Source organism: Numida meleagris, chromosome 2 (assembly GCF_002078875.1).
Source record: "Numida meleagris isolate 19003 breed g44 Domestic line chromosome 2, NumMel1.0, whole genome shotgun sequence".
NCBI lineage: Eukaryota > Metazoa > Chordata > Aves > Galliformes > Numididae > Numida > Numida meleagris.
Genome location: NC_034410.1, coordinates 62,829,645 through 62,973,823, shown reverse-complemented (window position 1 = coordinate 62,973,823; position 144,179 = coordinate 62,829,645). Strand labels below are relative to the sequence as shown.

Here is a 144,179-nt window from a genome sequence, read left to right as displayed (position 1 = left end):
TATGTTGGGGACACGTGATTTGCTTAAGGTGCCTGCGGATGTTTCAAAGAGTAGGACGGCTTTGGTAAAGCAGTCTCAGAAGGAAGGAGCATCAATCCGTCACATCTTTACAGCTAACATTTTTCAAGAAGCAAAAATCTTCAAGACAAGGCTAGCCAGTGCACTTCTTATCACAGGCTGGAGGGAAGTAGACAGGCCTGGAAAATGGCCGTACTCAGGCTGGTATCCTTGGATTTCCTGGCATCCAAGCTTGGGGCTGTGGTGAAATCCAGACTGCAAAAGGAACTGGAAGGCTTGTGATGAGCTGTATTTATCATGCCAGAGCTGCTGATTGCTCTCTGACATCTGGATGCAAGTCACCAGGGAATAACCTTGATGCACTCCCATGGCATTAAGATAATTTCCATTCGGTTGGATGTGCCGGTAACCCAGCTCTGGGTCTTGGTTTGTAGCCAAGCTCTGAGCCTGGAACGGCAATGCCTTTACCAGAACCCATACTCTGCTTACACAGGGCCTTTATCCTCAGTGTGCATCAATAGCTAGACCCAAAGGATGCTGGCATATGGAGGTCAGCACTGCAGTTTCCATAGGCCGCAGTGAGATGGGATGTTCCTCAGTGGGGTGATATTCTGATCCACGTGTTTCTTCTATTGATTTATGGAGTATCTACTGCCACAGTAGCTATTAACCTTCAGTTACAGGAGGACTTCGATAACTGAAAGATCACTCTGTGTTTTCTTTATAACAGTCAATATGATTCTTTCCAGAAAAAAAAAATACACCACATAAATACATATTTAGAGAACAAGCCAGATCAGATTTCCAGCTAATGTGGGAAGATACTGCTTCTACATTTCCAGCGTCTCTTCTTCAGTCTCTAATCATCAAAACTGAAGTTTCCAGGGAACTGGGGGACTGATGAGGTAGGGGGAAATAATGTATTAATTAATTGTGGGCTGATGAGAACATTGGCAGGACAGATGTTCTGCTAGTCACACACATGGCAGGAACTCCAAGTGAGATCTCACTTTCCTGGGAACGATGAAATCTGGGAGGAAGGAAGTATGCAAAGGTGAAAAGGACTCTGGGACAAGGAGAAGGAGGATGAGTCTGTAGCTGCATTCAATCTGATCTGCAGAGATGCTACTCATATGCATCTTCCTCATCCCCCTCCTCCTCCACTGTTATCTTTGGGAACATACTTATGACACTGGAAAACTGGGGAAGGTTGGAGCTAAGTCCCATGAATCTCAGTGGAAAGTTTCTTCTGGGAACTAGATTCACACAGGCATGAGTTGAGCACAAGGTTATTGAAAATGGTCCTTCTTCACAACCTGCTTTTGGGCCACCTTTGTCTTGCATGTGCCAGAAATGGCCCAATTAACCCAAATACCATTGTCACAGGTTGGATGCAATGCAGGTAACTGCAGCTGGAAGGGTCAAGTGCAGTTCTACCACTGCTGTTCTTGGATACAGGAACAGCTCAACAGCATGACCCAGCACTGCAATAAAGAGACTGGAAATTGATATGGACAGCTGTGGACTGAGGTGTTTCATGCATCACTTATCCATTTCCATTAGCTATCTAGCATCCAGCATCTAAAACCAGGCTTGCGAGCATCAAGGGTCTTTGTCTTGCAACATTAAGGAGCCAGTCCTTTCTCATGTTGTTTTTTGCCTGTTACACCCCTCATTTTTCCTCCCTTTGGCTTTGTAAGGAGCTGTTTGCTCCACGATGCCCCTGTAATTTTGGGCTGAGCCCCAAGAGCCTGTGACAAGCTGGGGAGCAGGAGGCAGCCATGAGGCAGGCTGCTGCAGTTTGTCCGTCCTGTCACTAGAGTGAGACATGCTCACAAGCATCCTGGCCACCTCTCTCGGAGGTGCTGAGCAGGCTGGGTGCTGTGCTGGGGGAGCAACCTGCACCCTGATGCTGCTCAGTATCCACAGCAGGCACAGCCTGGGCATCGAGAAACCTACGCATTGCTCCAAGCTACTGCAAACTCATTTTATCTATCTATTTATTTATTTATTTCCCTCAATTGCTGTAGAATAGCTAAGCTGTGGGGGCTGGCCCTAAAAATCTGTTGCCATAAACTCTGGATATCTGTGGCTGCTCTGCCCCAATTCCAGGGCACATGAGCGTCTGATCTGCAGTTTGGTGGAGTCTGTCAGCATCTTTCTGTTGACTTCCAAAAGTCTTTGAGTCAGGCTAGCACACTGCTTAGCCCAGGACAGACCAAGCAGCAAAATATGTATTGCAGATATTTCTCAGCGAGGCAGCAAGGAGAGCGAACTTTTCACTGAAGGGTAAAAAGACAGCAGTAGTGTGACATCTAAATAAAATGACTCACTGAGGAAGCTGCCCTCTCTTCCCCTCTGTGACATGGCCATCTGAAGACCCATGATTTATGACAGAGTATTTTGGAGGGTCCCATAAGGACATTTTTTCCCCTTTTCTTTCTTTTTCCCAAAGCAAAGCGTGATACCCTGCCAGCGAGTGGCTTGTGCGGGTCCAGACGGAGAAAGCAAGCTGCTAAAAGGTAGTGATTGCAGCACTGATCTCTTGCAGGCTCTGCAGTGTGAGGAGGTGGTTCTGAATCACAATGAACTTAATTGAACAAGAAATGGCATTGATTTTTCCTTTACAGACCTCCCCAATGCTCACAGAAACAGTGCACTGAACCCTCTGCCCATGCCAAGCAGCAGAACTGCACAGCACACTAGTATGGGCATTTTTATTTTTGTCCTATAATTAGCATGCATTTATTTCAAAATAGGGTAAAAAAAGCGAAGCTCTCCAGGCTTTGAATTGCCATCAGGGAAAAGCATTGCCGTGCAGTATGAGTTTCAGGAGCACAAGGAATCAGGTTATGTGAGAAACCGTAGCTTACTTTATTCTCCCTTGGCCAGGAAATAACATTGCTCTTGAGTTTATCCAATTGTGGAGAGAATCAGGATGGCACAGTTGCCAAGCTGCTGAAGGGCTCCTAAAAGGTCATATTTATTTATTTATTTATTTTAACTTAGACAGATGAAGTTGCATAAGCTGCCTCCAGTTTGCAGGCAAACAAGGCAGAAAAGCATTCCATGCTCCCATTACTGAATTGATGCTATTTTTTTCTTGCTTTGTTAGGCAGACATGTTAACACCTAATTACATGTTTGAACAGCTAGTGATTTCCTATACAACCTGCTAAACATAGCAGTGAACATATCCAGGCGTTTTTTCCTGCTCAGAACCTTGTGTACGTTAGTCTCTCTTTCCCCACCTCCCCTGAAATGCTGAGAAATTAGATTATGGCTCTATATGTGAAATGCTCTAGCAAATTTTTGTTAGCAGCCCTGATTCCCAAATCCCAGCTCCAGTGTCACAACTGGCTTCCTTGCCATGGAGTTTATTCTTCTTGTCAGGGGAATGCTTCCACAGAGCTTGCCTGGCTAAGCAGGGGAGGGAAGGGCTAAGGGAAATTCAGGGGTGTGGCACTAGCTAGAGCAGCCATATATCACAGTAGGATTAGCTTCTACCCTTCATGCACATCTGTCTATCTCCAACAGCGGGTGCTGGGCACCAGATCAACTTGATCTCACACTGGAAACAGGAGTGGAGCAATCCCTGGTGCTGTGGAAAAAGCCTCCTCTCACTGGCATCTTCCAGGGTCTTCAGAATGAATGCAACATGCTGCCTTTCTGGTTACCAAAACAACGTTTTGGTGCTGTGATCAGCTGGGCTCTGTTGCCATCAGCCCTGGAGCCGGGGCTGGTTTCAAGACCCGTCTGGCTACAGAGTTAGCGCAAGACTAACTTTCTCTTGCCTGCCTCCTGCTGCTTGATATTTTCATTGCTTCTCAAGGAGCGATTAAATGGGTAGTGAGCATGTTTCAGAATTCATCGAAGTCCTGTTACTGACGTCAGTAAGGGCAGGATCAGACTCTTCTGTAACCAGTATAATTCATGAAAGCACTGAGTGTTACACGAGAACTAAAGCAGTATGCTGTGTTGCAATGCGATACACATAGTGAACTTAGCAGCGCTCAGGCACTCTGTGTAATGGGGAAAATGCATTTAAGAATCGCTGTTTCTGAAAGCTGGGTCTGAGCTGGGTGGCCAGAGAAATGAAACTCATGCGGAATGGCAATATTTTGGGTTGGCACGCCTGTGAGCCTCTTGGACAAGCCTTTGGCACATCTTTCCTGCTAACTGTCCCCATTTTGCAAACTCACCTCTGAGTTTGGGAGGGAAGGCCATGTCCATATCTTCCAAGCCTGCACCAGAACAGCAAGGAGCTCATCTTGTCGCGGGAAAGGAACATGAATTATTCCTGCCGTCCCGATGGAGGGAAGCATCAAGCCAGCTGGATGGATTGAAGAAGTCAGCCAAGAACAGAAGCACCAGGGCATTATTCACACATTACTGGGAAGAATTGGGTGGAGTTGGCTTTTAGAGTAGAGCAGATTGGCACAGCTTATTGCTGTAACAGGTTGCCCAGAGAAGGTGTGTGCCCCATGAGCGGAGGCATTCAAAGCTGAGTTGGATGGAGTCATGGGCATCCTGATCTGGTGGGTGGCAGCCCTGCCCACAGCAGGGGTTGGAACTGGATGGGCTGCAAGGTCCCTTCCAACCCAAGCCATACTATGATTCTCTGATATGATTCTATAGAAGTGGTTGAGGCTTGCTGTGTCTTTTGCTATCAAGACGTCAGTCCAGCAGGTGAGGCCTGTCTGCAGTTGCCTTGCCCAGTTCCACAGCTCATGTGTTTATCACCAAGGAAGAAGGTACCAAGAGCTGGCAGTTCGATGTGAGCATCTGGAACTGTCCTGCATCAGTCAGCACTGAGTGCGTCAGGGATGGAGCTGTGCCATACGTCTAGAAAGTGAGACAAGTTTTCACCTATTACAGCCGTAATAGTGTTGGATTCTGCCATTTGTCAAAAGAAGATCTTGAAACAGAAAAAAATCTCAGGAAAAACAATAAGATGTCTAGCAGTCTGGCAGTTTATAAATACAGTGTGGTGAAACTATGAGGTATAGAGCTTAAAACAAAAAAATATTTCATATATTAGAAGCCTCCAGTGATTCCACTGTTAAGATTCTGTCTATCTTTACATGCTAAGTCTCATTTTTTCTGACTTTCTGCAAGAAAGCTGCTTTCTCCTTGCAATTTTTTAAGTATTCTCCCAAGTCAGAGGAGGATTTTTTGTGTGTGTAAAGTCCGAGGTTAATCTGACAAGGAATCTGAGAGATGTGAGACTGAAAATTGAGAGTAGGGTTTGCTGCTGGTACAGGATTTTCAGTATTTTAAATTTCATTTAAAGTATTCAATCTCAGAACTCTTTGAATGTGGTAAGTTTTAATATGATTATTTAGCATTCTTCCCTGAAAAATTATTATCCTATAAATATTTTAACAAGGGCATTGTTTAATTTTACAAAGTCTGCAGTGTAATCATTTTAACACATCCCTCTGCTTTTAATCTGCTACATGACAGTAACGACCTATACTGTTAGTTAAACATGAAGTCAGTCTGGGCTAAGGTGCTGTGTCCTTACAAGCAAAACAGACTGGGAAATACTCTTCTGTCTGTGCAAGGATTTTATGAATGGAAAGAAAACCTTAGACAAATTAGGGAAAGATGGCTTCCTAGAAGATCCCCATTTGTTTCTTTCTCTTACTTCTTTCTGTTTTTTGTCATTAAACAAGTTGCTGGATGTTGTTCTAAGGCTGCTGTTCCCAGATGTGGTGGCAGAGGTAGCCACTGATGGGTGAGTCCCATGACAGGGCTATGGCAGATGAGAAGCATGGGGGGAGTGTGAATCTTTTCAGTGTTACTGCTGGTGGGACAATGGGAGCCAGGAACGGCTCCTGAGACTCCATCTCCTCATACCTTAATGGAGCATGAAGTGTGTCTTTGTGTTTCTGGGGGACAGAAAATTTCAATACATAATTGAGAGGGGAGGTGACCTCTCCAGTTCTTTCAGAGAGTCGAATACACATGCATGCTGTAGCTCATAGTTTGCAGATCAAATTTAATTCTACAGTTATACAGTTTATCTATTATACTATCTAAATGGTTTAATTATATAGTCTACTGATTGCCATACCTGTTCTTAGAAGCCCTCAGTACAGCACAGTTCTGGGCTGGAGATGATGTGGCAGTATGAGCACCCACACAGACTTAAGGCTTGTTCCATCTCAGTGCCTGTCTGAGTGGCCACACTCCCAGCTGTTCTGGTGTGCCTCAGATCTGGTATCACCAATATATTCAGACTCTAGATCTGTGAGCAGTAGGAAGCTTTCAGGTTTGCACGTGCTATCTAGGTAGAAAAGTTTCAGCTAACATTAAAACCTAGCTGGTCCCTTTTTTCTTGGTATTCAGCTATTGTCTAACGGCCAGCTTCCAAAAGCTACCACTGGATTATCTGTTTTCTGACTCAGCGTGTTTATTTATTTGATTGTTAATTTATTTCTTTGTCGGATCTTGGGAAAAGGCAGTTTCTGGAGATGCGTCTGTTATGCGGTGTACTCATTTTGGTGACAGCTTTGGACACCAGTCATTTTGTGACACCAAGAGGAAAGTAGGGTGAATATTCGGTCCAGAATCCCAAACCTTATAATTTCTTGTACTATTCTTCATCTGTTGAAGTGCTGAATTAGTGGTGCTGTGCTAACAATGTTCATCTGGATTTGGGTCAGAAGAACAGTCTTTCAAGCATCATATGAAACATCAGAAAGGCATCAGTTGTTAAGTAACTCATTAACTGACTGATATACAGCAAATGGCACCAGTATCACCAGGGTGGCAAATCACTATTTCTCATTTCTTATTCTGTAGGTAGGAAAAAACTCTGTTTTGCAGAGGTGGAACTAAAACTCAGCACAGTGAAAGGGAACATAAATCTGAAATGCTACCAGATTTCCCAAATCCTAGCCCATGCTCTGCTCACCAGGTCCTCCTCCAACTCTGCACCTGGCCTACATTTAACATGGCATTTCTTGCTCTTGTAACTCCTGGGCTTTAAAATCCAGATTTCCTTGAATATCATCCTTCTTTTTGTTACATGCTTCAACTCAGATTTTAGTCTGTTAAAGGAACGGTTGAGGGAGCTGGTTATTTCTCTCACACGTTCTTTCACATATACACACTGTGGAAAAACATCTTGTTTTGCCTTGAACAGTAAGAAACCACCACTGGGAAATTATGTTTCTGTTTTTCTCATCAGTGACTTACTTTTTTTTCCAGATAGAAATTTACTTAAAAATAATGCTTTTTATTTACTTATTCCCCTTTATATTCTGTGCTTTTCTTGCTATACGTAAGATGTTTTCTTCCTTTCATCTTCCAGTGTTCTTACTATTTCTGTTCACAGGTATATGCTTCACCAAGGCACACTTTATAAAGCATCTCCAGCCACACTGTGTGACTTTCTATGTCCACAGTGTGCAGCCTGTATTTTGGGTGGTGGTCCAGATTGTTTTTGCCATCTCTTTTGAAGATGAACCTTAACCACTGCTCACAAAACCTTCAGGCCAAGAGACTTCATGTTGTATCAGTATTTTAAAATTAATAGGGATGAAAGTTGAGACCGTGTCTACGATTTATTCATTGCTTTTTTAACACCTTGTAGGTTCCTCAGGGAGTGTCTTCAGCTTCTCTTACCCTATTATGTTCCTTATGGGAGCAGAGCCCAGTGCACTCCTTAATTCCTTTCAGACGTGAGCTGACTGGACCAGAACAGGACATCTGCTGCCTTTCACAGGGGTCCATGTCAGATAACCTCCATCCTGGTCTCTAGAGACTCTAGTGTTGACGGCTATTTGAGTAAAAGCTCCTCGATAGCTCTTCCAAGAATCTGTTTTCCCGCCATAGATCTCAAAGTGTTATGCAGAAAAAGGTCAGCAGTGCGAGCAGCAGAATGCTTCCTTCATTACACGAAAGGTCAAACAATTACTGTGATGAGCTCTGCAAATTGCACAAGTGTAAAGATATCTTTGATACACAAATTCAGAAGATGGCAATGTAGTAAACCCTAGAAAGAGTTTCAGAAACCTAAGAAAACTCTAACGCTATGATGGCATTTGCCACAAGTGGCAAAAACGACTCCTCCCAATATAGAACCTAACAAATTCCTGCCAACCAACCAATCGATCAACTAACAAACCAATCAACTAACCAGCCAACCAACCAACAAATCAACTGAAAAAAAAACAAACAAAAAAGACTTAACCCAACCCAAATTCTCTCTAGCATGTCCTTTTCCAGATTCTCTACTGCAGAGGACTTGACGGAACTGCTAGGCATAGACCCATTAGTATTGCTAGCCTGAAGTTGCGTCCTGAGAAAGCGACTGAACTTGGAAAGGTGGAGAGAAGAATTCCTTTGAGGAGCTACCGAACTGGTGGGGGATATAAAATGGTTCATTTGTCTTCAGGTCTGAGGAAAATTAGGCAGAAGTAAAATAATTTTTTTGAAATACATTCTGATATTTCAGACACTAAGTGAAATTTGTACCAGCCTAATTGTTAACTTACTTTTTTTTTCTTAAAGGGAAGAAAATCATGTAAAGTCATTGCACACAGGGGGTGCATTTTTTTTTTAGGTGAGATCTAAATTAGCGTGATCTAAATTAGTCTTGATAAACTTAGGAAAAAAACTAGTCTGGACTTTTGCAACTGAGAGCTGCAAGCAGACAGCGATGCAGTAGACAACACGTACACTATCTCTAAGGAGTTGTAATTAAGGACTTGGGTAGTGGCTTATTCCTGCCCCAGATCTGAGCCCACCAGCAGCTCAAAGAGTTAGGAAGGAAACGCTCTTCCTTGATCCTGGGTTTCCAGCAAGCTGATTTAATCCCTCAAGCTGAGAATTGCTCTAACTTTGTCTCTAATTTCTTCAGGATATCTAGATGGCCTCAGGGGATAGAAAAGTAATATTTTCTGGGAAGATCATAAAAGAAGAGATACTCTAGGCTAAATTTTGCCTTTTGATGCTTAGGCATCGATGACAAAGGAGTATCTTGAGCTAAAGAAGGAATAAGATTTACATCTCATGTAAAGGTTTGGGTTTACTGCTACAAGATTAAACAATCAACTTTGATTCAGGGTTTTATGGTAAGTGATTGGTGCCTTGCTTTTGCAGTAACAGCCACCATCTTTTCAACTTCTTATTAAAGATACAGGAAGAGGGGCATGGTGTTAAAACACTGAAATATAAAGCAGTACATTTTATTGTATCAACATCCTTTTCCATGCTCCCCTCAGTAATGAGAGGCATAAATTTTAATTATGTTATATTGATGATGATTTTAAGAGTGGTCTTGTTCTATCCTGCTTTAGAGGAGAGGAAGAGTTGGGAAACTTTCTTGACCTATGGGAGTGACTCATCATTCTGATTACTCTTTTTAAAAGACTGCATGCAAACCACATTCAAAGTGAGTAAAAAGCATCAAATCCCATCATGGAGGATAGTGTCTTCAGCACTGATTTTTTTTCTAGCAACCTATCTGGCAATACTCAGATTTATAACAGCTGCTCCAGAATCTGGCAAGCTGCTAACTGTATTTCACTGCTCAGGGTATTTATTTTAGTAGTTTGTATCACACATGGTAAAAGATGTCTTTGTCTTAGCTAATATGGTTATTAGCTAACAAGCACAAAGACCAATATATAAAAGAAGAGAAATAGAACAGTGAATGAAAATGAAGTAATGGTGTAAAAAATGATGTAAAAGGAGTGGCTGCAGGAATCACAATGCCATATTCTAGCTGCTGCTGCTAGAATATGGCATTTTTTTTGTCTTAATTTGCAGCTGTAAGTTAGCAGTGTCACCTCTCATTGTCAAGACTACTTGGTGGCTATTAGAGCCATTGGTCCAGAAGGTGTTGTGGTGCTTTGTAACCAAAGCTTGGCTAAGACTTAATCCTCTTTTCCCTCGGGGACTGCAAAATCAGGTTCTCCTCATCATGCCCTTTATTTACTGCTCTAACTGCAAACACAGGGCAGGAAGATCTAGGGGACCTGCAAGCCCCCTCACATGGCTCAGGGAAATTTCTGAAGCAATAACAGAAATTACCATTCCTTCTGATAATTTTGTACTAAATTAAAGCTTTGATGGAAACAGTCTCATGAGCGGCTGTCAAGAGTTCTTTTCCTTGAAGATACCCATTTGGGAACTAGCCTCCTTGTTTATCTCACAGGAAATATCTTCTCAGTGTTTCCAATTTTCAAGGGGTCTTCAGAAGGTGAGGAGCAATTGCTGCTCGAACACAAGCTGTGGCAGAGCACTTGGTATTTCTGTGCCCACCAGTGTTTATGTTTCCAGCTGGGACCCATTAAGAGTCCCTTTGCTGGCTGCTGCCTTGCTGTCCTCTCACACAAGCAGTGAGATGTCTATTTTCACTCTTTTCCCCAGTCAAAATTACCTTGTAATGTGGAAAAAAAAAAAAGGCTGGTGTGGGTATTGAAAACCCTAAAAAGTCTTGTGCCCCTTCTGACATCACCTCTCATTCAAGCTGCTAGAAAGCAGCATTTGCTTTCCCCTTCCCCTGCCATTTCCCTGCAGGCTGACAGAGGTCCCTCTTCCTTGTTACTAGGGACTTTGCCCCCTGCTTTGCACCTGCATTTTGTTTCTCCCAATTATTTTCTTCACTTTGTTTTGCAAGTCTTAATTTAGAAAAGAGTGAGCAAACGTAATTCTTCCCTGACAGATTTTCTCTTCTCTACTGATGCACTCACATGCCTTAATAACCAGCTCATGTCTGTCCTTACTCCTTTCCTTCCTCTTCTCTTTCTTGGTTCAGATTCACTCATTTTACCAGCCATTGCTGTCAAATGTCTCTTCCCTTCTCTCCATAAGGATTGTCACATCTTGGTGTGATGACCAGGTGTCTATGGTGAGAGCAAGGCTTGCACCAGGAAACCAGTGCAAGCTCTGATTGCCACAGATGACAGGCAGGGGGGATTCCGGCCAACCATGCTTGGCATTACAGCTTCTTCATTTGCCAGAAGGCCACTAGTGACAGCTTAGAGCAGGCATTGTCAAACTCATAGCCCATGGGCCGCATGTGGCCCAGCCTGTCCTGCGGCCGCCCCCTGCCCTGCACTATCATGGTGATGCCTCTGCCCTGCCAAGCGGCTCGGCCCAGCCCTGGGTACACACCCATTGCTGACAACAACCAAACATCAGGGTGCAATCGGCACCGTCTATGCTGAAACCTGGGCACAGGGAGGGCACTATGCAGTGCTGACGCAAGGGATGGCAAATACTTGTGTGCACTGTGATACAATGGCTAAACACGGTCTTTTGAACAGCAAAAAATATGCAGCCGTGCTTTCCATTTTGATACTGGAATTTAAGAATAGGTTTCAAGAGCGCTGAAAAAACCATCCGTTTTTTTGGTTTATCCGTGACTCTGTTTTCAGTCAACATAAATACATTACCAAAAATTTTCAAAGGAAATAGATTGAGTTGCAATCAGATATTCAATCAAAAAATAGAACTTGTCTCTCTAGTAGAGATTTATAAGACTTCTTTTACCAGAGAGAAATATCCCTCAGGTCACAACCACGCCTTATTCATGTTGTCATTGTTTGGCAGCATGTACATTTGTGAACAACTGTTTTCAAGGATAAAGAACAGGAAGAGTAAAATTTCATCAAATATCTCTGACAAACACCTCGAGATCTCACTAAGAACTGCAGCCACTACCATTGGATCAGTCTGATGTGTTAGTTTCATAAAAACCTGGTCAAATATCTTACTTGTTTTATGAGTTAGTTGCTCTTTTATTATGTTTTAATAAATAAATATATATTTCAAATAAGATTTGTTAGATATATATGTTAACTATATTATATATTTTACATGTGGCCCAAGGCAACTCCTCTTCACTGAAGGTGGCCTAGGCAAGCCCAAAGGTCCAGGAATCAGAAAACAGCAGGATCCAGGAATGAGCCAGATTGAGCTCTGCTGGCACCCCAGTATAAGCAGTGAGCACCATGCAGTTGCAATCCATCTCCCAGTGGTGTCACAGCTGCTGCTCAGTGACATCATTTGGGTTGGGAAAGACCTTTAAGGTCATCAAGCCCAACCGTTAACCTGGCATTGCCAGGTCTGCCACTAAACCAGGCATGTGCAACCCACAGCCCACAGGCCTCATCCTGCTCTGGACAGCTAGTAATGTGGCCCTGCAAGATTGTCAATTTTTAATGATATTATGTGATTTTCAGTGATATTTTTCATGAGTTGATTGTGTGCAGCTCAAGTGCAGGCTGTACAGGCAACAACAGAACTCTGCAAAGGGGAGGACACAGTGCAGTGCTAACTGCCTCTCACACCCACAGCACACATGCAGTTGAATCAAAACCTGTATGTGTTACACATTACACGCGCTGTGCCACTTGGCAAGTAAAATGCAGTGATTACATATTTCAGCCTACCTATATGTATGTGTGTGTCTGTGAAGACATGCATTTTTTGGTCAAAATCAAATATTACACTTGTTTGTTTTTCTTGCTCTCCTTTTCTTCATGTTTTAATAAAAACATATTAAAAAACAAAGTTTTGTTAGTTCTTTGCATTAACTATATTATATATTTTACCTGCAGTTCCAGACAATTCCTCTTTGCAACCCAGGCAAGCCTAAAGGTTTGACACCCGTGGCTTAGAGAGCTGGAAGTGGTGATGATGAGGCAGACCCAGTGCTCCATCATTACTTCCAAACACCTGCAGGAAAGGAGTATCTCAGAGACTGACTTTGGATCACCTGAAAAATGGTGTAAATCATGGATATATCACAAGCACTCTCAAATGTCTCTGGCAGCCTTCTAGCTCTTCATAATGCCCCTGTGACACACAGTTGTTCAACAGTGGTCCATTCCCTGCAAGGCCCTAGTAACTGATATCAAATTGGCTCAGAGCCCAAGGCAGATGTTTTCTTCAACATATATCATTGCAGATTAATACACATAAGTTGCCTGTGAAACACATAACCTTGAAGGACTTGCCTTTCCTAACTCAAAATTTCTCTTCAGCTCCCAAGCATCACCAATGTCAAGTAGGGCCCACTGCAATTAATGGCCCTGTTTGAAAAACAAGAGCTATCTCTTGACACGAGTGGAGGTGGTGGGACTTGACCTGCGACTTCTACTGAGCACTGAGATTCATCTCCATGGTCTTTGGCCTGAGTAGACAATGGCGCGATGCGGCTATAATTTAGCCCCGGTGAACACTGAATGCAAATGTGCCTTCCTATCAATTAAGTAGGAAGAAACATTCATTTGGCTGCAAATATCCTGACTGTTAAAGAATGCGGTTTAATTACTGAGTCTTGGTGAAATTCAGCTTCATTGAGAAATGAAGTCTAGTTTTCTTCCCACGGGGGTAACTGAACTTCTGTTCCCTTAAGAAGTGCGGTAATTTCTTTCTGCGGTACTCATGGTTGGTTAAAAATCAATTTTCTTTATCCCAATTCTATCTACATAAAATCCTGCTGTCAGTTAGCTGCAGCAGCCCTTTTGAGCCAAAATGTCCACCCGTGTCAACATTTCTTGGGTGAACTTTACTTCATAAGCATTGTGTCATTATTTAATGTGATCAAAAGTTGTTATAATGGGCCTATTTAATCAAAGGAATTCATTTTGCTGATGATCTTTTTTTTTGTAAGGAAAGCAGCTATATGTAATAAAGTAGTGCTTCCATCTTAATCTGCCATCATACTTCTATACAAATTAATCTTTCTGTATTTTTCTAACTACAAATAGAATAAAGCAATTTAACGGGATCTAGAAATTTTCCAGGACAAGTAACAAAGGGTTTGTTCTATTTGTCTGTCTCACTTTCATATTGCTAAACACACTTATGTTATTGCATCTTGTCTAAAAGTTGGGGGATGTGCTCTACTGACAGGTCTGTGCTATGTTCTTTTTGTATTAGTGCACGCTGAAATATTTCATACAGAATATTTGGGATTTTCACACTTAATATAAACGAATAACTCAGGTAAAAAATACTTGTCAAAAAAAAAAAAAAAACAGCTCACTTGTTTTTTGTTATTTTCCACCCTGCTGCCCCAAACTACTCAAATCTGAATGCTTTGACACCAAAATCCTGATATCCACCTGTGATTGTGAAGTCAGTGTATTTTTCAGCTGTTGAGGAACCTTATGTTGCCAGGTCCACATATGCTGTAAATTGGCACATCTTTACTGTAGCCAGTTGTGCTCTGTTGACTTCACGCTAAACGAATAGCCAGGTCCACTGAATGCTGAAGCTTGATCCAACTCCCATTAAAATCAAAGAATACTCTTGCCAGCTTCCTCGAGTTAGATCAGACTCTTGGAAACAACAAGCAAAACTGTAATTTGTCTGATTCTTGATATCATACCCAAGGAAGATACTGATGGAAATATTTCTGGCTAAAATCCAACAAGCAGAGCTGATGACTTCAAATGACCTTCATTTCCGCATCTTGAAGGTCCCAGAACCAATGCAAAGTAGTCTATAAAATATTTACATTTTGAGTCTGAGGCCACTAACGCTAAGCAGTTCTGAATGCCAGCTGGCTGACCAGGGGGAAAAACGTAAAATCATTCCTGATCTTTGCTGGGATATCAAAATCTTCAAGTTTGAATTTTTTCCTTTCATCTTATCAACAAGCCACAATGGATAAAAGTAATGTGCTACATGATTCCAGTTCAGTGAGAAAAGGGAAAAGAAATGTGACAATGAGTCATCTGGTACAAAGCACCAGAATTCAATAAATAAAGCAATTTTATTTCTTTTTTTTTTCCTTCTTCTTCTTCTTCTTTTTTTTTTTTTTTAAGCAAACTGCCTTTTCTTTGATAAGGTCTATGAGACAGCTGTGTATTTCCAAGAGCACTGCTCTCTAGAGGCAAGGGAGCATAAGAATACCAGTAACTTGCAGGCAACCTAGTTCTCTTGTGTATTAGCTCGCATGCTCTTTTTATCAGAGCTCCTATCACAGTAAACCAGGGGAATCACAGGAAGCGCACATACTTGTAAAGCTGTGCTCCTCCGAGCCTGACCCCCAGACTCTGACTCAAGTCCTTGGACTGCTCACTTACAGTCTTACAGTGCCCTCAATCAGTCCTACAAATAACAACAAGGAGCAGGGACTGTTGTTAATAAGAAGTTCTGAATTAGAAACCTCGTGATTTGCCACTGGTGCAGGCGGACCGGCACAACCTTGTCAGCCCTATTAATAAACTTCAATTGCAGCGTTGACCTGCTGACAGGCTCCACGAGCTGATGACATCTTGCAGCTTGCATGCAAAGATTGTTTCGCATGTCAATGTGGAAGGCTTCTTTATTGTATTTTTTTTTAGATTAATGCTTTTATTAGGGAACTAGAGGGAAAACAGAACCTGAGGAAAAGGGGAAGGCTGTGATCTACCAAGTTTCAAATGCTTTTCCCTTCCCCTTGCCCTGTAATCTATGCTGAGTCACCATCCAGTCTACATGCAACCCCACCTGTCCCCTAGCAAAAAGCCATGGGCTGCAACATGGCACTGTCAGATACTGAACATGAAGGGGGTCCCAGTCTCAGGAGCCTGCTGTCTAAATAGGTGATAAACAATAATGTAATAATGCGTGGCTGTCGGCAGGCAGGGAACAGAAAACTAAATGACTACAATCACTGACATAACTATCTTGGCACTGCTCTACCCAGTACTGCTGCTGAGATTACTGTGCTTTCACCGCAGGTGCCTGAGTTGCATGCCCCAACAACATCCACACTGCACACCCCAAGATCATACAATCACAGAATCACCAAGGTTGGAAAAGACCTCCAAGATCATCTAGTCCAACCGTCCACCTACCACCAATATTTCCTAAGATACGCCTACTGAAGAGGACCATGCCCTATGCTATAACAACTGGATGCTGCCTGATATTCAGCACACCCACTGCCAATGCTGCATCAGCATGCAGTAACTGGATGGCCTCTGTCTGGTGTCAGGTGTCTGGCATCCACCATGCCTTCACAGCTTTGTGTGTTCATCTGCACAGCTCATCTGTGAGATGTGAGAAAGCATCAAATGAAGCAGTCACACCTACAGGGGCAGGTCTTCACACAGCAGCTACTCTGGGGCAACAACTGGCGGGCTCTTCGCCAAAGGAAACTGAAACTCCTTATGGTTTACATGAGTTCATGAGAGATTGAGGGAAACATCTGGTAATATTGGACGTTACTAAGTATACATAAAGACCGCCTCTAGCTCAGAAAATCTTGACTAAAAATAGTTGAATCCTGGGGAGTATCAGTAGAAAGCATCATATATTCTGCCCTAGCAGTATGTATTCCTTAGACATCTGTGTATCACTGTTCCTGGAGATAGATGGGACATCTGCTATGCCATCCTATTGTTCAGTAATGATCACCTTTTCTCAGCAGGATCATGTGTCCCAAAAGTGGCCTGGTGATATTTAGATGTGTAAGGTTGCTCCACTGCCAGTGGGACACCACTGATGGATGCAGGCAACACGTGCACATGCCTTGGCCATACTGGCCATGATCATGATGCCCTTGGTGTATCTTGGTGCTGCCTATCTTCACAGTGGCCTTCATGTGAGGATGGAGAATAGTACTCCTGAGATCATCCAGGCCCTTCACCCAACCTGTGCCAAGGTAGCAGGAAGCCTGACAACACAAGCAGAAGGAGAAGTCAGCAGATCCTTATTCTTGGTGAACATGATTCCAAAGGATGCACAGCTGTCATGGTTTTGTGATTTTCGGTTATTGGTATTCCACATCATAATATCATGTAGTGGATGTACCTGGTTCTCAGAAGAGAAAGACTACTACAGTCCCCACGGTACTTTTCTCCTCTGTTACCATTTTTCCAGCCGGAGGGAAAAGATAAAAGCTTGCAGTATAAAAACTTGCAGATCACGAGACCTCGTCCCTTTTCCCGCCGTCTCTCATCTTGGCAGCACCTCGCTCTCCAGCCGTCTTATCGTCGGTAGTAGAGTAAGGCCTACCTTGATTTTGGGACATTCTCTCTCTCTGTATTGGATTTATCAGCTTAAATTGTAATTATTGTGTGTTGTACTATAGCGTGTTGTTTTGCATTCCGATATCTTATTTAGTAAATTAGTTTGTTTCTCCTCAGATTGTTGCCGCTGTTCTTTGCTCTCAGGGCCATCTCTTTACCCTTTTCCCCTTTTCCCTTTTCCCAGGGCGTGGGCCCGTGGATCCCCCGTCCCCTTCGTCACGGAACCGGGCCGAACGCCCGCAAACCATTGACAATATTACAGTATTCGTGCATACAGACACAAAGTCTTCTGTCTCCATACCCTGCTATATCCCTCTACACTGTGATTCGTAACACCAATACTACTGCCTACTTTGAAGCTCTCCCCACCTTAACTTTCAGCTCCATCCCTTCTAAGTAGTTTTCCCTTCTCTGTGCCATTTTTCTTCATGTGGTGTGTTGTCCTGTCCTGTTCCTCAGCCTCCCTCACTGAAATCCTCTCTCTATGAGAAAAAAAGTATTCATTCTCTTTCAGACGAATCATCGCCTGCAGCAGGAGGAGCAGCTCCATGCTGTGAAGGCCAGCCACTGCCTCTCTCCCTCACACTTTTTCAAAAAAGGCTCTGTCGTACTGACCCTGAAGGACACGTGACAATCTGCCATGGTCTGGATGTGTTTCTCTCCCACATAAACGTCCACATCAAGAGGAGCAGAATCTGTTGGAATCTGGTATTTTGGCCTGATCAAGGCTGAAGGGAGGGCATGAGCACTGGCATAATAGGAGATAAATGCTTGACTCACATACCACCCAATTTTGAAAGTCTACACAGCAACCCTTCTTAAAGTGCTTTATTCCTTCTTCTTCATTCTGCACATCATCTGGAGACAGGTATGGGTTGCAGCAGAGTCTTCACAGCTCAGCTCAAGTGGCAGCATTGCAAATCTCAAGTCCTGCCTGTTGTTCACAGCCTGAATGCTGTACAGTGCCTCAGGGTCTCTCCATCATGCCATGGTCCAAGGACACTCAGAATAAGCCATTATGCTAAACAATATTGGCATACATAGATGGTGTTGTTCTGTGAATCCATGGATCTTTTGCTGAACTGGACATAGCTGGATGTTCACAGGACTGCACGCAATATTTTGCAGAACATAGTGGCACTGTGACTCATGCAAAGGATGTTAAAAATCCTTTCCCATGAATTCACACAGAACTCTAAAATAAGAAACTTTTTTATTGTGAAGGCCTGTATGGATGCCACAAAGAGGGAAGGGTTGGGGCATTTCCGAAGACCTCTGTGCTTGTCACAAAGGAACTGTTAACTTGCAGCTTTCTTTCTTCTTGCACTGAGGTTAGGGGGTTTCATGACACCTTGCTTTTAGAAAGTTGATACTGTTTACTGATTGGAGTGTCCAAAGATGCCTCTCCCCAGCCAAAACTTTCAGAAGTCTGCCTCATGTAGACACTTCAGTGTAAAGATGGGCAGGAAGCTGAGCGGTTTAGCTCCTCCACATGGCCATCATCAATGGTGACGATTAGATGACTGCATGAATTACTGTATTTGTATTTTTATGGGTACTTCTGCAAACCTAGTTATATTTTCATGTACTTCGTTTTCTTGAACTTTAGTCCAAGCCTTCCCTCCTTTGCTCTAAGCTCATGTCATGAGAGGAGTTCCTGAAGGGCCCACCTTATGCTTCAGGGTAGAAGTTCCTCCTTATAATGCATCCTCTGTAGACCATGATGCCTACAAGTCCTCTATTCTTTGGATGTCCCTCTGCCACCACTGAGCAAGGTGTGTGTGTCATGCCCAGACAGAATGGCTGAGCACCACCATCCTGATTGGTGGTGAAGAAACTTTATAATTGAAGGTGATCCAACGGTTACAATCTTAGTGAATCCTGGTGACAGAATGAGGAAGACTGAAAAAAAAAAAATACCTGGCATCATCCCTTTAAACACATGACTCACAATCATAAGTGCATTTCTGATTCTTTTTCCATTCACGCCTCGAAGACCAATATCTCATTTCATGAAAATTTAGGCACTTGCTTTTCTGCTTAGTGTTACAATCTCCAATTAGGTGTACAGTAGTGATGATTTCATTTGTTATGAATGAATGGTCCTTTGCTGAGAAAGTCTCTGCACTTTCTCCAGCTCCTCACCAGAACACAGAAGGCCTTGTTGAGGGTCTGACACAGGGCCAGGACTTCAATATGTGAAGCAGAGTGGTGATGGAGGAACTGCTGCTTCACCTGCTGATCAGCTGCAGCCTCATAGAGTGAACAACCCTGCTTTCAGGGATCTGGTTCAGAGAGAAGATCTTTTGACTCAAAGTGCAAGCCTACTTACAATACAGAGTCTCATCCCACATTACTGCACTGATTATTTTAATTATGCCCTTTCAGGACTTTTCCAAGCTACACTATATCCAATTATAGCTGCTTTAAATACCTTTATACTATACATCACATGGTGCTGGAGAAAGGAGGCATTTTACCTAGCTTCCCATCCTTACAGTAAGGCACTTTATGGAAAAAGACAGTTGGCATTATTAATAATATTTCATTGGTGCCTATATCTGAAGCTATCTTTCTGAGCACCATGCCAAAAAAGTACTTAGCTGTGTTTCTACAGGGCAGAGCGTTCAGTTTTAAAAAGGCAGGAGCCCCCAATACTCTTCACCTATCTTTTTATGAGGGGATTTATACATGAATTTTCATGTATTTCATTTACAACAGAAAATATGACATGTGGTAAGATTAAAGTCCAAAGTAGCAGTGCAGTTGATTTCAACAGGAACAGGACTTATCCTGAAGGATTTTCTTACATTGATCAGTACTGGTTTCCCCTGCAAGGAAGTGTCATTCCTAGTAGAGTGATGCTACATTTCTCTCCTCCTTCCTTTTTTCCCTTCCTCCACAGCTTTACTAGTATTTTTGTTTGTTTGTTTGTTTGTTCTTGCCTACCTAAACTTGAAGACAAGCCGAACCCAGGCTTTAATTTGCCAGGCTATGAATTCCCTCTTTTCTTTCTGTAGAGGATGAGCACAATACCGATGTGTGGCTTACTCCCACCACCATTAATGAATTTAAAAAACAATGTGTAAGCCTTCTTTTGATTCCCATAAGGGAAATGATCTCAGACTGTGAGAATCTCCACAAAAGCCATCCTCAGATGAAACTCCCACTGTTTCCAGTGCTCAAAACTGCTTTTTCACTGCAAAGGATTTTCTTTTCTCATCCTTTTTTTTTCTTTCTCCTTTTATATTTTTTCTCCTTCTCCTTTTCCTTTTCTCTCTTTTTTTATCTCCTCCTCTCCTCTTTATTCTCCTTCTTTTCTCTTTCATTCCTCCTCCTTTTCTCTTTCATTTCTCCCTTTCCTCTTCTCTTTTTTCTCCTTCTCCTTTTCTCTTTTTTTTTTCCTCCTCTTTCATTTCCCCCTTTCTCTTCATTTTTCTTTTTCTTTTTGCAGGCACATAACAGAGTCATTATCAGAAATATCAAGTTTCCCTCCTGCGAGTCAATCTTTCTTAAGCACGCACCTGGCATGATGAACGTTCTTCACCTGTTGTCATGTACATGATGGCTTCATGTCTAGCAAGTGTTCTCAAGCTTTGCTGGACCAGGGCTAGGTGTACTTCTACAACTGAAGTACTACATGCCCCTAGCATATGTAACTTTCCTCCGCCCAAGTACCAACAAGCTGACTGGGTGCTGCAGGTAACTCTCCCCTGCTCTCTCCTCTATCCTTTCTCCCCAGGCTGATGGCCTCTGCCCCACCTGCCCTGATCCTGCAGGTCTCTGGCAGCTTATTCAGCATCTCCGAATGGGGCTCATTAGTTGTAAGTGCCTGAAACTCCCACTCTGCTGGGCACTGTCTTGACAGTGAGGGCTCTCAGCATGGCACAGCTGGAGGTAGTGATGGATCCCACTGGGCTGTAGAGAGAGGAGGAAAAGCAGGCCTGCACTGCTTGGCAACCCACTGGGCCTAGCTTATCAGTTTAGAAGGAAAAGAAAGAGAAAGGGATTATTATCCACTTTATTTTATCCAGTTCTCCCTCTGTGTCTTCCAATAACAAAGGTCAAGGCTGAATGCTGCTTTTTTCTGAGCATATTACCAGGTGCCAGCATGGAAAGGAACTGAGGTGAGAGCTCACCAATGTTCCACACACCCAACCAGTCCCATCACTGAGCAGCGCTGGCCCTCCATAGCTCATTTCCATAAGGAGCCCCCAGCTGCCCCAGGCTTCAAACTGCAACCAGGAACATGGGCCTCATGGTCTGCGTTGTTATGAGTTAATATTTTCCAGTCTCTGAGTCACTGCTGACGAGTATTTGGATGTTTGAAGCCTCATCCACTTACATGCAGGAACATTTTCTCAGTGATGTTCATGAGATTTGCAACCCATTTTTGTTTATCAGAGCATACTCAAAGTCAAGGTGTGAGAATCAAGCAGGAATGAAGTAACATGCTGCCATAGGCCAAGCATTCTGATAGCCAAATTCTGACCTGCTGATCATAATGCTTTAAGTCAAACACTTCAAAATTACTTTTCCTTTGATGCGTCAAAATACTAATTTGTAGTAATAACACCCTTGCAAAGTAAAAAAATGATCTCTGCAATATATCTGAGCAACACTGACTTAAGTTAGGACTTCCCCCATTGCATAACTATAAAGTTTCAGTAACTCAGCTACGTAATGCTGAAATGTTCAGATTTTCCTGAATAGATACTCTGAACAACAACAAAAAGTGACCAGAATAGTGCTAGATTTTTATGTCTCTGTTCATGCAGACCTACTTGTCTCTACAGTTGCTCTTCTTATAGTAGCAGGCAATGAGATCCTGCATGTAAGTCATGTTGCAGACTCATTAGTGTTACTGCTGCTTGGTTGCTAGCTGAGACACCAGTTCTGATTTAGGGTATTTTGACACTTAGCAACAAACTAAGCTTTAGCGAGCAGGTGGCTGAGCCAAAATAGTAGCAGAGTTTGCAGTTAGCTGAAATAATAACAAGGATTTGCTGGTCAGAATATGCTTTCTTTCTTGATTTATTAAAACAGCGCAGGAAAAGCTCATTTGTGAAGCATCCACTCCCACAAGACACCTGCTTTAAAACCACTGTGGTACAGGTGTGTTTCTTTGCTTGCATGGGAACAGTTCCCACGCTAGAACTGTATCAGGGTCCAAACAATAGACCTGTTCAGCAGTGGTGGCCATAGCACTCAACAGAAACTGTGTCCTGCCTATTCAGAAGACCTTAACAAGTTGATTCTCAGTTCTCCCAGCACCCTATGGCTTCTTTCATAGAATCATTAAGGTTGGGGAAGACCATTAAGCTCATTTAGTCCACCTGCCAGCTCATCTCCACCATGTCCAGTAACCATGTCCCTCAGTGCCACATCTACAGGTTTCTTGGACACCTCCAGGGCTGGTGACTCCACCACCTCCCTGGGCAGCCTGTGCCAGTGTCTCGCTGCTCTTTCTGAGAATCAGTTTTTCCTAATATCCAACCTAACCTTCCCTGGCAACTCTAAATTCACACTCGTTTGCAGAAATTGCTGTCCCTTTTGCCTGAAGAAATGGGATCTGTCCTACAGTTGATCTGTAGGACAGTCTCTCACAGCTCTGTTGTGGCACTTTCCTTTCTCTCATTCTGCTCAGGCTGTATGGAGAGTCTAAGGACATCCAATCTTCTTTTGGGTGATATCTTGGACTGAGGACCTCCTCAAACTGGTTTCCATCCCAAACATTGGAGTTGACTGCTACCTGTCAAACTTCATACACAAACCAACTTTCCAAGCAATGGAGACAGCATGAAGCTGTCATGCTTCTGCACAGTGACCAAGGTCTTTCCCTTTTGGAGAGAGAAGAGCACTGCTCCTGCCAGCAAGCTCATCTCAATGGGCTGGGGAGCCAGACCAAAACAAAAGACAAGCCACAATGTGAGGAGAGTCCCACTCTCTGCTTCAGGCAATGCATACTTTGTTGGATGCTCTGCTCATTCTTTGTGCCTTTACGCCGCATGTTTGAAGTCTAATGTAGGGATCTGAAACCCAGTGCTGAAGGTTGGGCACAGCCTGCAACATCATGTCATATGGCCTGTGGTCATTCCTTTTTTTAAAGCATGCCAGCTGGCCAGCCTGAAGCCCTGCACCCCAGTAATGCTGGCTAACAGTGGTTGTAAAGAAGCAGGGTTCTCGGCAAGACAACAGGTCCCCACTCTGGACTTGAGGCCAGAATAAGGCACCTGGAAGGTCAGAGCATCCACTCCAGCTGCTTCTTGCAGATCTGTGATTTCAATGCACGGCCATGAGCAAGCCTCTTCCAGAGCTCTTGTGTTCTGCAAAATGGGACTGGAAATAGAAATTCTTTTCATGTGTGAGACTTAACCATCTGCCTGGGAACCTGGCTGGCAGGTTGACCAGCTGGAAGTTCGATGTTAACGGCTCTGTATGAGAAATTGAGAAGGTGCATGTGTGGTGGATTCTGGGAGAGAAAGAGTCTACCTCTTTTGGAAGAAGGGACGGTCAGCTTAGAGAGAGCACAAAGAAGTCACTAGGATATGTAGGGAGAAAATTAGAAAGGCAAAAGCCCAGCTTGAACTCAACCTGGCCACTGTAGTAAAAAAGAACAAAAAACTTTTTTACCAATATGTTAACAGTAAGAGTAGCGCTAAGGACAATCTCCATCCTTTACTGGATGTGGCAAGGAACTTGATCACTGAGGATAAGGAAAAGGCTGAGGTTCTCAATGCCTTCTTTATATCTGTCTTTAAAAGTCAGACCAGTTATCCTTGGGGTACTCTACCCCCTCACCTGGAAGTCTTGGATGGGGAGTAGAATAAATCCCCCACAATTCAGGTGGAAACAGTTAGACACCGACTACTCCACCTGGACTGCCACAAGCCCACAGGGCCAGATGGGATCCACCCAAGGGTGCTGACAGAGATGGCAGAGGTGATAGCCAAGCCGCTTTCCATCATCTGTCAGTGTTCCTGGTCAACTGGAGAGGTCCTGGAAGACTAGAGACTTGCCAGCGTGATTCCCATCTACAAGAAGGGTCATAAGGAGAATCCGAGGAACTACGAGCCTGTCATCCTGACCTCAGTGCCAGGGAAGATTATGGAGCAGATCATCTTGAGTGAGATCACACAACATGTGCAGGACATGGTGGGGATCAGGCCCAGCCAGCATGGGATCATGAAAGGCAGGTCCTGCTTGACCAACCTGATCTCCTTCTATGATCTAGTGACCTGCCTGATGGAGGAGGGAAAGGCTGTTGACATAGTCTACCTAGACTTCAGCAAAGACTTTGACACTGTCTCCCACAGTATTCTCCTGGAGAAGCTTGCAGCCCATGGCTTGGACAGATATACTCTTTGCTGAGTAAAGAACTGGCTGAAGGACCGGGCCCAGAGAGTGGTGGTGAATGGAGTTAAATCCAGCTGTGACCGGTCACAAGTGGTGTTCCCCAGGGGTCAGTACTGGGGCCTATCCTGTCCAATATCTTTATTGGTGACCTGAATGAGGGCACTGAGAGCACCCTGGGTAAGTTTGCAGATTACACCAAGTTGGGAGGAAGTGCTGATCTGCCAGGGAAGGCCCTACAGAGTGATCTGGACAGGCTGGATTTCTGGGCTGAGGCCAATGGGATGAAGTTCAAGTTGTCTAAGTGCCAGGTCCTGCACTTTGGCCACAACAGCTCCAGGCAACACGCCAGGCTTGGGGCAGAGTGGCTGGAAGAGCGTGAAAAGGAAAACAACCTGAGGGTATTTGTTGATGCTCGGCTGAACATGAGCCAGCAGTGTGCTCAGGTGGCCAAGAAAGCCAATGGCATCCTGGCTTGTATCAGAAATGGTGTAGCCAGCAGGAGCAGGGAGGTGATTATCCTCCTGTACTCAGCCCTGGTGAGGGCACACCTCGAATAGTGTGTTCAGTTTTGGGCCCCTCACTACAAGACATCGAGGCCCTGGAGTGTGTCCAGAGAAGGACAGTGAAGCTAGTGAGGGGTCTGGAGCACAAGACTTAGGAGGAGTGGCTGAGAGAACTGGGATTATTTATTTTGGAGGAGGCTCAGGGAAGATCTTATTGCCCTCTACCACTCCCTGAAAGGAGTTTGTGGTGAGGTGAGGGTCAGCCTCTTCTCCCAGGTAACTAGCAATAGGACTAGAGGTAATGGCCTTTAGTTGTGTCAGGGGAGGTTTATGTTGGATATTAGGAAAAATTTATTCTCAGAAAGAATGGTGAGGCACTAGAACAGGTTGCCCAGGGAGGTGGGTGAGTCACCATCCCTGGTGAAGTTCAAGAAATGTGTAGATGTTGTACTATGGACCATAGTTTAGTGGGCAATATTGATGATAGGGGGATGGTTAGACTAGATGATCTTAGAGGTCTTTTCCAACCTTGGTGATTCTTTGATCCTTTGATTCTACGATGTAGCAACAAGTGGGGGCACAGCCTTGGTGGAGACTGCTGCAGGTGTGTCCTGCATGTCACGCTGGACACAGGAATCTGTGTTTAGGCCAATGACTAGAAGCTACTTGATTACCTTTCGACAGACATTCATTTTCTTTGTCACTCGTTATGGGCATCTGACTTGAACCACTTCAGAGGTGCAAACCTTATTTTCAGAAGGTAGAGGAATATTTTCCAGTAAAAAGAAAACAAGCTTTCTTGTAGTGTCTCAGTTGGAACTTGCAAAGTCACGATTCAGTTTTGAAAATCTTGACTGTTTACATTTGCAGACCACTAGGTATAAAGAACTACATTTTATTAACATTTCCAGAAGAAATCAATGAATATATTGCAGAGAATTATGATCCCAATGAGGAAATAAGCTGTGAGAGAAGAGGAATGGTTAATACTCAAGGAGTTTTTCTCAGAAATATACCATTGCCATTATTAGGAAAGCATGAGAAAAAGCAATATATAACTAAGGACATTCATGAATTGTCTGGCTTAGGGAAGAAGGTAGAGGAGAATTGTTTTTTAAAACATAAGCAGGTCTTTAAAACGCTGGCAATCAGTCTGCACATTACATTCACTAGCACAGGGAATTCAGCAAATCAGCAGTGACCCCAAAGTGTTCCATCCCAGATGATAATTCTCGTGGAAGGGGTATATAAGGGTACTCCTGGGACTGCACGGAGAGATTGGGCAGGGACCTCTGCAACAAGTGCACTGCAGTAAAAGAGGAAGAATGATCAGCAAAGCCCATGGTGTAGACTGGAATTAACAGAATAAATTTAACCCTGCTGTTAGTGATCGGATCCTGGTACTGCTCACGTGAAGACCTAGCCTGACCATTGCCATGTGTTAAATTAGATAATTTCTTAGCAATAGCACTTGAATAACCCTTCCCCTGTTCATGAAGAATGAAAAAACACAGAGCATAGACATGTCCTAGGTGACTCCACTTGAACAGAGGGGTTTGGAACAAATGGCCTCCAGAGGTACCTTTGACCATTTTTACATCAACAATCTCCATATGTGTTAATATTTCAAAACTCAGTAGATCGGTTTAAAGGGAAAACTATTGGTAATTCTTTACAATCGATATTAACTATAAAACTATAAAGTGACTGACCCAAAGGCTGTAGAAAAACATCAAGGCTGTTGCAATAGAAGGAAATAAGCTTTTATGAAGGTATAGCTGTGGCTAAATTTGAATGAAAGGCATCAAACATTACTGGGTGTTCTTGTAGAGCACCAAAAAAGTTGTGCCAGCATGCTGCACCAGATCACTCTGAGCCACTCTGGAGCAGCAATCAGCGCAGCAAGACAATTTAGGGGACTTACAAATCTGCCAAGGGAGGAAACACAGATGAAAGGTTTTTCCATGACTGACACAGAAGTAAAAATTTTGATCTCCAATGAAGGAAGAAAACTTGGCTGGAGTATGAAGATGTTTCACCCTCATTACGACAAGCCAAGCTAATTTGAGGTACTCAAATTTCTGAGTCAAATATGACACCGCAGCACCTTGAGTTCAGTGTTTGCACAAGCATTATACTAAATTTATCAAAGACTCATTTAGGAAATAAGCATCTAATTTTGGCTAATTAAAAGTGGATCTCTGCTGTAATCAGATAGTACTTCTTAGTCAATAAAGAGCATAAAGCCTGACCACGACCTGCTGTAAGATACTCCAACTCTAATGCCACAGCTGCTTTCAGTGTTACATTCACTCATCCTTACAATGCAACAAAAGTTAGTTAGCAGTGTTTCTTTTAAAATCTGGCACATTATACATGCTCTTGTATGCATATCTTGTCCCGAGAAGGGCCAAGTACTTTCATTGAAGCCAGCTGGAGCTGAGCACATTTTACTCAGTACCTTTCAGAAACAACCTTGTACCACTCTGCAAAGCTTTGGGAAACCCCAAACCCAATCTCTTTCTCCTCCCTGATTGCTGTGGTGGGTGTTCATGGCCAAGTGGAAAGAAATGGATTTTCTGATCTCAGCTAGCACGTGAATTTGCCAAACTTTGTTCAGTTGCATCCCAGCCCCAGCAACTTTCAAATCCAGGCTTCAACTCCATCAGGCTGGGTTTCTGTAGCACCCCAGCCCCGATCTGGTCAGCTTACTGTAGGGCTGAGGGACTGACCACCTGTGGACTCCACTACACATGCTCATCCAGACTGCATAAGTTCAGCAGCCCTGTCACTCATGACTTTCCACAGCGAAGCTCACCAGGGTGGGATTTGTCTTAAAACCCTGATCATACTGGAAGAGAAAAATGTCACCTGTATCACAACCATCTGGATACATAAAAATCTATGAATAAATCAATAAAATAAAAAATAAGAACTTGATGGTGAGGTTTTCTTGAAGTTAGTTATTGCCATAGCCCATTGTTTCAGCCACTATTATCCCATCCAAGCAAAACAGGATGCCCCACAGCTGCTCATGCAAACAACCCACCCTGCATGCATGCTGTCACAGATGTTCAAGGCTAAAAGGGGGATCTCACTTCCTGAAAAGTGTTCACAGATAGCCCATGCCGTGCCCAGGATTTCTGACTTCTTCCTTCCACCTCTGTGACAACTCCTCCTCCTACTTTTTGTGGGCAATGCAAAACGTTTGAAATTTCTGCCCTAAATTCACGAAGGCCAACAACTGGGGAGGGAGTTTGGGAGCACCTCAAGCTCTGACTTTTCCTGCTCCTCCACCTGCCTGCTCTTCAAACACTACTCAGAGGGCAGTCACTCTTTCTTCACAGGCTTTCTGTTGCACTCCTCCTGAAAGAGTCCGAATATTTCACAGGTTTTCATGACCACACCTTCCCAGCAGGTTCTACAGCCCACAGAGTGGTGAGAAGTCTAAAGTTACCTCCAAAATCGGGATGCTCCACTAACAGTGTATTTTTGAGAGGAGTAAGATTTCCTGTTGCGCTTTATGGATGCAGTGTGTGACCCTCATTAACTTCTCCCACAGCGATGAGTACGCTGCCTCTGCAAACAGGAACCCCATGCCTGCAATCAGTCATCCAGAGCCACAAACACCTCATCAGTCATCCCAGCTGGAGTCACCAGCCCACTGCTAGAGGAGCATGGTGCCAGAAGGAGCACGCATCCTAAACAGTCATTGCCTTCATCTTGTTCTGCTAATCCCTCCCCCTGCCCACTACATTTTCTCCCACTCCTGCAGGAGATGGGATGGGAACACAGTAGGCAGAGGCTGTACTCACTTCACTGTCCTCCTGCCTTCTCCACTCATTCTCGCCAATAGAAGGACTACTTCTGTGGGGAAAAAATGTGTGTTGATTGGTATATACAGATGTCACAACAGTGCTGCAAAGTGGGTGGCTTAAGATCAGCCGTGCACCCCTGTTTCTGAGCACTTGACTTTAAGATCTGTTGATTTGTCCTATGTAGATGCAGTAAATGTAGGGGAAGATGAATACCTAGGACATGAAAACTCCTCAGACTCTCTTTACAAGCTTGGACCTGCCAGCTCAGAACTGGAGCCATGCATAAAACAGGCAGAACCAGGGGGAATCCAGCTGCTACAATATTGGAAAGATTACACCTTTAGCTTGTGTCTGAATGGGCAACATGTGGCTCATCAGAACCATTACTTTAGCCTGTGGGAGTCCAACCTATGGGCTTGCCAGGGTTGCACTGAGTGAAGAGGAGTTGTCTTGGGCCGCATGTAAAACATACAATAGAGTTAATGTATGTAACTAACAAATCTTATGATTAATATATATTTATTAAAACATCTTTGAAAATAGTTGTTCACAAGTGTACGTACTGCCAAAAGTGATTATGTGAATAAGGTGTGACTATGAAGTGAGGGATACTTCTCTCTGCTTTAGCTCCTGGCTTGTTTTTCAGCATCACTTTTCTAGGCACGAGTTCGGTGCAAATGAGAAGACATACAGCCTGAACAATCTGCACTGGTTGGAACCGCCTTCTAAATACCACCTTTTTTCAAAGCCCTTCAGTTCCAATGCTCTGCCTGTGTGATGTACCTCTGAGGCAGCAGAGAAGACAGAAGACTGCTGGGTGATGTGGACAGGATGGGACCAGCCAGTACCCAGACCTCCTCCATCACTGCATGATGTGCCAGCTGTTCAGCTGGGAGGCTACCACTGTTGTGGGTTGTTACAAGCAGAGAGAACATCTTTCCCAAAGCATGCAGTCCAGCTTGGAAAAAACACTGGTAATTGTGTTTCTGTTGAATGTTAATAGTGTCAGGCTGTTTGAGACAGTAAGAGATACACAGATGTGAGCATTGTCACCAAGGAATATAAGTGAATTGCAACACCTCTCCTCCTCATACTCAGTTTTTTCTATGAGATCTTAGCTCATTCTTTCTGCAAATCCTATAGAAGGCTGTCTTTTGTAATTGCATAAGATCTGATTCAAGATCTGATCAAGCAGCATCCGATTTGACAAACCAACCCACTCAGTGAACCATGCAGTAGCACTCTGGTCAGCAGGTACATGTTGAGTTCTCATCAGTTTCTCTGACACTGTAATAAATCCAGAACAGAAGCAGAAATTATATGGTCTGTTATGGGAGATCCCAAACACGGCTCTGCTTCGCTATTAATAGTGAAGTAGCCTCAGGGCCATGTTGAAGATATAGATTAGGAATGGAGAGAGCTGTGGGAAACGAGATGCAGAGAGAAGAAGCTGGTATCTTGTCTACACGAGTAAGGTGTCAAAGTACTGCAGAGACGAATGTGGTGTCTTTACCTGTTCCATTGGCTCACTGGAGTTATAGAGGCCAGACTAATGAAAGGCTGAACAAACTACATGCTCTGTCTCTCTCAAAAAAGGGATGTCTTACAATAGCATCCTGATGCTACAGCTTCACTAGAAAGACAGTGATAAGATGCTTCAAATTTACTTTCTTACAGTCCTGACCCCTCACAGCATGAAGTCTGCTTTTTTCTTTCCCTTTTTTCCCTTAAATGATGGCTTTTCTCATTTGCCTAACCTCCCACTTTCAGTTGAATCCACAGTTGGATGCAAGTTAATTTGCAGTTTGATGATGGCACTTCCCCATTGCTAAGCATCTCTGAACACAAAGGCATTTTTTTTTTTCCTTGGGCACTAGTAATGCTGATGAGACCAACATAGCTTTGGGAGTAGGGTTTATTACTTAAAAGCTCTTCAGAGCTGGCTGGTTGGAACACGCTGTTTTGTAATGCAAAAAACTGTGACTACCTTACTTAACCAGCTGAAAGGCAGAAAATAATTCACCAGCATGTCACACTGCGGTTTATAATGATCCCCTACAAAGCTTATCTTAGTATATGAAAATGCTTTCCTATAAACTAAACTGTTTAGGCAGCAGGGGCTTTGAAACTCAATCTTCATAACAGTCCCTAAATTAGCTCAAGTTGTTTGCTATATAAAGGACAACAAATCCAACAAACTTAGTGGTACTTTAAGCAAACAGCAGGGTAAACTTCCACAGCTGCAAGTGGGATTTGGAGCCAGTTTACATCAGCACTGGTGTACATTATATTTGGTTAAAAGGAGGCAAGTTCCCAACAGATGCATCTAGGTACAATCACTTGCACAGATACAGTCAGATTAGTGTCAAGATGCCCTCAATGATCAAACTGTACTAGAACATGTCATAACATAGGACAGTAGCAGGATGTCCTGTTGATTAGAAACTGGACTTGTGGGAGAGTGGAGACTTTTTTTTAACACTACGACTTCTGAAGGTGCATTTTGACTGTTGCATAAGGAGTACAGTCTATTGGTGCCTCCTATGGACTGAGCAGTGGTGGCATGAGTACATCTACACAGGGAAATATCAAAGGCTTCAACATACTCAGACTGAATTGCTTGTATAGACCTTGGCCATGCGGTTGTCTCAGGTGCTGATCTCCTGGCTGTTTTCCTAATGAACCTGGGTCCTAGGAGTCCAGCATTCTCCTTGTACAGGTAGGCTATTCACTCACTAGCACAGTCCTTTCAGAATACAGATGCTTAAAACAGCTGTTTTGGTTTTTTTTTTAATGATACTTAAAATGACATGATACTGGAAGAAGTGCAGAGGAGAGATACTAGAACAGGTGTGAATAGTTTCCATGAAGAAAGTGACCAAGGTAAACCTCCCAAGTCTGAAAAAGATTTGTCATTAGGGAGAAGTAATAGACAGAGGTCTATGAAATTACAGACAGCGTGCTGGAGAGGTAGGTTTTCCCAGACTCTTCCATTACCAGAGCTATACAGTGTCAAAAGAAGGAAGAGAACCAGGTTCAAAGCAAATGTGAGATTGTTCGTCATATCTGCTGGTGTTCCTAAAGTTACTAAACATGCAGAGACAGCAATGCATTTGTGCCCTATAGGGATGCTACCTCAGCATAAGCAGAGCACCTGTATCTGCAGTGCCACCCACTGCTGCTGCAATTTTCACTATACCAGATGTTTCCTACTTCTCGTGTTCAGGTGTGTCATGGTCCATTTGGATCTCTCAAATTTACAGGACTACAGTGCAAGCATCCCCTGTATCCCACCAGAAGCACAGAGCCTGAGCAGTCCAGTTGCTGCTGAATCTGCTTCAAAAGCTTTTTGGGTAAGCTGGCGCATTTATACCTTAAAGCATGAAAGTTTGGTCTACACCATTTCCATAATTATGTGGATTCTGAAGAAGTGCCAGACAATTAATACAGAAGGATCAGGGGAGCACGAGACAGCAAACTGCAGGTGATGGTGGCTGCATAGTGACCTTTAGATCTTCCTGTCCATCTCGCTCTGCTCACGCATTGCTCTTGCTTCAACCTAGTGGCACTGCTCCCTGCATACCTCCGGCCTTAGCAAGAGCTGTGTGTTAGCCAAAACCTGAGTCTCCAAGCCACCTTCTGAGTTTCCCATGCTCATATGATTTGCCAGCCTTGCAGTCAAACTTGCTCCTGAGCCTAGCTGTGGGCATGCAGATTTATCTGAGGAGGGAATGAAACCCTATGCTGGTAGCCCATGCCCAGCTCTGGTGACCACTAGGAGGCTTGCCTTCTGCCACCACTGCCACACTCTCCTGTCATTTCCATGTCCTAGGGGAAACAGTCCTGGGGCCTTTTTCTCACAGCTTTCTCCTTCATCACCCACCATGACTCTCCAGGAATCTCCATTCCGCATAACTTTTGGCCATATTTTCCCTTTTTAGCATGCAGTTCTTGTTTACTTTCTTCAATATTCAACTCAATCTTTTCAATTTTGCCTTTAAGCAAGAGTCAGTCCCTCTCATCTACATGCCAAAACCCCCTAGCTTCTTTCAGGCACTGTCTTCCATTACAGGTGCTACTCCAATGTACATTTCTCTAATAAACATTCCATGTCCCTGCTTGGTACCAGCTATCAGGCCAGCTCCAAAACAAATGACAATCCCTCTCCCTCTAACAACATTCACAGTATGCTTTGACTTTCCTATTTCAGAATAGGGCTATTAATTTTGCCTTGACCAAGCTCAAATACACTTCCCACCCCATTTTGACCTGATCAACTTCCTCCTTCACACAACCACTCAGAAGCCAACACCAACAGTCTCCTTCACAAGAAAAACAGAAGTAGACATAAAAGGGTGGTATATAAAGCCCCAGAAAGAGAAAAGGGTGGAAGGAAGGTATCACCCATTTGGCAGAGCACTTTATTAATTAGTTTCAGTTCAAACTAATTATCACTGGCAGAACTAGTCATGAGCCAATGCTTAGTCACATTTTCTGATTCTTTTCCACAAATAAGATGTTGTCATTGCTTATGAAAGGTCACAGCTTGCTGATAAGCTAACAACATGGGCACTGGGACTTGTCAGGATTTGTCTGTGATTTGTTTAGCTGTAAGAGCAATTATCTAATGACCTGATGTCTATTACTGATTTTGTTTTAGTTTCAGCTTTGCCTTCTACTATTACATGGTGAAATATTTATTTTTACATGTACATTTGATAACTAATAGATAGGAAGAGCAGGTAGCTATTCTGTGGAGAATAAACTACTTCTGAGCCTAAAATATAATGCAGTACAAAGGCTCACTACATGGGATGGTAACAGGAGACGACAGGATGATGTTGGAGGCCCCAGGGTGCAAATAGTTCCCAGTGGTTAAGTACTGGCCATCATAGGAGTACAACCTTAGCATCTGGGCAGAGATAACTAAGGAGAACAAACTAGTAACTAATGTGTGTAAAATGCATCACATCTAGCAAATTCAGATCCACTATGGATCTGTGAACCAATGAAGAAAGAACAATATGTAGGATGTTATTAGCATGCATGCTCAAATGACCTTGATTTGATCATAGGTTGAAAAGCAAAAGGCCTTATTATTATTTTCTATGCAAATATATGGTATTATCAGAGCACTCCCTGCATCTTCAGTCAGGTTTTCTCATGCAACAGCCTGTGCACAGCATGATGAGTACTTGAAATCCTAGAGACCATTCTTCTTCTGTCCTTAGGTTTCTGTAAGCACCTCTGTACAGCAATGCCAAGAGCTGTTGACATCCCTGGCCTCCTTCACAGCCATCACTGAACTTCTCTTTGCTCCCATATACCCCTCTGCAAAATATCTATTAAAATATTTCCTGTTTCCCAGTGAATATTACTCAGTTTAAAGGCTGATAGTAAAGTGCCTTAGAATATTTACCTGAGAGGAGGACACTTGAAGTGGGATGCAGGTAAGGTTTCATTAGGAGAACAGAGGCCTCTTAATGGGCTCTGATGTGTTTAAGCAATTTCCAGGGGAAACCAGTGATTCTCTCTGCTAACACAGCGATGTTCTATGGAAATGGTCAACTTCTCCAATGCAGTGGGTAGACAGTTGTTAAAACAGAAGGAAAATGAAGGCAAACAGTCAAACAGCCTGTAAATGTGTTCTTTTTTCTCTTTTTTTTTTCTGAAATAGTGGCAAGGCTTTCTCCCCAGCACCAGAAGGCACCTTTATCAGCATAGCTAAGAGGCAAATTTTCCAGCTTATATTTAAGATGCAGCAAGTGGTGTCTATAGTGCTGCAGCACAGAAGAAGCAATTGATCAAAATACAGGACACACAATGTGAGTGCAATCAGATATACTTTATTTTAAATTCCTATTACATTGTAGTAATAAAAGATTAGAATGGAAAGCAGGTCTATAGACAAGAGTAAAAAATGGATAATTGCATTAGATGATGTAGACTCTGGCAGAACTGCTTAATTACTTAAGAGAGATGGTCGCTGTGCATTAACAGCACACTCTTCTGTCCCTTGTGCCCCAGAGGACTTCTCTGGGAGACTTTGACATTGTAGAGTGTACTGTACGGTCCCATAAGCTGTGCAAAATGAGCGTGCCACCATGCCTGAAGCAAAAGCCCCAAAGGATTTGGTGTTCCAGGATCCAGGGTTACTCACTGAACAGGTGAGGTGGTGTGGTGTGAAACTCTGCTTTGCTCCACATACTTCAGCAAAAGGGCAACCTGCATTTCTCCCCTCCTGGGCTTACTTCTTTTTAACAGCTGGTCACCAGTTTTGCAGGAAGTGATGTGCAGCAAGAAGGGGAGCAGAAGGTAAATCGTCTCCCCTGCTCTCTCACTAATGAGCCCACAAAATGACCTTGCACAGCAAAGCTACAGTGTTTAATGAGCATGAGGTTCCTTTTAACCTCTTGGGAAACTGTTATCTCACCTGTGCCATTAGTATGGGATATGCTCTTACCCACTGAGGCTAGCAGAGAGCAGCCACAGCTGGGCATGGGACTGTGGCATGTGCATTTTTGCCTTGTGTGGAAAAAGGTCCTGAGAAGGATTTCAGGAGAGATGAGAAACAACCACACACACACACACACTTTGCTGCCCTAGCACATGGGGGTCCATGGCTCAGAATGGAGGGGAACTCTGCGTGGAAGTGGAATGTGAGCCACAGACCCAGAGAAGCCTCTGGGCTAGGAAGACTTCATGGGAGGATCAAGGCCCTGGGAGGCCTCATTGCACCTCGCAGAAGAACATGCTGAAAGCAAGGTGGGAAGCTGACCAGCTTGCAGAGTTTCTGAACCTCAGGATGCATGTTTATTCCTGTAAGCTGAGTTTCTGTCCCTCAGTCTTCCCAGGGTTGTCCATGTAACAGGACCTGATTTTGTAGAGGCCATGATTTCTTGGAAACTCTTGGGCACAGTTCATGTGGGATGTTTGTTAGGCTTGTGGGCTGGCGGGCTACTCCTCACTCCTCTCTCCTTTGCCCCATGTGCCTGCTGGCAGAGCCTGGGCTGCTTTGGGTAGGGAACTCCCCAGAACATACACACATGAGAAATGGGGAAAGAAGGAAAGGCAGAAAAGAATGGAGAACATTTCATGTGTAAGAGATGTGACCAGAAAATGCAAGATTGGTGTGACAAACTCTGAGCAGAAGCATGAAAAACTATGAATTTTCATCAGTCAAACAAGAAGAATAGTATATTAGCAGCACATGGGATGGGATGAGGGCACGAAGCAAAGAAGTGACTATAAATGGGTGCATGGACACATGAAAGAACAAGAGAAAAAGCACAATGAAGTGGCAAGTGAGAACTGGGAGCTGGGAATATTCGGGAGATATCAAACCCTAATAAGTGCTTCTAGCAAAGCATGCTCTCCATTAACTGGAAAATTATAACACTGTAAGATAAAGCAGTCCTGTTAGCTAGAAATACCTGTTTTTATTGCAGCCTGAACGATCTACCATAAGGTTGTGTAATTCACTCTAAGAATTTATAACACCGGGTTCTTCCTTTTTTCTTTTCAGTGAAATATCAGGCCTTAATTAAAACTAAAGTTCAGACTACTTTGGTGAATGGAGCCTTTCAGATTCCCTTGCAGCACTACTGCAAAAGACCATAAATACAAGTGAACTACAGCAATAATATGGCCTAGAATTGCCTTTGATTACGTGTATCTAATTTCGAATCATTCACCATACAGATTTCTTTTTATGCTCTCCCCTGTGTTGCCATTTACTTTTCCTTATTGAATTTAGTGAAACCCAAGGATGATCAAAATAACAAAAAGCAGATTTCTACCACTGTCTCTTTTTCCTCCTCTAATGTGGTATTTTGAAACACGAGAGCAAAATGAAAGGATGAAGACGGCACCTTGCTTCATGGTTTCTGAATCTGGATATTCAGCTCACCATACACGTGCCTCAAAGCATCACAATTTAGGCTTGCAATCAGCTTTCGTAACCCTGGCCGTTTTGGGATGCATTTTACTTCCCAGATCAAGGTAGACATCGTAGGGATTTGCCTGCAGGGAAAAAGGAAAGTAACAGTATAGTCATCAGTCAGGCAGCGCTCTCAACCTGATCCAGAACCGGAGAAATGGAAGGTGGACAGTATAACATATCTCAATCTTTTTATGTTTCACCCATTCTCATAAGTGTCCTATAAATTATTCCCTCCACTTTCCATTCCTTTCAGTGGTAGCTCTGTCAAAGGCTTTTCTAGCCCTTCCTCCAGGCTAATTCTAAATTTCCAAAATGAATCAGGTTTCCTCTGTCTCCTGCCACTACCTCTCATGACCACTTTCAGAATGAACTTCTTTATAGCCAACATATATTTTTTCTACTTTATAATTCCATTTCACTTGCGTACTATAGGCCACATTTGGTGATTCCTTAAATGGTTAAATAACTTCTCACTGTCCCCATGCAAGCCTGGCACAGTGCTGATGAGCTGCTGAGCCCCTCTGCCACAGACATAACATCAGGAGATCCCCTCACTGATCCCCATTTCAGATGACTTCTTCATGCCCACACAAATAAGCTGAAGTGTTGGGAGTCCTACTGTTAATGTTACTCTTTTATATTACGTGTGACTGCTGATAACTCATAGTATAAACCAAATGTATTCCACAGTGCTCCCGATTTTCAATTAAAATGCACAGAGAGCCCTGAAAATTGATACGTGTTTTCTCAATTCTTTTTCTACCTTCTGTGTTCAGATTTTGAAGGCTGATATTGATTGATTGATTATGTTCGGGGAACGTCAGGATATAGTTGCATTAAGGGAACCAAAGGAGGAGGTAGCATAGTGAGGACCTATTTATATAAAATGAATGTTCTTTTTCTTGGCATTAAGTAAGAGGACTACGAACTGAGCCAGTGTTCTCATCTCACATGCCTATGGTACTCTGTAAATAGCTGAATAAAGCAAGAGCAAAGTAAGCCTAAACTTCAGTCAGGGTTGCAAACTTCTATCTGGTAGGATTTGGCTATTAGATGTCATGTCCTATGCCAGAGTCAGCACAGGCTGGATGCCCAGGCTTAGCACAAGTTGTGACAAGACGAGAAACCTTATTAACTCTAACTGAGGTAGCTGAGGATCCTCCCACCTGATTATTGTTTTAGTGCAAGACTGCTAGAATAAGAGGCATTCTAGCTCCTTTGCGGTTAGCTTGGGTATTTCTACATGACAGTGCATTACATTTTGCATATATATTCTCAGGTACCCTGGGGCATGCACCCAGTTCCAGAAAAGCAGCAGCAGAGGAAGCTCACATTTCTAGTGTGAGCATGTGTAGACTGATTCCGGTGAGTGCCTCCCTTCTTTTTATCTTTGCTCTTAATGAGAGATGTTCTGTTCCCCTCAGCTGCTTCATCAAATGCCCACTAAAATGGCAGCATGATAAAGCGATGACTTCAATTGCTGCACAAGGTTAAATACCATTTTTACGTTGGAATTTATGTGAGTGATCTGCAAGCAATGATCTGTACAGAAAGTGATGAAGATACTATACAAGTCTCCTGCGTAGCAAGGTTCAGTCTAGTTTCTCTGAGGATGAAGGTTCTCAGACCACATCTTCACAGTGCCCCAGTGAGAGGGCACAGTGCTATCATCTGATTTATACTGCTATTACCGCTGCATATATATGTACATATATTTTCAGAAAGACAACAGCTGTGCTGGGAAACCAGACACACTTTTTCCTTTTTCTACTGTCCGACTAATAAAACATCTTACATCTCTCTACAAATGCTAATGCTAGCTAAGCTCTGATATGTAGAAACACTGTAAGTGACTTGCAAACTAGGGCAAATATGTGCTCAGCTAAAATCCTGTTAACAATATCCATCACTGCCTGGTTAATTCTCATCTGTCATGCAAAGACTATGCCCCCTGTTGGCACTGCTGCTGCCAAAGGCTTTTCTGTAAGTGATGTTCTTCACCTGCCTCCAGCTAATAGCTAAATATCACTTGTGAATAATGAAGGCAGAAGCCCCCATGCCACTTCATTCCCATAATAATGTTACATCAACTGGATCACACAGATGTGTTTTGTGGAGTGACCCATATGATATAGAAAAGCTACCTTAAAAATACTGTGAGGTCAACAGTCTCATCCCCACAAACAATTGCTAAAGGCAAGTCCCATTTGTGACAGTTGCTGACGGATGTGGAAGAAGTGGAAGGAGAGGGAAGGCCCAGAATAGGTTTAATTCCCTTAGCAAGTGTAGTAAAGCCACCCCAATCCGATTTTCCTGAGAGAGAATTCGGTGATGAATGGTTCTGTGTAATATGCTGAGCCATCACATGCAGGAGCCATTTATCACTCTGAATGCATGGAGGCAAATGTGATTATTATTTAAATAAACTACAACTGCTCCCTGCTCTGTCCTCTGTGTGTATAACCTGCAGCCTTTATTCATCTAAGGGAAGTTAAATCACAGATTTTAAAATGACTAAGCTGATCCATTTCCATTTTAAATGATGCCAAGGGCACTACTGCAAAGGGGAAAACATGGTGACTTGAAGGAAAATGACGTCTGTTCTGTGAGTCATGCTTCTCCCTAACTCCTGTGCCTTTGATGTACCTGACAACTCCTGCATCCTTGAAGGTGAGAACAGCCCACTGCATCTCTTGGAACATGAAGGATGCAGAACAACAAGGGGGCTGGAACAACTGGGCAGCAAGGAGGGCTACTGCTGCAACTCGTGTAAGTCCTGTGGACTGTGCTGAGTCATGTTCAGCAGCATCTGTGACACACCACGTGCACAAAGCAAGCACAGTAGGATGCCCTTTCACAGTCATTTTTCTGTCCAGCTCCACTCTGGAGACGGGTTTTGATCTCTTTATCCCTGGCCCAGGTGCCATCAGGTTCAGACCTCCCCTCCTGGCTGCAGATAATACTGACAAATTATGCAGCTGCTGAAGCACAGGCTATTTTTCAAACTCCTTTTGCACACACCTGGAGACGATCAGCACAGGTAATGATAGATAGCATCACTTTGGCTGTCCATGAATAAGAAATGACTGCAAAATTTTGAAGGATCCCCGTTATATATCCTGGAACCAGTTAATGACAAGCTTATAAAGCTGAACCCAAATGGAAAGAGGGTTTAGAAAAGTACTTGCTCATGTAGAAGTAGTCCCGTGTCAGTGTGAAGCACAACTGTGTAAAATGAAGGCCACTGAAGCCTTTCCTTTTCTGCAGGCTTGGGAAGAAGTGCTTGTGTACCCACCACAGCTACCCCAGCAGGCTCTACTGCATCCAGCACACATTTTGTGTCTTGACATTAAGCTTGTAAAGATCATCTGAGGTATCTGAACATCTTGTATAATCATGACTAACATGAGTGAAGAAAAGCCCTTTTTGAAGAGCAGCACCGGACTTGATTTGCACATACTGAGCAAGTAGCAGTAAACACCTCATGCATTGGATAAATCTGTCTTCCAGTGATAGCAACTCATAGGTGCTATTGTCAAGCACTAAAAATTATGTAATGCAGTGAAAAAGTAAACTTTGTCTGCATTAGCAGCTACCTACAGCCACAACACTGTTCTCCAACACTGATGCTGAACAGATGAAACGTTACCACAGTCCCCCTTTGCACAAGGGACAACGTAACTCTTGACTGTTGAGATCTATAGCCCTCTTGTGTACTGATTTTGAAAGTAAAGAGAGTGTCTGTATTACTCAGCACTGCATAAGTTAAGTGTCCCTTGTGAGCTGCCTCCCATGAGCAAGAAGGCGGCCATTGTGTTTGCTTCCCTACCTGAACTCCTTTTTCACTGTACTCAGCACGCCGGGTCCCTCAAGGCGGAGTGTGACGTTCTCCAGGGTTTGTTTCAGAGGGTTGGTGAACTCCACAACCACAGACATTTCTCTATCAACGACCATCTCGCCTTTAGTCTGCAGAACAAAGTAAGGATAAAGCTTTGCAAGCTGGTAATAATAAAATGCCCGACCATAGGGTTAAATACACAGTACCTGTAAGGAAAGAGAGAGGGGGAAATGGAGCACATAGCAAAGGAACACAAAGCTGAGAGAGTCTAGCAAGAAGAAAATTGTTGGATGGGCCCATCATCTCTACCACTACCAATTTTTCTACCCATTTTTTCTACCCATGATGGGTCAACAGGTGGGCCTTCATTTCTAAAGGAGTAGTAGATATCTGCTTGCGCAGCCCTGGAGCTGAGGTCCAACTAGGGGAGAAACTGGATAAACAGGGACACTCTCCCTTATTCTTCCCCCTCCCCAGGCTCCTTGCCAGCCCTGGAGTGCGTGGCTCCAGCAGAGTTTTCATTTTACAACTGGTAGATGCCAGCTGGTCCATGAAAAATGTGAAAGGGCTTTGAGAAAGGTAGCTAAGAAAAAGAAGTAACTTCTAAGTAAAACTGAAATGCTATGATAGAGTCTGCAGCCCTCCTGCAAATCATTAAGGAGTCTGGCAGTTATAAAACGCTGGAAAGACTCTGGTCTAAGGTATCACTCCATGACAAATACCAATATATTGATTGGGATAACAGATGAGACACTCACAGCTAAGCACTCAATTAGCATTTAGCCACCTGAATTAGCAAAAAAAGTGGCATATTCAGAAGTCCTAGCCCAATTAGGGGCCATACATACTCTTTATTTCAATTGCCCATTTAGATGTTTGAAGATCATTGATACATGGGGGAATTCAAAATCATCCTGAATTCCCACACATGCAACTGAGATCATGACCTGTATTCACCAAGATTACTTTTGTAATCTGGTGTCAAGCTAAAATTAGAATAAAATGTAATTTCCTCTACTGCTAACTCTGACAGTCTTCTTAGACAACCAGAGAAAGATCAAAGGTGTATCCATAGATGTGAAAGGAAATAAGCTTTTCATTCTTCTCCTTTACTTTCACATTAAGAACTCCAGTTTGACAAACATGTTCAATGAAGAAATCTGATGAGAAAACCAGGGAGATAGCTTCCTCAGATTTCTTAAAAAAGCAATACAGCGAAGTTTCCCAGAAAATACATATATACACATGCACACACAAGCATGCTTTAAAAAAATCACCTGTTAAAATTTCACCTTATATTTACATATTAAAAAGAAGTAGAAAAGAGACAAACTCAGTTTTACTAGAAGACATGGTTATTGGGCAACCACATATCCCATATACTAATCTGCCTTTCTTCACAAGAGCAGGGAGGATAAATGTTTTGAAGCTGAAACTGAGGATCCTGTATAAGATGTTCTGTTCAAATACTGAATTGAAAGAATTCTACTTTAAAGATAAGCAGTAATTCAAATACCCATTTTGTCTACCTCATCTCTGGAATGCTCAATTAAAAAAAATTCAATTTGAAAATAATAATAATCTTTAACAGATCATTTCTGAAACAGAGCATATTATTTTCGCAAACTTTACTATAGTCTTGATCTACATGCCTAAAAAAAAAAAGTTTTCTGTGGAAGGCTGCTGTTTCATATTACTACAGATATTATTATATGAAAACCTGAACAAATAAACACATGGAGAAAAAGGGTCTATAAACATAGATGTCTTTCAAGATCCTTAATTTTACAGAGCTACAGTCATGTAGCTTTATGTAAAGCTTCCTGAACAGGTGTTCTGATTTTTTGTTTTTATTTTCCACTATTAGGAAAAAAAACAGATCCAAATGACATCATTCAAAGCATTTTTCAAAGCACATTCAAAGCACAAAGGCTCAGCACTTTTGAAAACGCGGCAATTTAGTTGGATGCCCAGTTATGAATTGAGAACTCTCAATCTCAGCCCTGGCTTTTTGCAGTCTTTGAGATACAACATAGGGTCCATGTCCTGTCAGAGTCACTACACTTCTATTTTCAGAGGTACCATGCCACCAACTGCAGAAATGTTTAAAACCCCACTAACAGTACACTCACAGAATTGCAGCAAAGCACTATCCTGAAAGCACCATTCCAAATGGAGATCACTCATCCATGTTTGGAGGAAGCTTCCATAAAAAGTGAGGAGCTTTTCAAGCAAACCCATGTTAGCAATAGCATTATTCTGTTCTTCAGCAAGAGAATCACACTGCTTTAAATAGAATACTTTTGAAGTAGTTGAAGACTTGAGTGACTTGAGTGAGTAATCTTTCTTTCACCCTTTGAGCTTCTCCAGCTCTCTCACATCTTTTCCCCTCCTTTCTCCACTGAGATCACTCTAGCTCTCTGCTACAGGTAATGCTGTCAGCCTCAGACTCGAGTGTAGGCTGCTCAGTGCAATATATAACATACATATACACCCTCACACTCCAACTGGTAGCTGTTAATAAGGTTCATGTTAGACCAGGGGTCTAACGTGCACACACGCACAACCCACTATCCCAGAAGTCAACAAACAGCCCATGCACACTGTGATGATCACTTATCTCCTTCACAGCCCTGAGATACCTTGATTCTCAGGGTAGGCATTTCCAGGACCATTGCCTTCTGCACAGCCAGAATCTTTCCCGTTTCATTGATCCGGGCCGTCACAAAGAAGTGGAAAGAGGCTTGGTCCAGCAGGTCATTGAGATACTCGGCTGATGTGATCATAACATCGAAAGCACTTGCTGAGGGGAGAAATAGAAAAGAAAAAATGCATCTGAAGCAATCTCTCGACACGTTCAATGGCAGTTACATGAATTTCTTGGAGAAAGGTGTCCCAGCACCAAAGAATGACTTTTTTCTACTGCCCAAACTACCTTTATTCCTTTACCTCAGTATTTCCTCTCATGTTTTGCTCTCTTTGCATTTAGGTTATGAGCTCCTTGATGTAATGGCTGGGTTTGCGCATAGCCTCTGCCCACTGCCTGTCACTGCAGGCCGAGGACACTGCTGAAGATTCCCAGGCACTACCACAAAATAACCGAGAAGCAACATTGGCAGTAAGTAGCTGCTGGACACAAAGGTTCAAAACAGTCCTGAGTGCTGCTCTTGTAAATCTTTGCTTTTCCCCTTTATTCCCATGCTTTCTCAGCCTCTCTTCCCCACAGAGAGGTGCCACCAAGGATGCCACCAGAGCAGCTGTTTAGGCATTTGTGAGTTACTTGAGAGACTGTCTACTCCCCAGGACATGTCTGGATATCTGCCTTTGTCCTGTAATGGGCTTGCATGCAACATTTAGCAAATGACTCCTCCTGTCGCCAGCGTGCCCTCCAGAGAGCCTTCACGTGCTTCCTGACAATAATTATTGGAAGGAACAAGTCCCCCTGGGCTAGATGGTTGAGATGCAGGGAATCATTAATGTAACCATATTGAACTGCAATTCCCAGACCAACAACGGTGATGCAGAGAAGCAGATCTGCTAACTGACCAAGCAGAATATATAGATCTGGAGATCTTGCCTTTCTAAACATTCATTATAACCCAAGTAAACATATCAAGGTCTCCCATCTGTTAACTGCGATTATTATTGTTAACCATTATTTGTATCATATTTGTGACATACATGGTATACACTGAGATAATTTAACTCAATTGGGTAAACACATTCACCCCTTTTCACAATTTTGATCTGCTCATATCAAAACCTGGTCCTTGATTTGGTTTCAGAGTTATTTCCTTGGTAACCACCTGACCTGGATTTACCAGGCCAGCCTCAAATTTACTTGATGCACCCCCCACCTCCCTCTCACTTTGCATCTCTTTTAAAAGAAATTCCCATAATGCCCGAAATCGTAAATTATAAATGAGGCGAGGTATTTCTCATCCGTGTAAGGTAAATAAATAAGTAAATAAATAAATAAATTAGTTACAATCTAAGTAGAATTTGCTTTTATAGTGGAAGGAGAGAAGAATTTTTCTGTTTGAATTTAATCACTGCAGGGAAAAGAAAGAATAATAGACTTCCATTTCCTTCACACTGGCTGTGCTGGTAAGTTGCCAGTACCACTTTCAGCACCCGGGAAAGCCAAGGGAGACACAAAATCAAGCTGCCTTACACCCTTAAAAAAAAAAAAAAAAAAAAAAAAAAAAAAAAAAAAAAAAAAAAACTAAATATAACTGAATAGAGAGCACCTTTGAAGGCACTGGAAGGTTTAAGCTATTCAAATCCTCAAAGATGTTTTCAACCCACACAATTCCTTTAATCATTATCCTGAAAATTATGCATTCATTCACTTCCTGTTTGAAAACTTAAGTTTGCTTCATTCTTTAAATATCACAGTCTGGAAGAATGCTTTTGACACTTCTTTATTATACTGTAGTGTTTTATTACCTCCAGATACGCATACACTTATTGGCATGAATGAAGCCTACAAATTCTGCTTGAGTGCCTCAGGAGGTATCCTACTACCACACCTCTGACAGACTGCGCTCACACAAATGATTATGCTGCCTCCCTTCACACTGCCCATCTGCTCAGACATGATTCCTGACTGCATCCACACTCTTTTCCAAGGAAAAGGCAAAAGGATTCACATTCAAGTTTTATGTAGTACCTTTAGAGAAGACATAACTTGTGAGAGTTGTTTTTTTTTTTTGTCCTGTCATTGGACAAAGCGCTCTACAAGTTGGTGACTGTAGTTTAATGGTGAGCTAATTTTCACATTGAAAAGTGATAATACCTTAAGACCTGTTGCCTTGGCCAGAGGCAACGGTGAGGACACACTTCTTGTATACACAAAATAAAATGAAAAAGCATGTTCTGTTCTCTTAGGTGCATTTCTCCAGTCTGTGCTTACCTGTCATCGGTCAGTTTAGAGCTTACAGAACAGTTTCGAGACACTTTTCAGAAACCGTTTACTTAGAAAAAATGAACAATGAAGCTCACTGACACTTAAAGCATCACCTATTCATTTCACTTCTTGTGTAGAGGAGATAGGTGAACCTCAAAACACTACTGAAGCTGTATTTGGGGTGGTAATATCTTACACAGACTTGCAGCACAAGAGAACTTTATTGTAAGTCCTGGAAGCAAGCACGAAGCACAGCCAGAGGTATAATCGATATTTACACATCTCCTATGATATGGCTGAATTCCCTGTTATAGAAGTGGTATGGAATTTAGACTAAGCAGTTGAAATTGATTTTTAACTGTGCCTATCCAAATCTCCAGAAGTTTTGCAGGATTTCAGATCAAATATTTAATAACTCATGCAAGGAAATTTCAAATCTCACACTGTGTTTTGATAGGTTCTGATGGAACAACTCAATGCAACCCAGACAGACCATTTCCAAAGTCCTTGCAAATGATTTGGAGGAGTTAGAAAACAGCTTTCAGAGCTTTGTTGTAGCCTGGAGGTGGAATTTTCAACAACTTTCACAATGCAGATCCTTGTAAATGGACACCTAGTTTATGGAGGTTAATCAGCTCCAAATCAAAATGTGCAGTTTTAGTACATACAAATAGTAAATAAAGTGTGGAAGAAAGCACAAGGGTTGCTTCAAGACACAGTAGGAACTGTGATTCCTCAGAGGTTTCTCACTGAAATTAAACCTGGCCTCTTTGAGAAGACTCACAGTGCCTCTTGAGCTGGGGCAAGACAGAGAAGACAGGTGAGAACGCTCAGATGTCACCAGAATTGCTGTGATCCAGCACCAGATCCATCCTATGGGCTCCTGACATCTTGCCACTCCCACTGTACTCATCAGAGATTGCTTTTGCCCAGTAGCAGCATCAAGAAAGCAAAATCATTGCTCCTTGCTGTCTCAGTAGGGAACTCAAGCAGAGGATTCTAAGACTCTGACTTAGCTTGCTTCAGAGCATGTTTTCATTACTTTTTCTGAGCTGGACTCACTGACCTAAGAGCACAGGCCTGTCAGAAGAACAAGTGATTGCTAGTCACTTGCTGCTGGAGAAGCCAGAGTTGTGCAACCAGCCTGCTCCATAGCACTGGAGAACGGCAGATCCTCAGCACTTACTGACTGCTTTCCAAATGGGGCTGCCATGGCTGACAGGAAACAGGCTGGTTATGTCCAAAATGAAAAAAGAGAACATCCCCCTTCCCTACTTTGAACAGAGCAAATTCCTGCCCTCAGCTATGTGAGCTAGGCTGCCCGGAACAGTTTTTCTCATGAAAAGAAGGAGGTATGATCTCCCCACCACAGACCAGAAGGCACTGGGAAAAGCAAGCACTACACAGGGAAAGATAACTCACCCCCCCTTCAGGGTGCATCCCCAACTGACAAATGCCCCTGCTGTATAGTAGCACAGTCTACTTGTAGATACACTTTTTAGATCTCTTGAAATACACAAATCCTGAACCACTCCATCCTCCAAAGCCAGATTTGTACTTGGAACCAATCAGACATGCAGCTCAGCATGGGAGAGCATTATGCAGGGAGCAACAGCCTGAAAAAAACTGCCTCAGCTCTACATGACTGTGGTAAAAGGGCTTCCTGATACCCAATGGAGTATCATACTCCTAGCTACTAGAATTGGCTCTATCCATGATTAGAGATGCTGGTGACAGTTAATGACATAAAGAGATAAGGTTAGCACGTTTGAAAACAACCATGTGACTCTTACAGGAAAGAGGTTCCAGTTTTGCGCTGAAAGAATGCTTCTTGAATTCACTCTTCGTGACCCCCGTATAAAACACTATGTTGCCTGAAAGGTATGTAGTAGCTGTGTAGGTGTTGCGGCTCTTGTTCCTGAATACTATAGTGACTTTAAAGTCACTGCCAACGACTGCCTTTTGCACTTGGAGATCCATCTCAACATCCTTCTGTGGTTGATATGTGGTGGGCTGTGTAGTTTGCTTTGTAACGCCATACATCACAGCAGTCTCCAGAGCCAGTCTTTCTTCTGCTGAGCCTAAAAGTAAAAGAAAATCAAATTAAGGAGAGAATCAGGAATACTGAGTTAGCCCACTCACAAAGGTGCATGTTCCACACTTTGCGGCACTTGAAATTAATGGACGAGGACAGTGAACATTTCTGTGGTAAAGCTGATATTAAAACTTTACAACTTCCAATAGAGATGGTCTTGAGGATTGAAGCTATACCCAAGAAATTAACATAGCTTAATTAATAATAATGGACCTACACAGATTTACTCTGTGCAAACATCTGTTCTTCTCAGGCCTGGATAAGAAATGTCTAAACAACTGTATAGAAAGCCTTGAATTGCTTTGTATGCTTCAAGTTATTCCATGATGGCCCTTTGTTTTCACCACAGCTTACTCAGTATGAAGCATTTCTAAGAAGCAAAGTCTGTGCTCTTATCAAGACATCTGAAAGGCTGCTGGAGCTAGAAATAAGAGAGTTCCAGAGGGCATGCTGGCAGCTTTCCATGCAGCAACCTCAGTGCCAGAGGTCTGTAAATTCACAGTTCAAGATCTGATTCAGGTAAACCTATGTCGGTATGGTCCCACTCTTTTTCAGGTTACCTTCTTGGAACTTGTAGTTCTCGGTAATGTCTACCATTTCATCACTTCCGACTGCCTTGGTCACAATCAGCTTTCCAATATGGGTTGTGTCAATTTTTTCTATCACTTGGGATCCATTTTTTCCCATTCTTGAGTAAACAATATCACTATTAACCTATAAAATCAAATGAAAAAGGACTGAGATATATGGAAGTAGAGAGAGCAAGGGAAGCCATTATAACTCCTCTCAAAACAACGATATACTAGAATAACAGAATCAGAGAATATCCAGAGTTGGAAGGGGCTCACAAGGATCACCAAGTCCAGCTCCTGGCTCCACACTCCTGGCTCCTCACAGGACTATCCAACATTCAAATCCTATGTGTGAGGCTGCCATGAGGCCTCCCCTCAGCCTTCTCTGCTCTGGGCTGAACAAACCAAGGCACTTCAGTCACTCCTCATACACCTTTTCCTCCAGACTCTTCACCATCCTTGAATGCTCTCTAACAGTTTTATGCCCTCTTTACACTGCAGCACTCAGACCTGCCCCCAGTGCTGGAAGTGCGGCCACACAGTGCAGAGCAGAGTGGGACAACCCCTTCCTTTGGGCAATGGCAGTGCCGGGCCTGATGCACTCCAGCGTATGGTTGGCCCTTTGGGCTGCCAGGGCACACTGCTGGCTCACATTTGGTTTGTTGTCAACCAGAACCCCCAGATCTCTTTCTGTGGGGCTACTCTCCCTGCATTGATTTGAAGTCCTACTACTTAATTACACTGAAATCCCATGTTTAAAATTAGACATACTCTACAATAATGACTAGATGTACTTTACGATATGCAACTCCAGAAAAGCAGCCAGAGTAAACCCGACTAGGCTACAGAGATACCATTTGGACTTGGGGAGCACGATTATACATTCCTTGCATCAAAAGATTTATGCCAGAGGGGAGTGCTTCATAGATAAAATATACTTATTCTCTTCTGTTCTAAGCTAGAAACAGTTCAATTTGAGTGAGACTTGCTCTATCGCTGCTGCAGTTCTGGGCACAACAACTCTGGTGGTGTAAGAGGTTAAAACACCAGGCCAGGCTCCCTCATTCCTCATGGTGATATATCCTTTTCAGATCTGCCAGTCAAACTGCCCATGTGAGCACTCCCTGACCCACTGCAGCCAAAAGGAACATGGCGAGCGATGATGTCTTTAAAACCACAGCATTAATTTTGACTGAAATAAGCAGTGAAGCCTTAACATAACCAGGTTTGCTGGCAAGCCTGAGAAGGAGGTCACAGCTAACAAGAACGAGTAGCTAGAGCTGGTGACTCATTTGCCAGCATAGCTGGAATCTGGATGACCACATACTGAAATTTAATCTGAACAGCTTTTTCTGCTTTCTACATTGGTGAGCTGAGATGAGAGAAATCTGTATCATTCATTAGAGCCATATCACACCTACTGGCTTGCATGCCGAAATATAATAATGAGATTAGTCTTTGATGCAATGAGTATGTCAAATAACTTCTCAATCTACAAACTGCAGTGGAGCCCTATCTTCTGTCTCAGCTACAGTCCCACTGATAACACTCAATGCATTAAAATGTTTCAGGAACATACCTCCGCATAGACAAAAGGAGCATCAAATTGGAAGCAAACATGACCATGTTTAATGGCTTGAACTGAAGCTGGGCCACACCTGTACATACCTGTGGGGGAAAGAGATCAACTGAGAAATAAATCTTGGGTTTGGTGAAACTTTTCAGTAGCGTACTGGAACTCCTAACTGAGAATGTAAAAGCTTCATTTCTGTTGCTAGCCCTCTAAACAATACAAACTCAAGTGTGAAACTACCTAATGACTTGGTACCTTAATGACATCGTGAAACCCACTGCAAGTCTCAAGTGGTTGAAATGCAGTTAACATTGGTTTTGGTTAAAGCAGATGGTAGTTTCAGGAGAGATCAGCTAAACTGAGAAAGAACTCACTGCAAATCTGCTAAAAAATGTCTTTCAAGAAGTGGAAAATTAAAGACTGGGAAGAAACAGTAGTGGCTTTTCATGTTTTCTCTCCTGCCTACAGCCTGCTCCAGCAGTTTAACAAGGGCTGTAGAGACTGGCTGACACATAATGAAAGAGAATTTATTTGATCAGGCTCCTGAACAGGTTCTTCAAAAATTTGGAAGCCATCTTTTGGCAGTGGAACTACATTTCTTATAAACCAAGCAAGACCATCCTCATGCAGGATTTTGTGCACAAATGCCATGAGCAGTGTTATAAAAAGGACTTATTTTAGAGCTTGGAACAACCCAGGAGAAGGCCATGAGCACAAATGAGTATGATTATCTGGTGCAGGGGGTTTTCACAGTCCACATGCTGACACTGGCTTAGCTATAGTCACCTCATCATTTGCCACAAAAAACCCCAAGCATTGCAAAGAGGGCTAAGGAGGACTTCAAGCAGTATTACCATCACTGGTTTCTTGGGGTGTACCATCAACAGCCTGCCATCCTCCAAAACCAACAGGGAGATCAGGTCTGGTCATCCAAGCTTCATTCCAGCAATGATAGTTCCTTAGAAAGGAGATGAGATCAGAATACTGAATTCTTGGAAAGAAGCAGAAACACCACAACGAATCTGTGACCTGTCATTGCTTCAACAATACCTGTCAATTTAGGGGTGAAAATGTCTGCTCTTTTTAAAGAATAGATTTTAAGTCTATTGGTTTGATGACTATTAGTCAAAACCTAAAGGCCACAATCTGTCATTATAGATCTTTGTCTGCAAGTTGAAGACTTTTTATTCTTCTACTGTGTGCTGACTGCAAATATAACTGAGAAAAGACTCCAATGCTTGTAGACTGTTGGAGAATATGAAGAGCTACCCGCACTACAATCTCTTTCCAGCCTGATGTCCCTAAAAAATGGAGCTACAAGATGGCTGCGACCCTTCCCATCAGTGGAGGACATCTCCAATTCAGTATGCCCATGAAAGCAAGCTTTGAATCCTCTTCAAGCCATTGAAACTTGGTATGCTTTATAACTACTAAGGCGGAAGCTCTGGCACCTCTACTGAAGAGATTTCAGGATCAACTCAACAAGATAGTGTGTAGCTTTGTTTTCATGGCTGAAAAAAAAATATGCTCAGCTGGTTTCCATGTTGGCTGAGAAAAAGACAGGCTTTGTAAGACTATTCTTATTGGCAATTTCTTGTCTCTCAGACCAGTGAGGGATGCCACATCTCCAAGAAAGTACAGCTTTCCATGAAATCCACTTATGATCATTCTGGACTCGGTAACGTTTTAGGGACTAGGACAGTATCACTGGAAGATGAATTTCTGAGAGTGATTAATCTATGCGCTCAGGTTTGAAATACCCTTATTTAGTTGGATGTGCAGCAAAAGGAGATAGGTTGCTCCAAAAGTAATGCCTCCTATTTATTTCCATGGAAGCTACAGCAGATACAATGAGCACAATCACACTATTTGATAGAGCGAATTCTCAGCTACAAACCACTATTTTTCAACACAGTCATCACCTTTAGCTCTGCATTTTCACCAGTGATGAACAAGAGCTCTTCATTTTTTGGTGTGACAGTTGTGCATGGCCATCCAGAATGTGGCTTGTCTTTCACTGTTGCCACTGCAGAAACACACCACCCACTGCCTCACTATGCTCATATCCACTGTTTGGTATCCATAAATGTTCAGCAAGCATTGATGAATGTCAATGGGTACATTTTTTTTCTGCATGGAGGAATTCAATTCCAAACCTTTGCTTCCTATGCATTTCCATGTCAGACATCAATTTGTCAGACTGCTACTCTGCTGCCATCTGTCACATGGCAGCAAAATGTAATGGAATATTGGTGAAAAGGTTCAATCTCTACTATCGTACCACTAACATCTATCTCTGACGTTATGGGCCAACATAATAAAATAGGAGGCATTACTTTTGGAGCAGGCCTCATACTACAGCATCATCCCAATGTGCACTGAAAGTTTCAAACATGAACAGACAAGATGGATCTTGTGACTTTATTCCTGCTGTGTTATCTGTGCTGAAGGGAGAGCACAAGCAAAGAAGACAGCCCATCTAGGATAGGAGTTGCGCAGTAAAGCCAGCAAAGCATTTGAATTTCATTACTGAAAGAAAAAAAAGAGAAAGAAAGAGTAGAGAAGAGGCCGTTTTGCTTTCAAATTATACATATCCTGCAGCAGAAATGAATAAAATTACATCTGTGTAGTTGCTGATATAGCCCCTAGCACATGCAATGATATTAGCAACAGGAATGGGGATTGTTAATCTCTGACCATTTCATTAATAATAGGTGAAAACCAGCCACATAGCAGAATTGGAAGGATCTGAGGCTTGTCTAACAAGACATTTCAAAGTGGAAATGAAAGCTTGGATCAGGGTAAAACTTGTCAGTTAGGAGTGTTAATGAAGCACCACTACAGAAGAAGGAATTATTCAAGGAAAATGACGCACACTCAGAGAATTTTTGATGCTGCTGAGAGTAGTCAATGCTGAATCATGCTAACACAGCTCACCTGAGGGCTACCTGAGGATGGGGGAGCACTTTATGGCAGGTGGGTTTTTGAAAGCCGAGAGAGACAATACCTAACCTGAAAGTTCACTTTGAATCAAACTTGGATGTGTCATTGACTTTGTGTTCTGAAAAAGAAAAATCTGAAAAGCAGGCAGGAGGGAAAGATGATAAAATCAAAGGGGGGATAACAATGGGGAACATGGCAGCTCTGCTTCAATTGTGTAATTAGATAATGCAGTATCTTATTTTTCTCTGTTCACTCCAGGAGACAGGACTTTTCTCACTGTTTTTTATTTGTGTAGTGTTGAGCACATCAGGACAGCACCTTCTCTAGGTCTGCTGCCACACAAATAACAAATGCACATCAAGATATTGAATATGAATGAACAGAAATATGTTGCTTGTAAAGCACATGAGTGTCAAGGAAAGAAGGATGAGGGGAACATTTCCCTTTCCAAAATGTGGCAGAAAATTTACTCTAGAAGAAGTGAGCACAGCTGAGGAGCTGGCTCTGCAGTCATGATTTCTTAAATGGAATCTGTACTTCTTGTATTCCACAGCAAGCCTGAGACATTACAGAAAGCAAGAATGGCTATACAGATCAATGTAGTGACCATTAAATATTTACAGAGATAATTACGAATAGACTAAACAAAGCAATGGGGAAATTAATAAAAGATGACCAGGTGGGTTTTATGCCTGGAAGACAATTTAAGAAGAGTAGTTGGTATTGCTTATGAGGCAAGGACATGCTGAAAACAGTTGCTGCTCTTTCATTAGCAAATAATCCTGGGCATGAGGTTTGAGAGAGACACTGATAACATGGAGAGAAAAGTGAGCTGGAAGTGAATGGGACAGCAGAGGTCTTAGAAGGGCTAAATCCACAGAACACAGATGAACCCACATGGGGCTGGGTGACTCCAAGCAAGTTTCTGCTGAGGTACTGACACCAGTCTGCTTGGACTTCACAGTAGGAGTAGTCTTGATTCCTATCCAAGAGCAATATTCTTTAAGTGTCCTTATATCATCATTAAGAAAGACAAGGAGAACAAAGTAAGGGGACAGAGGCAGTACTGACGGGTCTCAAATCCGGCCAGTTCTATAAAAATAACTTTTTGCAAAGTCTGTGTAATTTTGTATACATGTTTTGTTGTTGTTGTTGCTGTTTCCTATCCCAAGGGGGAAAAAGCTCTTTAATAAAAATGAATAAATGTCAGATAGCATTCACAGGGAGCCCAACACTCAGCGATTGATTGGACTGAAAATCCGGGCTGCAAGTATTCCTGAAGTCTGAGGGTATTTAAAACCTGAAGACAGATCAGCTTCAGCAGTACAAGGCAATAGAAATGATATATTAATAAAGAAAAATAGCTTTGTTTCCACTTTGCAAGGGATTATAAATAAAAGTGAGAAATACATTTAAAAATCATTGTAAGTACCTTGAGCTTGTCCTCTTTAAAAAAAAAAAGTAATAAAAGACTTTAAAAAATAAAATCAAGGTTAAGACACAAGCCATATAAAGTCTGCATGTGGGCTACCATGGAGCTACAAAGTAATGAAGAGAAAGGACACAGAGGAGAGATAAAAAAGGTGTGGAATATACATTAACTTATGCCCAAAGGGTGATGTGCACCATGTACTAATAAATGCATCAGGAGGATAAAAAGGATGAACAAGGCAGTTCAAAAAGTAATCAAGCCAAAGAAAAGCAGGAGGGCAGGAGGAACTGCTGTTGTGAAGTTGAGTATGGATTTCAACAGAGCAAGGATGATTTCAGATGATCTGTCCCTGCCCTAAAAGAATGGAAAAATATGGGACTGATTTCAGAAGCCATTGTAAACAGTTGGGAATGGAAAGGCAGGAAAACACAAGGAAATCTCAAAAGTGGGTGAGAGCTGATTCATGGGTCAGCTTATGCATAGAAGAAGAGATAGGACAGTGAAGAGTCTAAAGCATGGCAGTGATCCATAACTAGGTACATACTGTCGGAACAGTGAGGCATTCAGTCATTGGATCTTGTGACTGTTCCTTTACAGCTCTGTGAACTGCAGAAGGACCAGCCTCATGAGAAGCACTGAGGTTCTGCTGCTACAGGGATCAGATACAGCTTAGCAGGCTGCAGAGTTAAGTCAAGAGATGTGAAGGCCAGTAAGAAAGTCAAGTACATCAGTGGCAAAAGGAAGACTACACAAAATACTTGTCCAAAGTTGAACGTGGCAAGGGAACTGGTGACAACAAAGGAAAGGTCAAAGTACTCCATGTTTTTTGTCTTAATTTCTGCCAAGATTTGCCCTCCAGAATCACAGGCACCTGCAACCAGTGTGGAAGCCTGCCATAAGGAAACTTCACCACATGTACAGGAGCATCAAGTTATGGAATATTCAAACAAGTTCTGTGGCCACATAGAAGTCCAGTGGTCCTGATGGGATGGGTGTACAAGCAGTGAGGGAGCTGGCTGACGTTACTGTAAGGCCACTCACATTTGCCTTTGAAAGGTCTTGGTGACAGAGGAAGGTTCCTGAGGAATTTAAGAAAGAAAATAATATGATCCTTCTCTCCAAGATTTGGACTGGATGATCTTGTAGGTCTTTTCCAACCTAGCTAATTCTAATTCTATGATAGAGAAGCAGCAACATCCAGGGAACTACAGACTTAGCAGTCTCACTTTGATCCCTGAGAAGGCAATAGAGCAAATTCTTCTGGAAAATGTTTTCAAACATATTAAGGATAATGCGATTGTAGTCACCATGGATTTACCACGAGGGAGCCATATCTGACCAATCTGATAGCCTTCTGTGACAAAATGACTGAGTGGGCAAAGGGAGACCAATGCATGGTTGTTTTTTCATTTTGGCTTTTCTTTTGACTTTAGCACTCCCTCATTGACATGTGACATCCTGATAAACTTTTGAAATACGGACCAGATAAGTGGACAGTGAACAGGCTGAAAACTGTCTGAACTGCTGGATTCGGAAGCTTGTGATCAGTGGCATGAAACCCAGCTGAAGGTTAGTCATTAGCTGCGTACCCCAGGGGTTAATACTGAGTGTGATACTGTTTAACATGCTTGTAAATGACCTGGATGATGTGACCAGCTATGCCTTTGACAAGTTTGCAGAAACAGAAAGCCATGAGGAATGGCTTTCAGAGGATGTGCGCGAGGAGTGGCTGAGATGGCTGGGACTGTTTGGCCTGGAGATTAGAAAGCAGGGGTGAGGGGAAGACAGAATTGGATAGTGGCCCACAGTGATGAGAAAAGAGGCAATGGATATTAACTACAACACAGGAAATTTTGCCTGAAGAAAACATCTCTACTGTGAAAGAGTTTGAACACTTGCACAGGGTGCCCAGAGAGGTTGTGGAGTGTCCATCCTTGCAGATGCTCAAAACCCAAAGGGACACAGCCCTCAGCAAACTGCTGTAGCTGACTGTGCTTTCAGCAGGTTGCTGGACTTCCAGAAGTCCCTTACATTCTCTCCTAGTGCCTGTGATGTTATGATACAGGCTTCAGATGTAAATGAACCTAATTGCTTTTCTTAAATTGCATCTTGGTAACAGATTATGGAAATTACTTAAAGAGGTTACAGCAACAGGCTCAGTCATTTCATCCACCACAGAATGGATTTATTACAGTTTTAATATAAAGACTTCCAGGGATTAAGCTGTTAATGAAACAAGCTGATGAGTAGCTATGCTGATGAGGTGAAGGTATCATTGACACAAATCAAGTATATTAACACTGAATAAGACAAGTATCTCCTGAATATAGCAATATACACAGAGGTCACATTCACTGCTTCACTCTGAGGAGGAAAGGCTTGAGGCCCAATAACCCTCACATAATTTTTACTGAACAGAGCACATAATCAATATGTGCTATACTTCTCCTGTCAGATAGGAGACAGCAAGAGTTTGAGTAGAAAGGTAGAGGACTGTCTTCTCTAAAATAATATGTAGTCCATTTCTTGTTCCCAGGGACGTTTCTTTTTATAAATCTGGTGATAGCATTTCAGAAACATGTGCAATAGCTTGGCTTGCTTTTTTCAACCAACTGGACTTATTTGGGAAAGTACTCATTTATGACACTGACTGCATGTACAAAACATAAGAAGCAGCTTACAATCACAAGAATTAGGTGGAAGCAGAACAAGAAGGTTGTTTTTCCATGGGTACTAACGTATCTCTTTGAATCTGGCTCAAAACTGATGGAAGTGCTCAATCTACCACCTTTTTCCATTCTGGGAACCAGCCTGGCCCTAAGGAGCACAAATACATTAACTTTTCTTCGGTTGTCTCTTTAAATGACAAGCACTTCATATTCATCATCCTATCATCAGTTCATTGTGTTTTCTGCAAGCTAGCAATGTTCTTTATTGAAAAGAGAAATAAATAAACCACATACATTTCTTGTCATGTTTTTTACTACACGCATAGTTGGCATATTAAAGGCATTTGCTAGGAAAACTCACCAGACAGAGTCTTTGGTCAGTTTGTTGTCCACCTGCCCTTCGTCATCCAGAAAGAAGTCCAACTGTAAATTGGCATTGTTGTCATGGGCAGAAGAATAATTGGTAATTAGTCTTGCAGGTATCCCCAAGCACCTCAGAACTGTGTCAGAGAAATGTAGTGAGAAGGACAAATATGAGGATTGTGTTCACAGATAACAGGATAAGTAAAGAGAAAATTTTTATAATAGGAATAAAATGGGAAAACTCAGGCAAATCAGTCCAAATAAATTCTCCCATCTTCCTTTATATAGAATATATTAAACATTTTGTTTGGTCCCCAAATGCTGAGCATTTAAGATACATAGTGGTAAAACTGCGTAATTGGCCAGTTACCAATAGTCTTGCATACTGACCACACAGCAGCTTTTCAGGGCAAATCTGGATGAAATGGATCAAATGTGGTATAAAGAAAAATAATTTTGAGGTTCCGTGGAATGCAAAATATATTAGGACTCCTATTATCATCAGTAAGCCAGGAGAATTAAGAGAGACTATGCTAAAATGAAGATGAATACAAAATGTCTCCTGGTTGATTTGGAGTTTCCCTGTTTTGGAATATGCTGTCAGGTGGCACCTGGAGAACATAAAGAATAAGGCAGAAGCTCCCTAACAAGGGAGAAAACTGCATTATTTGTAAAAGAAATGTCAGAGTTTGAGTCTGAACAAAATGCATTACATAATTTGTATTGATTTCTAAGCAATAGTACTTTGGAGTCAACGGTTCCTTCCCATAAAGGATCTTAAAGAGGAGGATTAAAAAAAAAGTTCCCTACCCCTAAATTTCAAACCACCACAGTGCAGCTGACAACCCTTGCCCCAGCTGACAAGAGGTGAAGTTGGGGCATGTGGGAAAGCTATGGCTATGTCTGAAGTGCAGTAGTGACTCATTAGACTTCTCTGTTTGTGGTGCACCCTTGCTGGTAGACACGGAGCACAGTCCAAGAGGGAAGTGGAGACACAGGGTGACAAATCAACTCAACCTGTACAGATGGAATGTTATGACTTTTGTCTAACAAAAGTTCCTGTTTTCTGACTTAGGAGCCAACATGGTTCTGCAGAAAACAGGACTTTTTTGGAAAAGGGCAACATTTTGGTCAAAAAGCTTTATTTTTAAATAGTGCCAGTGCTGCAGTGCTGACCAACCCTTTCTGCTACTGCTTGGTTTTGTATATTCATTAGTGTCACCACTGTGACTCTCAATACAGAGTAGCACTGCACATTCATTTCAAGTTACTGGATGAAAAATTACCTGAATGCATCCAATACCATATGTATCTATTGATTAAACTTAATTCAAGCGCACTCCCAGGTTTCCACCACATGAGCCATCAGGGCTCATTGAAAATAATTTGTCTGACAATTTCAAGATTAATGAGCATTTTTCAGAATGTTTTAGCATTTTTAATGGATGACTATTCAGAGTTTACAAAATAGTAACCTTGGAAAGATGGACTGGTCACAATGATAAAACATTGGCAGCTGAAAAAATGCAAAATACAACTCAAAACAATACTTTAAGTTCAAAATGTTTGCTTAGGCTTTTGCTTTCCTCTCTCTGGAGTGGTCAGCAGCTGGACATGTAAATGGCTATGCAACAGATTAGCCACTGAACAATGTTTTAATTTCATAACGCTCAACAAACTTTATACAGTAAGCTTCATATTCAGTAAGCCTCACAGCAAGAAGTCCCAGGTCTCTGGCTTGAGTCAAATAGTCAGCAAACTGAATCTAATTTTGACCCTGATTAATAAGCCTCTCCATTTAACACAGTAGGCTCCAGACCTCCACAGCATTGCCCCAGTTTCACATTGGCCTACAGGCAAAATACCATGTAGCAGAGATCCAGAGCCAGTGCAGTGGGAAAGCGGAAGAACCCGTATGTATGTTTGGGATATAGAGAAAGACAGAAGAGGCACTGGTAGTGAGAGAAAGTGGCCCGTGGAAATCACTATGATGAACTGCATCTATAAGAAATGTTTGCAAGGGCTTTTCTGAACTCATTGTGTTGTGCAGAGACCGAGGAATATCAAGTACAGACCATACGACCTCAGGCAGAGAAGGAAGTAGACGTCTCTCAGGTTCTTTGGATGGATTGATATTCCCATGGCACCAGAAATAAAATGAACTATTTCATATCTCAAAGGATAGAGCACCTGCCAGAGTCTTCCTAAATCAAAGCACAAACCTCTCCAGATATATGAAACAGAAGCAGAGAAACCTGAAACTGAATCCTCCCCCGGAGCTGTGAGAAGTGTGTGCCAGCAGAAGGATAGGTGGTCAGAACAGAGCTTTATTTCTGAGGTCCCTACTGTTTTGAATAGCTCTTGAACTAACCCAGGTAACTGAGTTACAACATTCAGTTACCTCGACAGAAGGAAAACTATGCATTGAATGAAATGAATGTATATGGGACAGACAAAAAAAAAAAAAAAAAAAAAAAGTGAAAATGCAGAGATACCTAGGGCTGCCAAAGGATGAAAAGCCAGTCTTGTAACGTGTTGTTAATTATTTAATTTCCATGTTTGCTGCAGAAGATGGATGATTAATCTCCTTCATTTTTGTTACAAGTATAATGTAAAGAAAAGCATGATGCTATTCCTGAAGAGAGCAACATGTAACAGCGTTGAGAGAGATAAAAAAGGGAAAAGTTTCATGGGGAGTTTTTTTGCAAGTTTCTCTTTATATCTTAAATACAAGAAGCAAAGCTTCAACCTTCAACTGTGGCTGAGAAGTACGTAATGCAAAGTAGAGTCCAAGCCTGCAAAAATGTCCACTGTATCCCCTTGGTCCTAGGCTGTTCTGGTCCCCATCTCCAGTTTGACACTTAAATACATGAGCTGTAAGTGCCTCTACGGGATATCACTATGTTTAAGCCAGACTCACTTTTATTTTCTGTTCAGCTTCTTCTATTGGCTTGTGCCATAAGCAAAGGAACTGTTTGGCTCTGTATTAGCAAAGAGCTTTTGACACATGCATTGCTCCCAATGTCTTGTCCCCACTATCTGTATAAATGCATCTTTTACATCAACAGTGTCTTTCTTTACCACTATTATACCCCAGTGTATTCCAGCGTTTAGGGAGTATTCATTTGGGATGATGCTGTTAGCAAGTGCTAGACAGCAAAAAAAAAAAAAAAAAAAAAAAAAAAAAAAAGAGAGAGACCAATCCAGCACTGCTTTCCCTACTTTGTTTTAAAACCTGAAAGGTCTCTTTTGCTGCAATGTTGGAATACATTTATTCTAGTTTGAGCAAACGTATTAAGATTTAGCCTTGTAATGCCAGACAATTCAGAAAACGGGCCAACATCCCTTGTCAAGTACAGTGTTAAGCCTTTCTGGAGCAGAGATACCTCCACAATACCCCATATTGGGTAATAGCTTTATGTCGCAAATTTAGACAACAAGCTCCCTGTCCATCTCATGTTTCCTAACAGAAATGGAGAGCATACCAAAAGACTAACTTTCTCTCCCCCAAATTTAGCCTCTGTGACTCAATAAATACATTTTTCTGTACAAATAGATAGTTAATATATCATTCTGGGAGTGCAGCTATTGAGTCTACTTTGGCCAGGCATTTTTAAGTATCCCTGCCATTTACTCCTGACCATCACAGAGCCAAGAAGCATTTTAGCTAGTTTAACCTAAAACTCATTCTGCTATATAAGAATCACATAGCAGCATGAAACTTTTCTCACTGATACTTACATGTGTTGAAGACACCAGCAAAGACCCAGCACTGTCCATATCGCACTGGCTGCTTAGAACTGTAATATTCCAAGAGGATGTCCACACTTCCTGTCCAGGCTGAAGGTGGGACTCCATAAGCATAGAGATTGTCCCATGATCCAGCCAAAACACCATTATCATCCTTGGAATTGATCTAAAGACAAAGGAAATGAGTTTTATGGGTGTCAGAAACTAAATAATAAAGAGCTCTTTAACCCAGCAGACCAAGATAGTACAGGAGAGATTGAATATAGCTAAGTTTAGGCTAGAAATAACACAGAAATGTTTAATTATGAAGATACAAGATGAACAGAACAATCTTGTAAGGGCTGTAGTGGATTCACCATCACTGAATAATTTTGAATCAAGGTCAGGAACTTAAAAATAATAGTGCAATTAAATCACCACAATGAGCATTCATGTTGCTAGTTTAGTACGTTTTATTAACACTACACATGCTCATTGCTATGTATTTTTAATAAACACGATCAGTTATAAATTTGTAAGCAAGCCTCAGAAATGTTAAACCAGCTTCTTTCCTAACATCATCTGATTTTCTGTCTGTGCCAGTCCAGATATTTTAATAAAATCACTTCCAATTTACAGTGGACAGAGAGAAGAATCAGTCCACTGTTATTTTTAGAGTGGAGACTAATTTCTTCAGTCCAGCACACATGAAAACAAGAAGGAATTTGCTGTACAGGTTTTCCCTTGGTAAGATTACACAAAGCATGGAGTTTTGCTGACTAATGGCTATACTGATAGGCATTAATGAGCAATACATCTCCAAGCTGCAATTTGAACCAAACCAGTTGAGGCTGTGCAAAAAGCTCATTCGCTCTGTACCTTTTAATTATGTTAATGTGGAACAGCTACATGCCAGCCAAATAAATCACAATTCTCATTTAAAAGCTTTTGGCTGGATTAACTACCGTTTTATAATTAGAAAATCGACTTCCCGTGAACCCTAGGACTGAACGAGATAAGTATTCAGAGTCACAACCAAAGGGTTAAGGGGCTGTGCCCATCTCTCATTGTTGTGGAAAACATGCCAAGAAAAGAGGCACTTCAAGGACAGGACAGCATTTTGATCTTTAGGCTCTCTGCTGGTTGTAAGGAGTGGAAGAAGGGGGCAACTCTGTTTGCTTTGCAGCTTCAGAAAAATTACAGCACAGGGGCAGCTCCCCAGACAAGCTCAGCTCTACCATAGAACATCTTGAGTAAGAATGAGGGTAAGGAACACAGGTGAGGCTTCAGTACCTCTTGGCCACTTCTTATTGATGTTCAGATTTCATATGGCCAGAACTCCCACCCAGCAATGGCCTAATCCTGCAGATATCTGAAGTCCACTGACTCCTGGATTTGCAGCAGAAAACTTCTCCACCTACATAAAATGGCTGAGTGGCTCAAAACATAAGTAGTTTCTATGCCCATTTCCGGTTCATAACATTATGTTCTTCTGCTCATAGGGTTTCCAGCATCTCTGCGTGAGGGACCTTTTAAGGGACCTGTGATTAATGCAGCAATTGTAAAGGAACCACATTCAATTCTCACCTCTGTCGCGAGAGGTGTGAAGCCACACTTCTAATGTCTGGAGTAAAAGAAATAATCAGAAGACCAAAACAAAATACAGAAGTGGAGGTGATCTCAATCTTCCTCGCTGAAGCTATCGTACTTAACTTTGTGTTACATAACATTCAGCATGTGGCACTAACTGAGAGGCTGGATATCCTGCTTCAATATTATCTAAGACAAAGAGTTAACTCTCCTACAGTCTGGGTAAATTCTGTAATAAGTGGGTCATCTTCAGTGGTCATGTTTTGTGGAGACTCTTTTAGCAGCTGGCCTGGGAAAACATCTAATGATACTAGCTCAACGAGCAGCATATTATTCAGGGAAGCAGAAGGTTCAGACCTCCAAAAGACAGTGGAGTGAACTCAGCCTCTGCCTTTTAAATTCTGGATGAGTCTTCCAGCTTGAATATTAGAGATGGGGCTGCTGTTATACACACAGTATGACTCTTGATGCCTAACAGCTGGAAAGAATGGAGATGTAGGAAGCCTTCTCCCTACCCTTTGCTTCTGGAAATTTTGGGCACTTCCATTCTGAGAATGGAAAATTATGTGGACCCTGTGCTTAAGATCTTCTACTGTGTTCTCCTGGAGCCAAGGCACCTCATGTAAATACTGTCAGCTTGAGGAGGCTGTCTGAGGCTTGAAAATCAGGCCCAGTTCCACCCCGCTTTGCAGGGTCTTAAGGCCCTTTTGAGGTTAGTGCTAGAGTCCACACAAAGTCTCCCAATTCCTCATCCCAAATTTCACCCATCATGGTGCCTCACCATCCATGAAAGAAATAGCTTTCTCAATAATCTCATCTACCAAAAAATAAGCACAGCGCCGTAAAAAATGCTAGCATGCATGAAAGTGCAACATTTAAAAGCGGCTTTCATGCCAATGAGGCCGCACTCTCAGGATGCTGAACTCACATAAAGATTTCACCTTTAGTGGAATAAAATAAAGTGCCAGATCCCAGAGGTCAGAATGGATAAAAGATCTGGCACCTGCCACAGTGAGGATGTGAGGGCACAGAGGCCATGAAACCAGCCTGGTTTTGATTAGAGAGTCACTTCTGACACATCTTGGGCATCTACTGCATACCATTGCAGAGGCAACACGGCAGATTTTGATTGGGTTTCCACGCCCAGACAACTCCAGTTCTGCTTTGTCCATCAGGAAAAGGCAAGCATCCAGAATGTTTTCTTCAAACTAGATAAAAAGGAAAGAAAGAGAGAAATAGAGGGCAAGTTAAGTCACATCTTATTCTGAAAAGCAAAGGCAAAGTTATTTTTCACTGTTGTTATAATAGCTGATCAGCTTCAAAATCAGTTGGTCAGGTCAAAGTTCTGTGTTTAAAAATACAAGTTTTCTTCTAGAATAATTGCCCACCTATAGCAAAAAAAATGTGAGACGCTTTAAGGGAAAAGAGAGCGTCATTTTCAATTCAATCTCAGTCTGGTTTCCAGAAGGTTAAAATGACAACATAGCCTTTCTGACAGGACATAAAATTTTAAGTGCTAACAAGTATATAATAGGAAGGTATTATAATAATAACTACAATAAGCTAGTCTGCTCGCTAAGGACTTCATGTCCTTCACAGATTCCAGACCTGTTCATTTCAGAACTTCTCTGATATATCCAATGCAACGCTGAGAAGTTGACCAATAAATGATTTACCACAGCTAATATGAAGACGCTTAAGTTTTAAACTAAAATAGTAAAATGTTTAAAATTAACAAGCCAAAAGTTAATTAAATGGATTAATCCTGGTCTGTGAAACTTAGACGTAAAAAATACCAAGTGACCTAAAGTAGTCTTCTTCAAAAATAGAGTGGAAAGGTACACTTTCTTCGATCCAGCATGAACAAGCACAGGAATGAATTGAGGGCAGAGGTGCCTAAATAGACCAGAAACCATTTGTCACAGAACTTGCCCTGTGATGTATTTCATTTTCCTTAGGAGAAACTGCATAGCAAAGGAAAATATCTCTGTCCCCTGGAAAATGGTAGGGGACAAGGAAACACACATTAATAAAAAAATGCCTTCCAGTTTCACTGAAAACACAGTATTATATTAGCATTCAAAGCCGTAACAGAAACTCCACTCAGCTCATCCCCTTGCCATACTCAGCTTTATGTCCTCCATTTGCATCCTTAGAGATATGGTTCATGCAAACAAGATTTTTGCTCTTGTGCCCAGCTGCAACTAGAGCTGTATTGATTTTGAAACCATCTCCAGCCTGGTTTAAGGCTCCTCAGCAGATGAGGGTGATCTGAGTTTTGCATCCTGCAGAAGGCAAACAAATGCCAGGCCTGGCAGCCTGGGAGAGGCACAGGAAGAGCAGGGGTGAGGCCAGAGAGCTGAGGAGGAAGCCTTGAAGAATCAAGACTTCTGTCAGTGCTGCAAAAAAGATGGGAGGGATGGGGGTAGCATCCTTGGAGAGTCCATGACCCCTTTGGCCTCTCCCTTATAGGCACCAGCTGAGCTTGGGCATAAGCATAAAAGAAATACCTCTGTGTTTCATCACTCTCAGCCTTTTCCTGTCCAAGAAACATTTTCTTTTGGGCCTGCCTGGATCTCATTACTCAGCAAACTGCCACAGTATGTATCCTTTTAACAGAATCATAGAATCATAGAATAGCTTAGGTTGGAAGAGACCTTAAAGCCCACCCAGTCCCAACACCTGCCATGGGCAGGGCTGACTCCCACCAGCTCAGGCTGCCCAGGGCTCCACCCAACCTGGCCTCGAACATCTCCAGGGATGGGGCATCCACAGTTTCTCTGGGCAAAAAGGAAGTGTAAAAAAATGGTCTCCCTCCTGCTTATAAGCTCCTCTTAGGTACTGGAAGACAGCAATGAGGTCACCCTGGAGCCTTCACTTCTTCAAGCTAAACAACTCCAGCAAGCATCCTCCAAGGAAGCACACCTTTCTCCTCATACTGTTCCTCAGATCTGTCATGCACACCAGCACTGAATTACTTCTCTGGAAGTTTGCTAGTATGTCGCACCTTACAGACTTATTGAGCAAAACTGAATTCATAGTGTTCAGGCAAGCAAGGAAGCGGGTCAGCAGCTCCAAATGTCCTATTCCTAGTATTGTATAATTCCTAGGAAGTGGAATAATTGTACGCTATGTTCTCTACTCTACTCCAGTGATATGTGCCGTAAGCAATGTCAGGTGAATGGGAGAGCTGTGGAGACCCTGCTTCCCAAGGAGAACAGACAGACAGTGTAAATTCTGGGCCGTCATAGAGGCTCTTTCCTGCTTCAGGTTCGCTCTTCTTTTGGCCTGGCCCAACGATTTATCACTTTCACCAGGATCAAAAAGAGCTCTCTGTTCTTCAAGTCATCATCAGTGTCTAAGAGCTCAGTTAAATCAATAAGAAGTTTAGCTTGCAAATTAAATCTCTCTTATCTACAGTTTATGAGACACTGTCAATCTTGCCAGCATATACAGGAAGACTAAAGAGGAAAGAAATTACTATCAGAGTTATTGCCTTCCACCTTAGCATTTACAAAATGATATAAATGACTGTGAAGTAATTGGATTAATAGGAGAAGGGACATAGGACAGCCTGTAAAGTCTAGCTGCCTTACTCTAATGAAGCAGCGTAGGATGCAAAGCACTGTAACATGGGCTAAAGCCAGTTTTGCCTTCCTTTACTGCTTAAAAACACTATATCAAACTAAATTAGTTTCCTGCTCTCTATCTTGGCATGAAAATAATATCTAGAGGGAAGCAGAACAGACAAATAACACACATAAGGCTGAGTACCCTTGAAATATCAAATGAAACAGCCAAGACAGGTAGGCAGCCAGGACAGATCAGCAGACGTAGGCCAGGCACTGGCATTGTCTGTTTGACACAAGCTGAAATGGGAACAAGCCAAATTCAGGAGAAAGGAAGTTTGGCACAGCCACCTGGAAAAGGCTGTGGAAGGAAGACAAGGCATGGGAAAACATACAGGAAAAGAGGCTCTGCCTGCACATTGCTTTGCACTGCACTATAGAGCAATGCATTTAAGTGAGACTGGCCTTCAGTGGGCATTCTCCTTTCCTGCTAAACTGCTTCTAGTAGAAAAACTTCAATTAAATCCAAGTAAGAGGGGCTGCATCACCTTTTGCTCTGGTGGAATTAGGTCTATGTTTCCCATAGTTGGTTACAGGCAGATGAGATCTCACACTGCCTGTGGTCTGACCTTAACAAGTGCACATGCCACGAAATTACGTTTGTGCGGTGGGCTCAGGTGGACATGAATAAGCTCAACATGACAACAACAACGCTATGCTCACTTGCTTTATTTTACTTTTCTCCAAAAAAAAAAGGCAGTGTTAAAAGATCAATATAGCATCCAGCTTCCAATATTTCTCAGCTGGAGAGCTCCTATGTGCCTAGATTTCTTCCAAAGCCAAATTTCTCCTCAATTCCCCTTGGGCTTTTCTGAGTGATTGGCAATTTGCACATCCTTAGAAGAAAGGAATCACAGTCATGTTACAAGGAACATCCTCATCCCGAATCCTCACTCATTATAGCCATGTTTCAAGTGGCCTGTTGTATTTTCTTCCTGGGTCCATTTTTCTTGCCTTTCCTCCTCTCAACTTGATGCTGCTCATTAAAAAGGGCAGCTGCAAGAATTATCTCCCACTAATAATCTAGTTTTGAACTGCATGTTCCTTTTTAATTTACAACCTCAGTTAAAGCTTTCAGCTGTCATTGTTCAAAGAAATTTTTAGCCTGTGAATATTACTATGCACAAGTCTATCTGTATTTTTGTGTAAGACCATATACCTTACAGCTCTATGACTGTACGTGGCCTTATGCTTTTTACTAACACTGTTGTAAAGGACTATATATGATACATACACACAGCATATATGTATGATATACCCATAACAGGGTATATCTGCTGCTAGTGCACAGCAATGCTCCTAGTTTTAGCATACAAGATTGCTAAAAATGAGGAAAATACACGTTTTAATGGCTGGGAATTTGTAGGGTAACATCAGGAACATCAAATCCTCCATCTCTCTGAACCAGAATAATATTTCTCCCTTGTGTTTAATTGTAAGATGTCTGTTTCACCCTTAGAAAAATAATGATGGACTCTGGAACAACTCTTGGCTTTGATGCATTTGCCACACTAAGCTGTCACATGGGCAACAAAAGGTGCATGACAGCCCAGGGTGGAAATCAAGCTCTCCAGTGTCAGACAACACCGGAAGGAAAAGCACACGACAAAGGGATGTGGAACAGCTCTAACCTCCCAAACAGAGCTGCCTCCTAGCAGAACCAAATAAATAATGCAGTTTCTCAAGGGAGGTTGGTGTTTGTGTCAGGAAGGTGCTGGATTTGCAGAATATAAGCACCTCAGGCCAAACCACTATAGGCCATAAATTCAGCATCTTAGGATATAAATCCAGCAGCTGGTTGAAGCAACACCTTCCATCTCCAGCCACTCATCCCCCTCTCTCCCTCCCCTACATCTGTCACAGAGTGAATCCCAAATCTAGGAGCAGAGCATGCCTGAATAACAACCCAAGGGAAAGAAAAAAAGAAAGGAAGAAAGGAAGAAAGAAAGAAAGAAAGAAAGAGAAAGAAAGGAAGGAGCTGCTTGTTCGGCTAGGTCAGCTCTCTGGTCTGATTCAATGCATGGCTGTATAAACACTTGCAGGGGGAAGGAAGGGCCAGGAGGGGGCATTTTTGGTCAACTTAAATGCACACCCAGCTTTGGCCTCGGGATCTGGTTCTACCTGTCTCTCTCAGACGAACCCTCAGTTTATGGAGTTGCTTCCCCCTCACCTTATTGAAGGATTATTTTTAGCTCAGACAGGATCTCTTTCAAACCCCACAAACAACAGCGCTGAGGCAACCACTGGAAAGGTGCAAAGGCAGAAGCTCCCTGAGGCAGCACTGCTGTGGGAAAAAAAAGATGAGATCGCACCCTTAAATAAGGAAGCAAGAGCGATACAAGTTTGAAGAGCTCTCCAGTGCAAGCACAGTGGCAATCCATCCAGCTTAAGCTCCAAGGCAGCCTTCAGCTGAGGGTGAGAATGCAAAGCAAGAGGGTCCCTTCTGCAAGGCTGTGCCGCGGAGGTGCAATGAGTGCTGAATGGATCCATCACTGCAGGATGAAGGGAGTACTTCAATACTTTCTTAATGGTGCTGTTGTGAAAAAAACAGAAGGTAAGGTGAGCCATGTCCAATAACTGTCCATTGGAATACCCCTGAGTGACAATCAGAGTTAGCTTTGCTAATTTTGATGTTGCTCTTGAATGCTTTTTTTCCTGTTCTCACACAACTTAACTCTTTCATCCCACAGGGACTTTCAGGATGTCTAGTGATTACAAATAGATTGAGATAAAACAGGTAAGCAGTAAGGGGCTGATAACATTGAGGGGATATCTCTACCGCACACCAGCCAGACAGAACTGTGCTTCCCACATCTTTGGAGAGTGAAGTTGTCAAGTCCAGACAGCAAAGGGAGAAGTTCCCCCCCTTGTCACTGTGGCAAGGAATTTTAAAACTCTGGCACCAAACCTCAGTTTGTAATAGGAACCCGAAAAAAAGCTGACTCCTGAAAATATAAGAATTACTTCCACCAAGTTGCTACAACTGAAAGGAAGAGTCAAAAGGGAATACAACCCGCTGCTAAATAAATAAACTTCTTGTCTTTCACCAAATCAGTCTGATCCTGAAGCAGCAGCAACACAGCAGCAGAAATGCTGCTGCATAGTTAAAACCTCAGCTAATGATTATAGCTTTCAACAGGAAGCCTCTTAGTATCTGAAATGTGCCCCTAAAACAAGGTCTTTAAATACTAGCTATTATAACGTTGCTTTTCTGGATTAGATATATACCCACTTCGTACAATTTTAAAAACTATACCTCCTTGTGTTTCTGAAGGAGAGACCAATAATGCACTCCAGAGCCCACAGTCTCAACCACAGTCTGCTGTCGATTAAATTCATTTGCTGTCCTACTGGGAGCAGTCAGAGAAAGTCCAAATAGCTCACCTGACCGTAACTCCAGCTTCTTGATTTCACTTCATTGATGTCTCCATGGAAAACAATACCGACATCATTCAGGACATATTCTTCCCTTTCCTTCTCGTCATCCAGGTACACGGCATCCACTGTATCAATTTATCCAAAGCAAACATCAGTGTAGCCACTTAGATTTTATATTGGGCAGATAAAAATAATTAGCATATAGTACAGCCATATTTGATGAGAAGTGCCCATCACCCATCAAACAAAGCATCACTTGCTTCAACAGAATACAGAATAAGAGATAGTGACCCTGGTTAGAAATATGATATAGAACTTAGCAGCACACAAGATGCAAAAATGCTGACAAATCCTGCCTGTTCTCTCAAGATCTGAAAACTATGATTAAAATGTCACATCTTATCAAGAATTTTATGGTTACTGTGTATCACTAATTTAAAAGTTGGAGCACCATGATGCAATTCTGCATCTGTACAAACAGATCAAAGAACAATTTCTAACCTATTAAAGTTAACGGAAAACAGTTCAAGTCAAGAGATCTAAAGAAAAATCTGTAGTGCATTACAAAAATTGGAATACGGCTTTTATAGTGTATTAACAGGAGAGTTTGATTGCTTTTTCCATACATAAGTTATTGACTGCAGTGTTCCTTCCCCATGTAGCTTGACTGACCAGCCAGTATGAGGAGAAATCACAAAATTACACAGAATCACAGAATCATAAGGGTTGGAAGGGACCTCTGGAGATCAAGTCCAATCCTTCTGTTAAAGCAGTTCCCTGCAGTAGATTGCATGGGAAAGTGTCCAGGCAGGTTTTGAATATCTTCAGAGACTGAGACTCCACAGCCTCTCTGGGCAGCCTGTTTCAGTGCTCTGTCATCCTCAAAGTAACTAAGTTATTTCTCACGTTCATACAGAACTTCCCGTGTTCCAGTTTGTACCCATTGCCCCTTGTCCGGCTGGTGGGTATCACTGAAAAGAGCCTGGCTCCATCCACTTGGCACCCACCCTTTAGACATTTATAAGCATTGATAAGATCCCTCCTTAGTCTTCTCTTCTTCAGGCTGAACGGTCCCAGGTCTCTCAGTTTGTCCAAACGAAAACTGGAAGTATTTGGAAGACATCTTCATCAAAACATATGTAAAACATACATCCTAGATTGGCCTAATATCAGTCAAAATAATATGAGTGGACCCTCATCCTGCAAAGAGGATTCACATACTTAAATAACCCATTGCTGACATATATAAATAACCCTGAACTACATGAAACTATTCAGATATTCATGGGTAGACATGAAATGGATGGGAAATTCTATGATGTTAGAACTGTTGAGGATTTATTTCCTGTGCCAATAATGATATTTTGTGACTAAGAGGTACCACTTAAACAAACATTTAATGGTTTGGGGATTAATTAATTTGAGGAAATCAGTAACGTGGCACCAGATAGCAAATTAAAGGGAAGCGGTAACCTGTGAATGTGTGATATGGGCAAGTGCAAAACTGCCACTTACCACTGCCATAGACAATTTCTTCTGCATCCTACTACAAATTACTATGGGATTATTTCACTTTAAAAGCCTATTGATTTGTTCTATTTTGTTGAAATTCAAATCAGATTTGTACTTCCTTCTAAAACTCATCTTCAGGAGCTTCTCCATTTGCCCATAAAACTGCAATTCAGCTGAAAACAGCTAAAATCTGAGCCTTCTGAAAAATCAATGGCAAAACTCACACTGACTTCAAGTAGGTGAAGAGTTTTGCCAGTCTGTACACCTGACCCTGCTGGAATTTTTATTTTCACGCAGATGCATTTATAGCCACGTGTCTATATAATACAGAAGGGATTATGTATAGATATATAACATCATGACCTTCACACTGGTGTGCAAGGAACGATATGGAAGCAGGTACTGGATGTAAGAAGGTTTTTTTGCATTTGAAGAGATCAGTGCTTTCCATTGTGCTTTTGACAAGGATGCTGTACAGGCTCGGCAGGCTACATCAGAATCAGAGCAGATGGAAAAACAGCAGGTTTTGTCTGGTTTTCCCTGAGGCAGGCAGGTCTGAGGCTCTCTCTTTGTGCAGAGGCATGGTGCTACTCACTTGGCGTCTTAGAGCTGGGATGTAACAAGGGCTGTTCATAAGCCTGACACTACCTACAATCGAGTCAATCTGCATTCAGGCACAAAGCAGAAGATCATGAGTTTACACTGAGAAGCCACCAGGTGACAGAGAGAGTGTTAAAACTTGACAGTGGATCCAAAAGCTACAGTTATTTACGCCAGCAGTGACTTGTATACTTCGAAAGCACTGTATTACATGACTTTCTTGAGGTCTAGCTCGCAGTTCTAAACAAGCTCTGCACAACATCCCACCAAAAACGTTGCAGATACTGCAAATCACGCAAGGCTCTGTGTCATTAGGATGGATCTGCCCGATTTGCTTATGGAGCGATTACGTGTATTGACTCCTTGAGCTCTGGGTTTTATCAAAGCACGTGTGTACAAACAGTACAGAGAATGCATTTCAAGGAGTACAACTCACACCTGCTTCCATACAGTTATGCATTCAGCAGAGTGTGTGCACATGCCTTCTTGACAGCTGTTGTTTTCTTTCAGGGATTATAAATATCAATATTGATCTTGTTGGTATCAATTGAGATGCTTACGTTATTTCAAGACTGCATGATCTTTGCTAAATTGGATGAAAATTGATTAACTTCTCTGTCAATTATTTTAAATTATTTCTATTTTTTGATAAAGTAAAATGGGCCTCTGTGTTCCACATAAAAGCCAGCTGCTTTGATTTTTGACAGCTCTCACTACCCTTGAGAACTGTTTAGAAGAAAATACGAGGCATTTGTGACTACTTTGATGCTAAGCATGCTCTACATAGTACGGCTCCTAATTATTTGGTGCAAGTGGAATTTCACATCTGACAAACAGAAGAATTCCAAGAAAAAGCACCGGATTTGTTTGTTCTTTTTCTCTAGCAGTTTAAGGTTTTTCTACTTACTTCTTTTATCCTGGGAAATTACTAAGACACTAGCAGTGCTACAAAGAAGCAAATAATCCTCTATGCTTCCTTGTTTGAAGATGGATAAGGTAAAAATACACTTCATGTGAGGACAGTAGTGCAGGTGAGAAATCCCACTGAATGCAGGCTCCTTATGACAGAGGTAAGAAGTGCAGAGAAGCTCTGTCCCTTTCAGAAAGTGAATGGCCATGAGAGGCCCCTCTCCGGTACTGGTGCACCTGGGAAACCCCTGCCCCAGCAGAGCAACCACTGGAGCTGGAAATGTCATCTTCTCCTGCACACAGTGACAGCTGAGGCAGCAGCTCCAGCAGATGGGTGAAGGTGGTATGCCTTCAGCACCTGGCCTCCCTTCGACGTAGGAACTTGGGAAAGCTCTTGCAGGTATCTACAAAATCTAGTCCACCCAGGACCAAGCTGAGGATGATGCTGTGCAATGGCTGGTTCTTGGTTCTTGCCTATGTGAATGTAGCAGAGATACAAATCTCTGAATTTGTGAATTTTTGGAATCTATAGTACAAACATAAAATTTATTATATGGCTACGAACACCAGAAAATGTTACTGGGTCAAATTTGGATACCTGATCACACATAACATTTTAGAGACGTAGTATATAGCGGGCATGGTGGTGATGGATGGTGATGGGTGAACAGTTAGACTAGATGATGTTAGTGGTCTTTTCCAACCTTAATGATTCCATGATTCTGTGATATTAGAGATGTCCAAAGGCAATCACATGCTACTAATCCTCAAACTGTAACAGGACGTTTGAAGGACGTAAGTAGAAGTGTCAGCTGCAACACATTTAATTGCTCTAATCTAAAACACTTTGCAGAAAGCTTGTGTGAATGAAACACAATCCTCAGCCCATGAGTCTGCAACTTACAGATAGATACACTATGCATCTCCACCTAGGAGAGCCACAAGAGACCATGCAAAGTCTTTTCTTGATAGGCACCGAGTGTTCCCAAGCAGAATGTCGCTGGCTCAGCACCTCCTTGGAAAGAGAAGCTCACAGTACCTAGATCAAAGGAGCCATTCTCTGCTTTCATGTAGTCTGATATTGCTAAGAGTCAAGTTATACTCAAAGAAGTTATCCTTAATGACTTGCCATTTGTATCTCCTGTTTCAGAACTGAAGAGGGCTCTGTGTGCCCAAAAGCATGACTGTTTTTACCAGCTATGTCAGCTGGCTGAAGAGAGGATGCTGCCTCTCCTTGCAGGCTTTACTTTGCTTATTAACTAATGCAAATTTCACCTGAAATGTCAATCCACTCGCTTGCTGAATTTCAAAATGTTTGGGGCCAGATGCATATCATTTTGCAGGATGAGGCCCCACATCTGCATCTGTAAAGTATTCTTGGTGATGAGCCCTAACCATATAAAAGCATCTGGTGATTTTGGAAGCAAAGAACAGAAGCTGCTCTGTAGCTTAACTGGTAAAGCATACAGACTTGCTCCGAAACAGCAGAAAAAAAAAATGCATCTCAGCCTGGGAAAATATGTCAAAAGTGAACTACAGTGAAAAAAGAAGTAACAAGAAAGGGCATAAATGCCTCTGTCTTAAAGAAAAGCTCATACAGACACATTGATGTTTCTCTAAAATGATGAGCTGGAGAGCTGCACTAGACACTGACGGAGCTTGTACTCTGCTCCCTGCGATAACAATCCCCATTCATTCCTGGCATCAGCCTTCTCTCTTTTTAATGAGGCTTTTTACTCAGACTCTTCTTCTTAGCTATTAACCCAGCAAACAAGTCCAGGAGATTTTCAAACTATTGTTTTCTGTGCAGTTTAACTGCCTGAGTTTTTATACCCTTTTGTCATTCCACTGCACAAACTTTCCCAGCCAGAGGATAAGGCGTGGAGAAACACTGCCCTTGCTCTTCTAACACAAAGGGGAAAAGGCAGACACAGAAGCCAATTAGTCCAAACTGCTTAGGAGGGAAAGAAAGCAAATCCACATCCAAATGAAGCACACAGAAAACGAAAGCTACAATAGTTGGCAAGGGCCAGGACTTGAAGCCATTGTGGCACACTTGGACACGTAAGCTGGGGGCAAAGACACGATGTTCTGGGGGTGACCCCCACAGCAGACCCTTGCTGCTCAGAGTCTCTCTTTTGCTTTCTTGCAGTAGACACTTCTGTCTGCCTTCTTGACAGCTGCTGCTGCATGTCCTGAGCTCTACAGGTGTGCTCCCACGCTGTGGATTTTGTTTTGCTGGCTTTTGGCCCCATACAGCTCAGGAAAGGAGTGCAAAGCACCCATGTGCCATGGGCACACAGAGATAAGAGTAGAAGATGTGAATGAGGGATTGATTTTCTCCTCCTTACAGCCCACCTCATTCCACAGATCAGACTCTGTGGTCCCCATCACACACATGGTGTGGCAGCCAATCTCCCCACACCGCATTTTTTCTACATTTTATGATGGCCCACAGCCCTAGCTGGCTGTATGCTAGTCATGAGGTGACTTAAGATTTTCCTCTGCAGTTTTTCCCTTTCTAAAGAGATGCTGAGCCACGGCATAGTCACTGTGCTGGCTAACAAGCTGGCTGTTGAGAAACCAGGACTCCACCCAAAGGATGCTCTGCCTTGGGGTGGAGAATCACACCTCCTGAGCTGGAGCTGGGACATGTTGATGATGCCTTTAAAAACACTGAGCGGCTTTGTCTGCTCACCAGGGTGGGTGTCGCATTAGTTCATTACCTTTGCCAATGATCCCTCTCTTTCTGTTACCCACTCTCCTTACTCCCAGAATAAACTCTGACCATGCCTTTCAAAGGTATGTACCTCTGTGCTGCTTTCAATACTCCCTCATGGTGTCGTGAGGCCTTGGGCCCTGCCCTTCCCTCCTGTTCCCACTTAACTAACTCCACTTTACTCAGCATTAACATATATCTTCCTAAATAATGCATAAGCTAATCATTGCTTATATTCTCTGGGACCAGGGGCAAGTAATGAACTCAGCACAAATCACTCTACATACTGACAGTAGTGTGGCTGAATAATGGGCACTATTAATAATGTTAAACTTACTCATCACATGGTAAGATGGCCCTTACTTGGTATGGGATTATTTGATGAAAATACTCCGGTAAAAAATTGAAGGATGATGGAAGGATGGCAGGAGGATATATAGTTAGCTAGTGACCTAAATATATAGCAATATGTGTGCCAGACATGGAGCCTTACAAGCATCGGAAGCTGAGACATGGTGCTACAGCCTGTTAGAAGGCTGGTGAACCTGACGTCACCAGTTCTCCTTGCCTTCTCCTTAAAACCACACTTTGAGTTCATTGGGTAAAAGAGCAATTCTGTCAGCAGAAGGGCTGATTTTACCTGGGTCCAGGGAGATTTAAAAAACAAAGGCTCTTTAACGCATTGGATTACAAAAAAGGCTAATTTGCAAAATGTTCTGCTCCTCAAAGAGGACAAGGTTGCAGGTAATTAGTCACTGCTAAGAGGAAGTTATAAGGTCAAATCTTGTGTAACAGCAAGGTGCCACCAATCATGTTGCGGCAGACGGAGTGCTTCCAACCTGTGCAGGAGCAGCAGCCCTCATTGAGTTTTAGCAGGCTTTTTGGCTGCAGATGTTCCATCCTAAAATGTGGTAACCAGCAATGTAATTCAGCTGTTGAGTATGGGGTGCTGCTACATCCACACCAAATCCTGGGAAAAAAAACAGGCCTGTATTGATTTATCAGTTTGAGGAACACGCAGGCAGGCAGAAGGCTCACACCGATGCTTATTAAAACCAGAGCAAAGCCTTGGGGTATGTTTAGTGCCAAAAATAGACCAGTGTCATGCTGCCTATGTTGGTAAACACAAACAGCCTCATAAAACTACAGAGTGCCCTTATAGCCCCACTCACAGGGCCACTCCCAAGACTGCACTACTTCTGGGCAGTTAGGTAAATGTAACCATATCCTTTCTGTATCTATACAGACTGGCCTCCAACCACCTTGGCATAAGTTCCCTTCCTGGACTAACCCCTCTCACAAACCAATGAGCCTAGTGGAGAAACTGCGAGTCTTTGACACTGATAATAAACTACTTACGTTGGCACCAGGGGTTGAACAATATGTAAGTGTCAGTTGCAGAGTTCCTGTGTGTCCTGATGATGCCAAAGGGAGTCCCGATAGCAACGTAAAGGCGAAACTTCCCAACAATGCAGGTAGCAGAAGACATGATGGACAGTCGAATGGAGTTGTTCTCCTTGTGGGTAATCTTGGCTCCCCACTCTCCAGGTTTCAGCACATCACCTATGAGAATCGGGATGTAGGTGCCTTTGTTTGGTTGTGGGTAGCGACCTGGGGAGAGAAGGGGATAACTCCATGAAGAAGTTCATCTTGCTTTAGCATCTCTTCATTTCCCAACAGCCTTCTGCCCCTTTGCCTATTTCCAACAGAGATGGCAAATGCTAGTGGGCAGGAACCACCTGCCTCCCCTAGAGCTTCCCATGGTACCTGGTTTCTTGGTGCTGCTGCCACATGAGGGCACACACGACCTCCCAGCAAGGCAGCCTATGCAGTGGATACTCAATGTTCTGTTCTTCCCAAGAACCTTGTAGACAGTGTGGGAACCAACTTGGGATACCCAGAGTATGCATGAGTATACCTTGGCTGGGTAGCTAAATGTTCTCTGCGAGCAGTGGGCCCCAAAGTATGACACACCTTCAAAGTACTGCTCGTATCTCACCTTATTACTATAAGGTCCTTACTAGAACAAATAATGACCCAGAGAAACTAGTTTTACTCTGCCCAATATAAAAAGCATCTAGACAGATAAACTACATGCAAACATGCACACTGCCAGAATTCAAGATAGATGGGAAGGATTACACCCTCTGAGCTTGAGGTAGAGCCAAATTATATATGGAATCCAACCAGTGGTGTAGATAAAAAAGATGCTTGTGAGAAGGCTGAGTTCCTTACACCATTCTCAAGTCTATTCTTCATTTCAGATTTTAGGCTTAAAGTTTTACTCTCATTCACCAATACGGTAAGGAAAAGCTCAGAGGGAGAGACAGACTTCTCTATTTTTCATTCCTACTATTTAATAGCTTAAAAATGTAACACACAAGGGCATTGATTTTCCTGTTTGTTTATTACTATACAGCTGATGTAGAGATAAACCCAGATCTGAACACTGCCACATTTTGGGAAAGGGCAGCTCTAGCTTTGAATCTGAAGCTTGTGAGCTGCCATGACCCCCGTGTTTCTAAGATATCTGGGACTACTGAGCTTCATCCAACAGATTATTCAGTACACAAAAATTTCCATTTTGCAGATTTTCAGTACATGTAAATAGCCCAGTTTCCCTAAAGACCAGGGAAGCTCTAACCCATGAAACCCTTTCAGATCAGCGAGGGATACAACTGAAAGAAGAGGCCTACAGAAGAAAGAAGGACTAAAATAAGAGAGTAAAATCAATAGAAAACAGCAGAAGATAAAGCACTGGACACTTCAAAAATAAGTCTTCAAAGGAAAAACAGTCTAGAGAGAAGAGTCTGTAGAGGTAACAGATGAGAGTCTTTCGTCTGCTAACAATTGCGATCTGAGAGCTGAACACATTCTTGTTCTTTGTAGCAGAACTGGGTATGACCCAGCTTGCCTTTACAGTAGATGTTTCGTTTCTAGTTTTGGAGTAGTTGTAGTGAATAAGCAGTCCATGCAAACAAAGCTGCCGAGCAAACCAAGTAATTGAACTGACACCCTCTAAAACCATTAACAAGTGCTACTTTAATAAAAGTATCTTCCTCACCTCTTCCAGAAAGGGAGGAGGGAGGGAAAGATTAATATTTTAATGTACTTTGGAACTGATGCTGTCACTTTCAATGAAAGCTGCCTGTTGTCGGAGCCTGGCAGGGGCTCCACACTCACATGTCCGTGTCCCTTGTATGCTGGAAACTGGGGAGCTGCAGAACCCCTCCGCTGTGAGTCTGAACAAGGGAACCATACAGGGTCCCAAGGTGGCCATGGGGCCTTTGCAATGCATCTTTATGGAAACCTCATCACCTGCACCTCTTAGCAGGCTTAGCAAGTTACCATGTCTCTGGTATCTGAAGACCCAACATATAAAATCCCATTTACCCTTCAAAACAACAAAGGTCCTCTTGCATGCAAAGCCACAAGATACCCTTATCTATCTGCTGCTTGACAATGGAGCACCTGTAGCTGCTGCTGAGGAGTAAGCAACATCTTTTCAGCCCAGTGTCCATGCATGCCCCCACAGCTGCATCCATGCAGTAAGAGAGAGGCTACAGTACTGTCCTGCATGGGATATTGCCTGCATCCCTGCAGACCTAGCAGGGATGCCAGGGAAAGAACATCCTAGAAGTTAGGATAATTTGCAGACATTATAAACAGAATATACAAGCAAACACGATTTGGCAGGCAGGGTTTGGCTGCTCGCTAACAGTTGTGTAAGTCTTGAATCCAGGAGAAAGGCAGGGAAGACGGTCAAGGCTCTCAAAAGCACAATGAGGAATTTCCAACATTTTCTTTGAAGAGAGGACAACTTCCCACATTTTCTGAAATGAATACCAAAATGCAAATGGAAGAGCAGGGCAATTGTTGCTTCTGACAGGAGCTAGTAGAGCTGATTTGTAATCACACATCCAGACACCTGACAGCACCAGCCACACTAGTCTCATATACACACATCTGTTGCCTTGATACTAGAGCACTATGAAGCTGAGTATCTTTGGCATCACATACTAAGGTTGCTGGCAAAAGCATCCCTACATATATTCAATACTTTGTTTATCAACACTGTAGGGATGTCTTCTCAAGATGGCTTGGCCGCTTGAATCTATCTGCATCTTGAGCACACATTTCTGGCTGCAGTGGAAAAGAATGGCCAATTTTGGCTCATAGTTGGGATATCTGAGTTGTCAGCCCTTTCTCAGAAGAAATAATGTGCAATGGTGATTGCACACTCCAGGTGGCAGTCTCTAAGGAAGAAGATTCAATGTTATCTAAAAACTCATTACCAAAAGCCTGTGAGCTCCTGGCAGAGCACTCTCTGCAGGATCTCTCATGCTAACTCAACACGCAGAGAGGCAGGAGGGTGTGTCTGGGTGCATATCAGGACCAGGAGCCATGTAGTGAGGATAAATTCTTTTTACGCTGACAGGAGGGCGTTTCTGCCAGCAGCATCAGCTGGCTCAGCATCCCTCATGCTCTGATTTGCTTTGGGAGCTGGCAGCCTGAGCCACGCTCTGCAGCCAGTTCTCCGTGGCTGCTTCACTCCCTGGTGCTCACGTGTGGTTTGGGTGTAGGAGGCTCTGGCCTCCATGTGAGGACATTTCACAGCAAATTTATCTCTGAAAAACAAAGTTGCTGTGTGACATGCTGTTGGAATGTCCCCATCCCCTCTCTCTAACAGTAGACAGACGAGAATTCAGAAAGCCTGGAGGTTGCTGGACTGATACCATCAGGCATAGAAAGAGTCTCTTTTTTATAGGCTCTTGTTGCATCCCGGAAGATATCTAGTACTAAATGGCAGCTGATGATGTCCTGCCTTCAAGGCAGGATAGGGCAGGAGAGAATTCCCAGTGTCCCTCCTTCAGGAGCCTCCAGCTCTCTGCACTTCAACGCAGGGCTAGGCACTGAGCCACGATACTGCCAAAAGGCTGTTTTGTTTTTACAGAAATCCCCCTGTTACAGAATGTTTAATGGTACAAACATGCTGATTTTTCTTGCAGCACAGTGCACAGGCCTCCCTCTCCTTTCCTATCTCACCTTTGTTCCTGTAGCTATCTCAGCTGAGCTCCTAATCACTTCAGTTGCAGCTCAGTTCTGCTCTACACCTGGGTTTACAGGCACATGGGAAGTGGAGCAACATAGCTGCTATCGCTATTGAAGGAGCAATGGTCTCCGCTCCTCAGTGCTGCATCACAAGCCTTTAAAAGTAAATAAGCATGTGAGTGAATGCACCATGACTGAAGCTTGTGTGAATATGGGCATGTATGCTGTAGCCTTCCCACTTCCCCACCCACTCTATAGGTGCAGAAAGAAGAGTGCAGTGTTTGTTAAAACTTGCCAAAATCTATTTACGCAGCAGTAGAAGAAAGAGCTATTTAAAACACAGGACTGTGGCTACACACAGATGCACTCAAAATGAGTTATTCTTAACATATGCCTCAGCTCCTTAGCATGTCAGCTCCTGGGCCCATCAGCTGTGTTTAATTCTGGATAACACTGCTGCATCAGCGAGGGATTTACAGCAACAGAGGGAGAGCGAGAGAGAGGTACAGCAAGTTCAGTCGGCAAAACACGAGTGCTCCTCCTCCAGTTCCCTAAGTCTGCCAAGTCCCCCTGCTGCTCTTACTTCCTAGTCACTTATGGGAGATCAGGGCTTGCTCAAGTGGTACTCTTCCTCCTCCCTTCCCAGCCACCTGGAAGCTCCTGTCTCCACCTAGTTTAGCATTTCCCTTGATCCCCAGGGTCCATGTGCATTGCTGTAAATGTGCGTGCATTAAATAGCTCCTAGATGGCCATCGCTGAGCTAGTGCCACAATGTCAGCACAACATGGAGGGACTGATGACTGCTTTTAGACAGGCCCGATGCAGTGGCTCTTTTCCCGTAGGCAGTGAGGAGGGCAAAGTTGGTAGCACATGGCTGAGAGATATTGTTAACTTCAGTGCACTTCTCCTTCCTGATAGAAGTAGGTTATCTCAAAAGACAAGGAGGTGAGCAAAGCTATTTCTCAATAGCTTTTTTAAGAACCCTCGTTAGAAGACTGTTTTTTTAAAGGAGCTGAGGAATCTGTCGCCCTTTGGGAAGTACATGATACACAGTAAGGTTAACAGTTTTCTCATTTGTTTTATCTACATGCACTCTTCCAAAGGGTAAAGAATCTATTTCAATGCCAGCCCTGGAAGAATAATAATTGTGACAGGTTGATAAACAAACTGGAGCTTGGAGCCACTGTGAAGAAGAACAAGAAGAAGGAATGAAAGAGGAGAAGAAAAGAGGAGAAGAGAAAGATACCGAGAGTGTGTGCATGAGAGAGAGAGAGGAGAGAAAGAAGGCAAAGGGTGGGAAGGAAAACATAAAAAAAAAAAAAAAGAATGAGAAAAGCAAAGAAAAAAGGAAAAAGAGAGGAAGAAGCTGTAATAAAATCCCAAACAACCTAAACAAGCAAGGAAAAGCTTTTTTTTTTTTTCTAAAAAGCCCAGTGTTTTTAGTCCCATTGCCTTCAGAAGTGCTGCATAACAAAGTTGGAAATGTAGGAAACCCAAATATCTTCAAATAATTTTTGCTTGTAGTTCCAGTTAGAAATCCTTAACATCTGACCACTCTGTCCCAGGAGTGAATATTATGAATACTTTACAGTCGTAAAACATACATCTGAGTCATGCGCCTTAGCTATTAAAAGCATTAAATAATACAGCTAATTTTAAATGCCACTTGATGCTGCTATAGCAATGCAAAGAAAGAGCAGAATAAAGATCCTTTTGAAAGAAAATTCATGGAGCATCTTGAGGAGCTCCCTTCTCTCTGCTCCTCTAGAGCCTGGACAGGAATTCCAGAAGGGAGGAAAGAAATACCCCAGTGCCTTCATTCAGCAAGTGGAGAGTTTTGCGTTTTTTTTTGTTAGGAGTTGGCAAACATGTCTTTCCTCTCCCTGGAATTAATTTCTAGGAAATGTGTTCTATTGCTAATAAATTATCCTTTCATCCTCCAAGTGGAACCTCCCAGAGAAAATGGAATCCAATGTGGGCTTGGTCTCCATGTTCAGACCATCATGAGTTCATGTTTTTCATCACTTGTTCATTTTTTTGTAGCTTTTCATTAAGCAGGGAGATGGAGCACTGTTGATTCTGAGGCAATCTGCATCAGACCCCTGGCTATTCAGTCGTACTCAAATGCCCTTCTGACTATAGGTTGGAACCTAATGTCAACTAAATAAGCCATATAGGATCAGGTCTAATATCTTTTTTTGTTAGCTGTTTTCATTGTTTGTAACTATTCTTCTGGACTGGGCCTGGGAAGACTGTAGAAAAGGGAGCAGTACACCTTTACTCTCATCTCAGGCCAGAAGCTGATGATTTATAGCCTGAGGGGTACAGAAGGGCAGGTCAGGGGGTGCCCACACATTCACACATGTGGAAAGGTGATCGTAGCCTAGAGGATTGGGATTTATGATTATTTCAGAAGTGTGCCAGTGAATAAAAGGTTCATAATAATATTTAGAACTAGACCAATATATATGGATTTATGAAACCATTAAAGTAAAATACAAATAGACAACAATTTATGAGGGTGTGGGGAAATATATCATTAGAGTAAGGATGTACCATATAAACTTATCAACCACTCGAGAATTTACAGCCACATATTGGAAACTACTACTAAAAGCGAGATTGAAGGCTGTATAAGCCTATCTAATCATATGTCTGCTTCTGAGTGAAATCACTGCCAGTGCAGCAGTGTCTGTGGCAACTTCGCAGCAGTCATGCCATGCTGGCTGCCCCAGGTGTGACAGCTCAGAGAGTGGAAAGCCAACATCAGTACAAACTATACCCTGGTCACCATGAGGGTGGTAATCATGGGGGATCCATATGCGTGAAGGATTCATTTGCTCCTCCAGATGCCTTGAGGCTGCAAGTAAACTGAAATTGTTCAAACTGAATGGCTCTTTTATCTTGTCCCCACACCAATAAAATGAGTTTTTCCCAAGAGATGATGTTCACCTTTCTTCTCCTTAAAGCCAGGGAGTGGGGTGCAAGAAAGGAAATAAATGTGGTGATGGAGCAGCTCCCAGACCACAGGTACTGAAGAAGGGCTGAAGTCCAGCACAAGATCAGGAATAATGTCCACTACTCTTTATACGTGGATATTTTTCCATGCAGATTTTCGGTACATTCAATTTTTTTCCCATACTCTGGCAGACATGCACTGTTCTAATTTAATGAAGCATTATGTGAAAAACTGAATTATAATAATTCATGTTAGCGCTCCAGCCAGTTTCACTGATGATTACTCTATGGAAAACAGTCTGTTAAGGCAAAAAGGACTTTAGTCATAAGGAATCATCCCAGAAGGATTTCAAAATGACCTTCAAGAGATTGAAGTAAAATAATTCTATACTTACACATATATATATTATATATTATTAATCCCATGGACTGTAGGCTGCATGTGAATAGTCTTAAAAGGAATGTGGATTAAAAAAAAAAGATACTGAAGATTGTTCGAGTGTTTGAGACCAAATTTCACATGACGCGAGAAGCATTTATCCCAGGTATCCTTGATTCATTATCAATTAGAAGGATTAAGCAGTCTGTATGTGCTTCACTAATCATCTTTTTAATGATTCAAAAGAAGAAAAACAGGAACAAAAAAGAGATGTAAAACTAAATTTCAGGGAGTAAAGGAAATAGGATAGCTCTACATACACAAAAGATCCAGACATTATCATTGTCGTAGGATGGTAATGGAGCAAAATTAATCTTCAATGGAGAAAAATTCTGTGATGGATTAACATGAATGCTGGGGAATTTCCAGCGCTGTAGACTAATCATTTCTAAACAGCTCAGTATAAACACCTCTCAATGCAGGCACAGCCCTGCACAGAGAGATGTTGAGTTTTCTCAGCCAAATTCTCAGGGAGGCAAGGCTAGCTGTCCCTCCCAAAAGTTTATTTGTACCTTATGGCAGCTTGAAACACCCCAAAGATCCCATATCTCATGGACAGCCTAGTTTGCATTGCTCATGGTAATCTTCCCACCCTGGAAACACCCAAAACTTGCTCCCAGGGCAAGGTTCTGAGCAGTATGAACAGACTGGACCTGCTTCCAGCAAGGGCTTGGACATGGGACCTCCAGAGGTCCCTCCAACCCAGATACTCTATGGTTCTGCTGCACTGTTTGAAATCCACTTCCTGGGAAAGCAGAGAGCTCCTTGGAAAGGTCATTCTGCAGCAATCTGCCAATATTTCATTATATTCATCAGTTCAAACTCTCCTACTCAGTACTTTCCTGGCAGGCATCAGTGTGATTTCTATTCAAAAAGATTCTCTGAGATCAGGTTGTGCCTGCTGTATGGCTGATGGTTGACCCATGCCTTAGGTGTAGCTCCTTCTTGGTAGTACTGAAGGGTGAGCTTCATCTCTCCCATCTTCAGTCATCTTAAGGTCAAAGCCTAGTCTATGGAGAGGAGTCAACAGAGGAAGACAAAAAAATCTAGCAGAGAATTTGTCCCATTTTAAGACAGCAAGGCTAAACTGCCATCTGGAGGTGCCTGCTTCCTTCCTCTGCTGGAGAGGCAGCCTAGGCAATGTTTCTGGAATGGGTTTCCAGGCACCTGACATTACAGGAGATGAATGTCCACTCCTCAGGCAGACAAACATAAAAAATACTGGATGTAAACGAGACACATCTCTCTGTGACAAAGGTCTGCAAGCTCAGCAATGAAACCTTTGGCATTTGGTACCTGTTCCTAAGCAGGAGAAATCTCCCTCTCTCCTTCAGGGCACCAAACATTGGATTTGCCACTAGAAAGAGAAGTAGCAAGAGTCAAGCAGATCATCAAGGTGATACGATAGCAGCTTCCTATATTACCTCCTCCTTTGTGGACTGTTTTTGTTTTGCTTTCTGTTACTAGCCTCTGAGAATGTATGCACTTCCTTTTCGCCAAATGAGCATAAAAAGAAACACTGTGGAGCATTCAGTATTAACTGATTCCTAGAAGAGGAGCTTGAACATCTTGGCTCCCAGCTGAACTTCTGCGAGCTATACTCCTTCTAGCAAGAGGGCAGTGGTGCTCGCAGAAGCAGACACTTGAAAGCAAGAGAGCACAACAGTACTGTATACTATTCTGTATATACAACTCTTTCCTTCAGCTGTTTCCCAGCCTACACACATGAGACTTCAGCATTAGTATTTCCATTTCACAGAATGGACAGTAGTGGTGAATAATGGGGAGGAGAAGACAAGACAACCACACACCCAAGTCTAACTCCAAAATCATCACTCAGAAATGAGTTTGTTGCAAAACCTCCCCTGGCACAGGCTGTGCTTAACCCTATTCCCTCCACAGCTGAGAATGAAAGGGTTTTCATCTGGACTTAGAATTTCAAAGTAAAAACCATGGACAAATGTGTGTTAGGAAAGAGCAATAGGAACATAAACACGTAGCTTGTCTTAAGTGGACTGTGCATCATCAAAAGAAGTATTAAATTTCTTCTTCCAATATAGAATAACTGATTAAAATAAATGCAAACAGCACACAATGCAATAAAAAACAAATGTTCCATTTTCCACTTCTTTTCTTCTACAGCTGTTGGTTTTAAACATATAAAGATTAAGGGAACAGTCTTGAATTTAATTAAATCCCAAAAGAACTAATGATATTTATGCATATTAAATTTTTAAAGGCACTTGTGGCTGTTCAGCCAATCACTCACTGGACTGTCATAACATGCCTCCCAACCTTAATTTAAATTAGAAAGAAGAGACTCATGGAAAAAAATGTGCAGACAGAAACCCTTTCCCTGTATATATGTTTAAGAGATAAATGCCCATCTAGCTTTAAAAGGCAACAAATCTAATAAATGTCCACATCATCATAATTCAACAGTGGAAAAAAACAAATCGATGTTATCAATTTCGGAACCACTTCTGTAAGGAAAGTAAATGAAAACATCAATTCAAACCCATTTTAAAGAGTGTATAGATGGAACACTGATGTCTTAACACAGAAACTCCCAGATTTTTCTGGATGAAACCAGGGCTTTCCCAGAACTGTGACGCATAGAGGGCCATCTCTGGAGCACAGTGGGAAGACACAGCCTTTTCCCCTTCTCTATCCAGCTCATGCTTTACTCTAGTCCTACACCGTCAGGTATTTGGACCTGGGTCTCTTGCAAACATCTCTCAGTGAGAAGAAAAAATGATTTCTTGCCTCTTTTTGCAGTAAATCTGTTGTGAACCTAAGTTTCTGGTCCAAAGCTAAAATCTCTGACTTTTTTTCCCCTGTTACCAGGTTGGCTCTAAATGCAGGCTGCAAAGTGGTAAGGCCTTCTATTCTTCCGCTCTGCTTATTTTGTTTCCCCCGTGTATCCAGTATTTTGTTATCTCAGCTCATATAGTCATCTCTCCCACCTCAGACAACGGACTCCTCCTCCCTTCATCTCTTAAACACTAATGATAGGTGTTTCCCATTCCACCTACCTCTCAGCGTTGCCATATGCTATTAAATGGATAACTTTGAAAGCTCAATAAAGTACAGCTTCTTGCTAAATAAAAATCTCCAAGTATTGCTCCTTCTTCTATCACAAGTAATTTTGTTGACTTTCTCAAGGTTTCAGATCCTGTTTAGAAAACCATTTCTTTGACTTTGTTTAAGTGCGTGTTTATGGTTTATCAATGAGAACAGGAAAAGACCCAGCCATGAAGTACTGATGTGTTCCTGTTTGTGAGACTTTTCCACTTTACTTGCTAAGAGAACATAGTCTTTTCCAGGCACTTACCTATCAAATACTCCAGCCAGATCTGGTCTTTCTCTGGCTCATAGGGTCGGCTGAAGTCGATCTGGATTTGGAAAGGCTGTCCTCGACGCACTATCAGCTTAGGATTGTAGTACTTGTCGGTGTGGTGCTGCAGCTTGTTGATCTCATTGGGTTCATTGAACATACGAATATCCACAACACGCAGGTAATCTGCAGAGGCACATCAATGAGCAGATAGCAGTCACAGCGTAGACCTCATCAGCATTAGAGGCCCCATCCCCCCCTTCTCCAGCAGTGCCTCATCAAGAAATGCAATGGAGTCTGTGGGCTCGCACCTTCCATAAAGCAGGGCTTTATGGGTTGAAACATCTCTGTCCACTTGCTGCTTTTGCAGAGGCCATAAGGGCCTAGTGAATGGTGAAAGCAATGACAGAAAGGCCAGGTTCTAATGGGTGGAAAGCTGAATGCTGCCAGGGAGAGCTGTGCTCTGTCCTCCCTTTGGCATCAGCTTTCTGCAGGTCTGGGCACAATCCATGGGCCTTTGACAGCAGTGGCTCCACATCTCCTTTCTTCAGCCTTCCACTTGTAAAATGCATATTCACAGGGATTTTTTGATGCTTAAATACATACGTTAATGTTTGTAAAGCATGACTGCTACTGAGCGCTGCAGAGCCTGAGAGGCTTTAATGATCATGCATTCAGCTGAGAGCTTGGATGCCTGTATTAAATAAGGCTTTGGTGTATTGTACATGTCTAGACTCAGCTTCTTAGAACACCTCCACTGCTATTAGTATCTTTTATGAAAACTCAATTTGACATTACAGTATATAATTACAGTATAAAGTCATAGTCAAACAGCAGTGGGTATCTATAGCATGCACTAGCAAAGAAAATGCCTTGCTCCCTTCAAATCAGGGCCATCTAATGGGTTATAGCTGCCAGAATTTGGCTTGCTCAGCTCATGACCAGCGTGTGGTGGCACTCAGATAGCCAAAGGCACTTGCAGTAACCACCAGCTACGTGACTACCACGCTGAGAAACTGCACAGTGGGAGCCTTCACACACAACAGCTCCGTCCCTGTGCACATTGAAGCTGTACCCAGTAGCTCCACAGCCAGTTCCTGCTAACAGTGAGCAATCACACAGAAATGAAGCGGACATCATTCTTTCTCCTTCATGCTTGGACAGATAATCATGAAAATTCTGCCAGGAGGACCATTATTGCCACGAGGAGAGAGACAGAGAAGTAAAGCTTGATTTGCAGCTCTCAGCTTGCAGTTCCAGGTGCTGACAGTTAGAAACTAGCCAATTTCTGCATTTTATAGTGATAGCTATGGAGCCAAACGCATGCCTGGCAGGAAGAGGTGCACCCTTCCAGCAGCTGGCAGAGCTGTGCGTCCTCGCATGGTGGCTCATTTGGCCTGCTGCTGAGTACACTGTGAGCACAAGTGATGCACTCAGCGAATGAGTCGGTTAGTCGAGTCACTGGGAGCTAAACACAGCCCATTGCACAGAACCTCAGAACATAGCTCTGCAGGCAGCTTTTTCCTGGAGGCAGGAAGCCACAGCAGGCAAGAAGGCTCTGGGCAAGGTAAAGTCCCATGGCAAAGTTGTTCTAATTCTCTGCTCAATTCTCCAGGCTTCTGGAGTAACTTCTCTAGATCTCCACTGGCCTCAGTGTTGGCTGGAGCTATAGAGATAGATCTCGTGTGAAACTTTAAATGCATTTTGCTGGGAAATCATTTCTCATTGTGCCTCTATGAAATAAGGAGTGTTTTCATTTCCCTCCTTGCAAAACTTACCCATGCTAACTTACAAGAATGCTGACAAAGGTCACAATTAAATTATGCAAGGTAGAAATTTCCTGGAGGGCTGTAAAGAGAGGGCAAGGGAGAGTCCCTGCTGTTTTCTCTCCCAAACCCTCTTAGGCTGGAAACATCCCATGTAAAAGCTGCACATCACAGCTCTGTGAGGGATCTATCTATCAGTAAGTTTGGCTCAGTTTCTCCCTGCTTCCAGGGAGGCATAAAAATTCTTTTGAACATTTGTTGTGTTTTCATCTTATGTTCTGAAACAAAAGGCAAGAGACCCTGCCCTTCCCTCACAAGTTAACCCCTTCAAGGAACTACAAAGCTCAGCCACCCCGGGGTGTCAGTTCAGCATTTGCTTCATTTTTTCCCAGGACTTTACAAGGCTCCCGTCAAAACACAGTCATACACATCTGCACACAACACATTTCACTCTCAGTGTTAAAATGAACATCTTTGACCTCGTCAGATGAAGATGACCTGTCACCGAGCCTGCGCTAATTACTGTAATGGTAATTAGAGAGGACAAAAGTGAGTGGGGTGACAGGATACATGAGCATCTTCACCAGGGTAGGGTGAAGTAATCAAAAGGAAAGGTCCAAGCACTGTGCACATTGCTCCTTGTCTGTTTGTGAGGGATAGGTGGCCACCAAGGTCTCCTTTGAAGTCAGATCTATGTGATGGTTTGCTACAGCCTCATCCGCTATTTAGAGCAGGTAGGTTTCCTGTGCAAGAGGCAGCAGTCTCATGTTTTCTTAAAGCCCTTGTAATGAAGAATTACAAATGGAGAATTTCTTTAAGCCTTTGCAATGCAGAAATTGAGGTGAGATGTTAGGAAGAAGTTCTTTATTCAGAGGGCAGTGATGCGCTGGCACAGGCTGCCCAGAGAAGATGTGGGTGCCCCATCCTTGGAGGCACTTAAGGCCAGGTTGGATGGGGCCCTGGGCAGCCTGAGCTGGTGGGGGGCAGCCCTGCCCATGGCATGGGGTTAGAAGGTGGTCTTTAAAGTTCCAACCCAAGCCATTCTACAAGTCTACGATTCTATGTTAACGTTGGATGGAAATAAATAAGCACAATCTTGCGCTGCTTTTCAATACCAAAAATAGCCAGCAAACATCAGGCTTTCTTGGAGGACAAAAGAGAAAGGACTCTGGGTTGCAGACCTAGCAATAGGAGTTTCTAAAGGAGGTGACCATCACTCTGTCAACAGGGAACACACGATTCCCTGGCAGTCCCCACACTTAGCAAAGGAGGGTGTGTGGGCACTCTGCAGGCTGTGCAGCCTCATGGCTGCGTCCTCCCATTGAGAGCTGTCTGCATGCATCAGTCCCACTTATAACCCAGCGTGGGGAGATGAGCTGGCTAGGAAGAGCCAGAGGGAGGACACAGCACAGGAGTACTCACAGAGACACGGGCTTCTCGCTAAGGAAGCCAGCAGCAAGCAGCTGGCAGCAGGCAGCCCGCTGACCAGGCTGGGGAGGCAGCTGTCCCTGCAGTCTCCACCAGTTTTAACGTGGCTGCGATTCAGCGCAGCTGAAGTGGGTGTCAGCAGAGAGCTCGTTCAGCACAGAGTTTACCTCATCCTAGAGTAGTAGCTAAAATAGGTCAGATGAATCACACCCTAAAAATGCCTATTTCTCTGTTGGCTGTCAAGGGAAACGAGGGTGAGTAGCTCAGCTGTAGACACCTACACTGCACAGAACAAGGGCAGGATTCAGCTCAAGACAAAGTCCTTCAAATGTAGGCATCTAAATGTTGTGAGCCAGACATGTAATGTCTTATTATGGCCAGTTAGATCTGCTTGCTGCAGCCAGTAGAACTGGGAAAGGCACCCTGGAAGAAACACTCACTGCCTGTTGGGCAGAACTGTGTCCTCACCTCCACCTGGGCTGGCTCTGTGTTGGTTAACATCTGGCACGGATGAAGACACCAACATTTAGATATTCACGGCAGACATCTCACCCTACCCCAAAGGTAAGAAAACACCATAGCTGTGCAAGCAGGGATAAAAGCATTGGCTTGCTTTTTTCAGGGTGATATGGAAGTGAATTATGGGAATAACTACAGAAGGCTTGGACAACCCAGAATTATGGAGGTGTGAAGGAGAAGAGGATGGAGGTGGTGCAAGAAGTCCATGGCAAAGATGCGCTCACCCTGCTGTGTCCTGCTGCTCCTGCTCTGCCTGCAGGCTCTCACTTCACCCCCAGTGCTCCAGGTGCTCTGGGCAGGCTGAGCTCCCGAATGCAAGCACCGGTCTAAGGTGCGTGTAGAAAGCATTTGGCTATATACCTTTAACATACTCTGACAGGTGTCTTAAACATCCTAACCCAAAACAGTGTCCAGGGAACACACATACATCAGCTGGTGTCACAGGCTTAAATCACAGCTGATGCGCACTGAGTCAGGAATGCTGCTACAGCCCCTTCCCTTTTCTTCATCCAAGTCACCCCTTGCATGTTATTGCTAGAAGTGTCACAGAGCAGAACTGCATAGCAGAGCTGATCCAGCTGGACAATGAGAGTTTTGCTGTTACACTTACATTTATTTTTTCAGTCATACCAGTCCCATTGTCCAGTTGATCCTATGGCCACACAAACTCCAGCTTTGGAGAAGGGCTGTCTTCTCATCTGCAGCATCACCTTTTGAGGCAGCCTTCTGCCTCAACTCATTCGACCTCACATTCCTGTTTTCAGATCATTTCAGAAAAGAGAGATGTTCCTGCCTACCAGTACCACACTCATTCACAGCCTGATACGAAGCGCATCAAAAAGCAACAGGAATCCTCCTGCAGGTACTGACGGGTTTTAGCTACAGACTGCATTCCTTCCAAGGTATCCTGCATCCTCACACATCTCCAGCTTCTGCAAGTATACTGGGTTTGAAAAGACACATAGTCAGGCCTGTATTACACAACCTTTGACAATTTACACACTCATACTTGCCTCAGAGCTACAGGGTTGTCTGAAAAAGTTCAAGCAAAGTTTCTACCGTCTTAACATTCCAGTTGGTTTGCTCAGGCATTTTTTAAAGAAATGCTTTTTAAAGCTACGTGTGTGTAATAGAAGGGGAGGACACGGGCAAAGCAGATGATTAAGATTACAGAAATAATGATTTCCAATAGGACTCCGAGCTTGTCACTGAAAATCTCTTTGCTTGTTTCCTAATGTGTAAAATGAAGCAGTTAATGCTTGTCCACATTTATTAAGCACTCTTTCAACTCCAGATGAAAAGTTCCATACCAGTACTGAGTATTATCACATGTCACTCTTGTGAGTTGTCACGTGCAGCAGGTTCTGTTGTTAATCTCAGATAGGCAAAAAAAAACCCACCATCTTTGTCTTGGTGTCTCATTCAGGACACAATTCTGTTTTCTTCTAAATCTTGTCTGTGCTTTTCAGACTCATTCCAAAAATAGTCATTGATAGTGCATTCTGATTTGCCCAGCCCCAGAATTATATTTTGTCTCCCCAACCAAAACATTAAAACACTTTTCACAGGTGAATTATTGAGTTTCTCAGTCATTTTTATGAGCGAGCTGACCATCTAGTAAAAGCATTTTGCAGCAGCTTCAGTCAGTTTAAGACTGTATAAATAGTCAGTTTAAAGCTGTATAAACCAGAAGGGCCATTAAAAGAGTATGCTTCTCCCGATCCCTCCACCCCATGCCAGAAGCCAACAGGTGAGCCAGGCTGAACTGGAACTAAAAACTGCTAAATTAAACTTTCTATTCTACTTCTCCTGTCCATAAACCTGTTTTTAACTCAGATCAGTGTCTTGACCCGCTTCATCACCAACTGCTTGAAGGAAAGGGGCTGGTCCAGAGTTAGGAAAAAGCAAGCAGAGACAGGACCACTTTTATCAAGGGCAATGACAGGTTTGGATGACTTTAGTTAGGAAACTATATTTATATGTGTGTTCTCCCACTCCAGATGTTCAGTGACTCCCCTCTGCCTCCTCTGCAAAGTGGAGCTTTCAACTAGCCCAGCCCTGGAACAGTCGCCCGCAACTTTAAAGACTTGAGGAAGTCCTTCTAAAGTTACTCTGTGATTGTAATCAAGCTGGAAAAAAATACTCTCAACTTTTAACCACTCTCCGAGGTTAGAAGCAAAAATAGATGTATGTCTTAAACTGTACACTGTACCTTTTGGATTAAATCCTCTAGGTATCAGACCAAAAGCATCCATTTCAGGGACATCATTTTCTTCAGCATTGGAGTGGTTTGATGGGAGGGCTCTTCTCCCATTCAGGGGTGGTGGTTTCTTCCCTCTGTCGGTGCTTGCTGGTTCAGACATCCTGTATTACAGATGTTGTAATAACATGTAAGAAAGAAAAAATGCAAGGAAAAAGCACACACGAGCCAGCGTGGCATGTATAAGATGGGAGAAACCGGAAACAGTGCGGGGTGCCAGCGAGCTACACATTTTTAGATTCACATAAATAAAAACTGAGAGGCAGAAAACATCAGTCTAATGATGGAGTACAGCTCTCTAAGGATTGTAAGGCATTTTGTATTTGTCAAAACACATGAATAAGAGAAGAAGGGGGGTGGAAGGAGGAAAGGAAAGCTTAACACAGAAGTATTTGTCTAGGAGAAGCAGGGCATTAAAAACATTTGGGAATTTCTGGTAAAAAGGTGGAAAATTACCATCTTTCCCACCCTCTAAAACAATATTATTGCATCTTAAATTACAAATTATATTCCTAGGAAGTACACTGCATACCACTTCCCCCTAATAAAAACAACAGTCTAAGTTATATTGCAATCATCTCAAATACTACAGCCCACAACATTCTGTGGATGATTACTGAAATACTATATTTTTTGTCTCTACGCACATAAACACCCAATGTCTATAGGACTATTTCCTGCACACAGAGAGCCCACTTTTGAGAAGGAAAGAGAAAGAAAGACAGAAAAAAAAGAAAGAAAAAAAGGCACTTATCCACTTATTTCTCTCCCACTAGCAACCTTAAGGGAAACCTCAGATGTAGGCTGATCAGAGACTTCTCTTTGAGCTAGTCAAAACTGCTTTCACATCTATTTCAGTGTAAGCACGTAGTAACGAAAGAGCCATGCCATCCATCTAAGAAAATATTCATGGCTGAGAACACAGCTTCTTCCCAAAGCTCCTGAAAACATCAATTCAAAATACAGCAATTATTTAATAGTAGTAAGCTCTTAAAGGAAGTTTTCTAGTTAGCAAGGGTACCTTCTTTTCAGATAGTCGTTTTTTTTAATTTTGTCTTCTCCCGTGCAGATTTTCTGATGTTTAATAGAAGCCTGGAAAAAGTTGAGGGCATTTAAGTAACTTCTGTATATCCTCCTCCCTCCTGTTGCAATAGGACAGTGCTGAAAGGGTTGCCAAGCCCTCCCCACACCATCTCCAAATATCTGCCACCACTGCTGGCACGTCTTTGCTTCCCCCTCCCCCTCCATGCCTACCTTCCCCCAACTCTCCTCAGGAACTACTCATCAGGAGTATTCCAGAGTTCTTGGGCTAAGGAAACAGCTTGGGCATCAAAGTTTCAGTTCTTAGTGATACACAGTAGAGCTTCTCATGGCACAAGAGTACATGAAGTGCAAGACTGGAAGGGATTTTCTGAGGGACTCAGACTAAGTTGTCAGTCTTTATTAATAGTGTCTATCTCAGGGTGCCTGCACTGCAACTTGAGGTGCTGGTTTTCAGAGTACTCCAAGGTAGATAACAGCAACAGTTCCTCTGCATGGTGCCTCACAGCAGTTCTTCTTAGGACTATGGGGCACATGAGCATGGAAAGCTCACTGCTGGCTCAACTGACAAGACCTTTTCTATGAGAAACTGTGCAAGTTGGGAGAGTTAAGGTGTTTTGCACCAAACAGTTCTGTCTGGGGCAACCGACCTTCTGCTCTTACCCACGACAATATGTGTATCACTTAACAACCCGCGTCTGGAGCAGTACCTGATGGAAGCATTTTAGCACAGACCAACTTCATTCAGTTCCACTAAGCTCTAATATAACTGAAGACTGTCTGACACCTCCTTTGTCGAATGTAGCTCCACTGACTGTTGGAGTTAAACAGACAAAAAGAGATGTAAAGGGAAGAATTCAGGCCCACTGTCCTGCTAGCTGCTGCTGTTTGGCAGCAGAGGTACAAGTCTACTAGGAACATGCATGTAGGTGCACAAACCAGAGCCCCTCTTACATACGTGAGAGTCGCCATAGGCACTTATTTGCCAGGAGGCAGAAGAGGAGAGACTTGGACAACACAACTGCAAGGGAAATAGCAGATAAGTCATCTGAAAGAAGGAAGAATCCTCCCAGCTCCCCGCAGATTTCCCAGCAGAGACCACAGTGAGGCAGCCCCACACAAGCCAGGACACCTGTAAAGCATGAGGCAGAGATGTCCACTGGAGACCAAGACACAGCATGGCTGCCCTGGCATGGCATTGTATTCAGGCTAACAAGACTGCTACGACTGCTTGCCAAGGCTCAGCACCAGACTGCAGTGGTTTTGGAGCCCGCTTCACTATCTGCACACGAGCATTGCACTACACTATCTCAGAGTCAAAGGGCCCAAACACTCCTCCACCTCCTGCAGCAGGCTGCTAGGCATGTAGCAGAGAAAGCCACCTCGCCAGGGCACTTCACTTCTTCTGCTGTGCTCCCCCAGGTGTGCCCGCACCCCGTCAGGAGAGATCTGGTCCTGCTGTTATCCTGAACTGCAGTTTCCATGGGCTCACTTCTCTGCAGATGGTCCTTGCGGTAACCATCTGCTGGGCAAGCAATGCCCCTGACACCCAGGAACACAATGAGCTTTCTGGGGGAGGACTCTGGCTGCTAATGCTCCTTTTTTCCACTGATTTCTGCATGGTGTGTTTGTGCCTCTCTTCTACTTCCAGCCAGTACTTCACTTCCCAAAACTGCAGCTGCTGTGATGACGTTATAGAAACTGAAGTAAATATTGCCTCGGTGCCATGCCTGCTGGAGGCCTGCAACACAAATAAGAAACTCCGTCTCCCAAGGCAGTCATGTGCTTCCCCAAGTGGCTGCGGTGCTGTCAGAGCCAGGAGGAAAACTTTCAGTCAGAGTGAGAACGGCAGTGAGGGGATGCAGCCAAATGATCCCAGCCCAGCCCTTGTGCTTCAGCAGCCAGCAGTTGTAGCGGTCTCCCTGTGCCCCTTCAGGTCTCTCCGGAGCGTTTGGCAGAAGCTGATGATCACTGGGAAAGCACAGACAAAAATTTTTGGCAGCAGCTTTGCATCCAGGGAGAGTAATGTTTCATAGGCTGTAATTTATTTATTTTGTGGGGAGTGATGTAAATTCATGCTTATGACAGCTCCAGATGCCAGGTATTTTCTCATTACCTTGAATTTTTAGCACTTGCTCTTCCTCACCTATTAGTCTGCACTGGCCTTAATTTAGCATCCGTGGCTTGAAACTACTGACGTCAAAGCTGATGCAGGAGGGGGCATGAAGAACACGAAGGCCTGTTTTTCCTGTAGGGCCTTATATTTAATGAATGATGTTCTGGAATGACCGGTGAAAGAGCAATCTTTCTTCATGAAGAAACTCCTGCACCGCTGAAGAGCTGAGTCCAAGCTCGTTTCTCAGAGACAGCCTTCAAATGCTTGTGGCTTTTGCCATTGTAGATGCTCTTCCCATTGACTGCAATGGACTTTGGATGATGGACAGCCCTTCCTCATGATCACCACAGAAAAGCTATTAAATGTTTGGAAAGTTTGCACTGCAAAGGGTTATCCCAAATTCAGTTTCCTGCTATCACCAGAGCCAGCATCACTCCTTCTTTCCCTGCCAGACACAAGTTTAGGGGGAAAACCCCACAAAATGCTAAGAGTCAATAAAGCTTTACAGGCAGAGGAGGGCATGCCAAGATCTGTCACAAGCAAACTCATCATCCAGGTGCTCATGCAAATGGTTTGCTGTGCTGCGTGCCAGCAGCTGGATGGCAGGGGTATTTTGCCTACCACTACTTTAGCTACACTGAGAACTCCTTGGCAGCAGTTGAGCATTGTAATGCTTTGCAAAACAGTGACTTCCTTTCTTCCTTTTCTATTTTTCTTCTTCTTTCTTCCCCCAAATGTTACCCTTGGGCACATCTGCATTCTAGATGTGAACTGAGATACACTGGGACATTATACTATATGTACATGCATAACTATCCCTGGAAGGACGTAATTCTTATTCCCATAAACCAGACACGTTGAACTCTAATCTTCTACATATAATATGCCTTTACCTCTCTCTTGTTTCACTTAGAGAGGTTTCACTCAGAGTTTCACTTGGGAACTTGCACTCTTTCTTAGATGACCACGTTTGTCTTCCCCCTCCTTCCACATCATTACTTGTCTTCCAGAAACCGATATCTCTCTTCCTATAATGCTTTGCCTTACCAAGGCTGCAGGCAGAGTAGAGCAGACTCTAGCAGAAAATATGAACAAAAATGTTATTTTTATACAGAAGAAAATATCAGAACTGTTCATTTGGTGGTTTTGTTTGCATATTTTGCTTTTGATTTTTTAAAAACCGAAACCAGCACATTTATTTCTATGCATTTAACAGCTCTGGCTACCACTCAAAGAGGAGTATATTTTGAACTAATGCTGAACATTCAGAAGGCCCAGCTCTGAAATACAGCATGTGTACAAGACAGTATGTGTGAAAGAGGGGCAGAGGCAGAGAGAGACAAAATGGCAGATCTTCAGATGGTGGAACATTTGGAGCAGGGGATATAGGGCCAGTTTTCAAAAGATATTGTTGCAAATGTTTCTGTTGCAGGAAAGAAAAAACAACTATATATATATGTGGTTATATATATACATGTATATGGTTGTTTTATATATACATATATTCATACACACATTCTGCTAAGAAAATGTGGCTTAAGAAATTTAACTCCTCTCTGAAAAAATATTGTTCCAAACCGCAAGTTTAAATTCAATCTGTAGATCCATATAAGCAGCTACGTCTGAGCTGGCCATCTTAGTCTTCCTTTATCCTCCACAGAGATCCAGTCTAGGCAGTGATTCATCTCCTCCTACAGCACACATGTAAATAGGTCAGATGAATCATGGCCTAAAAGTGCCTGTTCCCTGTACTGACTGCAAAGGGAGCCTGAGGTGATGGATCCTACCGTATGCATCTATACTGCCAATGTCTACAATGAGGTGAGAAGAATCCCAACTTAGAAATGGAAAAATAAAAGAATTTTATCTTGGTTTTGAAGCATAACTTTCAAGTGCTATATTATCCTTTAGAGATGCCACTCAAAATCATTAACAGTGATACATAGTATACAGTTCAATACACTTTTTTTTTCTCTCAGAATATGCCGCTGCCACTGTCAACTATGTGAAATACATTTTCAACATTAAGTATCACATTACAGTAAAGCACATACCAGCTCATGAGTTTAAGGTTGGGAAAAGACATTTATCTTTTCATACTCGTCTGTGAAGGCATCTCTCTTCTTCAGACAGAAACATAACTAACGGTACATGCAGTAACTGCAACAAAAAAAGAACCATGTTGGCTGTTATGAGCATACAGTCCAGGTTCCCACTCCTATTCCTACTGATATCTGAATCCAAAGCATTGCACTGTTTTAGAGTTAGTTGCCTTAGTATCTTGCAGAAAGTGTAAGAAAGAAGCCAAGCTAGGCTAAAGAGGTCTTTCATAAGATACAATCTTCATGGGCTCCAGCCGTGTTTCTGTTTTATGTTTTGCTTGAGCTGAGGCCCTAAGTAATGAAGAAACATCTCTTAAAAATGGGCGTGGACTACTTCCTTGCTTTGGCCAGCTGACCCTGAAGCTGACAGAGGCACAAAGGTTGCAGCCCTTAGATTAATATTTCAACCCCAAGGGAAAGGATAGGCTATCAAAGCAAAGCCAAGAACTTCATGGAAAGCATTTGTCTGAAAAAAATTTATCATACATACCATATGTATAGGGCAAAGAAAAAGACTTTTCTAAAACAACTCCCTTTGTATCACATGATCTTATCAATGCCATATACCCAAAGTGAAGCTCCTGACTTAGGGCTCAATTCTACTTGATCTATGAGGCAACAAGACTGAGAAAAAGGGGTAGGAACTTGCAGAGTTGGACCAGAATTTCTCTCTTCTTTTTCTCTCAAGCCTCTGAGCATCAAGGCAGGGACTGGGATAGTGAGTTCCTCCCACTATACATAAAGATAGGATTTGAGATTACCTGATGAAGCTGAACATATATAAGTCTCTGGCCCAATGAGATGCATCCCAGGATCCAGAGGGAACTGGATGATGTAGAAGCCAAAAGCCATTCTCCATCATATGCGGCATCATGGCAGTTAGGTGAAGTCCCAAGTGTCTGGAAAATAGGAAATATCACTTCCGTTTTTAAAAAAGCTAGAAAGGAAGACCATGGGAACTACAGAACAGTCAGCCTCACCTCCGAACTCAGGAAAATCATGGAACAGTTCTTCCTGGAAGCTATATTGAGGTATATGGAAGACAGGGAGGTGATTCAAGACAACCAGCATATCTTTACCAAGGGCAAATCACGTCTGTCAATTTGGTTGCCTCCTACCATGGCTACGTCAGTAGACAAGAGAAAAGCAAGCAATGCCATCTGTGTGGACTTCTGAAAGTCCTTTGACACAGTCCCACACGAGATACTTTTCTCTAAATTGGAAAGAAATTAACTTGATGGATGGACTATTTCGTGGATAAGGAACTTGCTGGATGGTCACATTCAGAGAGTTGCAGTCAATGGCACAACGTCCAGATGGAGATCAGAGATGAACAGCATCCCTCAGCGATCTGTACTGGGACTGGTTCTGTTCAATATATTTATTAACATCTTGGGATTGAGTGCATTATCAGCAAGTTTGCAGATGACACCAAGCTGAGTGGTGCAGTTGATATGGTAGAAGGAAGGGATGCCACCCAGAGGGACCTGGACAAGCTTGAAAGGTAGGCCCACATCAATCTCATAAAATTCAACAAGTCCAAGCGCAAGGTGCTGCAGTTGGGTTAGGGCAGTCTCCAGTACAAGTACAGCCTGAGAGGATTAATGGATAGAGACCAGCCCTATGGAGGACTTGGATGTTTTGGTAGATGAAATATTGGACGAGTCAGCAGTGTGCACTTGCACCCCAAAAAGCCAACTGTATCCCGGGCTGCATCAAAAGAGGGGTGGCCAGCAGGGAGATGGAGGTGACTGTCTCCCTTCACTCTGCCCATGGGAAATCCCACTTGCAGTACTGCATCCAGGTCCGGGGCCTCCAGCATAAGAAGGATGTAAATCTGTTGGAGTAGGTCCAGACAATGGCAACAAAAGATGATCAGAGGGCTAGAACACCTCTCCTATGAAGACAGGCTGAGGGAGCTGGGCTTGTTCAGCCTGGAGAAGAGAAGACTCCAGGGAGACAATACTGCAGCCTTTCAATACTTAGAGGAGGCTTATGAGAAAGATAGAGAGAGACTTTTTACAAGGGTCTGTAGTGATAGGACAAGAGGTAATGGTTTTAAACGGGAAGAGGTTAGATTTAGATTAGAGATAAGAAAGACAATTTTTACTTGAGTGTGGTGAGACACTGGAACATGTTGCCCAAAGAAGCTGTGGATGTCCCATCCCTCAAAGTGTTCAAGATCAGGGTAGCCATAGGGCTTAGGGCAACCTGATCCAGTGAAAGGTGTCCCTGTCCATGGCAGGGCAGAGGTGGTGGACTAAATGATCTTTAAAACTAAACCATTCTGTGATTCTATGATCCTTTTTTACGTACTCCCAGAGCTGTTTGAATTCTTTTCCAGCATGTCAGTCTCTCTATACCAAACACTGATTTCACAACACTGAAACGTTTTGCAAGAAAATCATCATTGAAAAAAACAGTTTGTGATAAATTACCAAAATATAATTCAATTTGATTTGGTTATTTTAACTTTTAAGTTTACAGCCAGGCTGAAAGCCCCCAGGTATTGGATGTTAGGAAGCCTGCAGAAGGACAGGGAAGCACAGGGAAGAGAACTTCAAATTCCATGCAAAACAAGGTTGAGTTCAGTAACTGCAACTCAGTCTGTCCTTTACACTCAGCTCCAAAGGGGCTAATTTGTCACATATAGCACCAGATGTAAATGGAGGTCATCTGTTCGTGCTTTGCCCATACTATCATGTCTGCTGGACAGTGTGAAGTCACCTTGGATGCAATCAGGCCAGAACTGGTAAGCCAAGACCAAAACCAGCTACAGAACAAACACATAGAACATGTTCTCTGTGTTCCTGGGACGCTCGTGACAGAGACCTGGTACAAAACACTGGAGATGTCCCTACATAGAGCCAGTGAGGCTGAGCAAGTCTTAGTGCTCAGATGACTGTCCTTGGTTTAGTGCTAGGCTGAACAACACTGTTAACAGAGAATTGCACCTCAGCTGAGAAGCCAGCTCAGATCAGAGCTCTTCCTGCGTCCAGGGGGTGGGTTACTTACAACCCAGGCAGTCCCAGAATGCTTAGTTGACAGTTGGTTCTCATTAACTTTGTACCATATGTGAACATGCAATATTTCAATGTTAATCTCACAGAGCATTTCAACGTTACTGAAACACAATGTTTCAAGTATGCTCAATTACAAGATGATTAAAGATTTCTTCAATCTCATTTCAGGGTAAAACTTCCTGTTCCAGTTCAGAACAAAAATACATTTTAAAATGCCCAAACATCTTGTAGAACAGCTTCTCCTGTTAATACAAACACAGATGTAGCATGTAGATCCATACACAACAAAATACTTAAGCACATCTTAACTTCAAGCGTGTAATTCCATCTTTAGGTATATGCCTAAATCCTGTGACATGCTCAGTTCAACCAAATCAACATTATACAATACAATACAATAACTGTATGTACAGAAACTCTTAAGATGCCTGTTGCTGTTGCATTTCCACCACCTTAGCAATTCTCTAGTGGAACTGTTTCTTGACTCATTTCAAATATGTTTGCGAAATTGGGTTGTTGATCCATCTTCTAGTCCCAAGACTGACCATATCTTTGTGCAAATGAGCCAAATAATTGCTCAAATAAGGAAATACACAATGTTTTGAGAAGTAAGTTCAAATGTGGATTGTAAAATATCACAACTGGTTTGTTTGTTAATGGCAGATGTTCTGGAGGGAGAAAGGAAATTGAAAGAATGAATCATTATTCAGATGAACTTCAAAAGCAATTTAAAAGTCATTTCATAGTCACAGATGTGTGCCAAATATACCCAACCAGCACAAGCTGTAGGCTTTGATTTTTGTGAAGCTTGCAAGTTTTTTCCTTTGCTATTCCCACTGTAACCTTTTGCAGTGTGGTTTGAAAAAGGAGAACATAAGAAGAAATTAATGCCTTCCAAACTCTCCACATACCTGTCTCTAAAGTGTTGTGCTGCATCCAAAAAAATACTGTCAACATGCACGGTGGAATACAAATAACTTTTTTCTTTGTGCTCAGAGCATGCTTGTGGTTGGAGTAAAGATAAAAGAGCAGCTGAGAGGCACTGCATCATGAAGGAAGCTCCAGCACCAACAGCAAGGTCCCTCGCAGCTCAGCTGATGTTATAACACTGTTGTAAAGAGTAGGTCTGCACAGTAATTCTCTCACCTATCCAGAAACGGTGTAAATTCTGTCAAAGTAGTGCTAAGCCCAAGATAATAACCACAGCCAATAGGTACACTCTTCATTTTTGACTTGACCCTCCTCTCTTATGATTCCACTGCTGGTTGTGTGCCCCAACCACACCAACCTCTTCAAAGTTTTAGGGTGTGAGCCTGCAAGAATGCATGCTAGGTGGAAACTCTGAAAACAAATTGTGTTCTCCTTGATTTTCCTCCTACAGCTACAGAACTTTCTCTGGCCCATCTCTCTTCCATATATAATCTTCACAAACTTTTAAAGCTATCAAAGCAATGTTCTAATCTTTCATTCTTTTTCTTTCAAGTCACTTTCTTCAACAGTCGTACATTGCTTTGATTTCCTTTCAAAACATCAATGGTTTGTTGTGGCAGGAGTGTTTACTCCTTTACTAATAGATTGGAAACTCTTCCAGAAAACAGCAGTGCAAACAAAATTGGAATTGATCTATCAGTTTTATATTAAACAATCATTTTCTCAGAAAGGCTTTTGGAATTCTTAATCTTCAGACCTTGTTGGGGAACGCCCCAAGTTTCCCCAAAAGGGTTGCCCTACCGGTACTCGCGTGGGGAACGCACGATCAACTCAATATGAGATGCGTCCGATTTTATTGTAGCAACACACCATCTTATATAGCATATATGCTTCCAGGGATACAGGGTCCAGGGATACAAGCTCTATGCAACGTGCACGCTAACAATATCGTTACCCAAGTAATCTCCATATATGGGATATGTTGTTAACTACAACACTATGGATACAGAATACTATGGATATGCTGAAATATACTAGAACACACTGGAAACACCACATTCCATGTATCTAGGGATTACATCATTACATCATAAATCATTAGTAAATCAGTAGCTACGTGCTGCCGAGCAACCTGCCCTCCAACAAGACCTATCACAAATTTTTGTTTGGTTCAAGTCATACAAACAGAAGGAGCTCACCGTCTGTGGCTCAGATATCTTGACCCATGTGCTTTGCTTTCCTTGTGTCTTGAAACTCTGCAGCCCCTGGGTCTCATCTGGATAATCCCTTTGAGATGTGCATGAAAATGATGCACAAGCAGCATGCTAGGAAATGATGAGAAAAATGGGGGAAATATTAGGATGAAGCAGGGGCCAAATAAGTATTTTCAAGAGCACAAACATGCTTCAAAGGCATTGATCAGCATACAGAGATGGAAATGGATTCATTCAAAGACCTATTCCTCAATAAGTTCAGCGTCAGCATCTTGCAGCCTGATTTCCCATCTCCTGTTTTAAGTCAGACAGCTAACCAATGGACAGAAAATATAACATGAAACCATTAAGAGCAGTTACTAGTTAGGGATGATGAGATGTAAGTAACCTGAATAAATGGCTTTGGAGCTACCAATAAGCTGAATTTGTTAGCATCACTGAACAATAAATTTTAATCAAGAACATGCATTCAAAAAAAAAAAAAACAGATAATTTTTGGACCTCTGAAAGAAAAAGCTGGGCCAAGTAGGCAACTTGTTTTGAGCTGCTTGTTTAACTTTCCTTGTTCGTAGAGCCAGTAGCTTACTAAAACTTCTGTACCTGCTGACAGTCAGTGTTCAAACACTGAATCTATGGCTCTCTAACACCACTGTCACCAACATTTTCTGTTGCATTTGATGGCAAATATAATTTTTTGTGTCTGTTATTTGGAATACCAGTAATACTTCTTCAAGAAATGCGGCCCAAAATAAAATATGTGATTTGTGAGCATAAAAAATAGCAAATACTTTGAATACCTACAGATGCCATTGTTGCAAGCCTTATCTGATGAATACGACTTCCAGGTTTGTGTTTTTTTTCTCACAAAAACACGGTCTTTCATGAGGAAGAATGAAATATATGTGGATAACTTCAGGAATAATGCAAATTATGAACCAAGATCACTGTAGCTTTGCTGTCTTTTAGAATGAACGCTCATAAGAACTCTTCATCTTCTTCACAGCTCTGAAGGCTGAAAACATTGCACCTTTTCAAGACTCTAGTCATGCCAAAAAAAGAAGTGCAATCTCACTGTAATAATGTTGTCTTAATTATGTACAATACTTAGCACTGGTTTTACACCAGATGACTCATAGTAGAAACCTGTACTTTGCTGTTTGACTAAATCCCACAGTACTTAGAACTCCCTGCTGCAAATGCTTACCAGCTTGTGCTCAGATCTTCTCCCAGACAGGATCCTTCAGAAAAGACTGGTCTGAAAGGTGGTGCAATAGGACAGTGTGGTTGGAAATAAGGGTCTGAACTCAGTAAGAATATGCCAAATATTCTTCACATGAGCCAGGAATGTGCTTTTGCAGCCCAGAAAGCCAACCGTATCCTGGGTTGCATCAAGATAAGTGCAGCCAGCACGTCAAGGGAGGTGAGATCTCTCCTGGTGAGATGTCCAGATATGGAGAGACAGGAGAGACATGGACAGAGGAGACATCCTGCCTCTCCAAAGGAGGGCCGAAAAATGATACGAAGGATAGAACAACTCCCCTGTGAGGACAGGCTGAGAGAGCTGCGGCTGTTCAGCTTAGACAAGAGAAGGCTCCAAGGAGACCTGATAGAAGCCTTTCAGTATCTAAAAGGGTGCTATAAGAAAGAAGGAGACAGACTCTTTAGCAGAGTCTGTTCTGACAGGACATGGGGAAATGGTTTCAAACCAAAAGAGGGTAGATTTAGATTAGATATAAGGAAGAAGTTTTTTACAATATAAGGGTGGTGAGGCACTGGAACAGGTAGCCCAGAGAGGTGGTGGATGCCCTGTTCCTGGAGACATTCATGGTCAGGGTGGAACAGCTGAGGCTCTGAGCAACCTGATGTAGCTGTAGGTGTCCCTCTGCATTGCAGGGGAGTTGGACTAGATGGCCTTTAAAGGTCCTTTCCAACTCAAATGATTTGGAGATTCTATGATCTTATGCTGTTTATTGTAACAACCAAGACAACATCAAACACTGGTAGTAATTTAAGGAATCTCTGCTTATTTGTATTAGTACATCTAATCTTGTCCTAGTAAAAATAATTCTGTAAAAGCAGACACCTTTTATTCTGTGGGGTATTTTTACTACCGAGTTCTTTAATGATACAGCGTAGTCTTCTGGGCAACTTCATTTGTGCAGATTTCTCCACTATCCTATGTATTTCAGTGCTTGCTGAGCTCAGAGAAATCACTGGAAAGCACTGGATCTTCCCCCAGTTCCTTCCATGTGTTCATTACTTAGAGAAAACTGTCCCTTCTCAAACAATTTGTTACCTTGATGATTCAGCTCTCGTATCTGTAGCACATGAATAGTACTGCTTTCAAGGCTTCATAAGTAGCTTTGGAAACTTCAAAGGAAAAACACTGTTAGATAGATCTTTTTAAAGGTTCAAGAGCAGATGGACTTGCAGCAGAGAATATTGCAGTCTTCATTCACCGTCAGCAGGAGGGATAGTCTCCAGACTCAGCTTCCTTGATTCTCAGTCTGGAAGACCACACAGGAAATTTAAAGTTAGACGCTGAAAAATGTTCCCATCTGCCTCTTTCCCCTCCATCCCTCAAATAATATACAGAGTGAATGTTTACCTGGCTATCACAGATCACTGAGAGGCAGTTGTTGAAGTCTCTCCCTATGCAAATGATAAATATTCTATTCATTAAACATTCCTATAATGAATGTCTTACAATGGCACCTTCCAAGAGACTCTTGATTAATTGAAAGAAGTAAAATACTTCATGTTGAAATAGCAGCTGGTTATGAAACTTACTAGTATCAATTGACAGTCTAGTGACGTACACTTCACCAGGAAGATTTCACTCCCATACATTATTTAAACTGAAGTTGAGTTTTGCAAATTTATTGCCTCTAGACTAAAGTTTACTGTGTTTAGCTAGTACAGATCTTTTAGGTATCAGCCCTGCTATGTCTGTCCTATCAAAAGCTTTAGTCAGAAGAAACCACAAGTAGTGATTTTCACACCACAGTATTGTGCATCTAAGTGAAAGGACAAACAAATCATTCTGCTCACGAAATCATTTCATTTCCATTTTACCCAGGAATGCACTAAATAATGCATCATTCCTCAGCTACTCAAAAGGTCACCTTTTGGTCTACGAGCAGCTGCAGCAGCTGTGTTTCCTCAAGACCCTGCTGCGAGCACAGAACAAAGCATGAAAGCTGAGGACAAGCTCACGGATGCATCCTAGTAGCTCTAGTTGAGAATCATTGCCAAATTGTCTTTCAACCCCAAACAACCACTTTCTTTTTCCTTCTCTTCCCAAATAAATTAATCATATGTAAAATACGAGAAAATTAACAGCCAACTCAGATTTTGACACCATGCAAGGAGAAGTACCCATGGAAATTAAGGAATTCTTATTCATTATTGATTTCCCATCACATTTTACAGGAAGGTACAACAAAGAGAATAAAATAGCCCCCCAGGAAGGCACTCTGTGAGGCTGAATCCAGCTCAGTGGCTGTTGAGTCTCTGGTTCCCAAACTATAATGTAAACATGCTGATTCCATAGCAAAAATTCATACTCAGTAGAGGCATCTAATCCACAGCAGGTCTAGACAAAGCCCTAATATTTGAGTCTTTCATTTTTAGTGGAACTGGATAAAGGAACTGGTGGCTTGTTAGAAGTTATCTCACTATCAGGAACCCAGATGTGAGGTTTGGAACAGGGAGCCCATTCAGCTTTCTGGACGAGGGTGTTGACTACAGTATGGTTGGATTTGATATTAAAGGTCTTTTCCGAACCAAATGATTCTACGATTCTTTATGGATCTTAGTTCAGAAGGAAGGAGTTCGAAGGTGAAAGAAAATCAACATGGATTATCATCTAGTCCAGAATCTGTGTCCCAAACAGGTAAGTCAAGTAGGTATAGAGGAGACATCCTGCCCAGACCTTGCTTTGATGGGCTGGTGGTTGGAGTAGTGTGCTATTCTTGCAGGTTTCCTCAGTGATCTTTTCCACAGACCTAATCATGCTCAATTTTGTGAACACCTAAATCAAAATTGCCTACAACCAGAATGGCTTATGTTTCAAATTAAATCAAACAAGCAAAGGGGAAATAACAACTATACAAGAGAGAAACAAGCATGTAACTCACTGTAAGGGCCATCTTGCATTGATGCATAGCAATCCCTCCTAGACAACAGCCTGGGGAGCACTTCATATTTAAAGATCCAGCACGCAATAACAGAATCATAGTAGGCATTCATCTAAACGTCTGCACCACTCATATCTTTTCTTACTCAGAAAAAGCAAGTGAAACTTAAAAATGAGATGGGGGAAAAATCCTAATGTGCAAGCAGCAAATTAAATATAATACAAAAACTCCTAGTGCATACATATTCCTCAGCCCATCCAGAGGTGCTTTCATCTCCTTCAGTCACTCACACATCAAAATTGCAGCAGACCTCCATGAAAACACCCTGAGCTCTAGGGTTCCTGTCCCCGTTCCAGAGTGGTATAGGATTCATTAACTCCAGCTGCTGCTGCTAGCTTTCTCCCACTGCATATGGTTCAGTGTCACTGTGAGCCAGCACAAAACCCTGCCCCAAAGCATGTGCCATGTGGCAAGGCTCTGCAGTTCAGCAGGCTGCCAGGGCTGGAGCCACAGTGGGAACAGTGAGGTGGCAGATAGCAAATGACACAGAAGACACTAAAGAGTGGATTGGCCCATAGGGTTCTCCTAATGAATTTCCAAGCAACTTCTAAAGTTTGCAATTAAAAAAAAAAAGAAAAACAGAATACAGCAGAGAAACCAACTTTGTCATAGGTCACTCTATACCACAGGCATTGATGTTACAGTACTAACTGGACTCATCTTTCACTAGATACTCCAGATGTGGCCAGAATACAGCAGGCACCATCAGGAGCTGAGCCCAAGTCTGCACAGGCCTGCACAGAAGAGAATTAAGAAAAGAAAGTCATCTAGCAGCAGGCTTAAACTTGTTCAGCAGCAGTATGCACCTTGTTTGCAAAACACCTGTAAGCCTGGATAGTATAAAAAGCTAAAGACATAGACTAAGCTTAGTTACACGCCATTTCTTGAAAATGTGTGATCCCAGAAAAACTGAGGCATGTTTCCAGCTAAAAGCTCAAGCCAGAAAATGATGGCAGCTTGCTGGGTAGTCGACAATCCAGGGTTCAGTACAGGACCAGCAAAGGTAACAGAACAACAGGAGAAACAACATGGAAACACAGAGCCCTAGCACCGCAGACCTAACCCTGCCTTTCTGTGCTTGAAAGCCCCATGGTGTTGTGTTCCCCTAGCATTATTTTGGAGTCTTTGACGCATCTTGAAATTGCCAAAGATCTTGGCATCACTACCACAACTCTAAGTCATATCCTTGCTCTGGCCTGCCTCTACAAAACCCACCCTCCTTCCACTGGTCGTGCCTGCAGCCTCTTGAGAGGAAGCTTTCAGTTCTGCCTCCTGCACAAGGTGCTCAAAGTCAAGCAGTGTCCACACTGCTCCTGCCCAACACCCTTCCATTCCTGTTCTTTACTCCCTGACTAACGGGACGATTTACTTTGGCAAAGCAAACCACACACAGGACATACAAACAGCTGCCAGAGTGGAGTAAGACTGCATCTGTGCTCCCTTGTCTAGGCAAGAAAACTAGCCATTTCCCAGCTCCATTTTCCAGCTTCATACTTGAGCTAGACCAAGAGAACACCCAGGTGCCACATCCCACCTCTGGGCCACCACAGGCAGGAGAGCCCAGCCCAGCAGCTAGACTGCAATAAGCACCATGCTGGGAAGGGGAACTTCTGATCAACTAAGATACAACCAAGGTAACTTTAAGCATATTTCTGGAGCTCTCCCTTTTGTATTCAGTGTGCTGCAATCCAGTTAGTACGTGTGCACACGCTCACAGGTGCACGCAAAGCTGATTGTCTACAGCTTTCCTTACAGTTCTGATAATCTGGATAATTTATTCAGGTTGGCAAAGTTTGAGTGTTTTTTCACTTCCTCTGCAGAAGGAGAGCAAAGTGATTGTTGCTGTGGTGATCCTTCCCTTAATATTTTTAGCCACTATCTGACTTAAAGTCATGACTGGCTCTGGAAAATGTTACTTTATTACAGCATAATATTAAAACATTGGTGAATAGCCTTTTATTCTTTCCACTGAATATATACTTCTATCTCTTGAAATCAACATGTAATTCTGAGAACATCTACAAATGAAAACATTCAGATATCCCTCTATCATTAATAGCATTGGTCTTTTTTTTTTTTTAAGTAGAAAACACCTCCAGCCCCACTGTCCTCCATCCCTCTGGGATCAATCTGTACAGCTGGAACATCTTCTTCCCAGGGTTACGTTTCCAGGAAGGTGCACTTTCACTGTGAACATTGATAGTAGTTTCATCTGTAATTCCCAAGGCATGTGATTTTAAAAAACAATGGGGTTTCATATTTCTTTTTCCTTTGTAAAGTTGCAGAGCCAGCATTCCTTTCTCTAAGGAGAGGACAGCACATGTCAGCTCCCTACCTTCACTTACACCTTGATCAATGAGGATGTTGGCAGTGAAAGCTGTTATGCACAGTAAGAAAGCAAGTTCAAAACTTCTACTGCTGGAAATGGCCAAGAAGTTATTCCCACTTGTAGTGTAGGCATATCCTTGCACAACTCTACCACAGTAAAGGTGGGAGCACCATCATCCCCATCACCCCCAAACTTATAGCAAACAAGGAGGTGCTGATGAGGGTGGAGGTCCAGCCCCTATTCTTGAGCATTCTATTCTTGTCTCCTTCACTCTGAACAGCAGATGGTAGTGTCCTGGGAATGGTTCTGTTTTTAAGAGTTGCAAACCTACTTTTATCAGACTGTTTTCCCACTACTTGCTTCACATTAGCTCTCCCTTGGACTTAACCATGGAAAAGGACACTACGCAGGATGGATGAAAATAAACTAATCTGGGCCAGTGGAAGGCTGTCCTCTCATTTAGCCATGATTTTCTGAAAATGATTATGTTTGAAATGAATTTTTGTTTTAAAATCCAGGATTAATCAATTGGGAAAGCTGACAATTCTGTTTCTCCATCTTATATCTCCTATGGGTGTGTTTTTCAGCATTTAGAACAATTTTCAGATTTTTTTTTTTTTACATGGGAACAAACTAGGGTCTTGTTTATTTTGCATTCAGGTAAATAAACAGCAACATTCCAAAAGGCTTAAATGAGGTCTGCTCTGAAAGTAATACCTCCTATGTGATGATGTTGGCCCATGATGTCAGAGGTGGATGTTGGTGATATGGCAGTAGAGCTTGAATCTTCTCACCAATATTCCATTACATGTTGTTGCCATGGGACAGACGGCAGCAGAGGGACAGTCTGACAAAATGGCATCTGACATGAAAGTGCGGATGAAGCAAAAGTGTGTCACTGAATTCCTCCATAATGAAAAAATGGCACCCACTGGCATTCATCGATGCTTGCTGAATATTTATGGAGACCAACAGTGGATGTGAGCACAGTGAAGCAGTGGGTGGTGCCTTTCAGCAGTGGCAACAGTGACAGTCATCTCCGCTGATGCAGACTGCTACAGGCATGGCATGCAGGCTCTTGTTTATCACTGGCAAAAATGCACAGTTAATGTTGGTGACTAAGTTTAAAAAAAAAAAAGTGTTTTGTAGCTGAGAATTTGCTCTATCAAACAATGCTTTTGTGCTCCTTGTATCTGTTTTAGTTTCCATGGAAATAAATAGGAGGCATTACTTTCAGAACGACCTGCATGAATTCCATCCTTGAAACCAAACTGTTTTTGGTGTATCTGATTAAACTACACTCAGATATCTGTTCTCCAGATGCACTAACAGCACTTACCACAAAATTTCCCCTTTACAAGAGGACTACAAATACATGTGATATGCAACTATGTATTATTTTCTTTTTAATAAGGAAATCTATTAGGAGTAGTAAAAAACTTGGGCATCCTGGATCATACAGAGTGGCTAAACAAAGACATGGTACTTGTGCTCATACAAGCACAAGGCCAACCCAAAAAGAGCTATGTGCAGCCTTGTGATAGAAATATCAGCAGCACTGGTGAAAGGGGAGGGCACGCTACAGATCCTTGCTGTGCAGGAGCAGCAGGCCTCCCACAGCATCAGCCTACACACCGCTGCCTCGTGCGAGGGCTCAACACAGACCATGTCTCTAGCATGCACTGGCATGCAGAGGGTGGGATTTAGCAGCACTTTGCTTTCACATTGCCATGCCACTTTACGTACTGAGATACCACCACTACTACAGTAATCCGTAGGAATATGCTTATGCATATTGTGTCCACATGTATTTTTTTGCATATGTAACAGAATTCTACAAAGAAACAAAACAACTGTCTTGGGAGCTGGAGAACATCATGCTGGGTCTGCTAAAGGCCTTTCTGGGTCATTTTAAAAGAGTGAGATTTCACTGCTCAGATTTACTCTGATGGACAAGAAGCTGGACATGAGCCAGCAGTGTGCACTGGGAGCCCGGAAGGCCAACTATGTTCTGGGCTGCATTAAAAGAAGAGTGGCCAGGAGCGAGAGGGAGGTGGTGGTCCCCCTCTACTCGGCTCTTGTGAGGCCCCATCTGGAGTACTGCATCCAGGCCTGGGGCCCTCAGTACAAGAAAGACGCAGAGCTCTTGGAACGAGTTCAGAGGAGGGCCACCAAGCTGATCGGAGGGCTGGAGCGCCTCTCCTATGAAGAAAGGCTGAGGGAACTGGGCTTGTTTAGCTTGGAGAAGAGAAGGCTCTGGGGAGACCTTATTGTGGCCTTCTAATACTTGAAGGGAGGGTATAAACAGGAGTGGGAATGATTGTTCACGAGGGTGGACAGCGATAGGACAAGGGGGAATAGTTTTAAACTGAGACAGGAGATTTAGGTTAGATATTAGGAGGAAGTTTTTCACGCAGAGGGTGGTGATGCACCAGAACAGGTTACCCAAGGAGGCTGTGGATGCCCCGTCCCTGGAGATATTCAAGGCAAGGCTGGACGTGGCTCTGGGCAGCCTGGTCTAGTGGTTGGTGACCTTGCACTCAGCAGGGGGGTTGAAACTCGATGATCTTTGAGGTCCTTTTCAACACAGGCCATTCTATGATTCTATACTCGAATTTAAACCAAGTCCCATTGTAAGAGAAGCAACACCAAAGCAAGGTAGACTGCACTGGGTGGAGCCCAGACTGCCCAGGGATTCTTTGCCTCCCTTTCATTAGCAGTAAGTGCCAGGTCCCACTTCCCATGCTGCAAGGGCTGGATTTTGGCACACCTCCCCTTTGCATGCACCAAGCCCAAACTAACTGCTGCTTCAAAGGACCAGACCAAACCTCCAAATTCCTGCTCTGCTGCACTCAGCTCCATTTCCATGCAAAGTACACTTACGCAGCCTTCCAACAGGTATTCCAAGCAGTCACAAGCTTCCTATCTGCTGTAACACAGCCCTGTAGTGAACATACATTACAGTATAGCTTTAGCATGTTATTTCACACCCAAACTGCTGCCTGTGTTGCAGGGGGCTGAGCTACAGCCCCTGTGGGAGCCATGAACTGTACATTTGCAAGCAGAATGTGGGTTTCTGCTCTATTTCTGAAGCTCTGTAATTCACTTCCTGCCTTGCACGTGGTCTGGAGTTTTGCTTAGATGCAAAGCTCAGACTGAGCTGTCACTCACAATATCCTTCTCTTTTCCCCTTTTAGAAAAGGGATTTGTATCTGTAAAGGATGCACTTAGCTCAAAACAGTGTAGCCTTAACTACATTGGCTCTGGAGCAACATACCAGAGAGCAAAGAAGGTACATGACAGAACTAAGCCTGTACTATAAAGCAAGTATAACTTGTGTCCAAATCCCAGTCTTAGTGAGGGAAAAACAGTGGTCTTCTTTGGCTGTATGGGACTTGGAATTAAATCCCTGCAAAACTTGATAAGAAGCTATCTAGGTAAAAACAAACTGCATTTTTTAATAGTTTATTTCCTAGCAATTTCAACGATTCCTGCTGACAGCTTAGTTTTAAGGACCAAGTTCTCAGACAATAACTCATGACCCAATTCAGAAGCCAAGACTACAGTTCACAGATAATTTTCCTCATACATCCCTCAGCAATTTTGGACAAAAAAGATGCTAACAGAAGGCCATAGTAAGCAGAAAAGAGATAAAAACAGTTGGCCAGATATTAAAACCAGATAAACTCAAGTTAGTAATAAATATAGATTTTCAGCAGCAGTCTTAGCAAAGCTTTAGACAGGAGCTTACTGGCTCCCAAGTCACTGCAGGTGAGAAGTCGGAGAGTCATGAGCAGTTACCTAGCTATATGCTACCTGCTCAACTCCACCTCATGTGAAGTGAAAGCAGAAGGTAACTCAGTGTTAATGTCTCACTGAATGCCTTCAGTTCTGACTGCTTTCCTCTCTTATTCCCCTCCACTGAGAAGTATTAAGATGTTTACATATCTTTAATCAAATCAGTATCATAAAATATATAGAGAGTTTATTTTTGTGAAATCAATCAAACAAACAAAAAACCACAACCAGGATATTAATTATCTCACCTTTCCCCAGACCTTAATTTTGAATTAGCTTTGCAACTTGGCTAATTAGCCTACACACTGCTATTTTTAAATGATGATTAATTTTTCCAGCTCCTTAGAATACAGGCTTAATTCTAGTAATTGCAGCTACTCATTCCTATATTTGTTAATGCTTATTTAATCTTTGAGGCCCCAATCCAGCACCTCCATCTTAAAGGACGGGTTAGACATCCATCCATCAGGGAACATGCTGATATAGTTGCACTTATCTTCAGATGGAAGGATGGTTTAATGTCCTCTTCAGGACTAATTTTCCATGACAGAGTCCTACCATAACACAATCAAATTGCTCTATTTCAAGAGAAACATACCTCTTTCCAGCGCTTCTCCCTACCCTCCCAGTTCTGTCATGTTTTAATAAATCCTTTCTCTCTAGTGTAGTTTGGCCATAAGAACAGCACAAAGTAGATCTTTCAGAAACTACTCTAGGCCAGATAAATAACTTTCAGGTGAGAGATATGGACACATCGGCCCTATATTGCTATTCTGACGGTTGTATGTGACATAAAACTAGAATATCCAACACTGGGAGGAGAGGGCTAAATGAAGCCTCACATCATGGTTTCATAGCCATAGGTTCTGGGTCTCTCCACCATGAGAATGTTCTGCAGTACAAGTTTGATATGAACTGTATCTGGGCAGAAGACTGCATTTCATAGAATCACAGAATTGCTTGAGTTGGAAGGGACCTTTAAAGGCCATCGAGTCCAACTCCCCTGCAATGAACAGGGACACTTACAGCTACATCAGGTTCCTCAGAGTCCCATCCAGGCTGACCTTGAGTGTCTCCAGGGACAGGGCTTCCACCACCTCTCTGGGAAACCTGTGCCAGTGCTTTACTTCACCACCATTTCTATCAGGTTTGTCCTGGTACCTGGGATACCTGCTCAGGCACAAAATGTGTCATTATCTTTTCGAACGTCAGACAGTCTTTAGACATTTGAACCATACCTGAAAACATCTGAATGATATCTATGGCACCAGAGCTTTGCATTATGTGGCTTCTGTGTCTTCAAAGCATTCCAAGGGGCCCTTCTGCCAGGTTTCCTCTACTGGCAAACTCCTCTCTAAAAACAAATGAGTGCCTCAGGCTCTTGATATTTCTGGACATTTTGAGGCAGGTCTTATAACAATTGCGAAGGAATTCACAACCCAAATATACATATTTTGAAGTGTAAAATATTGAAGGAATTCCCAGTATGTTCTTGACTATTTCTTACCTTCTCTACTGCTTTTTTTCCTTATTTTTTTCTTATTTCCATTCTCTCACCACTTTGGTAGAGATCAAAAGTCATTATATTGTTCCGTTTGATGGATGAAATCCCTTTAGACTCAACTTTGCAATGGTACACAGATTTGCAAGCACATTTTTCTAAAAAAAAAAAAAAACTTGAATATTGTTCAGTGTATTACACTATTTTGCCAGCTCATTTTTAATTGCCTCTAGACTGAGGCTTTATATTTTTTATTTGAACACAAAAATGTCTTTTATGCCTAAGATGTAAATTAGCAGTGGGCAAAGCAATTCCAAAAAGAGAAGAGTGACTGAACATTTTACCTCGCATCAGGAAAGAATTAACCCACATTAAGCTGTGGAGGACATATGCCCTCAGCTGAGGCCCTCTCTCTCTCTCTCCATTCCCTCCTGTGACTTGATGCAGACCCATTTCCACCCACCCCACACAAAGCTCCCATTCAAGTGCTCTGTTACCAGTTTGCAAGAAACATCCAATGCTTTGGAGACCAGCACAAAATCTTTAAATGTGAGATGAGGTTTGACTGCACTTAGCGTGAGAGGAATTACCAGAATTTTGGCAAAAAATGTGGTGAATTGCTTGGAAAAGGTGGTTTGTACTCTGTCAGCCAATCCTGGGAGAGGGAGCAAAGATAAACTAAGGAGTTTCTTGGCCGTGGAGAAGAAAGAGAGTGCCGGGTTATCAAAAGCATGTGGACATCAGGGAACCATCTGTATCTCTTTCTGCTGTTTGCAGTTAATTTCCAAATATTTAGTGGAATGCTACACCCTAAGGGTGCAAATGTTTGCTTATTCTTACAGTAGAAACGGTAACAAACAATTAGAAGTATATATTATAATATTGTATTGTTTACAGATGCGCTAGTTGGGAAATAATGAAAGTTGGTTCTGTTACTAAGTGATTTTGGTCTATATTTGAATTATAGAATATTAACAGTGTTTAACTAGACTGCGTCTGATAGCCAGCTATAATAAATTTCTTCACTGCACCTGCGTATCTGCATCTTCAAATCCTTAAGGTCTGACTCAACCCAATCAAAGAAGTAGTTACTGGATTTGTCAAAGCTGTAAAGGGAACCTGTGTTATCCAGCAAGCTGGAGCAGATAACCTAGTGGTGAGTTTCACCCTGACACCTAATATGAAATCTACACTGTAAAAACAAGAGCAGTCTGGTTTGGTCATACTACAGATGGTAACCTATGGGCCCACAGCACACAGTTACAACCCTCTACAAAACAAAAAGAAAGAGTAAATCAAGCACATTTGGACTGAGATGTGATGTATTTTGATAGGGAACAGAGTAAAGTATGGTTCAGCTACAAATAAAATCTAACTGCTCTTAACAGCATTCTGCAAAGCTGCTAAGGACCTATACACAGACAGCAGGATCAATAGAAGCTAAACTTGCATTTCATAGATTGAATCACTGCCACTTCATACTGACAAAATAATAAAACAGCAAAAGAACAATGAGACACTCTGGCATATGTGTACATCCTCTACAACCATACATAATGAAGGCTTTAGCAATGCAGAACTATACCTCCTAGCTCAAAGTTTTATTGGCCATTATCTCACTGGATTTGGAGCAATGGCTCCGAATGCAGTAAAATGTTTCCCTACGAAACTGACAAATTTATTATTATTATAAAAAAGGACACAATATTGAAATCCTCAGAGTCTCTAGCTTGTAATGGTGCCAAATATGTTTTTCTTTTCATTAGCATTCAGGGATCAGTGTGCCCAAATCACCCTCATCTACTTTTTCTACTCACATAGATGCAGCTGAGGTTGGATCATCAGCCATCTGAGTTCTGGTCCAAGGTAATAGCTTTGGACCAGAGAAATCAGGGATACTGGGAGGCTCTTTACAAATTAGGATGAAGACTGCTGTACATCCACAATACAACCTCCCACTGGGCTATTTCAGTACAGTGTGAGCTCTGTGAAAATCCTGTGGCTACTCCACCTCACTGATTGGGAACTATAGACACCTTTCTCAGCTTGTAGATATGTTCAGAAATAGTAATAAGAATAAATGAGCAAAAAACACATGAGTGTTAGCTAACCTCTGGAATGTGTGTGTTATTCAATAGATTTTATATGTGTCTCACCCCCAAGGAAAAAATATGAATCAAATGGCAGCACAACACGTTCCATGTGGTAACTGCCTGGGGCTCACAGGCAAAAGAAAAGGAAAGAATTTAACAGGGTATCAAAGCACCTGGTTAGACAAGTTTTCCTTCTCCCAGGAAGAAGTGTTGTTTTCCCTCCATAATGTAACCCTTGTAAAGAGAGAGTGAACTTACAGCCATGGACCTCCTGTTTTCTCCTGGGGCTACTCAGCACTGCAGACCTCAGCCCAACATCCTCGATCTCAACACCATGTTATTTTGAAAACGTCTTTGTTATCTCTTTTCTCTCTTTCACTAAGTCACTTTGAGGGCCTGATACAAGATATAAACATGGTTCTCCCTCAGCTTGACATATCTAAACTCCCCTGCTTGAAGAAATCTTCTTCAGGAAGGATGGAACCTTCTCTTTCTTTGACTTCTCTGGATATTTCTTCACTTTGCAGTTTCTCATTCCGTCCATCCTCCTGGTCTGCATAGACCTCTGTCTCCTCTTTACCCACCACTCTTCCTCCCAGTAGAGACCCATCCTGGGGCTCAACACAGCCAGTGGCTCCAGGGGATGAGATGTGGTGGCCATTCATATAATTCCCTGCTGATTCTTTAAGTAAATCTTGCATCAGTTGTATTCCTGCCCACTGAGATAGCCATGTTTCTGAAGGTAATGGTATCACAGTGGTATTCTCTCACCACAGCTTCCTAGGAGTATGGCATAGTCTCCATACCACCTTTGTCTGTGCTTTCTCTCCAGTAAATGGAGACAAGTAGCTTCAGAGGGCCCTTTATTCCACTGTATTCAGGTATGCCAGAGAGGTGGGAATGGATCACCTGTTAGAGAGCAAGAGACTAGCCAGCAAGTTGTGAGATGAGAAGGTGCACACTCAGATGACTACCGTTTGACAGGACCACCCTTAACACGTGGATAATACAGACTTGAAAGACAGATCTACTGACTGATCAGAAGCTTCACTCCTTTGGAAGTCCAAATGTTCTCTCCTTTCCATTATCACTTTCAAATTGATGGGTGGGGGCTGGTTATTTCTGATGCCACCAGAAGGCTGTGAGGACCATAAGTGCATATTCAGCACTGGTCTGTGAGGCTGACATCAGTTTTGTGCATCATCATGCTCATTGCAAGGTTATCATTTAGGTCAACAGCTCCAAATATTTATTTCAAACTTCTTTTCAGACTCTGCATCAAGGTTAAGCCTAGTTCTCCAGGATCTACATCAGTGTCCATTTAAGTTAAGGAAAACAAAGGAAACAGTTCCTTTGAAACTGCTAACGATTGAAGCCTTTTAATTCTTTTCCTGTTTGCCATTATTTCTGCCCCCATGAGTCTCGGAGTTTGCTGCTTTATCTTCTAAGCCTTAGAAGCCTTGTTTTTCTCAAGGACACCTTGGATTTATGAACATTTATTCCTTTATTCACCGTGCCCTTCCAATTTTATTTTATTTTTTTAAGATTCAGGAAGTCACTGTAGCACCAGTTGATTCTCTCTCCCTGCCAAGTGAATCTTGATTTTAGAAAGAAAGTGTTTTCTGGATGCAGGGAATCTCTTCTTGATCATTTTCTAAGTAATACGGTATGCCTACTATAAGAAAGAAATCTCTATATATGCTTACAAAAACATAATATTAATAAAAAGAGATAAACCTAGATTGATCCTCAATTTTCCCACCTCAATCTTCAAAGCCCTATATATAGTGTGTATATATATATAATATCTTCATTCAATGAAAAGATTGTCTCCTTCATAAGTCAACAAATTCACCTTTCTCAAGCCTCATTCTATAGTCTATAGTCTATATTCTTTCTTCCTCTCCTTGATTCTTCTCTCTCCACTCATTGTCAATAGGAGTCTTAATCTTACTGAGCATGTAAAAGGGAATCTTGAAGACATTTTTCCTTTGTATCCTTCCTTTTGAGTCCAACCTAAGCAACACACAGAGACTGCATACCTTTATTGGTGGTGAGTCCTACTTACAAACATGAAAGAATTAAAGCTTCTCTCATGGTTTCACACATCTAACTAAACAGATATTCCTTCAGTTTAGGATATTTTCTCATAAAAGATTCAAAAGCCATTCCAGGTCTCTGAATTCCCCTTGCCAATTTTTGGAACTTTTCAGACAGACATTGTCCAAAATACTGTTCAAAATATTTTTCCCCTGTTGTTGTGACAAGCTCCAAACAAATCAATAAATATCTAGCTGGCTGAGCAAAAATGAGAAAGAGTCAGTATGACAGATCACCAAAATACATTGTTAGACAATCCATGCTGGCAGGAATAAAGAAAATACTAAAATAATGAACCAAAACTAGGCTAATTTACCATAGATAAGCAAGGATAATCCTTCTTTCACTCAAAGTGAGCACAGGGAAGGCCACTGTTGTGCATCTCACTGACATGCTGTGGGAGACAAAAGTAGAGCAAAAGGCAGAAACTGACCATAAGCATTAAGATCACAGGATCCCATCTGATGTGGAAGAGCAATAAATTTTCTGCTGGACTACTGTGTCTAAGCCACTGGGAAAGACAGATGGGGAAGGGGATTTCTCGTTAGTCCTTGTGTCAACAATCTCTTCATCTTGTCTACACAATATGTTCTTACATGGATGAAGCTAAGAACACCCTTTGGAAATTCTTATAGTGAGGAGAACAAAACATAATGAGTCTAGGTCTGAGAAACAGTCCTGGTCTTCCACTGAGGTGCAGTGAGACAGTGCAATCTGCATGAGAAGCTCTCCTAACAACAAAGCGTGTAAGGAGATTAGAATCAGGAAGAGAAGCAGAGTCCCCTGCCTCCCCTTCAGCAGAGTCCATTTCAGAAGCACAGGCAGAAATTCAGCCTGGGCTGTCATCAAGAAGGCAAGAGACAAACGTTCTCCAGTTACAACATCTGCTAGAAAATAGGCTATCCACTGAAAGCTACGTATATGTTCTTCATAATAAAAAATAAAAAATGATTAAAAAAAACCTCTCAAGATACATATTTCTTGGTGTCCCATTCTGAGAGGTTTCCAGTCCTTTCAGACACACTGCTTGGGGTTGTAGAAAGCATCATTCCTCTTTTTATAGATTTTATTTTTCACAGTAGGTTTTAATCCTCAGTAGCACCTTCCTTGCAAAATGAAAATCCACCTTATCCCTTCCTATTATAGCATAATTCAGGGGGTTATCATTGCATCAGGTAGCGGTTCCTGAGAGCCTTAGAAAATTTTTACTGGAAATCAGTTTATTGTTACTGATTCTGTTCCTCATCAGGAATGCAAGCCATTCAGAAGGGCATCCAAAACGATTGCCAACAAAGTTTGTAAGCTGCCCTCCAATTTATAAGCACATTCCAGATAAGTAACTGGAATAACTACACTAAGGAAAATTTTAGAGTATCAGTTCTATTTTCTTGGGATGATTTCTGCAGCATGCTTCATGTCTTAACCTACTCCACAGATCTTGGAAGAAGCAAGAGGGAAGTACTAAAAGAAACATCATAGAAAATGAGCTAAAACATGTTTTCATTTCAGAATTCATTTCTTCTAGTGAGAAGCAAAAGCTATACTGGATGTTTAAATGTTGGTTATCTCTCCTTTTCAGCAGTCTTACATTTCCATCCCTAGCTCTTGGTCTGGATATTTGGGGATTCTTGAGAGACCTAGCAGGTTTCAGACTTAGTAGAAATTAGGTATTTAATGGTGGAGGATAAGTGCACATAGTTGCACAGCTCTATGTTTTAGTATTTCAGTATTATTAACATTTATGTTAGACAAATATTTCTGTTTCACCATGGAATACCTCATTTTATCTAGAACTAAACTGCATTCAACTTAAAGGCAAAACAACAGTGCTGTTTGACCACAAGTAATTGTAGGTTGAGAAGTGAAGAAGAGTGCCACATGCAACTAGTACTTCTTATACTCTGTAAGAGGCAGAATGGAATTTTGTCACTTAGCTGGAGGGAGAAACAGTGTTATGAAAAAGAGCCAGGAAATTCCCTTGTTACAAATATAGGTAATTAAAAGATGGATTTTCTGTCATGCAGTTCCAAGATGTCAATATTTAGATTTTGAATTGAGAAGAGCAAACAAACAAACAAAAAAATCCACACCTTTGAAACCACTTTTCAAAGTCAAAACTTACAAATATTTCATGTAAAATTCCTGTGTAAATATTTCATTTGAATGCTTTTCAAAAAGCCTAACTGGACTGTTTGGATAAAATCATGATTTTTTATACTTTTGCACAATTGAATGGAATATAATAGATGTAAAATGAAAACGTCAATTGAGTCAATATCCGATGCTATGAAACATTTCAATTTGTCATTTAATACTGAAACTAAGTTTTCCTTAAGGTAGATGTACAAATGGGCATCAGAAAAAATGGATTTCCTGTAAGAAAACTTGTACCATTATTTCGCAGAAAAAGTACGATGAGCATTGAAACAGCAGTCAGACACACAGTTTTCACCAAAAGGCAATGAAATCTAGGTCATTTGTTTGTGCTCTTAAAACATTTTCTACTCTCACTCCACACCAGTATCCCCTCCTCAGTTTTCTTTGAGGTGATGAGGAGGTGCAGGAAGGCTACAACTTTCCTGACAAGCTAGCATCAAACTTCAGTCCACATAGCTTATGAGGTCTGAGAATCACTGGCCAAAAAGGCTGCACAACAAACAAAGGCCAGACTCATCGTCTTGCCTTCTTCTGGAGCTCTCATTCCAAGTCACAGCACAAATATTAAGACAAAAGTTGTAAGAGACAAATTCCCATCCATTTCAAAGATCTGTAGATAGAAAGCTTGTGGAAGAAATTCCTACCCCTGAAGAAGCAACAGCCTGTAACAAAATTAGAATTAAAAAGGAGAGACTGCACTCTACTGATCTGGGGTTTTCCAGAATAAAATATTAACTGCAATATCCTTCCTTCACAATGTCCACAACCACTATATTGATTAAAAGGACAACAAAGTAATGTTACAAAACATGACAGAAAATAAACCAGGGAGATTTTGAATGGTATTTGCCCCAAACATGTTTTCCTAAAATATTTTGTCACAGAAAAAAAGAGCGTTACTTCCTTTTCTCAGGCAAATGTTTGTAAATCAGAGAGGAATAAGGTCAGCAACAGTTCCTTGCAGATTTGCGGGAACCTTTTAATTATATATTACTTGATTCATGCTACCATGTGAAGTTGATCTCCATTGGGTTAGATGGGATCGCAACTTCTCCTACTCTGCCAGCACCAAAACAGGACCTCTGTAACAATGGATATGGATTTTTTTTTTCCAGGAAGCAGAAGGGACTTACTTTAAGCCCTGGAAAGTTCTGAGGCTTTCCATTTAGTGTCATTTATTTAACTTCTTCTGGGATTTTATATTCATCTTTTAACTCAAAAAATTTGAGCTTTAACTAAAGCTCCTGTCCTTATGAACAGATAAAAACAGTTCTAACATATTCTTCCCAAATATGCCTAGAATATTGCTTCATTACATCTACTAAGCTATGTTCTAGGAAGATCTACATGGTTTACAAGAGTATGACTGGCAAAGGCACAGCCCAGACAATATGTATAATCCTACACCAACCATAGCACCGTGCAGTTCCTGACTAAGAGCATGTTTTCATCAAAAAACCACCTACTTAAACACCTATTTAAAGATCCACTTGAGGGTGACAAGGTCATCGATGAACAGTCTTCAGTAGATTCTTACATAGCCCTTCAATAGGACTGAAATGCACAGAAAAGACTAACAGAAGCCGTTCCAAAGAAGGGGATGGAAGTTTTGCCCAAAGTAAAACATTTAATGAGACACAACATCAGTAAAGGCAAAGGTTCTTGAATGGGAGAAGTTTCAGCTTGACACTCAGTCTCTGAAGGAATCCAAGGAAGGATGGCAGAGTTTAACTTGGACTCACACCAAAAGCAATTTGGGAAAACCAGCAATAGCACGGGGATGGGACTGTTGAAAACTTCAGTTTTCTATAGCTCTTTAACCAAATCAAATCTTTTGGCTTACATATTTACAGAACTCTCACTTATATAAGTTCTCAAAGACATTTCTGTGGGAGGTATTTTTTTTCTTTTTTTTCTTCCCAAATGAAAGCTGCATAAGAATCTGGTTAGCCTAATTTGCAATTAAAAGAGCCATGAAACCACAACATGAGAAACTGCTTTTGGAAAGACTGACAAGGGCATTGATACCGTTGCCAAGGTAAGAAAGATCATTCAAATATACTTGATAAAAATCAAATGTAACTCCAGCTGTTTGTCTTTCAGTGTGATAGGGTCCATTATTCCCAGAGGAGAAAAGTCTTTGTGAATTCAATCCATATGTGATTAATGTCTCAAAAGTGGGCATAGGACAAATACATCCCGTAAGTGACATACCACCTTTATCCCCACAATGGAAACATAAATTGCATTTTATTTACAAGATGTTTAGTAAAATAAATGTGAACCTTCAAGAGCTAGAAGTCATCTACTTGTCAGACAGATGGAGCTCGCTCTAGAGTGCTAAGAAAATGTTATGATAAGAGGACAACTTCCTTACTGTTGAATTATTTAGAAGTTCTCTCTTCCTCCTCCTTGGAGTTCTTTGAGACTCATCATGACAGCTCTAGCATTTCAGGGGGCATGGAGAGCTCACCTTCTGATTTTGAGTCTGGAATTAGTTGAGTCATTTTATTCAAAGCAAACGCCTGTGTCACCAGCACAGGACCAATAACAGCAGTACCAAAAGAATGACTTCATATGGATCATCAGTTAAGGGATTAATTTTAGCCTCTAGGCTGCATGACTGCTTCTGAAGGAAAAGTTTGGCTGGTGCTTTCTCGTAAAACATGAGGAGAATCACAGCTACCTGGCCACACTGCGCAAAGTGCTGGGAGCCATCAAATACAATGGAAGAAAATAGAAAATAGGTCTGTTTTTAAGATCAGGCTCTCCATCACTGTGCACATCTCCCTAGGTTTTGCTCAGCTGAAATTTTCAGCAGAAATTTCTATCACATTTCCAAAATCTGTGGAAGAAGCTACAGACATGTACTTATGATATTCAGATTTGATTTCAAATGATCCAGTTCATCCTTGTGGACTTTCTGTGTGTATCTCCAGATCTGGACTGGAGGTCATATTGATTACCTTCACTGAAGCCAGGTAACCAACCTGCCAAGGCTAGAAATGAGAACAGGCTTCAACAATGACACAACACAACTGAATCTTGACCTCAGGGCAACAAATTTTTCTGGTAAAGCTCGAGATTTGTGAAATGAGCAATTACGCCAGAATTCTCAGAAGTCAGAGGAAGTTAAAGGAAAAACACAGAGGTATCTTCCAGAAAATACCTCAACCTTGTACCCTTGCTGGGATGCCATAAAAGAACTCTGACACAGTTAATATCCTCTCCTGTGCAGCTGGGCTGAAAGTTTTTAGTTTTTTCACTATCCATTGAAGGCTTCTCTCTTTAAGAACTGGGGGAAGGAGACTGCAAGTATATACAAGTGTTATGTTTGTGATGAAAGTAGGGAAAAAAAGATGGAGGAGATCATTTGTTGTTTTTAAAAAAAAATTTTGAACTCATGTGCTATTTCCTCTTCCAATAATTACAGTTCACTTTGCTCATTTTTGCCATATCAGTGGAGTACTGAAATACTACCACTTTGGCACTGAAATTCTCTTTGGAATAGAAAGGTGATGGCTTAGGTGTAAAGCACAGGAAAACTACTCAGGTTTTGGGATGTCTAAATGTCATTAAAGAATAAAAAAAATCTTAAGACACTTGCCGGTTTTGCAGATCAGACTCGTGATTCTTTCAGTGCCTATTGTGGCACTCCATCTCTGATGTGATGAACTGAAGAGTCCAACTCTATTCAGCTGCTACTTGGACAGAAAATGTTTCATATCCTTAAACAACTTGGCATCCTCTTCCATACCTTTCCTATCCCTCCCTGAAGATTGCTCCAGTTAGCTGCTACACAAGTATTTCTCTCACTATTTCCATCATTCTCCAAAGGTAGTTTCCCAAGTCCTACAGCAGTAGCACTGAGCAAACCCCAACAGCTACTGTTCAGTCACGGTTACATTTGAAGACTTTATCGCTTCACTTTCACTATACCAGAGCAGGCAGAGATAGTATCATATCATAGATCCCCCACATGTAATATGGTAGATTAACTGACCCTAGCTACTCTTTTTCTCGGCTTCTAGTCAAACTCTGGCTCTGCTCATTTCAACAGCCATTTGAGCTGCAGCTACCTCAAAGGACCTCTTGCTGGCACCAAAGCCCTCTCCAATTTGCACCTGAGTCTGGTTCTTCACTTCCCATCAGAATTGAAGAAGAGCCTTTGAATCACTTTCTCCTCTGGAGGGTTGCAGGTACACGTGATTTTCCAACTGCAGAATGTTCTGAACAAAGAAATATCAAAAGACACACTGAGATAAGAAAAGGCTGATTTACAGGTAGTCTACAGTAGGAAAAGCTGGAGTATTTCTTTAGCACATTATTGAAACACCTCTCTTTTACTTTAGAATGATCATGCCATTTTGAACACCACGGTGCTTGTCCACATATGTAATAAATTCCTCCCTGATCTTCTGGGCTGAGGCCTGTCATGGTTTTATGATTTTCGGTTATTGGTACTCCACATCATAACATCATGTAGTGAATGTACCTGGTCCTTAGAAGAGAAGGACTACTACAGTCCCCACGGTACTTTGCTCCTCTGTTACCATTTTCCAGCCGGAGGGAAAAGATAAAAGCTCGCAGTATAAAAACTTGCAGATCATGAGACCTCGTCCCTTTTTCCGCCGTCTCTCGTCTTGGCAGCACCTCGCTCTCCAGCCGTCTTATCATCGGTAGTAGAGTAAGGCCTACCTTGATTTTGGGACATTCTCTCTCTCTGTATTGGATTTATCAGCTTAAATTGTAATTATTGTGTGTTGTACTATAGCGTGTTGTTTTGCATTCCGATATCTTATTTAGTAAATTAGTTTGTTTCTCCTCAGATTGTTGCCGCTGTTCTTTGCTCTCAGGGCCATCTCCCTACCCTTTTCCCCTTCCCCCTTTTCCCGGGACGTGGGCCCGTGGGTCCCCCATCCCCTTCGTCACGGAATCGGGCCTAACGCCCGTAAACCATTGACAGGCCACAGAAGATGCCATTAGTTTGTGGAAGATCCTTTTTCTATCCCTGACAGAAAATGATATCAAGTCATTTTAACATCAAGTCCCAAACCAGTTCATGGTGCTTGTATAGAGCTTCATCCTGAAAAAAAGTACACTGGAGAATCGGGTGCAGAGTTTCGACTTAAACTAGCCTCTTTTAGGACACACTATTGTCATATATCTAATATTATGGATATCTTGCTATAACTTAGAATACATATATAATAAACAAAAACAATGCTAAAAAAGAAGAATGAACTCTTTGGCACTTTCATATCTAAAAACTTTCCTAGCCTTTTCTTGAAACTAGAACAATTTTTGTTTTTCCGAGAAACACAAAATATTCAGCTCCTTCTCTGAAGTGCAAACAAATGCACTAGAAATAATAGAGGTTTCTGCAGAACTGGCATTTCATTTCCTAAGAAACAAGGTTCTGAGTTTTGGATCTCTGTTTTGCTTTGTTTCTTTTTTAATAAGATCAAGTTATACTTAGATGAGATACTGGATAATAGCTAATTTGTGCCAAAACAAAGTTAATTTAGTGATGTTTGAGGAACTGATAAACATTGTGAGGCCTAGTGAAGCTAATGGAATTTTTATATGTTAATCTCCAAGCAAAGTAATAGTAAAAACCCAAAGAAACCATAGCATCAACTTTATTCCTTCAATTATTCAATTTTCAGTTGCCAAACTACTGTTACCCAATTCTTTAGAATTTGTAAAAAAAAGCTTTTACAAAAATCTCTAGACAACAAAAATATTTCTTCTCATGATCTCGCGAGCAGAAGTTTATTTACAAATTTTTTTTTTGTCCCTATCTTAATGAAATTCTTTTCAAATGTGCATTCTTCTGTTGGGGAGGAGAAAAAAAGATAGATTTGTGCTTATTTTCCTACTTATCATTTTATCACGTGTGTGTGTATAAAATTGAGTGAGCAGGAAAAACAGGGAAAACAGATTTTTGATAGTTTTCAAATTCAAAATGAATTTTTAAAAGAGCATTTTTTTGTATTGATCTTTAGTGTAAATATATGAATATATATAGAAAGTAAGCATTTTAAAATAACCTCTTCCCTTCCTTTCTCCTCCTCTCCTCTCTCTTTTTTTAAGCTATAGTCCAACATGTTGCATAAAAGAGCATTTATGTTTTCACTTCACCCTGTCAAATGCTTTTACAAATTCTCTGTAAGATTGCCTACGCAGGCCATCACTAAAAAGAAAGCCCCCTAATATAAGGTCGGCCAAATTAAAGTTCTGCTCTGTAAGAGCAAGAATATTAAAGTCTATGGCACAACTTCAACTGGAACCAACAGAGAGAAGTAAGAGGGTTCTGGCACATGCCACATCATTAGAGCTCAGAGTTTGTAACGACATGAAGGAAAGCAATGACATACTGTATGAAAACAGACATTCTAGGAAAAGGATCTGCTAGAATATGCTGTCAATAAAAATATGGGCTAAGGAAACAAACAGATTCACCATGAAAGGTAGCTGGTCAGAAGTCAGAAGACAGGTACCACAAAGTGCAGGAGGAGGGAAGTGTGAAGGTGAGGAGACTTGATCCCTGCACCAGCACCAGCAGCCTATTGTCCCACATGTAATGTGTCTGACGTCAACCTTCCAGATAAAGATTGCTCCTGCTCCTGAAGGAACAGTGTCCTGTGAAAAAAGACCAATGCCTTTTAATTTTCATGGTGTTACTAAGAGTTTTGGAAAGTCTGCTGTAGTTAGTGTCACATTGTCATGAGCTGGAACAGGAATGTGCAGCGTGCAGAGGTACCTTTAATCTTGAGAGGCATAACAGCATCAGTAATACATCTATCAAGTAAGGAATGGAGAGCCGCCCAGGGAGACTGGACAAACGGTGGTTAGAAATTAATGCTGAAGACACAAGTGTTTCCTCAGAATTCCAGAAAACCCAAGCCAGCTCATTTCAGCACCAGCTTATTTTCTTTCAGTTTTTATTCTCTGCCTGAATGATATTTTATAAAAACGGCTATCACTCAGAAGAAGTATTAGAGGGTTGTGGTTTTGTTTTTTTTTCCTTCAACAAATCTTCACAGTCATTTTTCTCCAGCTGTGGAACACTGCGATATTAAGCAATGCAGACTCACACATTGCAACAGTTGCATTTTTTGCCTGATCGTTGAAGCCTGTTATTTCCTTCACTAAAAGGCCAAAAGATGCAACTTCTTTAAAGACAATTGTTTTCATTAATAATATCATTTGCTCAGCCAGGGACCTCGCTCTTCAAGGCTGGCCTTAACAAGCACCATTTGTATGGATAATTCAGAGGGTCTCAGTAACAGGTCATAGTAATAAATTTACCCAGTGGCTGAGGTATATTTACAAGAGATGTTAGAAAGAGAACTCAAACTTGACATTACATAGACATATTTTCCTCACATGAACCAGCCAGAAATGTTCAAAAAAAAGAAGTCTGAAGGAGCACTTCAATGGTCAGCATTAGGATTTTGGTGTATTACATAATCATCAGACTAAGAATTGACCAAGGACTGCTTTCTAACCTAGATATACCACTCTAGAAAAACAGTAGATGCTCTTGACTACACTTCATGCAAGAGGAAATATTCAAATATTTCAGATACACTTACCGTTGTTTATCAACTATGTTTTTAAATTTGTTTCCTCGGAGAAAAAGTCTGTACTTCAATCATGCTCCTCTCAAAATGATTTATAACATTCATATACTATGATGCCAAGATCTTTAAAAGATCTGAGATTTGAGTTAGAAATCAGATATGATTGAGTCACGGTTAATCCATAGGGCAATGCTGCATGGTATTGTTTGAAGATGCACTTAGATCTTCCATGGCTTGCAATACTTACAGAAGTGCTGCCATGGAAGAACAAGAGTTTCAGAAGGACAGTAATTGTTATTTGTCTTTAGAGGAGAGGTAATACTGGAACTGCAAAGGTGTGCTATGGATTAAGTATAGGGTATTGCTTTTAACTTGTCCCAAAAGCATTCTGATCCAACACTACATCTTTAGTGCCCTAGAACTTTAACCTGTATTCCAGTTATGGTCAGTACTCTTTATACAAACTATTCATAGTAGAGATGACCAAAAAGGTTGTCAATAACAAGCTCGGTTATCCAAATATATGAAATTGGCCTTAAAAACAATAATAATATTTCAGAGGAAAATGACAATTCAGACTAAATTGTTATCCAGGTTTCCAACTCAATATTCCTTGACTTCCAGAACAGCAGCTATCTGCTGGTTTTCAGATAACTCAATCAGGACATGAGAAAACAGCAGAATAAGAATTTTCCCACAGGTCTTCCTCATGAGTACTTCAGCCCTCCAAGTCTTACATTACTTTGCCTGGTAATAACACATCTAAACTTTCAATCAGTTCTAAGTACAGATAGGATTCAAAGACTGCCAATACAGTGAGTTTCTTGGAAAGGGTTAAAGCAAAGACCTTGGAATGCCTCAAGTTTCAAGAAAGTTTCAGACTGTAGAAATTTACATCACTGATTTCTAGTAAATAGATACCTTGAGAATGAGACCTGGATTTGTAAGTGATTTGACCTGAAGTAGTTCTGGATACAAAAGGATGAGATTCTAGTATTCGGAGGGAAACAGACTGCTCTTTTCAGAACCATTTTTTGTTTAAACTTCATTTTAGTAGGTTCCTCTTAAGTCTTTAATTCATTGGCTGACTTCATTCTGACTTGAGAAGGACCAAGGGAGAAAAACTGATGTATGGTCAGTCTAGTGGACCCGGGGTACCTCAGAATGAATCACCTTCTTACTCAGTTTGAATTCATTCTGCTCATTTCTATCTTCTATAACTCTCTTCTCCATTATTTTCTTGTTTTAAGAACTTTGTGCATTTTCACTTAGCATTTTCCTTTTCTCCCTTCTATAACGTATTTATCTCAGCTAACACTGTCAAAAGAGACATCAACACAGAGGTGGAACTATGGAGAAATGAGCCATGAAAGTGACCCAAAACATCAGGTGCTAAGATCATTCTTCTCCAGCAAAGAATATTATTAAGAAATTTCCCAAAATGATGGCATTTACTTGTACGCACACACTTCTTGAAGGTATTATTAAGAGAGGTAATATCAGCCCTAAAGGTACTGATGCCACTAAGTAGGGATCATCACATTATTACAGTGCAAAGTGTCCTTCATTATCATGGCTATAAAATAATTTGCCTTTACTGTATCTCAACATTATACCATATTTTTTAAGTAGGCTGAATAACCAAAATGGGAATTAAAAAGGATTTGAGGCTTTCCATAATTGAATTAGAAGATAGCTTGTGTTTCATAAAGGGAAATCTCTCTCTTCGTATATCTAGCATATGAACACAGACTTCAGCAAAGGCTACAGATTCACAGTAAGACTCAAACCCAATGTTTGTTTAGAAAGAGAGTATGTCCTTTTTTAAAATTCACCCTTTATCTGTTTCTCAAAGAAATAAAGTGTTTCTGAGTGACTGCAATACCCTCACTGCCAGAAAGTCCAGCACAGCAGATTAAAAGAAAAACTGTGCAGATGCAGCAATGTGTTGTACCACCCAGGGAGATCTTGGGTATGCATCAAATGAGCCCGACCTTCAATGTGTGGGTGTGCTGAGATTTTAAAGAGATTTCCAGTCAAGGAGAAATAGGAGTTTCCGATTCAAGCTACGTGCCACATTCCATATGTGCTAAGCAAGATAAATTCTTCAATTTTAGGGAGCCTGCCCAGGAAGAAGTTAAGGTATTTAGAGAGAACTTAACTTCTCTCCACACTGCATTTACAACACAGCTAACTGGGAGACTGCCTGCCACCAGTGCTTGTGCCACTGTCCCTGGTATGAGCAGCACAGCAGAGAGATTACAAGGTGAAAAAACAAGGTAATGCAGGAAACCAGCCACTGCCTGTCACTGCATAGCAGGAACAGCGGTGCTGGAAGTCATTCATTTATTGGCCTCGTTAATTAATTAGCCACAGGTGTAGAACTTAGCCCTCTGAGAAGCTCAGCCTTTTGGCAGACACTCAGAGCCATGTCTCAGCTTCCTCCACCACCTCCAAGAAAGCCCCCCGTTCACCTGCTGTGCAGCACTTGGCCATGTTTCCTCTGCATGCATAGATGAATGCACAGGTTGAGAAGGGAGACATATGTGTGAAAATCCCCAGACCTGGCTTGCTGCCCCAAGGCAACAGGATGCTCTGCCAGCTGAGCCACCACACTGCAGCAAGGCTGGGAAAATCACTCTGCATGCAACCTCCCAGACCTCAGGGAAACCCAGCCTGACCTGCGGGAGACAAATGGCAAAGCACCAGTCACAGGCTTTTTTTTTTTTTTTTTTTTTTTTTTTTAATCTCTTGGAAGCTAGGAGTGGCATTATAGCATTATGTCAAAAGAAACAAAATCAGGAACATTACTGACCTCTGTTTTGAGAGCCACAGAGATGTTTGACAAATCTTTTTTTTTCCTTGTGTTGGCACCATGTAAAAGAAGGGTAAGTGCTTACAAGCCCTCACTGACATAGAGGGATGGAACAACTGAATCGACCTATCAAAGCTACCAATTTCCTTCTTTGTAAAGCCAAACCAAATACCTTTCAAGGGCAGTATAAAGGCTACCTAATTCAGTAAGATTAGCCAAATGAGACAGACATTTCAAAGTGACACAGAACTGTAGACACGTGTCTTCAAAATGAAGCTAAGGTGGAAGAGACTCTAAAGCAGCTGAGCCCAAGTCTTATGAGGAGTGGCTGAGGGAACTGGGACTTCTTAGTCTGGAGGAAGTTCAGAGGAGACTCTGCTCTGTACTTGCCACTCACTTGCTGCTCTCTACAAATGCCTGCAAGGAAGAACTGGCAAGGTGGGGTCATCATCTTCTCCCAGGTAATGAGCAATAGGATGAGAGGGAATGGCCTTAAGTTGTGACAGGAGAGGTTCAGGTTGGATATTAGGAAGAATTTCCTTTCAGAAAGAGTAGTGAGGCATTGGAATAGGCTGCCTAGGGAAGTGGTGGAGTCACCATCCTGGAGGTGTTTAAGAAAAGGTAGTACGTAGGCACACGGTTTAGTGGGCAATGTTGGTAGTAGGTGGACGGTTGGACTAGATGATCTTCGAGATCTTTTCCAACCTTAATGATTCTATGATTCTTTCCCTCTAAGTGAGCATATAATCTTCTAAACCATGTCTCCGGGCTCTCATTCATAGTCAATCAGTGCACCTGATCCTAAATGTCAATGACAAAATATTTGTGATGAAAACTACTTGTTATCTTGTTACCGATATTCATGCTTGAGAGACATCACAGGTCTGGACAAAGTCAGACTTCTTGCAGTAACCTTTTTTCGACCCTCTTTTGTCATACAATGTAATTGCACACCAGACCTCCTCCTACCAGTGCAAGTACATGCAGCTTGTAGGTTTCTCCTTACCTCAATGTCAGAGGTTTCAAGCAGCAGCTGATTTCTTGTCAGGATGACACAGCTTCCATTGGTAGAGTCAAACCACTAATGGTGTTGAGTGACTTCATCATTCAGTTGCTCTCCCTACCCCCAAGGTTTTGGTATGATGCTGAGCTCTTGGAAATACACAAGTATCCGTGGGGAAGGTCCCAACCTCTGTAGCTGCTCTGCAAGAGAATACATAGTGTTTCATCATCTGCTCCACTTCTCTGAGGGTTTTTTTTCCCCCAGACTCAAATCTCTCGTGCCTCTCTTTCCACAAGCATTGAGGTTCTCACCCACCCACCCAGCAAAAGGCTGGATTCTGGCTTCGCACACTAAACATGGGACAGCACTTAAGAATGTTCTCTCCATCATCTGCATGCTGCTCTAACTCATACCAACAGTAACCAGGTGTCTGAGATCAGACAACACTACAATTTCACAGCTTTTGTAAGAATTTTCAGAAGACCACACATGTAGTAAGATGCTATGATTAAAAAAGTACATGAAAAGGATGTATTTTGCCTGCTGATAACAATAAACTAAAATCTTCTGAACAGTTGATTAACAGTTAATTATTCCATTTTAGCAGCTGTAAAAAAGAAAGATATTAAAAAACTTGGTCTAAATAGTTGCTAAGAGGTAATGGAATGTGGAACAAAATAATAATAAATAAAACAACAACAACAGAACAAAAACAATAATGAAAAAAAAAGTAAAATTTACACTTGCTACTTTGCATCTTCATTTAATACTTATGTGGAAGTTTCCAAAAATATGTACATAGGTCTCTGAAAGTAATGCCTTTTATTTATTTCCACAGAAACTACAAAGAGCACAGTGATACTTTTTGATAGAGCAAATTCTCAGCTACAAAACACTATTTTTCAACATAGTCACCACCATCAGCTATACATTTTCACCAGCAAGAACAAGAGCCCGCATGCTGTGCTCATAAAAACTTGCACCTGCAGAGGCAACCCACTGTTTCACAACTGCTATGATGATGTCATTGCTAGGAAAATTTTGCTCACGCAGTCCATCCATCATTGGCCAGAACAGATGGAAGTCAGAAGGTACCAAATCCACTCTATATAGTGGATGTGATAGGACAGTCCAGCCAAGATTAGCAGTGTGCTCCACAGTCTTCACACTGGAATGGGACCTGGCATTATCGTGTTGCAAGAGAAAGGCTGTTTTCTTCTCTGGAAAGGCCTGACTCTGGAAGTTCAAGCCTTCAGCTTAGTCAGCATCACTATGTAGTGGTCAGAGTTGATGGTATGTCAGTGTTCCAGGAAATACAAAAGGATCACCCCTTTCCTACTCCCAAAAGATAGTGCACATCTCTTCACTCTCTGAGGGCCATACCTCAAACCATTTCTTCAGTGGGGAATTCACACGTCGCCATTCCATGGACTGCTGTTTTGACTCTGGCTTGTAGTGGTGACATAACTTCTCATCACTGGTACTGATGTGATCCAGGAGACTGTCACCTTCAGTCTTGTATTGGTTCAATAGCTCCTGACAAACTTGCATACAGTGTTGCTTCTGTTCTTATGTAAGTATTCATGAGGCTACTTGGCACAAACTTTGCGATGTTCCAGTGTTGCCACCATTGTTTCCAAAATGTTGAAGTCAATATTGAGCTCCATACACAGTTCCATGGCTGTAATCAACTGATTTTTGAGGATAAGCCAACTGAGATGCTCTTCATTTTGTGGTATGATTGCTGTGTACACCCATCTAGAATGTGGCTTGTCTTTCATGGCTCTGTCTCCACTGCTGAAACACACCATTCACCACCTCACTGTGCTCACACACACTGTTCAGTCTCCATAAATGTTCAGGAAGCATCAGTGATTGTCAGTGGGTGCCATTTTTGCCACATGGAAGAATTTAATTCTACCCCTTTGCTTCATACACGCTTCCATGTCAGACACCATTTTGTCAGACTGCCCCTCTGCTGCCATCTGTCGCATGGCAACAAAATGGAATGGAATATTGGTGGGAAGGTTCAGTCTCTACTACCATACCACCACCATCTGCCTCTAATGTTGTGGGCCAACATAATAAAATAGAAGGCATTAATTTTCAAGCATCCCTCATAATATGAGCTTAAGCACCACTTAATGATTTAGATCCAGTTGAGTGTATCCTCATTATGCAAATATCTGAATTTGTCCCAATTAGGTAAGAGTCATTGTCATTCACTACTACTAGGTGAAACACAACTGCCAGTGAAACAGAAATCCCAGCTGAACATGCCATTCTTCCCTTACACTGAAGCCAGGATGTCTGGGCAAGGGCCTCATCGGAGTGTTTGATTATTTAGAACAAACACTGTACTGCTAATGATGACATCTCACACACTAAACAATAGCCTCAGGTTAAGCAAAAGAAACTTTTCAAAATTTCTGACATGACCCTGAGTAAAGACAATGGAGTACATATTTTCAAGGCTGAGAGGGATATAATCCTTGTATACCCCCTTAAAAAACATCAGGTAAATCCCTAGAAAGACTTGGAAAATTTCAGCCTGGACATTAGATCTCATTGCTCTTACAAAGAATACGCAACAGCTCAGAGAGGACAGCTCACCAGCACAGACCTGAGCTCCTGCCAGCCCTCCGTCCAGGAGGAGCTGTGCTATACCTTCCACACCGCTGTTATTTGACACAATGATATTATTCAAAATGCAAATTAAATATGGGTAATATATCATGGGATGAAGGCCCGGTATTAAACTGTCCAAGGAAGGAAACACCTCCTGCTGTGTCTCCAGTGTGTCGTGTAATTTACAGTCACTGCTGTGAGTTCTCTGTAAGAAAATTAATGTTTCCTCTTCTTGGCGAGAAATATGAAAGAGTCATTATTAACATCTGAAACTGTAGGCTACAGGCTGAAAAAGGGGGTCTCTGCAAAGACACAAAGACATTATTTTGTGGCTAGGAGCTGAGTGTAATATATTTTTTCTTATGCTTTTCCTGAAATGAGCTTCCACACTGTATTCAATCTCATCCTGGTGTCCTGTTCACAACTCTTCATCAAAGCACATAATTTCTCTCATTCAGATTTGGAAGGGAACAAAGATGATCAGAAATTACTTTAAAAAAAGTATTTTGCACACTTTTTTAAAAAATAAAAGATACTAATCTAATCTAAAAATCTAAAATCTAAATTTCAAGGGCATCAATTTTTACTAGAAAAAAAGTTTTGATTGAAAAATTAGGATTTTTAACCACAATCTGCTTTTTCTAATATATGCAATGGTTAAAACAACTACTATATGTTTTGAGAAAGCATATCTGACCATGAGCTGAGTCCTAGCACTCTGATTTTTTCTTCCTCCTGGTGAGGGAATACTTTCAGCTTCTCATTTGCTTCTGTGAACCTTGGGCAACTACAGCAGCTAATACAAGGAGAGTTCTGATTCTATTCATTTCAACATTTCTCTCAGTGTGTGGAATCTTACTTACACAGTTAAAACTGCCGTTACATGGTTAGTATGATATTGGCAATGAATTTGAGAACACTATTAACAATTACAGAATCATTGGCATACATATGCCTGAAGAGTGACTACAGAAGTTGTGGGAGCAACTCCACCAGCCAACTCCGCCACAATCTCTCACTAAGTGAAGGAGGAAATCTTTCCTTTACCTTTTTAATTTCTGTTATGCTTTATGCCCACAAGTTTATACAATAAGAGAGCTCATCAGCTGAGCACAGCACCTTGCAGCATATCTCCTCTCTGAAGAAATTTGCTATCTTGGTAACTCAGCCACAAGCTACACCACCAAAATTTGAGAATCCCAACTATTCTACAGATAAAGTTGTGTGAGAGGCACTTGCATTTCACTATGGATGCTGATACACTCACATGATTATCAGGGAACCCACTATGAAATTGAAATTTTTAAAGTGATAGAAAACAAAACATGATAAATATATGTATGAGGGCTGCTTCAGAAGTAATGCCTCATATTTTATTATGTTGGCCCATGACATCAGAGGCAGATGGTGGTGTATGGCAATAGAGACTGAACCTTCCCACCAATATTCCATTCCATTTTGTTGCCATGTGACAGATGGCAGCAGAGGGGCAGTCTGACAAAATGGCGTCTGACATGGAAGTGTGGATGAAGCAAAAGTGTGTCACTGAACTTCTCCATGTGCAAAAAATGGCACCCACTGACATTCATAGGCACTTACTGAACATCTACGGAGACCAAACGGTGGATGTGAGCACAGTGAGGCAGTGGGAGGTGTGTTTCAGCAGTGGTGATAGTGGGTCACCCTTGCTAGTACAAATTTTTATGAGTGCAGCATGCAGGCTCTTGTTCATCACTGGTGAAAATGCATAGCTAATGTTGGTGACTATGTTGAAAAAAAGTAGCTGAGAATTTGCTGTATCAAATAGTGTCATTGTGCTCTTTGTAGCTATTGTAGTTTCCATGGAAATAAATAGGAGGCAACACTTTTGGAGAAACTCACATCTTAAGAAATGAAAGATGTTAGGCTTGTGAATTTTTCAACCTACATTTGTACAAAAATATAAACCAATCATACTAATTTGAAGAGGGGGACCATCCCATTCCTGGCACAGAGCTGTTTCACATCAGTGTGTTAATTTTTGTATTCTACCAGTAAGATACCAAACTGAGTAAAAAATACTGAGTAAAAAAAAATGCTAAGAAAGAATTGGAGAACACAGACCACAATCTAAACACAAATTAATTTAACATGAAAATGGGTATTTCTTAGAAAAGCAGGAAGTACAGAAGTGAGCCTAGAGTCTTACTTGACTGATAAAACCTGATAAAGATTTTGAGAAAGAAACTGATGTAAGTAGATGGTTGAGAAAAGTTCAGTGAGCAGCTAAACACGGACATGACCAGACAGTTCATACCGTATGTTTCAACACATCTTACACAAGCCGTAGTTGTCAGTACAGTCTTGCATGAAGATACTGGAATTTTCCAGAATTGCAAGAAGCTAAGTTTAAGAACAGAAGACGTGTTCTGGGCAGCTGGAAGCTTCAGTGGTAGAATTAGCCATTTCTCAGTGACTGACAGCAAGAGAGACATGATGCTAACAGGGAAATGCAAAAGGACTCACGTACACCGACTGCTGCAAGCTCAAATTTCTTACTGCCCATGCTCCACATGAATTGGACACACAGCACTGGGAAATTTACATAGCTCTCAGTGTGTGGCCAGAGAAACTGAGGCTGTCAGCCCGTATTTATGTGGGACTACTCTCAGACACTATTTTGCTCAAAGTGCATTAAAGAAATGGTGAGTATTGTGGTCACCTGTTCCGTAATTAAATTCATGGTCATAAATGATTCAGTACTCTGACAGTCGGCTTCTTATTCTTATGTATGTCAAAACCAATTGTAGCGTTCTTACAAAGTTGATGAGAACACATCAAATGAATAGGAAAGTGTTCAAATAAGAATTGAGTCTATAGGTCTTTATGGTCATTCTTGGTTCGTGATCTGACTAATTGTTATTGTAGCAGTTGTCATATGAGAAAACAAATTGATAATAGATGACTGTGGCTATTCACGCTCACATACTCAGCAGACTGGACAGAGGATAAACCTGTCCCAGAAATATCTGTCTGTACAGACTGTGGGACATACACTGTGAGTTCTACACATGCAGGCAGAACTGTGAGCAACAGCACAGGTGCTATACACTGGTTCTGCACATCTTCAGGGAACATGGTTCCAGATTTCTACACAGTCTGCAGTATTGCTGGAACTACTATAGCTCATTTGTACTGCTTCAACTGCTTTTGCTCCAACCAGGCCTCAAAACCACTTGGAATTCCTGAACAAATCCAAAGTCATCAGATTCTGGGCACTAAAAACAACACAACTGAAGAACCTGAATGTAGGGCTGGATTAGCCAAGAGGTACATCCACAGATTACTCTAAAGAACACTCAGCCCAGCTGCATTGTTTTTTCCTCCTCTCTGCAGAAAACATACCTACTTGTCCGCCACTCAGAGTGCCTGATAGCAGACAAAACACATGCTGAGCAAGGGATGAGAAAGCGTTAAAGATTTTTGGCCTCAAGTTGGCAGTACTCAGTGTTGCTGCTTTGAGGAGTCCTTTGTTGTTCCTGCATGGCATGCAATATCGCTCATCAAATACATTTAAAAGGACTAAAATTGAGAAAAGCTCCATAACTAACATTTATCACCCTTAATGTTCTGATTTGAAGTGTTCCCGCAGTACAGAAGGTCACTTTTATGCAATGTTCCCCCTTCACTTTTATGTAAACTGTGCTGAATTTTACAGAGCTACAATTTTAGTTAACCCCCAGCATAGCAATTTCAGTGTGGTTTACAGAATTCAACCCAGAAATACATAATTTTTCTTCTCAGAAGTATTCTTACCCTCTTTAGAGACCATTCTGATAGCAGAAGAAAATTCCTAATTTGATATCTTAACAGTTTAACTTATTTCTGTATGGAACAGCAAAGATGGGCTGAAAATGGTCAGCCAAGCAGAGCTGAGAGCTGGAGAAGCATGCCTGAAATACACTCAAGAAAAAGAAGCCTCCCTGGGCAATCATATTAACCTGAACAGCCAAAGGGACATTTTGCCTAAGCCTCAGGTTATGGAATTTCATTTAATTTTTACTCACCACTTTCATCACCTACTTTCAAGGTTATACGTTTGAAGATACGTAACTCTACATTGGGGCACACGAATAACTGGAAGGAATGACAGAAGCGCTTAACCCTGCCACGCTTTCAAAAAGAGCCTACGGGGTTAGGTACAATAAAAGCTGTAACAATGGAGTCTCAGCTGAAATATTCAAAAGTAAATTGAGGTTCTTAATGACCTTCTTAATTTTTCTGTAAGTGCAGAGTAGTCGCCTTGAGTAAAACAGGCTCTTCTGAGAGCATAAGTTGAGCAACTGATATCACAGATGGTTTTTTAACATGTTGGTCCATAGCCTGAAAAATGCAGTTTATATTTTTAAAGCACGGATGTAACTAATGAACTTGTTTAAATATTAGGCAGCATAGCAAACACGAAGTGGAAGTCACAGAGAAGAATGTGATAGGATACAAAATATAAACTCATGATGGGAATGTACTCTGAGCCAACTCATACATTTCAGTCCAAAAATTAGTGTTGCCTAAAATCAGAGTTTTCTTTTAACATGTTACAAAGATCCATAAAGCTATGCATTTCATGGTTAGATCTAGCCCGGGAGCGGGGATGAATTTCTACCAAATTAAGGGGGTGGCAGACTTTAGTTTCCGATCCAGGTCTCTCATGAACAGGTTACATGTACAATAAACATATATGTACTTTTACATATTCACTTCTCAGAACTTCAGCTGTATGTTAAAGTAGGAGCATACCTTAAAAATGCATTAAGCTTGACAGATGGAAAAAAAATGAGGTTGATCTGACGTATCAGAATACAGAAGATTTTACTTCAACTTTATAGAGATAGTGAACTTCTGCCATGGGAGATCAAGACCATCACTGTCAAGAGATGGAAAAGCTGGTAGACAAAAGCAGTTTGCTTTTGAAATATTGATAATTATTAAAATCTTAACTAAAATTGATCCATACGCAACAGCTTATATTTCTAGGTTCTAGGCTTGCAAGAATGGTGTATCTTACATTGAAAGAGGCTCAGCATTACCTCTCTCTTGGGGCAGGTAAATTGACTGCACTGTTCCAGTATGAAACTACTTTTGACAAAAAAAAGAGTTCCCGTAAGAGAAAGTTTTTTTGTCCTTGCTGTCACTCCTGAAATTGGAGGTTGTTCTCCCACCCACTGTGAATTATGTCAGCCACATCACTTTTCATGCTTACAGGGAGATTTCCACTCAAGGTCACAGTGTTTTGTCACTCTATGGTGGGGCAATGCAGCAATTGTTTGCTGTAGTACAATTAAGACACGTATCCAGAGTGCCAGAATGTGGTGTAACTGCGTCAACATCACAAAATAATTACTGGGGCACTTACCAAAACATCTTAACCTCAGGGGGACTAGGACAAAACAGTGGCAAGTAAGTTATTGCTTTACTCCCCTGCACTACAGAAAATCTGTCCCATCCCTTAGCTCATTGTTACAAAGGCTGCACACAAACTAGTGCTATTCCAATCCTCTGCTGTTCAGACTGGAGATAAGATCAGAAGTTTGGCAAGCCAAATTCAGATCAACTGTCAGAGCCTGAAAATGCACTCATACAGCTTTTACCTTAGGTGCACTCATTTGCAAGCAAGATTATCAACCCCACAGACACCAAATTCAAAACATGCTTTGAAAAAATTCTAAATAGCAACATTACATCACTGCAGCTATTCCTGGGCTGGGAGATGTAAAAAGAGCTAGAAATATCACCATCAAGCCTATTCATTAAAATGCCCTTTTCCTACCTCACCAATGCTGTTCCACTTGGGATTAGCACAAACAGTGAGGCTGACAGGACTAGGACACTCACTTGGAACATGCCTACTCTGTTAGAGAAAACACTAAGAGATTCATTCCCTTTATCTTACACAGTTTCTTGGCATGTATCTTGGATACAAGTCTGCTGTTTTTCACACAAGTACAGAGCAGGAATAAGCCCACTGGAATGCAGGCATCCCATTTTCAGTTCTCTGGGCAATATAAGACTGACAACATATAGGCTTTATTGCACTACTGTGGCCTCGCACCGCAACCTAGCTAACAGTGCCAGGAGAAACAGCGCTGAAGTTGGGAACAGACAAAATCCAGAGAGACATTGCTCGAGCTCCCACAGCCACAGCTGTGCATGTGGTTTGGGAGCAGCATATGAGATGGGGTCACTGTTCCCTGGGCTGCTGGTTCACTATTCACTGTGAGGCTGGGTTGATCTTCACCAGTCAGAAAGGATGAGGAAGGCATATCATTTACCACAGAACTGAGCCCAATTGGGCCTTCTTTAAAGATGTAATTTTCCTCCAATTTATCTGTTTGTGACTAGTAATACAGACATTCTCCCTAGAAAACATCTTCTGGTGGTCAGCAGGCACCTTCCTGCAGTCATCTGCTTGAGCTGATTTTAAGAAGTACATGGGTCCCTTACAGTGTCGCAATGATTTCAGATTTTCTGTTTAACAGGTCTTCACGACATGTCTTCTCTGCATGTCTGTAACACATACACTCTGGTTCCAAATCTCTGTTTTCTTTCAGTTGCCATCAACCGACACTCTCTCCACCCCTCCAAAAATAAATAAATAAATAAATAACAAAGCCAACCCCACTTACTGTAAATGGCAACTTCATGCAATGTTTCAACCCGAGGTTATTTTTTTCTACCAGTTGTTTCTTTGAGAACAGATGGCATTTGCAACAGTTCAGGGTATATCCTATTTTTAAGTGTCACATGTTTTACTCTTCTGCAGTGGACTTAGCACACAGAGGAAAATGCCATGAGATTTGGGCTTTTTACATGCTGAGCAAACCATGTTGTTTCATGCCCCTGGGGACATTATCTCCTATTGCAAGTGGCCAGCAGCCACCCTGCTCGAGGTCCACCCTTCTGATGCAATGTTTCCTGCCAGCAGGGGATAAGGAACAAGCTGCTTCCGGTAGTGCCAACTCAGCAGAGCACTGAAACACTGACATAACACAACTGGCAATGAGATAGTTCAAATTAAAATTGCACACAACCGTATGATCTTTTGCACATGATACTGCAAGGAACAGTCCCATGTTCCAGCACAAAACCAAATATGAGAACATTGCGTATGTTGCTTGGTTTCCCCTTTGGTGTTTTATTCCTGTGTTTCATATTCAGAAAAGGTAGTGGCTCCCCAGAACAGGAGAAGCAATGAAGGACAGCATGCTATTTAAGTTCGTTGGGTTTCATACTGCAAATTCATACGATAAAGTCAGCCTTACTTTGCAAGTAACTGCAAGCTCAGTCTGCCTCTATTTTGATCCATCTGCACAGGAACCCACTTTTATAATGGAAAGCCAACTAGCAAAATCTGAACATGAACTTTTAAATCCTACCAGAGAGGCCAGGCCAGGTTTTCAACAGGCTAACATGGCTAAACAGCTCCTGGGCCAAAGCTGGCTTCTCTCCAGAGAAACAGAGAGAGTTCCTATAGATTTGCAAAAGCTCACATAGATGTAGTACCTGAAATTAGTATTTGGAAAGAGTCACACAAACAGGGGAAAAAAAATCTGTTGTGAATGCTTAAAAAGGGCAGATGGACACCGAAGAAACACAAAAGCTGACATCACCAATCCACTGCCAAAGGCCTCTGCCTTGCCTCTCCCACCAGCACCAGGAACATCTTTACTTTGATTCATGTTCCGATTCATTTCCATTTTGTTTCTTTGTAAAGCTCAGAGCTGACGTGGCAGCAGTGCAGAACTACAGTTTTCTAAGGCAGCACTGGCTCACTCCCCCACTGTCACTCCCTCAGGGCTCAGCTACCCTACAAGAACTGTACTGAAATGGGTTGTGTCAGCTGCTTGAGGAAGCAATGCTCCAACTGGGAAAGATCCACTTCAAATAGACTTTGATTTTCAGGAGAAATGCAGACAGAATCAATTTGGGATCAGACTTCACATTTGAATCCAAGCAGTAGGAATTTGAAAATGAAAAAGGAGAACTTTTCACATGTGTACTTCACATCACATCAGAAGGGAGGGAAGTCTTTTGACTTTTTACCATGAGTTCCAGAAGGTGAAGTACTCATTTGAGACACTGAGGACACTGAGGTTTCTCTTCTTTCTAATGAAATGGGAGCAAGATTTGATCCCCTTAAGAGAACTTCATACCTACTAAAATATTCTGAAGGAACTTTTTGAACATCTCCTGGCTGTTCCTCTTCTCCTAACGTATTTAAAGCAAGTATCTCGGTTCCCCACTAAGAACCCTAGTTGATATGATATCGAGTTCTGCTTAGACACTTTGGCCCCATGCATATGTATTACCTGCCAAAAGACAAAACTGATCTTCCACTTTGTTTTCACCCTATCTCCCAGAACAATGTGAGATACTAGATGCCTATAACATTTGAAAAAAAAAAAAGAATGAAAACATTTCAGAGAAATTTACTGTTTGCTTATTTCTGCACAGCTTCTTTAAATCAGCACTTCTCATAACAGAGAATTCTCAGAAGAAAATGAAATAAGATGTAATCCTAGAAATCTACAGCTGCTTCACCATAAATATCATGAGAAAAAATAATAAAACCACTTGGGTACCCTTCCAACCAAGTTACACAGTCCATTCCCTTAATGCCAGGGTTTAACGTTCCTGCCATTAGGCTGAGACCCCAGGG

At 42.1% G+C, this 144,179-nt stretch overlaps 1 protein-coding gene across 2 annotated transcripts; it reads right to left on the bottom strand.

Annotated features, from left to right (window-relative positions):
• On the bottom strand, positions 34,510-94,616 carry F13A1 (coagulation factor XIII A chain). 2 transcript variants are annotated; one of them, XM_021386317.1, is made up of 16 exons: positions 94,598-94,616; positions 93,868-93,938; positions 92,799-92,950; positions 86,871-87,059; positions 76,447-76,698; positions 69,354-69,472; positions 63,441-63,548; positions 60,763-60,937; positions 57,020-57,158; positions 50,469-50,572; positions 49,621-49,709; positions 48,030-48,183; positions 47,168-47,455; positions 43,108-43,268; positions 40,457-40,593; positions 34,510-36,707 (listed from the first exon to the last, which is right to left on the bottom strand). In XM_021386317.1, exons 3-16 carry the CDS (start codon positions 92,947-92,949, stop codon positions 36,563-36,565), a joined length of 2,211 nt encoding a protein of 736 aa, XP_021241992.1. In that variant the 5' UTR covers position 92,950; positions 93,868-93,938; positions 94,598-94,616; the 3' UTR covers positions 34,510-36,562. The 2 variants fall into 2 exon arrangements, with proteins under 2 accessions (XP_021241992.1, XP_021241991.1); XM_021386316.1 differs by lacking the exon at positions 94,598-94,616 and having other exon boundaries at positions 93,868-94,561.

Coding starts and splice junctions, on each gene's coding strand:
- F13A1 (XM_021386316.1), bottom strand. CDS start 94,094: ATGGAGGGGGAGGGGGAAGCAAAGACGTGCCAGCAGTGGTGGCAGATA. Junction 92,951..93,867: donor AACGACTATCTGAAAAGAAG/GTACCCTTGCTA, acceptor TCTGTAATACAG/GATGTCTGAACCAGCAAGCA. Junction 50,573..57,019: donor CTGACCAAAGACTCTGTCTG/GTGAGTTTTCCT, acceptor CTCCTTTCTAAG/GAACTATCATTGCTGGAATG.